At 39.6% G+C, this 142,916-nt stretch overlaps 8 protein-coding genes and 1 non-coding gene across 14 annotated transcripts; 4 read left to right on the top strand and 5 right to left on the bottom strand.

The window, feature by feature from the left end:
* The first annotated feature begins 1,079 nt into the window (after nt 1-1,079).
* marchf9 (membrane-associated ring finger (C3HC4) 9) lies at nt 1,080-18,227 on the top strand. Its single transcript, XM_067593277.1, has 4 exons — nt 1,080-3,323; nt 12,805-12,960; nt 15,954-16,146; nt 16,820-18,227. Exons 1-4 carry the CDS (start codon nt 2,991-2,993, stop codon nt 17,149-17,151), a joined length of 1,014 nt encoding a protein of 337 aa, XP_067449378.1. The 5' UTR covers nt 1,080-2,990; the 3' UTR covers nt 17,152-18,227.
* A 4,275-nt stretch (nt 18,228-22,502) lies between these two features.
* LOC137185054 (natural resistance-associated macrophage protein 2-like) lies at nt 22,503-45,503 on the top strand. Of its 3 annotated transcripts, none has more exons than XM_067593275.1 (16): nt 22,507-24,098; nt 27,228-27,317; nt 27,921-28,057; nt 28,175-28,297; nt 31,137-31,256; nt 33,380-33,486; nt 33,587-33,657; nt 33,746-33,813; nt 36,821-36,976; nt 37,993-38,151; nt 38,283-38,369; nt 39,454-39,573; nt 39,874-40,023; nt 41,213-41,286; nt 41,380-41,533; nt 43,039-45,503. In XM_067593275.1, the coding sequence occupies exons 1-16, from the start codon at nt 24,077-24,079 to the stop codon at nt 43,144-43,146; spliced, it is 1,746 nt and encodes a 581-aa protein (XP_067449376.1). In that variant the 5' UTR covers nt 22,507-24,076; the 3' UTR covers nt 43,147-45,503. The 3 variants fall into 3 exon arrangements, with proteins under 3 accessions (XP_067449377.1, XP_067449376.1, XP_067449375.1); XM_067593274.1 differs by having other exon boundaries at nt 27,918-28,057; XM_067593276.1 differs by lacking the exons at nt 41,380-41,533; nt 43,039-45,503 and having other exon boundaries at nt 22,503-24,098; nt 27,918-28,057; nt 41,213-41,290.
* Nucleotides 45,504-48,650: 3,147 nt separating this feature from the next.
* Nucleotides 48,651-58,848, top strand: ctdsp2 (CTD (carboxy-terminal domain, RNA polymerase II, polypeptide A) small phosphatase 2). The gene is made up of 7 exons (XM_067593270.1): nt 48,651-49,345; nt 52,100-52,263; nt 53,822-53,923; nt 54,447-54,503; nt 55,823-55,915; nt 56,193-56,378; nt 56,956-58,848. The coding sequence occupies exons 1-7, from the start codon at nt 49,285-49,287 to the stop codon at nt 57,079-57,081; spliced, it is 789 nt and encodes a 262-aa protein (XP_067449371.1). The 5' UTR covers nt 48,651-49,284; the 3' UTR covers nt 57,082-58,848.
* Nucleotides 58,849-60,192: 1,344 nt separating this feature from the next.
* On the top strand, nt 60,193-68,809 carry tegt (testis enhanced gene transcript (BAX inhibitor 1)). 2 transcript variants are annotated; one of them, XM_067593273.1, is made up of 10 exons: nt 60,193-60,387; nt 62,348-62,459; nt 62,583-62,691; nt 64,517-64,637; nt 64,753-64,801; nt 65,285-65,382; nt 65,473-65,552; nt 65,657-65,757; nt 65,973-66,048; nt 68,435-68,809. In XM_067593273.1, the coding sequence occupies exons 2-10, from the start codon at nt 62,404-62,406 to the stop codon at nt 68,456-68,458; spliced, it is 714 nt and encodes a 237-aa protein (XP_067449374.1). In that variant the 5' UTR covers nt 60,193-60,387; nt 62,348-62,403; the 3' UTR covers nt 68,459-68,809. The 2 variants fall into 2 exon arrangements, with proteins under 2 accessions (XP_067449374.1, XP_067449373.1); XM_067593272.1 differs by having other exon boundaries at nt 60,194-60,394.
* Nucleotides 68,810-71,073: 2,264 nt separating this feature from the next.
* On the bottom strand, nt 71,074-110,544 carry nckap5l (NCK-associated protein 5-like). 2 transcript variants are annotated; one of them, XM_067593268.1, is made up of 13 exons: nt 110,309-110,544; nt 92,154-92,239; nt 85,254-85,398; nt 84,380-84,444; nt 84,230-84,268; nt 84,014-84,133; nt 82,877-82,969; nt 79,684-82,589; nt 78,705-78,834; nt 78,366-78,438; nt 75,561-75,842; nt 73,894-74,045; nt 71,074-72,509 (listed from the first exon to the last, which is right to left on the bottom strand). In XM_067593268.1, exons 3-13 carry the CDS (start codon nt 85,396-85,398, stop codon nt 72,249-72,251), a joined length of 4,266 nt encoding a protein of 1,421 aa, XP_067449369.1. In that variant the 5' UTR covers nt 92,154-92,239; nt 110,309-110,544; the 3' UTR covers nt 71,074-72,248. The 2 variants fall into 2 exon arrangements, with proteins under 2 accessions (XP_067449369.1, XP_067449370.1); XM_067593269.1 differs by lacking the exon at nt 110,309-110,544 and adding an exon at nt 94,668-94,986.
* A 759-nt stretch (nt 110,545-111,303) lies between these two features.
* Nucleotides 111,304-121,391, bottom strand: kansl2 (KAT8 regulatory NSL complex subunit 2). The gene is made up of 10 exons (XM_067593267.1): nt 121,276-121,391; nt 118,552-118,809; nt 118,222-118,394; nt 117,957-118,071; nt 117,213-117,376; nt 116,922-117,085; nt 114,977-115,073; nt 113,912-114,165; nt 113,587-113,793; nt 111,304-112,004 (listed from the first exon to the last, which is right to left on the bottom strand). The coding sequence occupies exons 2-10, from the start codon at nt 118,800-118,802 to the stop codon at nt 111,915-111,917; spliced, it is 1,515 nt and encodes a 504-aa protein (XP_067449368.1). The 5' UTR covers nt 118,803-118,809; nt 121,276-121,391; the 3' UTR covers nt 111,304-111,914.
* LOC137185425 (small nucleolar RNA SNORA2/SNORA34 family) lies at nt 114,656-114,789 on the bottom strand. Its single transcript, XR_010928872.1, has one exon. It is a non-coding gene; the product is annotated as a small nucleolar RNA SNORA2/SNORA34 family (small nucleolar RNA).
* Nucleotides 121,392-121,544: 153 nt separating the features above from the next.
* On the bottom strand, nt 121,545-129,573 carry ccnt1 (cyclin T1). 2 transcript variants are annotated; one of them, XM_067593265.1, is made up of 9 exons: nt 129,367-129,573; nt 128,202-128,283; nt 127,965-128,093; nt 127,164-127,224; nt 126,372-126,433; nt 126,196-126,251; nt 125,853-126,016; nt 125,604-125,674; nt 121,545-125,389 (listed from the first exon to the last, which is right to left on the bottom strand). In XM_067593265.1, the coding sequence occupies exons 1-9, from the start codon at nt 129,537-129,539 to the stop codon at nt 124,061-124,063; spliced, it is 2,127 nt and encodes a 708-aa protein (XP_067449366.1). In that variant the 5' UTR covers nt 129,540-129,573; the 3' UTR covers nt 121,545-124,060. The 2 variants fall into 2 exon arrangements, with proteins under 2 accessions (XP_067449366.1, XP_067449367.1); XM_067593266.1 differs by having other exon boundaries at nt 126,196-126,241; nt 126,371-126,433; nt 129,367-129,572.
* A 3,498-nt stretch (nt 129,574-133,071) lies between these two features.
* On the bottom strand, nt 133,072-138,384 carry sarnp (SAP domain containing ribonucleoprotein). Its single transcript, XM_067593264.1, has 11 exons — nt 138,252-138,384; nt 136,813-136,912; nt 136,475-136,518; nt 136,271-136,341; nt 135,764-135,815; nt 135,548-135,621; nt 134,934-134,971; nt 134,713-134,738; nt 134,561-134,629; nt 134,381-134,467; nt 133,072-134,267 (listed from the first exon to the last, which is right to left on the bottom strand). The coding sequence occupies exons 1-11, from the start codon at nt 138,282-138,284 to the stop codon at nt 134,226-134,228; spliced, it is 636 nt and encodes a 211-aa protein (XP_067449365.1). The 5' UTR covers nt 138,285-138,384; the 3' UTR covers nt 133,072-134,225.
* Between the last annotated feature and the right edge of the window lie 4,532 nt (nt 138,385-142,916).

Here is a 142,916-nt window from a genome sequence, read left to right as displayed (position 1 = left end):
CTCTACTTTAACGGACAAATCACTTTACAGTTTTTGCCTCTCATTCAGCCGTTCACACACACAACTTCAACTTAACCTGAAAATAAGCAGAGAAATGTTGTTTCATGGAGTCCAGAATTCATATCTGCTCTCACCGTGGCCGGACTAAACTCCTATAGGGCCTCAGGGTGAAGTTTGTTTTTGGGGCCCCTATTGACCCCCATTATATACTCTAGACATGAGATGATTAGTCGATCAATTCATTGATAGAAAATAAATCGGCAACAATTTTGATAACTGATTAATTTTTTAAGCAAAAGTGCATGAAACTCACTGGTAGCAGCTTCTCAGAGGTGAGTATTTGCTGGTTTTCCCAGTTTTCCATTATAGTAAACGCAACATCTTTGTGTTTTTGACAGAAAGACAAAACAAACCATCTGAATATGTTAACTTAGGCTTCAGGGAATAGTGATCAACATTTTTTACTGTTTTCTAACGTATTAAACACTGACCAATCAACTGATAATTAAAGAAGACAATTGTCAGATCTATTGATAATGAGATAGATGGTTAGTTCCAACCTTATAGTACTCTTAGGTTTGCACTAGGTTGTCCTGGGTTTTCTGCTATTTAAAGGATATGGCTGATATATTTTTCTTATTGTCAACAAATCTCACGTGCAGAGCCAAACCAACAATGAACTGATCTACTCACAAGTATTGTGTGTGTATCCTCCATTGACCTCCATTCTTGCCCAGAAACTATTAAAAACATGTCAATGAGCCACATGGATTATAGTCACTGTAGTTTGTTTAGAAACAGCTCCAAAGACTTATAACAGCAATCACGTTTTCAGTCTCCAGAGAGTAGTTCTGTTTATGACAGACACCATAGCACATGCCCAGGATCGCTAGCTTGTTGTGCTACATACACAACGTCTTGACTTTGTACTGTATTGTTATTTAGTCAAAGAATTTCAGAACAAAGTCAAGAGGTTGTGATTTGGTGCACAACAAGCTTCCAATTTACAATACAATACTAGGATCGATTCATTGTGGGTTTGGCTCTGCATGAGATTTGTTGACAAATATAAAATATCCTTTAATTAAACACAACTTTACAACAAATGAGCTCAACATAAACTAAAAGAAAACATGTGTCTTAAAAGTAGATTTTAACACAGAGTCCCTCTTCAAGATCAGGATCATAAGGTGGGAGATGGAGAACCTGTCACAGCTGTGATTGATCGATTGGGGTTTCCGTATTTGCAGCGCTTTTCTGTATTTGGTTGTGTTTTCTGAATTTGTTTGTGTTTCCTGTACTTGTGATACTTTTCTGTAATTGGTTGTGTTCTCTGCATTTTCAGAGCTTTTCTGATTGCTGTACATGTGTTGTCAAACTGGTGAAGATGTTTCCTTCACTGCTTGTATTTTCTCTATTTTCATGTCTTTTCTGAAGTTGCAGTTCAGAGGAAACAAAAGCAGAACCCGGGTCAGAGGGTACAAAGTTCAGTCAGAGTATAGGAGAGTTCCTGTAGTGGAAAAGGTCTTTTAGAGAGAGAGGCTCAGGTCCGGTTCGTACTTCGCGGGCACCCAGTGCATGTGGCCGCAGCGCACACGTCAGCAGATGGAGATCAGCACCCTGGACAGCGGCGCCTGGTCAATAATAAAGCAGCCGGAGCTCCTTTCCTGCCCAGCTGCTGGGAGTACTGGGAGAGGGTGCTTCACCCATCGGAGACGGATGGATGACTAAAGAAAAATAGCGACTTGTTTACAGGATGACAGTCCGGGTTTTTTTTTTCTCCCCATTCCGGAAGTAGCTGCTGGTTCAATCTCCAAGCCGACCATTTCGAGGAGGAAAATCAGCGCCAGCAGTATCATCACCACCATCTATCTGATCCAATAATCAATGCCATTACTGCTGTGTAATTGCTCTCGGATGCGAAGACATCTTCATGCGTCTTCCCCATCTTTCTCTCCAATTAGAAAAAATCGCAGGGTGCCTTTATTATTCTGCCTCTCTCTTTCTTTCTACCGTATTTTGGCTCGCGATGAAATGCTGATGGACATCGACGCGAGGATGGGAAACATGGGGCTTTCGGGTGTTTTTGTGTTGCCATATTTCCAGCTAGGCTACTGAAGGAAGAAGAAAAAATGCAAATGACACGGATTGTGTTTTTGATCTCGACGTGGATTGTCGGGGTGAATGGCACGGATTCTTCGCGGATCAACCAGAGGCTTTACAAAAAGGAGATGAAATAGGAAGAGAGGGAGAGAGAGAGAGAGAGAGAGAGAGAGAAAATGGACCATGATCTGACGCTTGGGATGCTACATTGAGAGGGACAATAAAAAAAACAGATATATTATTATAATAACGTCAAAATCAACTTCCATTTCATCTTCCGCACCCTTTCCCTTCCTTTTGTTTTTGGATTATGATTCTTGACAAGAGTCCCAGATGTGACTGTATGGATGGCATGTCGTTGTATTTTACATCCCATCTTCTGTTTCCTGGCTCTGTGTTGCTCTCTCTTCCACTCGTCCACTCTCTCGCAGTCTTCTGCTTTGGGTAGCAAAACATGTAGGCTATTTTTTGCTGCAAGCCCAGTGTGCGTCTGAAAAAAAAGGGTGTCTTTTAGAGCAGCCTCGAGGAAAAATGGACCGTGGAAATCAAGAAACTGTCCAAGTTGTAATGTTTTCTAAGGGTGCGGTGGAAGATGTATCTATAGACAGCATTTGCTGAGTTGTTTGAGTAATGAATATTGAAAGAGTGTGTCGGCCAGCTGAAGGGGAAAATCTTTCATCCGCATTGGCTTAGACACACATGCCATCAGTGGGGCGAGAGCCTTTATTTCTCTGGATTTCCAATTAATAGTTGTGGTATTACAGAAAAAAATACAATAAAAATGAACATATCTGGTGTATGAATTATAATAATTATAATAGAGGGAGAGAGGAAAAGACAAAAACACTTTTACACATTTATTCATTTCAGTCTTTATGTAGCCAAACATGTTCAAGTATCGGATCCGCATGTTTTTTAATGAACTGAAAGTCCTGGTGTTTATGCGATCCGATTCGAGACAGTCCGGCTCAGACACAGATAGACGGTCCACCACCATGCGAGGTCTGGGGATGGGCGGCTGCGGTTGGCCGCCTTTCGTCGACTGCCATTCCCGGGATGACGAGGAGGAGTACTACGGCAGCGACCCGCGGCCCCGGAGCTTGGCGTTTGAGGACAAGGAACCAAAGCTGCAAGTGGGCCTGGACGCCGTTTCTCTGGCCAGCACCGCCAGCAGCCTGCGGACCCCCCAGTGCCGGATCTGTTTCCAAGGCCCCGAGCAGGTATAGACATGCAGCAGAGAGAGAGAGAGAGAGAGAGAGAGAGAGAGAGAGAGAGAGAGAGAGAGAGAATGGCTCCTTAATGCTGATGCCACGTCCTGTGGACGCAGACAGTGTTTGTGCTGATAGAAATGGTGCTGCACGGAGCCTTTGTGGTTGCTGTGGAGAACCATTTCACATCAGCAGGGTTTGAGGAAGTTTTTTTATTTTATTTTTTTTTTTTAACAATCACACTTGGTTCTTTCATCTAAATCTGCCATTTTGATTTTTTTGTTATACAGCAAATCACAAAGGGTCTCTGATTCAGAGGAGCTACTACAACCATCCTGTCCTACATCTCCTTCCCTCTCTCTCTCTCTCCCTCTCTCTCTCTCTCTCTCTCTCTCTCTCTCCCACCCACCTTCCCCTCACCTACCTCCTTTGAAAAGAAAAAACACAATCTAGGTTGAGGCCTAGGATTCCAACAATCATGTAGAGGTATTGTCTTTTATTCTGAAAAGATGGTTTATTGGTGATCTGGTTATCTGAATAACACAGTTTTCATATCTAAGCTTATGAGTTGTTGGGAGGCAGCAGTTCCCAAACATCTGGTATCCGGACCAGCATAGCAACAAAGAAAGTTAGCCAATTAGGTCTGCTGAATGACAAATAGAGTAACCCCCCACCCCCACCCCCACCTCCACCCCCTAAATTTTCCACATGTGTCACAGAACAGGATGATCAACTATTGATCGTGTGATGATCACTGTTCCCGGCCAGAAAAATGGTGTTAGCTATGATGATACGTGACAAGTTAAATGAATTTGTCATCCTTTCGCCTTTCTATTTTCTGCTCCTTTTTCCCTTTGCGGTGCTCTTTTTTTTTTTTTTCTTCCGAGAGCCCAAACAAAAACAATAAGTAGTGCATCTCTTTGGTCTGTGGCCAAATGCCGGTCTCACCAGATGTGCTGAAACCTGCGCCGCCTGGCTCAGCAGGTAGACCTGAAGCCTGAGATAATTAGAAACACTGTAAATCCTGTAGGAGCACAGATGGATATTACCATTTAGTCACTTCCCTAAGATAGGCGTATAGTGTTATTACAGCCCATGTGCTAATTTATGACATCTGCCTTAGAGTTTCTATTGTAAGAGATAGTAAACTGAGAGAGCCACAGGACCGAGTAAAGATTAGTTCAAGCTTGTTTTGGATACAAGGCGTATGATGTTACAGACAGGGATCAAACCCAGGTTGCCCACTCAAACATCTTCCTTTAATAAAAGGTTTTGGGCTTTGGGCTCTCCGGCAAGGTGACTCATCGTGCAACATGGCTCTGAGCTGCCTCTTTTAGTCACAGACAAAGAGAAAGCAAACAAAGCGTGGAGGGAAAACCCGAAGACTACGCTACTACATCAGCTTCTCGCTCTTATTGTTTGTTTTTCTTATTGTGCAAGGTGAAAGTGTCTTATACCTCCTCCGGTGCAGGGTTGGGAGGGGAGCTCACGTTTGCCATTTTATTGTTATTTCATTATTCAAGCAGGTCACAACAGGGGTAAGGATCATGTCGCTGTCAGCGGGCCAATTACCTACAGATATAATCACCTCGCTCTGTGGGCCGCACCGAGTATGAATCCTTATTAGCTGTCTGTCAAAGGTGTCGGTGTGTGGCGTGATGGTACAGTAGCTGATTCTACATAAATGGATTCACAGAAGCGGTGCCAGAGCCTGCCGGAGGGGAAGGGACGTGTTAACTTTTAGAGTACATACACGAAAACATGCTGGGGTGCGGAGAGGTGGTGGTGAGGTTGATCACCCCTGCCTGCCCTTTTCGCATGTAGTGCCCAACAGCGTGTTTCCACAGGGACACACAGTCTGCTCAGCTCAGGGGGAACTTCCACGCCAAAAACTGTTTGTCTAAAGGTTACAGTTGAGAAGGAAGACCTCTTTTTTTTTTACTTTAGTCATACTAGTGACACACCAAATTAACACCTTCATGTGCTGTGAAGTGGCCTTAAGGGACAAACTCATGCCAGTTCATTCAAGCAGGGAAGTGTGTGTTTTTGTGTGTGTGTAAAGAGTAGGACAGCTTTTATGTTTGTTAGTCTTTAAAGGATGATCCTGGTGATTTTCAAACCCATGAAAAGACCAACACAAATGACTCTTCTGACTAGCAAGTGTCGTCTCTGTATCAAAAACCTGATATATCTTGGAAAATGTCCACACTAAGCCGGCCAAGTTCACAAATGCATCTTTTTCTCTCTGTTTCGGCCCTCCGTCCAGACTAAAACAGTGTTTTTCTCTCCCAAAAACGCAGCTTTTCCAAAATAGCCTCCACAGCGTGTGAATCCGAAAATGCCGGCTTGGCGTTTTAGTGTGTACGGGGAAAACAGAGCTTTGTAGAAATGTTGTAATATCGGTGACAAATCAGATAACAGTAGCGCAGCATTTCATTGGAAGAGGAGGAAGAAGAAAGAGGAACTTTTATAGCCTGTTTGCAGTTAATCGTAGCTCTCTGCCACCTTTCTCTCGCTAAAACTGTTGTAAAAATGTCAGGAAGGCACAGCAGAAACGGTAACAGTATACTGTTTCTTCTTCGCTGGTTCTCTGTTGCTGACTTGCTCATCTCTCCTCCGTTCATGCCCAGTAGGAGGAGAAATTACCTGTTTTGGTGTTTTAATGTGGACAGCATATTTTCAGAAGTGCTGAAACACCTGGTGTGGACGCTTGTCGTTTTTGCACGAAAACAGCGTTTTTAGAATTTAGCCGGCTTAATGTAGACGTTGTGTCATTCCTCTTTGCCAGAAACTGTTAAAACACATCAATGAGTCACTGTTGCACTGTGTGATGTGTTCCTTCATTATGATGAACATGGACATTGTATTTACTTTGACTCAGTCCCACATTGCTGCCAGAAATACTCACTAGAACCAAATGTGTATTCATCCGCAGCTGAAAATAGTCCCTAACAAATGCACTATCTCCTCCTGTTTGATTAATATCCACTAAAAACCACAGTGCCCAGCTGCTTGAAGAAGTTATTCAGCATTTTCTAAAACTGAAACGATATATTTGTGAGCTGTTTGTTAAAGATTTAGTAGGAAGCAGTGGGATTGGGGTAGAGAAGTCAGAAAGTGTTGAGAGATGATCTAACACATTGTTAGTTTTGGTCTTTTCATGGGATTTACTGACAATAGGAAAAACCTCAAATCTGGAAGTAGGTTAAATTTACAGTTCACTTCATTGTTTGTTCAAACACAGTTTGTCAATTCATTTTCTAGTTTTATCTGAGCATGAGGACATCCTGCTCGTCCAGATGTGACCTTTTATATCTCAGCCTGTTACTCTCAAATGAGAGAATGTGCAAATGGAAAAAGAAGCATTTCGCCAAAAACATGTTTTACTTCCATTTTCATTTAGTTAAATGCAATTGAGTTTGATAAATTTGAATTTGATCGAGGATTTCATGTCTTCTTATTTGCCCTGCAGGGTTATCACATCTCCGCTATAAAAGCATTATTAACTTTAGCTTATTAAAAACCCTTAGCAGCTCATCTTTAATATTGTTATCTGTGTCATATCAGTGTCGTGTGATAACCTCGTACATCTGATTCTTATTCATTTAAATGCTTTGAATTGTACCTGGTTTGTAGAGCATCTTCAACAGACTGCATGAAGCTGAACAACAAGGCTGATTTTTCAGAGGTTTTTCTGTTTTGGAGATACACAGTTTTCACCCAAAAGCAATCGTATTTTTTTTTGTCATTATTCAACTTCCGTACATCAAAAGCATCTTTCACACCTTCACTTTGGTTTCCCAAAACTAAATTCACTCATGTCAGTCCTGTGATCTTGAGCAGGATGATTGATACTCGAGAACATCAAACGACGCTCCTGCAGAGTTTGAATCTTGAACTTTTGGATGAACTCAGGAGATACTTTGAAGAATTGCTCTGTTGGCATTTAATTCATGAATGCAAAAAGCACAAGTTTTTACATATTAATACATTTTATTTCACAGCTATATTCAGAGAAAGTCCCTGCTCGTTGGGTGTCTAAAATATGGTCTCCTTTTATCATCTAAGGAGCAGCTCCAGAAAAGGCTCCTCTTCATTCTAGCTGTGGATGAGAGAGATTATCTAAATCAGTGGTTACCAAACTTATTTTCGAACCTTCTTCATTTAAATGTCAGGAAATATTGTTTGTCCATGAATTTCAGCAGGACAACATCATTTGCCTTTGCTTTCCAAAACTGTTCAAATCACATTTGAAAAATAAACATGTTTTATGATATGACAACGCTGTGGTTAAAGTTGAGGTTAAGTTTTTACTAGGTTTAGATCATAGTTTGGGTTAAAATACATATTTTGTTAAAGTGGATGTAATGTTCTTATGATTTTATGTTATTTTTATACTGTTCTGATGTCAGATGTCTGTGTTAAACATGGTCAAAGCTCCAAAACTTGAAGTTAACTTATGTGAAATTGCCCCCTGAAAGTAAAAAAGTCGTTTGAAGTGTTACCTCTACTTCCTCCTCGTGATGACATCGTATTGTTTGGGCGTGCTCACAAACGGCCGTCTGTTAAGGTTGTTCACGTTGTCCACTTGAACATGTACGAATATATTTGAGAAGTTTCCATTTCGAGTAAAAGACAAGAGAAAGAAGAGTTTGTTTTGCCTCCCGAGTCGCCAAGAGGCAGCTTCTGGGGGTTAACCAATCAGAACAGAGCGGGCACATCGGGAGGGGGGCCTTAAAGAGACAGGGGCTAAAACGGCCTGTTTCAGACAGAAGCTGAACTGAGGGGCTGCATAAAGGGCCAGTACAAGATAAATAAGGAGTTTTATTGAATTGTAAATCAAATCTATATGTTCATCACCACAAGCAAGGCATCTGATATCACACAGTGTCATTTCATACATTGTTATAATAAAAAATATTAATATATGCGCTTTAAGATTAAGGAAACATTGTGGTTTGGGTTTAAAATTAGGCCACTACTTCCATAAGGTCAGGAGACCCTCATCGTCACGGTTACAATAACAACCAACTGGACTTCTCTACTCATTTACTAACCAGTTTTCACAGCCTGAATCTTTGGTGTAAGTGGAGCATGTGGTGTTCAGGTCTGTTGTAGCTTGTAGTTTATTGATTATTGTGACAAAAAAATGTACTAAAGTTCAGCCTCACACCAATCTGTAATCATATATGTGTGTTTATTTTCCTCCCTAAACACAAATATTTAGGCAAGTTAATTTGTGTAGCACATTTACATAATGCAAAAGAACAATAGAGCTTTAAGATGTAATTAAAAGTCACAGCAAACAGATGCGTGTTTAATTTAGATTTAAAGGTATTCAGCGTCGTCTCTAGTCTGAGATCTTCAGGTAGTTTGTTCCAGATGTGAGCAGAATAGAAGTTAAAAGCAGCTTCATTTACATCTAAATTTGATCTATTTCACTGGTCTGAATTGTCGGTCGTCACACGTTTTGCGTTTCCTGTTGGTTGTTTTAAAATCATATCCAGAGATTTTAAAGCTCTCTGTTTTTATTTTGTTTTAGTTGTTTGTGACATTAACATTCTCATCCCAGTCTGAATATGTTTCCTCGTTATACACACAGACACTTCAACGACAGCTTGACATTTTAGAAATGTTTGCTTTCATATTGTTTTTATTTAGTTCCTCATATACTTCTGACCTTCTCCGTCTTATCTTTATAATGTCAGCAGGCAACTTGTTTTAAAGTTTATGAGTGGCATGTGGCTCATCCTCCGAACCGCATCTTTTATGCGGTGGGGACACTTGAAGTATTTTATTATAAGAGGGAAGGTCAAACGAGCCAGATGGGGGGAAAGACAGAGTGCGGACGGACAGAAAAAATATGAAGCATATTTGTGTCGGCGAAGTAGTTCTCTGGTGCATAAACCCCGTGTTGATTAAACAGGTAAATCTCTGGCAGGTGAAACATATTCTGAAGCATTTTATGAGTCACCATTTGTAAACTGATGATTTAGCTCAGCGCTGATGTCAGTTAGTTTGGAAATCTGCACACAAAACAGAGCAAACACATATCAGCTGATTTTAATCTGCTGTTTTTATTACTGTGAAGGTGATTTCCACCATATTTTTAGTCACTACAAAGTAAAAAAGTACTTAAAGGAATAGTTTTGGTTTAGTTTTAGACATTTTATGCTTATTCGCTTTCTTGCTGAGAGTCAGACAAGAAGATTGATAAACACTTAAGCGTTGAAACAATGAGGCAATTAGTCAACCAACAGAAACTTATTTTAGTCAGGTTTTAGTCATTTTTCAACCAAAAATGGCAAAAATGTAATGAATTTGCTGCTTTTCTTGTTATATATGACAGGAAACTGCATATCTTTGGGTTTTGGACTCTTGGTTGAACAAAACAAGACGTTTGAATTCATCTACTTGAACTTATAACTGGCATTTTTCAATATTTACTGATAATTCATAGACTGTATTGATTACTTCTTGATTAAATGACAGTTGTACATCTTTAGTAGTAGGTTCTTTAGAAGTAAAATCTTCTCAATCTTCTTCACTGATTAATTAGTCCGATTAAAAGTCCACTAACACTCAATAGACAGAATGTTAATCGCCAATTATTTTGATAATGGATTAAATGTTTTGAGTCATTTTTTTGAGTCAGTCTTTATGCTACACTAACCATCTCCTTCTCTAGTGTCATATTTAAATACAAAATGTCAAAATATTCTTTTAATTTGACTTTTACAAACAGTTTATGCTTTTCAAAGTCACATCCTTTGAATTCAAAGGATAAAGCTGACGGCTTCCATGTTTTTCTTATTGTCAACAAATCTCATCTGCAGAGCCAAACCAACAATGAACTGATATATTTTGTGCTACATTGTATAATAGAGGTTGTGATATGCAACACAACAAGCTAGCAAAGCTCTGTAAATGGAGCTGTGATCCCGCACATGCTCAGTGTCGCCCGTCTTACACAGAACTACTCTCCAGAGACTGAAAATGTGATTTGTTTATTTCTTCGGAGCCATTTCCAAACAAACTAACGTCATCGTAATCTTCATAATGAAGGAATACGTCACCCGGTGCAGCGGTGTGACTCACTGATGTGTTTTTAATCGTTTTTTGGACAACAACAACAGAGGTCTACAGCACAGAGGAATAAGATATATTGGCTTTGGATACACACACACAATACTTGTAAGTAGGATGAATTCATTGTTTGTTTGGCTCTGCACATGAGATTCGATGCCAATAAGAAAATATAGAAACTTGCCAGGCTGATCCTTAACAGCTCTGAAGTGAACTCTACCACCTAAACGCAGTCAATATGTATCTTTGATGTCTCTGAGATGTGTTTATGTTAGCTGAGAGTTGTAGTTTGTTTGAGAGGTTGGCTGAGTTCACTCAGGCTTCAGCAGCAGCAGCAGCTCTTCTCTCCTTCACCTGGCTGCCCTTGAAGCCGCCTCGCTCCCCCGCTGGTGTTGCAGAGTGCTAACATGCCCCTTCGCCAACTGGGCCCCGCGTCAAGCTGTGACCATTCATTGATCTACTAATGATTCATACTGATTTTTTTTTTTTACCCCCGACACTGTTATTTTAAAAGCGTTTCATTCATTTTCGATGCACAGGTTTGACACTGCAGAGGGTTTTTTTTTTTTTTGCTTTTCATTCAGTGAAATGAGGCCCTGATGCAAAATGTGCCGTCAAATTTTAAGCCTTCTGACAAAATGGATGTTTGACTTTGATTGATGGTGACAGCCTGAATGTGGCGAACGAGCCAGCAGGCTTCAGGTGCTGACGTGGAGCTGAAGAGACAGAGTCCAAAAGCCACATTAGCTTGTCTCTTAGGGACTGGATGAGAATTATTAAGGCAGGCGAGGGTATTTTGATGTTGATTTTTTCTCCTCATTCTTACCCTTGTGAGCTCTGAACAGATCGAAATAGTTACAATACATCACAGAGATGTGTTTCATGTGTGCGCGGGTCATAGAGATGCATTTCCTTTATGCAGAAGACGACATTCATATTTCTGTAATAGTTTCCCATGAGAGACATTTTTGAGAAACACAATTTATGTGGATCGTATAGTTAATGCATAACATGTAGTTTCACAACTCATATATTAATGTTCACACTAGTTACTGCTTTTTCTTCTATGATTATGATCAAACCGTCCCCCTATCAGTAACTCTATCTCTCCTCCTATCTAGAATTATAATTAAATGACACTTTATTAACAGTATATTGCATTTAGCAGCAATATTTGACAAGAAAATGTTAGAGGAAAGGCTTTAAACTCATTTAGCTGGTTAGCTCACAGCACTGTTGATTATTTAAGCTCACAAACATGAAGTTTTACTGGCAATATTTAATAAATCTCATTATGTCCATCCCCTGTTGTATAGGAAGTGTTTCAGTGCTGCTTGTTTGTTCGGACAAAAATAATACTTTAGCTTCTAATAATAGCAAAGGACAACAAGCTAATATGTTAATTAGTTGTGGGTTAAAGTTACTTTAGATTCTGAAGCTCTAAGTAGTTTTACAAATGCACGTCCTGTTTAACAAATGTCCTGCATGTTTTAGATGTTTCCTTTGATTCAAATGAACGGCTCGTTATCAGGCTTCTGCAGAGTTTGATGATCATTTGAATCAGGTGCGTTGGAGGAGGGAAACATCTCAAACATGCAGGGCAGAGGTGCTCCTGGATCAGGATTGAAAACCACTGGGTGATTCATACCTCACGCTGCGGTTAACGCAAAACCTCAATTTGCACGACGCCTCTGTGTAGATCTTATTAGTGATTGATTATTTATCTCTCACAAAGATCACACTCACTCCTTTATTCCACATAATAACGAGAGTGAAAATGAAATGTGTCATATAGAGTCAGATCTCAATGTGATGCAAGCTCAGTATCACACGTTGCCACTTGTTGCACTAATTAGTGTAATGAGAAGAAACATGTTTCCTGTTTACGGTTTGCAATGTTACTAATATGATCAGTTCTGCTCACACTTCATTGTTGGTTCCTCCACAATTAACTGAGCTGTAACAATTAAAGACACTTAAAGCTCACTTTTAATGTGCGTTTTGGTGGCGCACATTGTGAAAAATAATGATTTGTTGAGATATTAAATGTTTAAATCTGCTCACTTCATCTCATGTTCCTGATGCTTTGCCTCTTTTAGTTATTAATATATTAAAGGAACAGTTCAACATTTTGCAAAATATGCCCATTCCCCTTCTGGCAAAGAGTGAGGTGAGAAAATCAATACCGCTTTCCAATAGGAGGGTTGTATCAATCTTCTCATCTAATTCTTCGCCAGAAAGCCAATCAGCCTGTTTCCCAAAATGTTTCTATTCTTTAAGTGGAGTTGTCCCAGTTTAATACCCTTCGGGGAGGGGTGTTTTATTTCCCTAGTAGAGATCAGGCCAGATGCATAAATATAAATACGTTTTAATTAATGTTGCTGTGTTTCCTTGTCTTGTCCTGCAGGGGGAGCTGTTGAGCCCCTGCCGCTGTGACGGCTCCGTGCGCTGCACCCATCAGCCCTGCCTCATCCGCTGGATCAGCGAGAGGGGCTCCTGGAGCTGTGAGCTCTGCTACTTCAAGTACCAGGTCCTGGCCATCAGCACCAAAAACCCTCTGCAGGTAACATCACACACACACACACACACACACACACACACACACCGACACACACACATTCGTGTTTCCGTCTCTTCAGAGGACATTACATTGACCTACATGATTTTCCTGGAGACTCATCCTAACCGTTACTCTAACCCTTCACCTTAATCCAAGTCTTCATCCTAAAATTTACTGATTTACGTCATGGGGGACGTTTATGTTATTTTTTGTCCCCAAAAGTGAGACGAGTCGCCACAATGTGACAATGTGAATAAACAGATTTATGTCCCCTAAACATGAGTAATACCTGCTACACACACTTACATGTTTGTACTTCTATACTTGTGAGGAGGTTTATTGACATAATGCATTCATTCATGCATTTATTCATCCATAATGAAACTAGTCGTTAGTTGCAACCCTAAGGGAATGGGCTGCAACTATCAGTTATTTTCATCATCAGTGAATCTGTTGATTATTTTCTCGGTTAATTTGGGCTTTACAGTATCAGAAAATGGTAGCAAACTGCAAGATGACATCCTAAAATGTTTCTTTTGTCCAGACCAACAGTCCAAAACTCAAAGCTAGTTAGTTAGTTAGTTAGTTAGTTGGTTTATTATCATAGAGGACTAAATAAACTAGAAAGTATTCATATATGAGTAGATTGAATGAGAAAATAGAAAAATAAAATGATTAATCTATTATCAAAATAGTTCTGTTGACCAGCTAATTGATTAATGAACTAATCATTGCAGCTCGACATGCCCTTTACACTAACTTTGACCGTCACAGCTGAATGCTTGAGCCCAACACCTTCTCTAAACTGAACCTAAACCTTATTCTAACCTTAAAACCAAGTCTTAATCCTCAAACAGTCATTTTAATGTGTGTCCCAAAGTGAGGACTGACCGTAATGTCCTCACTGTCCAAAAAATGTCCTCACTCCTAAGGTCTAAAACTCAAATTTGTCCTCATAAAAAAACACACACATACATAAACACCCTCTAGTCTGTGGGGTTGCAGATTTTAGCAAAAAAAAAAAAAAAAAGAGAAACTCTTTTGGAAAACAAGGCTCCACACTCCCCTCTTGGATCATCACTCTTGCAGAATTTGAACTAAAAAGCTGCAGCACTGATACTGTGCCCATCCAGATGAATCTGACTCACAGCGCACATGGGATTCAACTCACAAACAAGGCCAGCAGAGCACAGCATGGCTCAGCTCAGCTCAACTCAGCTCGGTTTTGGCTCAGCGGTGTGCAGAAGTCTCCTCATCGATCGCTTTTTTACAAAACATGCTCTCTGATAAACAATCGAGTCAACAAGATGGCGATAGAGTGTGAATATGTAAACTTCTCAACATGCAGGGGCGCTGTCACGCTCTGATGGGGGGTCACTCTTTAAAATTCATGAGCGATTCAAGCAGGGAGATCTTATCACATGGAGGGGGGGGGGGGGAGACATTTCATAACATATACAACATGGAAAAACGCTGCCGCAGTCTGCGCTCAGGCAGCAGACCTGGCGCTCTTTGCTAGAACAAATCTCGGGCCGTCGCTGTGGTGTGAAGACTGTTTGCCATATTGTGCTGACACATTTTCCCTCTGCGTCACCGTCCTTCTGCCCTCCTTCTCAGAGGCGGCCAATAGATCTAAAACCTATTGAGAGGAGGCTGTCTGTGTGTTGTGTTTGACATTTGTTAGGGTCTGTGTATCAGTGTTGTTGATGTGTTGATAGATTTGTCTCGTATATGGGATATTGTATTGTTATTTAATGTAATTCTACTCATATATGTGGATTTGTTAGTTATAATGTAGACCAGCGGTGGAAAGTAACTGTACTTAAGTACAATTTTGAGATATTTGCACATTTCAGACAGAAATAATGCACTTTTTACTCTGCTACAGTCACTATACTTCTCATCTTAAGATTTTCCATTTAAAAAATCATCATGATAAGCTTTTAAAATATATTATCAAAGATTAAACATGTGGTACCCTCATGATCCTGGACGACAAAAGCGGTGTTTTGGGGCGTTTCAGGTGTTCTCACATGGTTTCATTTAAATAACTGTTTGAGGCCTAAAGAGGTAAAATTATCCAATACTTTACAAAAAAAGGAAAAGATTAGAGAAAAGTCCAAAACATTTGTACACATTTGTGAAGCAGAGCTTTGTTTTTTCTTCTTTTATCTCCCATTAAGTCAATTCATTTTTTTATTTATATGCCAAATATCACAAACCACAAATTTGCCTCAAGGGGGCTTTACAATCTGTACAACATACCACATCCTCTGCTCTTAGACCCTCGATTCAGATAAAGAAAACCTCTCTAAAAAAAACACCTTTAACAGAGAAAAAATGTAAGAAACCTCAGAAGAGCAACAGAGGAAGGAATAGAACAAGACAGCAAAGTTACAGTCTGGAAAAACAGGACGACAAAATGATAAAACCCATTAATCATCTCACGTCCCTTCAGATTTCTCTTGTGACGCTTAAGTTGAGAACCGCTGGATTAAAATACCAAAACTGACTTTAAAGTAGTTCAAACTAGCTCCACCTCGACCAGCTATAACAGTAACATGCTGTTTACACACTGCTGCATCTGTGTTAACGATCTAATGTTAAAAAAATCTCATTTATACTCATATATCAGTCACACAGGATCAAATATCTTCAGAACAAGTACTTTTACTTCAGTACTTTGAGCACATTTTACTGATAATACTTTTGTTTATCATTATGAATGCTGAACTTTTACTTGTTTTATTTATTTATTTGTTTATTTATAGAGAAAACACACATTAATTAACAATAATTAATCATCTGCAGCCCCTCGGCAGGTTAAAAGAACAAACACAGCATCAAAGTACATGTAAGAGGATACAGCATAACCGATAAAAACACATTAAACAGAATAACACTCCATTTATACCATTTATACTCATACTTGTACTTAAATTAAGTATTTGAGTTCTTCTTCCACCCCTGATGTAGATGTTTTCTCTCCTCTCCAGTGGCAGGCCATCTCTCTGACGGTGATAGAGAAGGTGCAGATAGCGGCCATTATTCTGGGTTCCCTGTTCCTCATCGCCAGCATCTCCTGGCTCATCTGGTCCTCCCTCAGCCCGTCGGCCAAGTGGCAACGTCAGGACCTGCTCTTCCAAATCTGCTACGGCATGTACGGCTTCATGGATATCGTCTGCATAGGTAAAAGACAGAGCGGACGAAGACAGCGAAACAAACGCTGAAATGTGCAAAGATAATATGTTTACGAGCAGCGGTAATAGATGAACTGTGAAGGAGTAGCGCATGAAAATATAAAGTTAGAAGACTTAGGTGACAGAGCACAGACGGATGCATTATGCAACAACAGGGACAGCAAAGAAAAACAGGATGTACTCTGCAACAACAAAAAAATATTAATAGGCTGCATTATGCATGACAAACTAATATTCAGCTCACATTCTGTTGATGGTTAAGGTCATGCAAAATTACACAGAAAAGCAAACTAAATAGGCAGATGGTGCATAGGTAGGAGATGACAACTAAACTAAAAGCCAAGCAAATTCTGATGATGTCGCAGAGTACAAGAGACTGTTTTTCTAGGAGCAACCTGGTCGACTGTTCTTGTGTGATATTGAGTTGCCTGTGTAAGACAACACTGAGAACAGATGGCATCAGATATCTGCACTGTGATTATTGCCAACTGTCTATTCTCATCCACAGGCGAGATGGAAAGTTCCTACCTACGATGCAGATTGCAGCTCGCAGGCCCCCCTCTTTTTTTTTTTTTAGCGTAATATTTGATGTAAAGCAGTGGGAATTCATTGGATTTCATGCACTGCCCTTCACCCTGCTTCTTCTTCTTCTTTCCGCCCAGGCCTCATCATCCACGAGGGATCATCGGTGTATCGAATCTTCAAACGATGGCAGGCTGTCAATCAGCAGTGGAAAGTACTGAACTACGAGAAATCAAAGGACTTGGGCGACCCGGTGAGTTCGAGCAGCAAGGCGGGAGCTCGTGGCTCTCGCGGGAACCCCCACGGCCTAGCCAGCAGCAGCGCCGGGCGACAGAGCAGGAGGCTAAGAACTATTCTGAACCACCACTGTGGATACACCATCTTGCACATCCTGAGTCAACTGCGGCCCAACGACCCGCGGATCAGCGCCGCCGCCAACCGGGAGGTGGTGATGAGGGTCACCACTGTATGAGTCGGGGAGTCGGTGTGCGCGATGGGAGGAAAAAACCTTTTTTTTTTGTCCAGATGTAAATGAGTGGAGGGACTTAACGGACCTGAAATTAAAAAAAAAACTAAAGACTCATGTTGGCAACAAGAGCCCTGCGAGGAGCTGAGTGATGCCCGGAGCATCAACAGACAGCACACACACTAGAGGATTTTTCCTCTTGTTTCGTACAACAAAAGGAAGCCAGATGCTCCTTTTCAATAATTAAAGAACTGATGAAAATAAGGACGAAAAAGCATTAAAAGACATCAAACATGAATTGTGAGGGGGAGAAGGGGGGAGGTTGGGGTTGGAGGGGAGGGGAGGGGGTGTAAACAGGCTTTATAACCTAAACCAAGACGATGAGACGTTTTTTCCAGTTCAATATCAGGATGCACAGAGACATTTCTCTTTGATTTGATCCTCTCGGTTTGATTTGTATCTCTTTCTTTTTTTTTTTTTTGGTTCTGTTTTTTACTCACTTTGATTTTTTGTACGGATGTATGATTTTAGAGGAAATCATGTAACTCCATACATGCCAAGCATTTCCAAGACAAACTATGTATAATGATCTTTAAAAAAAAAATTTCTACAAGCTAACCAATGCTGGGAAATAGACCGAAAACTGAAACAAACAAACATGAGAGAAACACAGAGGTGACAACAACAGAACAATAAGTTAAAATAAAAGAGAAAAAAAAAGGAAAAAAAAAAAAAGAAAAAAGAAATCAACAAGATTTCAGTGACACTTAACCTTTCTGCAATAAAGATACGTATGTACATTTCACAGGGAATTTTGCATGGGTATATAATTTTATTCTTCATCACATAAACATAAGCACATGACAAATTTGCTCTATTTCGAATGGTGCTTGCCAAAAATAAACACTTTAGAAACATCTGATTTCATTGCACCAACTTTTTGTCAACGTGACAAATGGCAGTGTGTTACAGCTATTTCAGCTAAAATACAGATTGTTGCTGATGTGTGCTGATTCAGATTTGATAATAAGTAAAACTATTGGATTAAAAATGGGGATCAAATGATCTCTGACTACTCAGTCTCACTCGGTCTCTTCTTTAAACCCCGTTTGTTGATCGAAGCGTGCACGGTGTGGTCGGGTGTGTGTCGTTTGTTTTCTGGTGTGAAAAATGTCGTGAGGTAACTTTTCTTTAGGGAAATAAAATGGGACGTTCATTATTTTCAATAGTTTTTTTTTCTTTCATTTATTAACCTGTTCAATCTGTCTGAAATGCATCTTGATCCAAGTGGCTGCAAAGACAATTCCTGCTTTTTTTTTGTTTTATATCATTTTTATCTGAATATGTTTGAGTTCAGGACTGTTAATTGGATGAAAACAAGACATTTGAAGACTGTGATGGGCATTTTTCACAATTTTCTGACATTTTATAGCCTCACCAGTTAACAGAGTAATCGAGACAGTAATCTGCAGATTAATAGGTAATGGAAATAATTGTTAATTGTAGGCATAAATCAGTTTTTACAGTTTTTATAGTTCTGACTGTCGTTTTTAGATTCCTTTGCACAACAGAACTGTTCACATTCCTGCAATAACTTATAAAAGTAAGTATGTCACAAAAGATGAAGTTAAAAAAAATATAAATCCACTATATACACTATAATTTCAAACCCTGAAAGTAAGGGACAGTACAAAGATTAGAAGGGTGAAGAGGGAGGCTGAAGCTTATATTTTAATTTTATGGAAAAGCAAGAATATCATCAGGGTTATGAATACTTTCCTTGGACCTTCTCCTTGACTTAGAAGTTTAGTACTGCATCTCTCTTTTCACAGAATAGTTTAACTTTCTAATGAGAGAATTATGGCTTGAAAAGTTACATATCTGACTTAAATTTTGTGCTACAATAGTACATTTTATAATGGTTGGTATCATGGTTAGCCCTGACTTATGTTGATGCCCAGGGTGAGATTTTAGATTGAAGCCCCAAAAGATTTAGATCGGAGCCCCCAAAAAAGTTCAACCTCCAGTCAAAGAACTTCAGATATGAAGAGGAAGTCCTCCCAGTCCTCCAGACAAGAAGGCAAAGTGGGGGTCAGGACACCGTATAATGGCGTTTGGTGGCTTGAGGTAGCACATGAGGTTTGGTGGCTGTCGTGTGAAAACTGACTGAACAGTAAGGCTTTTGGAAAATCAAACCACCATCAAAGCACACCTGTTGGTAAGAAAAAAACACAGCACCCCCTCCCTCGTTTGGTGCTATAGGCGACCACCTATGTGGCCACGAATGAATCCAGCAGCTGATTTATGTGTTGTGTTCTCAGTCGCCGCCGCTGCCGTTACAGCAGTGTGAGACAGACAGACGAGGATACAGTGACAGTGAAAGCAGAGGTGTTTGGGTTCATCACAGTTGACAGATGAATGCAGACTGTGTGAATGTGGAAGTTATTCAGTCTTAAAGGATTTGGCTGGCCTTTTGTTATGTTTTTCTGACTGTCAACAAATCTTGTGCAGAACCAAACCAACAATGAACTGATCCTACTTACAAGTATTGTGTCTGTATCCAAATCCGTCAATGAGCCACAACGCTGCACTAGGTGACTTGTTTCTTCACCAAGAAGATTACAGTCACAGTAGTTTGTTTGAAAAGGCTCCAAAGACTAATAACAAAAAATCACGTTTTCAGTCTCCGGAGAGTAGTTCTTTGTAAAGCAGACGCCATCGCATGCATCGCTAGCTTGTTGTGCTACATGTCACAACCTCTTGACTTTGTACTGACGTTCTGTCTGCCTGAACTCACATATTAAACTGAAGGCTTTTAAAAGGCTAGACTACCAACTCCAGACCTCCAGGGGCCCCAAAAGTTTACTCAAGTTTACTCCATATCATCTGGATCAACTGACCGTGGCAGAAAGTAAGTAAGTACATTTACTCAAGTGCTGTACTTAAGTAAAATATTACGGTACTTGTACTTTACTTGAGTATATCCAGTTTATGCTACTTTATACTTTTACTCTACTACATTTCAGAGGGAAATATTGTTCTTTTTACTCAAAATATACTAAATATATGATCAACTTATTAAATATAATGTATTATTATAGATGACTTATCCATATAGGTGTTTGTCAGTTTTGTGTCTGATTAGACCTGCTAAGGTCTGAGTTGTGCAAAGCTTTGCTGGGATTTACATGAAGTCATCATGGACAAATAAGAACAACAAAGGTAGAAATTGTTCCACAACAAAACACACAGGAGCAGCCTCTGAAGACCTGAAAAATGTATTTTCTATCTCGCTGCTCTTGATTAGAGCTGCAGTGATAAACCAGTTAAATCCATTAGTCAAAAAATACTCTGTAACTATTTTGTTAATTTAATAAATGTCATTTTTAGGCATTCATTTCATATGGAGAAGGATGTAGAATGAAAGAAAATATAAATCCAGGAGGAGAAAAATGTAAAAGGCCCTCCCCTGCTCTCCCCGAAATATCACACCACCAGTACAAAAGCTCCTCCTGGATATAAACCAGTCAGCATTTGTCTCCACCCAGTGGCTGCTCCTGCTCTGGTTTACCATTTTCCTTGTATTGGACCATTTTATTTCTTTGTGGGACAAAAAAACATCCTCCTCTCAGCTGCTAGAGGGCGTACAGACACCTGCAGCAGGAGGTGGTTGGACATTTTCAAGGCAGCAAAAAACCACAAGATGTTTGAGAAGTTTTGAGATTGAGGCCTTATTTTTGTGTTTCTCCTTTCTGCTGGAGGGAAACTACAGATAATGTTGGTGACATTTTACCAAGTCAGTTCCTAGTTTTTGCATTAGAGCAGTGCTATTGTATCTTGTAATGGCTGTACAGTGGCTGCTGTATAGTGGATTGTTTTTCCTCTGAGAAGTTGGGGGTTTTAAGGGGAATTACGGACTACAATTTAAAAAATGAACCAATGATGAGTTTCTTATAGGCTGATTCTTGTATTTTTAGGCTAAATATCTTTAATTGTAACTACTTTCTGGCCAAAAAATGAATAATTAGAAACTACAAGATTTGTTTTCTGGCAGCGTGGAGAAAGTTTTAGGCTCTAAATTCAACAGAAAATATAATTAAGTCAGAGTTATAAATATGTATAAATAAAATATGCTGAATCAAATAATTAGAACATTTAAATTAAGCCACAACTAATTTATTTATAACTTATTTTTATCATCAATTAATCTACCAATTGTTGTGTCGATTAATCAATTAGTCAATGAGATGTCATTAAATAGTGAAAATTGTCCATTTCAGTCTTCAAATGTCTTGTTTTGTTAATCCAACAGTCCAAAACACAAAGATATTTTAATCTTTTCATTTACTTTATCTTCTGTCGTACATAACAAAGAAAAACAAAAAAACAATTCAAACAAACAAACAAAAAACTTAAAGCGATTTGGAGCAAATAAATCTCTCTCATGTTGAGAAGTTACAACCAGCAAATATATTTTTTAAATTTCTTGACAATGACTGAAATTATAATTTTCTCTCAATACATTTATTGACTAATCATCTAAATCCTGGCTACAGATTCCCACTTAAGAATCTAGCAGAACGGACTTGTCAGAAATGGAATATAATACTCATAAGTATGTTTTAATCAATATATAATCACCTGTAAATAAGAATCATTGTGTTGTCTTTACCTTAGAATGAGTTCTTTATATCTGCATAGGAGGCGGGTCCTCTTCCACGGAGGCCGCCATGTTGCACCACCATGTTTCTACAGTAGCCCAGAATGGACAAACCAAACACTGGCTCTAGAGAGTGCTTATCGTGTTTTTCACAAGTTTCATGGCCAACGTAGGTTCTTCTACATGCTTGGAAGGGGAGCGGTATTCAATTGTTTGCAATCTGCAACCTCACCACTAGATGCCACTAAATTCTACACACTGGTCCTTTAAACAGCTACATTGTTTGATTTAATTTAGAGAAAATCCTGAGATTAATCTAAGTGGTTGCCTGATGATTATAGGTGAAAATAATTTTTAAAAAAAAATCATTCTGCACAAATTTTTTGTTTGTTTGTTTGTTTGTTTATTTACTTTTTCTTTTGTGAAACAAAACAGAACAACAACAAAAGTATTAAAACTGGGAAAGAAAAAGAAGGTTGAGAAACAATGCAGGGGTTTATTTTGAAACTTGAAGCCGGAAACAAACCCTGTTCTTTGATAAGACTATTATTTTGAAAGGTAAAAACAAACGGAAACGTAAAATTTAAGCAGAGCGTGTAACTTTACACTGGTGGACATTAAATATTATAATTTACTTCTTTCTGAGTCAACAATGTGTTTTTAACTAAACTAACTAGTTTCCTTAAACAACATCCTGTTATGTTTAATTTTCATAATCTGTCACTTCCTGGTCCGGGATCAACTCAGACTGGTACTCGGTATATAAACCGGGTCACGTGGTAGAAACAGGCGAGTCAACAGGTTCACTTGTGTTTCGTCCCCAGGCAGTTTCGTCCTTCTCCCTCACCTGTCAGGTGAGTCAACACCGCCACGCCGAGGGACGACGTCCAACCTGCAGGTGTTACACACAGTTTAGCGTGCACCTCGCGGGAGCGCGGACAGTTTGAGGGGAAAACTAGCAGACATTGTAATGATTTTTAAGGCAAAGTACTGTTTAAGAACTATATAATCTTCTCTGTCAGGTTCATCAGTGACGATAAATGTTCTAAATCTATAGTTTAGAGTCGTTAATGTTTTATTTCTTTGATACAACTGGTCTGACATTGTTTCCTGGATTAATCTGTCAATATTTCTTAGGGCGATGTGTCTTTAGGATTTCATATAGTTACTAAAATTAGGTTTTAAATGCAGAAAATTGAATGTGGGGTGTCAGATTCACTCTTTTAAAGTCAATCAAATAAAGTATGTGCTGCTAAAGCTATTTTTATTCCTATCAAACGTTGATTTAAAGTGTCATGTTAATGCAGTAGTTCTCAAAGTGGGGTTCGAGGACCCCCAGGTGTCCTTGAGGGGGTTTCACTATAATTCCATCCATAAGTAACACAATGACAGAATGTGTCCCTGTTTGGGTTTCATACACTTTCTGTAATTGAACATCTAAAAGCAAAAATCTTTAAAATGGGAGGTTTCATTTGTGTCAGTTTAGGGGTCCTTGACGTGAGAGCCACTGGTTTAGGGGTGCATGCATTAATGCATCCCCTATTATTTCACCTTATGTCATTATTAAATGTGTGAAATTCACACCGTCGAGCCAAAACGGCCCCAAATAACAGCTGGTGAAACCGTTTGATTCATAGATCTGTAGAGACAAAGTTGGATGCAGTATTCATGTGATTCTTAATGACAGAAACAACAGGAGGATGCAGTTCTCGTTAGGTATTACGATACACCTCTGCCGAATAATGCATCCACTTTTCAGACACTTCCGGATCAAACGCTGTTACCAGCTCATGTTTTGGGCCGTTTTGGCTCGACAGTGTGAATTTCAACACTCACCTGGTCTGAGAAAGGAGGTCAGGTAATCAGATACACCTCTGCCCAGTAATGCATCCACACTGTAACTTTATTTATGGAGATCTATGAATCAAATGGTCGCATTTATGATTCTAAACATTCAAAAACTATAGATTCAGATCATCATTGATGAACCTGAAAAAGAAGATTATATCGGTTTTTAAACATTACTTTGCCTTAAAAAAAATCATTACGTCTGTTAGTGTTTCCTTTAGCTGTGCGCGCTCCCGCGAAGTGCACGCAGTTCTCGGCGGGCTGGCAGAAATCAGCATAACACCTGCCATTCCTCCTTTACATAAACAGGGAAGCGAAGTAGAGGGAAAAGTAAATCATTTTACCGGAATGTTGCAAACACAAACGTGCTGCTCGTTTCGTCTGTAACTTGAAGAGTTTGAAGAGACGCTTCCTGCTACAAAGATGTTCTCCTTTCTGCGCTCAGGTAAGTTTTCTGACAGTTTGAATGAATGTTTCACGCTCGGTTGCACTAAAAGTATCTGTATTTATATTTTTATCACCAAATCTTACCTGAAATGTGACTGTATGTGCCTTTTTCTTCATATAACTGATATTTTAGAACATTTAAACACGTATTTATAGTGTGACAAAGTTCGTATATTCTCCTTATCATGCTCAATGGCATTTATCATTTCCTGTGGTACAATTATCCCCATAAACTGCTCACAGGAACTTACTTTTTTGCTGTGATATGGGTTTTTTTTTTCCAAAGGTGGAAGAAGTACTCAGATCCAGAAGTACTAATACAGCAATGTAGAAATACTCCATTACAAGTAAAAGTCCTGCATGAAAAATCCTACTAAAGTAAAAGTACATAAATATTAAGAAATAATAAAGAAAGTACAATATTTCCCTCTGAAATGTAGTGGAGTGGAAGTATAAAGTAACATAACATGTAAATGCTCAAGTAAAGTACTTAAAATTGTACATAAGTGTAGAACTTGAGTAAATGTACTCAGTACCACACACACTGGATTACGAACAGACCCAGATTCATTCAATATCAGCTGGTTGCAGGTTGATTTATTTCCATTTTACTTTAAGTCTTCTGGTTTAGCATTTATAAGCATTATATAAACACTTAATAAATACTTTATATTGTAGTTAGCAGATATGACGGCATTTTAAAATGTTTATTAATGTACAATATTTGTCAACAACTATAACTTCTCCAAGGAAGACATATTCTATATTAATACAACTATGTGTTATTATGTTGTAGAGTCCCAAAGATTTGTCGATTAATTGATTAGTCAATCAACACAAAATTAATCAGCATCTTTTTTGATAATCAAATAATCGTTTAGTCATTTTTTAAGTGAAAATGCCAAAAAGTTGCTGGTTGCAGCGTCTCAAATATGAGCTTTTTTGTGTCAAACTTGATAGTAAACAGAAACTCTTGATGATCAGACAAAACATGACATATGAAGACGTCACCTCGGGCTCTGAGAAATTTTATTTCTCACCATTTTCTGACATTTTATTGACAAAACGATAAATTGAGAAAAAACAGCCCTGCTATAGTACCGTTCATTATCAGTTTATACACCAGCCTCCACAGAAGGAGTTACAGCTGTCAAGAAAATACATCAATAAACACTTTTATTTGCTATCAACTACATTATAGTCTGTTATAAACCATTTATTAGCCATTTATTAGCTGTTTATTATTAATTTGCACAACTGAAGTATAATATAGCTCAGATAGTATGTAGGTATTTATTTTATTTATCATGTCATGCACATACAAGTGCCGAGCCCACATAATAAAAAATATTGATCACTGTTTTCTAAACTTTAAGATGCAACCTTAAATGTCTTGTTTTGTCCTGAACAACAGTCCACAACCCAAAAATATTCAGTTTACTATCATAGAAGACTAAAGAAACCAGAAACATTCACATTTAAGTGGCTGAAACAAGAGAATTTGGGCTTTTTTTCTAAAAAAAACAAAACAAAAAACAAACTCAAAACAATTAATTGATTATCACATTAGTTGGTGATTAATTTTCCTTTCAATCAACTAATTGTTGCAGCTCTAGTTGCAGTGGTGAAACATTTGTCAAACAAGAACATAACTTCTTATATAGTATAACTTTACTTTGCAACCTAGAGCTGCAACTAACAATTGTTTTCTTTATCAATTAATCTACTGACTATATTCTCAATAAATCAATTATTAGTTTGGTCTCTGAAATGTCAGCAAAGAATCTCCGTTGTGAGTCCTTCAAATGTCCAAACCCCGATATTCAGTTTACTCTCATAGAAGATCAAGAAAATCTGAAAACAGCCATAAGTGAGAAAGTGAAATCAGCGATTTTTGCTTGAAAATTACTTAAATGATTAATAATTAAAATAGTTCAATACATTTTCCATTAATTGACAAACTGATTAATCGATTAATCATCTCAGCTCTATTAGAAACGAAGCACTTTTTGTCTCCTCTCTCAAAAAGTTTCTTTATAATCATGCGACCAGAAGAAGAAACGACATTTCACTGTATTTTACTATATAATTTATTTCACTGTAGAGTTTTTTACTACAAACAAACTCATCCAGGTGAAAATTTAAATCACCTGACGTTAGTTAAGTTTCTCTCGAGGTTACAGACACTAACGATGCTGCTTCAGGACTAATTGTTTTATATGTATATTCCTAAATAAAGTTGTGTTTTATCAAATTGTTTTGAAGTAACTGACATATATAGAAAACCTGCCTCAGGTTGTCGTGAGGCAGGTATCTGTGTGTTTGGTATCTGTGAAAATAACGAAGGAGGGTTGAATCGACGGCAGCTGGTCTTGGACGTCCAAAAGGCTTCTTCAGTTCTAACTGACTGGTGGGGAGTCCCAGGTATTTAACCTCTGGGGGGTCATTATCAAGATCATTGCTCCCACTTGGTTCGTTAGTGCTCCTGGCTGTTGTTACAACATTACATAACTGTTCAGAGCCGTTGGAGTCATCTGAAGCCAAGTGTAAACGACAGTTGTTGGAGTTGTCACATGAGGCCAAATGTGGTCCTGGGAAGAGATGAAAGGACAACATTGGTGGTTTAAAACCATCTCTCAACAGGGGAGGAGGTCTACGACACCACTTATTGTAGGTGGGTGATAAGTGGTGTCGTAGACCTCCTCCCCTGTTGAGAGATGACGACTTATTGCCCACCAATCAAACCATTCTACGACACTCATGTGACAAGTCCAACGACTCTTAACAACAGCCAAGAGTGCTAACGAACCAACTGGTATCAATGACCTTGATATTGACCCCACAGAGGGGACTCACCACCAGTCAGTCAGAGCTGAAGAAGCCCCTCGGATGAGAGGCGAACCTTATAAACCCTCCTTGGATATCCGTGACCTGGATGACCGAGAATCTTAACAGACTCCAGCAGGGTTTATTTGACTGTGTCTTTAAGCTGAAATAACATCTAACCTGATGATTATCTGTGCATCTTTTTCTCATGGTTCTCTCTGTGTGTGAAGGATTTTGTTTTGTGTGCACTGTGATCATGTAAGCGACTGTAATCCCGATATAATTATCTGTTTGCCTCCAGCCAGAGAGCCCCCTCCTGAGAACATCCACATCTCCTCTCTGCCTCCCAGTATTCCCACAGATCAGGAGTCAGAACAAACTGGAGGACAAGGTAAGAGTAGACAGTAAGAGAAAGTTTTATAAAGTGTCATGAAGCCCTTCAGCATCAGACTCATCCGCCATCGTTCTGTAAAACAAGTTTCCTCTGTGTCTCTGAGCTCCTCTGACGGTGAAGAATCAGGCTTTTCTTTTTCCCTTAAACTAAGATGAACTGTTTGGATGTCAAGATGGCACCACATAGATCCAGACTGAGATATCTCAACAACCGTTGGATCGATTGAAATTAAATTTTATCCAGACATTCATGGTCCCCAGAGGATCAATCCTATGGATTTTTATGATTCCCTGACTTTTCCTCTGGCGCCACCAGCAGGTCAAATATTTCACCTATTCAATGAAATACGTAGCTTGACAAGGGTTTGTACAGACATTCATGGTTCTCTGATAACTTGACAACTTTTGGATGGATTGAAATCAAATTTTGTGCAGACGTTTACAGACCCCAGAGGATGAGGAACTGTTTGCCTCACAGACACATTTACTTCGGAGTTGTGTGTTTTAACCACATCGTAGGATTTGCGTAGGTGAGGTAGACGCTCGTGATGTTCAGTTTTTGTAGTTTTTTAATGATGGTCACCATGTTTTTGTTCAGCAGGTGACGTGGCAGGAGAGAAAGCTGTGATAGAGACCACGCACTCACACACAGGGGTCTTCCTCCAGAAACAAGATAATGATCCTGTTTCTAGTACTTACTTTGAGCAGAGGGTCCCTGTTCCCGAGGAGGATGGTCAGGTAATCCACAAATCCAAGAGAAGTGATGCTGATTTGTTGTTTTTTTCAGTATGTAGCACATTATATGAAGTTTGATGTTATTGTTAGTGTCACAGCTTGTGATCCTCTCTCCTCCAGTGTGGGATTAGTTTCCGTAAGCTGTGGGCCTTCACTGGGCCGGGGTTCCTGATGAGCATAGCCTACTTGGACCCAGGTAACATCGAGTCGGACCTGCAGTCTGGCGCTAAAGCTGGCTTCAAGGTAGGGCTGCATGTAACAATTATTTTCTTGTTTAATTGATTATTTGAGCTACAACATGTCAGGAATGAGTGAAACATTTCTTAGAGGCCAAGGTGATGTCGTCAGATTTTGGACCAACCCAAAAATATTTAGTTTTCAATTAAAGGACCAGTGTGTAAGATTACGTGGCATCTAGTGGTGAGGTTGCCTGTTGAGGTCCCCTACCAAGGGTGTAGGAGAACCTATAGTAGCCGTGAAAAATGCAAAAGGCCCTCTCTAGAGCCAGTGTTTGGTTTGTCCGTTCTGGGCTACTGTAGAAACATGGCGGTTCTAAGGTAAAGACAACACAATGATTCTTATTTTCTTATTATACACTAATTAAAACATACTTATGAATATTATATTAAATTTCTGCCAAGTCCGTTCTGCTAGATGCAACTAAATCTTACACACTGGTCCTTAAAGACAAAAAATGTCAGTTGTCTAAAGAGTTACTTTAATGATTAATTGACTATCAAAATAGTTGTAAAATTATACTCCTTTTTAGCAAACATCCCTCATACAGTAATCTGCTACTTTCATTCTTCATCATGCGGTCATATAAACAACACCGGCAATAATATTTCCTGAAGGACGGATCGATTCCACTGTCTCTCAAACTGTCCAAACACTGGAGAGTTTCACTATACCGCACGTCAAAGTTTAACAAATGTGCTATTTGCCTGAATAAACAGGAAACACATTCTTCATTCATTCTTCTCAATCGCTTAAGCACATATTCTCAGACACTGTCGCAATTCTCAAAACATTAAGAGCAATTTCCACATCATTTTATACCGAGTGGCGAAACACTTTTGTCACATTTGACCTGCAGAAGGTGGTCATTCATTGAAAATATTTAACTCACGAGTCACTGTTTAAACCGAGACAGTCAAAGGATGAAGGAACTGTGTCAGTGTGACAGAAGACACTAAAATGACGTTTCATGTTATTTCTCATTAAATATCGTAACCCAATAATAAAATCAAACATCCTCTAGAGCTAACTGAACAAAGTCATGTCATAAAAACACCAGTTTCAACAGTTTATTCACAAGTTTTTCATTGTTAATGTTCCTCTTTTGGGTGAGTCTTCTGTTCACAGTACCTCCCTTATATGTAACAGTTCTGGAAACATGACGGTACAGTAAACACTGATCACATCAGATCACTGAAATGTATGAAACATTTCTGTTTTAAAAGTTCTGACAGCTGGCTCAAACATTGTGAGGATTTACACAATGAGCGTGTTGATGAGTCCAAATCATTGCAAGAGTGGTGTAATCCATTATTGCATCATTTAAAAATATTTGTACTCATGTATTTCACTTCTGTATGAAAGAAACAAGAAATGTGAAAATGAATCATAGGTTTGATAATTTCACATTGTGCTCTGAGAAACATTCTCATTTTCATTCAAAAACTTCTCCGAAGCAACCGAGAAAAACTGTAAAATGAACGAGAGGTGGAGTGAATTTTCAGACCGACCGAGCAGCTTTAAATGTGACTGTTCATCCGCTTTATCTTATCTATTCTTTAAACTTTTATTTATTTATTTGCACGGTAAAACAAAGCAGCAGAAACACAACAACAAAAGGGAAGAAGCAAAATGTGCAGGTGAGATTTAGAAACCCCCCCCCCCAGAGGCTTATAGAAAGAATCTCACCTCAATATGCATCATAAACAAACACAGCCACAAAAATAAACAAACAAGCAGCCATCAGATCAAAAAGCAAACATATAACAGGTAGCATAAATCAAGTGACGACATAAAATAATGTAACGAGGGTGTGTGTGTGTTTTGATAGAGAGAGAAAAAGGCCAATTATAGTCAGATATGATCAATTGTTCACTGTTCTATAGCTACCTAATGGAGAATTAACAGAGCCCAGTACAGAGCACTGGGAGGTGAAACCAGTCAGCAGGTCCCATATTAAAGTTGTGTACATCACTGTCAGGCTGGAAAAATGCTTTACAAGGGAAGAGACGCAGGCTGATGCAAAAATTTGAAAATAAAAACACAAGCTCTTTAGCTGATTCCCCTGACAGCCCGTCTACTGCGGTTGTATCGAAATGTGTTCACATTTTTGAGGTTTCGATCCGCCATTCAGACAAATACTGTAAACACAATGACACGTCACAATATTGTTGGCCAAGTATTTTTACACTGATAATGTCCCAGTAGTGTTGAGGTGAATATTTGGTACATTCATAACATACTGTATTTACTAACAAGAAAAGTTCTGAGAAATGATTATTATTAGTGATGTAGATGATCGATCAGACGTATTCATGGTTGATTTCATTTTGCTAAAACTGACAAATACATCTTTAAAAAAGACAACAAAAGAACAGCAGCAGGACATAAAATAACATTAATATTATCTAGTATTATATGAAGTTGAATTGGAGAAGGAGGTTGCGCTTCAATAAAGGGATTCTCAGTAGAGAGCTAAACCCAAAATCCAGTAGGCATGTTCCAAAAACATAAAAAAAGGTAGCACAGCTCAAATTTCTAGTCAAGGAGGACAAAATACTAACATTTCACTTCTTTATTCGGCTCACATCACTAGAAATTTGATATGTGCTACCTTTTTTATATTTTTATTGTATCAAGGTGTCAGTATCTGATATATCAGACAGAGTCACAGACTAACATAAGTGAAAGTAAAGCCTCGGTAAGAGCGTGATGCAAGAATAAAACTAAACTTCCTTTATCATTTTTAGATTCTCCATAAATAACTATGAAGTCTGTTTCAAAAAGGGGAAGTGGATGCAGATGGATGATTAACGGATGATTCGTTTTGTTCTCGTCCTGTCAGCTCCTGTGGGTGCTGCTGGTAGCCACCATCATCGGCCTGCTGCTGCAGAGGCTGGCGGCCCGGCTCGGCGTGGTCACCGGGCTGCACCTGGCCGAAGTCTGCAACCGCCAGTACCACACTGTGAGCCTACCTACCTGTCATATCAGTAATCTCAAGCTGCTGCCGTTCCTGTACAATACTGTTATGGCTTCAAAAATGCAACAATGGAGAAATTGAGAGGCTGTAAGCAGAAGTAGTCCTGGTTTACTGTAACTGCCTGATTGCATAACCAGCGTTCAGCACTGTTGTTACAGCCTCTGTAATCCTCGGATTGTATAATCAAAAAAAATGAAATAAATCAAAGCCAAATGATAGCCTGCAATAGTTATCAAAACACTGAGGAAAATGTGGAATCTGTTAAATCCATACTTCATGAATCATTAATGAGGATATATTTCTAAATCCAGCTTGTATAAAAAGCTTGTTTGCTTCTCTTAATACCTGATGATGAAAAGCAACTGGTAACCACATGGCTAAACATCATGTGACCAACCCCTCTTTTGTTCTCTTTGTTTTCCACCACAAAATGCTTTTTTTTTTTGCACTTCTGCTGGACACAGAAGCAGCTCCAAACAGATTTGAAGGGCAGAAAAAAATAAAGATGTAAAGAGTTTCAGTATGTGAAACAATTATTTTTTTTAGAGACTGTCGCCATTTCTTGTGTGTGACGGTTTAAGAAGTCAAATATTTGTATTTGGGCCTGTTCAGCGCAGCGAGTATTTATGTACACAGACTGTTTCTGTTTCGAAGCCAAGGGTCGAGTTTTTTATTGGTTACAATTATGTAAAGGTAGAAAGGTATGTCTTACAGTGCATTATGTGTTGTAAATACCTCTAGAACATCTTTAGATACAGTAAAAAACACATATACAGCACATATAACAACAAGAACAATATACATATACATACAACATTCATTACACACATACAAATCTGGAAGCAACTCACTGAAAACTGAATATGAAACTGATTTCATGGACTTGTGTGAATATATGAACGAACTATTATCTAAATGAGCTTTATTTTATTGCAGTACTGATAGTTCAGACCTAGAACGGGGCTGTAAATACGTTCAAACAGACGTCATGGCTAAACTTAACTTCTCAGCATCTTTAACAGCTGTGAATGTTCATAAAATACAGATCATTTAGAAGCGCAGATATGTTAAAGTTATGTACTATATAGAAGCAAAGACAGGCCATAATAATTAGAATTCTATAATCAATTAATCACAGACTTTTGTGATTATTTGCTTTCTTCTAAATGCGTCTCGTTCAAAAATAACACAGAATTTATTGCATTGAAATATTTTGTTTAAAAAAAAACATCTGTGTGAATTCATGTGGTTTAAATTCCCATAATTGGAATTCCCAGAAAGTAATTTTTAAACTTTTGTTTCTGTCCAGTTCAATAATTAAAGCGTGTGAGGTTTCCAGTCACTCATTTGAATTTTTCCTTCTTAGATCATCTGACTGACAACAAAAACAAAAAACATTTTAGACTTTATTGTGGATTCTTTGGAGCTTCAAAGTTTGAATATTTCATCTTGAATTTTGTTTTTTAACCAGTCTAATTAGAACAACTTGGTTTTTGTTTGTTTGTTTTTTTTTAACTTGACTACAATTTTTAGATCTGAACATTAACCAATTGAATCTGAGCAATTTGACAACAGTTTTTAGACATTTGACACTTAAATTATAAAGTATATCTGAATTTGTGAACCCAAAAAAACAACTTAAAATCAGTTTTTTTTTTAGATTGCACCACTTTAAATTACCTTCTAGACACAAACTCAAGAAGAAATATTCAAACCACATAACTTCAGGTAGATAAATGAAAATGTTTCAATGCTTTAAATCTCAGTAATGTCATAAATTCATCAGTATGTGTTTGAATCGATTGAATCAAATCTAGTTTAACTTTATTATCCAAAAGAGGAAATTCATTTGAACCGTGAACATTGATATTAAATAATCATTTTCATTTGATTCTGAGATTCCTTTCTTTATTTCTATATTTCATATTTTCATTTCCATCTAAGTGAAGCAGTCGTCTGCACTAAATAGATGATTATTTGAATTGATTTGAAACATAATCAGAACTTTTCTAACTCAGGACTAACCCGTCGTCAACGTGGTTTGTGTTTTCTATGTAATAAAGCTGAATATAACATCATATGATACTAACTTGTTCTCTTCTGTCCAGGTGCCTCGTATCATCCTGTGGTTGATGGTGGAGGTGGCGATCATCTGCTCAGACATGCAGGAGGTCATCGGCTGCGCCATCGCGTTCAGCCTCCTCTCCTCTGGCAGGTGGCGTGAACAGACACGACATCAGTTTAACGGCCGCTGGGATGAAGTGCTTTAAAACGGCTTCATTACTTCTCTTAATTGTGTGTGTTTTCACTGACAGGATACCCTTGTGGGGCGGCGTCCTCATCACCATCATCGACACATTCGTCTTCCTCTTCTTGGATAAATACGGTAGGTCGTGGTCGGATTCTGTTGGGAATCATTTTCAAATGATGGGGAACCGTAAGAACAATAAATAAAAACATTTCCTTCTCTGCAGGCCTGAGGAAGCTGGAGGCCTTTTTTGGTTTGCTCATCACTGTCATGGCCATAACCTTTGGATATGAGGTACAAACATGCATCATTCTATCAAAGACATTTTTACTGAGCATTTTGGTTCATATACAGATGGACAGTGAGTCAGTTATTGCTTATAGATTTATAGATATAGATAATAAAGGGCTGCAAAGTTCTATCAAAGTGAAAGTTTGTGTTTTAAAGCAAATCTTTTCTTAATGTAAGCTGGTAATTAAGTCATCCAGCTGCATCTTAACGGTTTTATTCCACTGTGTTAGGATGAGTTTTTAGCTGTAATGAGGATATAAGAAAGAAAAAAGTTTAAATATCCGCATAGATAATTAAACACAGTGTCGTTTCTGTTTTACCTACTTGTGTCTGCGTGTTACTAAAATATCTAATTTAACAGTTCTCAGCTGGTCGCCTCCAGTGTTGAATAAATCAATGACTGGAATACAGATTCACAGGTGCAAATATTCATCACAGTAACAACAACACAATATGACAGACCACCCACAATGTGGCTCATTATATCCTCCACTAAACATCTAAATCTGACTGAGAAAATTATAACCGCAGGTGATAAATTGTTGGCCACTACACGCTCAAAGTGTCACTCTCAGGATTGAAAAGCACCAGCACTTAAATTTTCACACATAAATACAACCAGCAAACACATTTGATCTCATTTCCACCCGGGGTTTTGGCTGTGGATTGGTCTTAGCGGGCGACAAACAATAAAAAACAATAATTTTATAAAAGTATTTAGTCACAAGATGTCATCCCAGCTGTTTTCATCTGCAGGCCATGTAAGGCCGAGCAGACAAACTAAACAACAAGACTAAGGAAGCCAGTCTGCTCCAACTGAACTGCTTGTTAGATGGTTGAACAGCGTCTGAAACGCCCTCCTCCCCCAACATTTTTCTGTTGTTGCACTTTGGAAAACTGCCTGCGAACAATTCCTGTAAATTTCCGAAACCAACAATGTGACCTTCACGCCCACCTCACGCAGGGATTGACCAGGTGTTTGAGCTCTCTTTTTTTATTCTTTACACAACTATTTCTGTCACTTTGCATGTGAACGAACAAGTGCAACACTATAAATGTTACATATTTAAACGATTGCAGGGTTTTCACCTCACCTTCATGATATATTATGATAAATTTTACAGACACAAAACCAAAATCCAAGGGAAAACATGTTAAAGTTAAAACAACAATGGTCCCTAGATGTTAAAAGACAAAGAAACATGAAGAAGCACAAGACATTTAACACTTTACACTTTTAACAACAGTTTAAATAAAAAATAATAAGGCCTACATCAAAATACAAGGATCTTTAAGTTTGGCTTTTTGGAAAACAGCTATAAACACTTTTGCTTTCCAGCCGTATCAGACAGCACATTGTATGAAGTAGTTCTTTTTGAGAATTACAACCATGCTAGCAGCTAAATGCTAACACCAGCATGCTAACACGATGAGTTGTTTTATTTCTTACGTTGATCTGATGATGAGGCTAGATGGAAAGTGAAGGTATCACCAGAGTTATTACAATGCATCCGAAGGGGAAAATGAATGTCTGCAACATATTTAATGGTAATCCAACTAATAGCTGTTGAGATATTTTACTAAAAAACTAAAATAAACTTCATGATGGTGCAAGACAAAACATTTCAGAGTCATGACGATGCATAAATAAGGATTGTAAGCAAACTATGAATCCATCCAATAGTTGTTGATATTTTATATAATGTGTTCTGTGTGTTTTTTGCTTTGTACTGTTTGTTATTGTGCTGTTATATGTTTTAATTTTAAGGGACTGCAGCTGAATTAGTTTAAGCTAACTCTGGTGCAGGATATCTGATGTTAACATTTATGTTTAAAACTGCACATTGTCCCAATAAATACAATACAATATGTAGTCTGGACCAAAGTGGTGGACTGGCCAACATTACCATAGCTGTAGATTAATATACAACTCCAAAGACCTCAAACATTAAAGGATAGCTTCACAATTATTCAGGCCTGTCTTAAAACAACAGTAGGTGCCCAAATGAATATTGAAATAGTTTTCTCTCATTGTAATCATTCCTCCTGTTCAGACTAAAGATCAAACTAGAAGATTGCTCACAATGTAAGTGACGGAGGACAAAATCCAGACTTTGTTTTGTACAAAAAAATGTATTTAAAAGTTTATAAGCCTGTGTTTTAAATACATTTTTGCACAGAAGGAGGACTGTAGATTTTGCCCCCCATCACTTACATTGAAAGTTCATTATGAAAGGATCTTCTAATGGCCAGTATGATGATTATAATGAGAAAAACATGTGTTAATGTCCAGTGTTCATTTGGGCACCTGACTGTTGTTTTAGGACGGACGGGGGGTACTTCTGCTGTTGCCAGGGGATACGTGGGGAGACTGTAGAGTAGCTCAACTAAATTGGAAAATTTTGAATTAATGATTTGATTAAAAAAATAAATCCACATATTGAGTCAGCTATAACAATTAGTTGAAGTGTTATTGCATTTAAGAGTGCATGAAAACGAGTTAGCAGGCGAGCAGAGGAGATGAAATAACTAAAACTAACAGATAAATGGTTGGTACGTCCAGCTTTTGCTTCTCCATGTGGTTGTAGTTCGAATGCAAACTCGACCAAACCAAACTAAACACTGACAGTTCAGTTATATGAAAGTACTGTAGCATCCACTATTATATCCACTTTTATATGATTAATAATGAAATAACATCCAGTTTGAACACATTTGGAGCATAAATGGTGGTGTTGATGAAGGGGTACTTGAGTTCATCGGACTGGGTTGTGGGGCTACTACGTCTTACAAAAAAGGTTGTGAACCAAATGTCTGACCACACATCAAACTCCCGCTCACTCAGCGTCAATCATTGAGCAGGTGGTGTAAAATCTTCAGGTGCTACTGGTTACACATTGTGTATCTAGACTCGTCCTCAGTTATATTTTAAAATATGTCTCCACATGCTTTTAAAGTTGTATATATATATATATATATGTTCAGTTATCCTCTGCTCCCTCTCTGCCAGTATGTGACGGTGGGACCAGACCAAGGCCAGCTGCTGATGGGGATGTTCGTGCCGTACTGCGAGGGCTGCGGGCCGGTCCAGCTGGGCCAGGCGGTGGGCATCGTGGGAGCCGTCATCATGCCCCACAACATTTACCTCCACTCTGCTCTCGTCAAGGTGCGATCGGCTGCTGGATAGACATGACACATGGATAGACACCTTTCACAGACACCGGTCACAAAGTGCTTCACAGGCACACATGCTACCTAAATGCCTGCCTGAATAGATGAGTCCACAGAGTTCAGAGACTTTTAGGGAGATTATTCCAAAGCTTAGCTTCAGCTGACTGGAAAGCATGATCTCCCCGAGTCTTAAAACGTGTCCGAGGGACATTTAGAAGACCCTGGTTAGAGGACCTAAGAGCTCGGCTCGTGGTGTGGGGGTGCAGAAGGTCCATGATGAACCTGGCCATGTAGGGCTCTATGAGTAAGGCCCAAGAATGATGAATGAATTCTAAAATGAACAGAAAGTCAGTGCAGTGATGTTAAAATAGGTGTAACGTGTGACCATCTATTGGATCACGTCAAAAGCCAAGCTGCAGCATTTTGGATGGTCTGTAATCGGTCCAAAGAAGATTCATTAAGTCAAGTAAAAAGAGAATTACAGCAGTCTAGACATGATGAGATTGGCTATGTCTACTGTGACTTCTGTAACTCCCTCTACACCTGCCTCAATCAGTCTTACATACACACACATTACCCCCGTTCTTGCGTCCCTCCATTGGCTTCCGGTAAAATTCAGAATAAACTACAAGATCCTGCTGATTACATATAAAGCGCTCCATGACCTCGCCCCCCTAGCTACATTTCTGAGCTCCTTGTTCCCTGTTTCACTTCACAACCTCTTTGATCCTCAATTCCTGGCCTTCTATCATCTATCCCCCGCACAAATCAAAAGGTGACCGTTAGCGAATCATCTTCCACAATCTGTAAGATCTGCCGAATCCTTGGACTGTTTTAAATGACACCTCAAAACCCGTTTATATCGGCGAGCCTTTCTATAGACCTCCCTTCTTGTTCCCATGTCCTGTTTTATTTCATATTGGTTGATTTCTCTCTTAAATTAAACTAAATTATTTCATCCTTCACGTATGTATGAATGAACTAATCAGTTTGTCCGAATGTCCTTTTCAGTCTCGAGAAGTGGATCGAACGAACAAGAAAGAAATAAAAGAGGCCAACAAATATTTCTTCATTGAGTCGACCGTCGCGCTCTTCGTCTCTTTCCTCATCAACGTGTTTGTTGTGGCTGTTTTTGCGGAGGGTTTCTATGGACGCACAAACGCAGAAGTGGTGAGTATTTCAGCTCTCGTGATCTGAGAAAAAGGGACATTTCAAGCCGTCTTTTGGAATTTCATGAATGTGTGTTTTTTTTTTCTTTGGCTGCTGTGCTTCAGGTGTATTTTGTATTTTTTTGATTGCAGCATAAAGTCTGCACTGATGCAGGAAGTCCTCATTCACATATGTTCCCTATGGATAATAAAACTCTGGAGGTGGACATCTACAGAGGGGTGAGTTTTAAACTGTTACTATGACACTATTGTATCACATGTGTACACAATTTATAAAGTCAACTTGTGGTTACAGTGACAGCAAAAAGTGATATTCAGCAAGGTGAAATGTATACTGAATATAATCCAATTGAATAAGAAGCTGCAGAAACACTAGAAATAATTTTCAAATATTAAAATGAAAGCTAAGGCTATAAATAAGTGTGAGAATTATTATATATGTCTTCAGTAAAGACTGTTTTTTCAATTTTTCTAAAGAGATAACAAACAGTGATGCAGTTTTTATTTGCTTTTATCATCATCTTATGTTATTCTGAGCCGCGGTGATGCAACAGGAGTGTAAAAGCATCTACGCTATCAGGAATCCCTTCGAGAAGGAAAAGAACTTGCAGCTATAATCGTCATTCATTATATATTTAGTGTCATAAACTATCTCTCCGTTTGTTAGAAGCTCTGTTTTAAAACCACAATGGGAATTAAAAGCATGGGACAATGAAATTATTCTACTGAGCGATAAAAACATCTATTGCTCTTTATTACATTTTATTGTATATTACAGTAGATCTACTAAATCTGCCTATTTACATCTATTTTATCCACCTGAGTCCAATATTCACTCTCTTTTTGCTCTGTTTTTAGTCTCCACCATCTCCTGAGGGAAATATCTGACTCTTTAGCTGCTAAATGCTCCACTGTGTTCACCAGCTAGTCTACAGCTAACTGTGTCTGTTTGCTGTTTGCTAGGTAGTGTACAGTGGGGTTTTCAGAGCTTTTCCTCTGGAAACAGCTGTCCAGTGTGTCTGGAAACGAAATTGACAGCGATGAAAGCGGCGAGAGTGAATCAGAGCAGTAAAGTTTGGGGCGATAAAACCAGAACAATGAGCTGAAGGACAGTAAAATGCTTCATAGAGCCGAGGGGAGCTGCAGAGTTGAGTGATGATTCTCTGTAGCCGCTTAAAATTTCTCTCGTTTCTATGGAAGCGCTGTGGGACTGTAATTGTTTTCTGGTGAACGCAACGCCGCTGGATCTGTTTTCTCGACTTGGTTTTGTTGACTGTCCTCCCTGTTTGCGTGTCTGTCGCAGGGAGTGGTGCTGGGCTGTTTCTTTGGCCCGGCGGCGCTCTACATCTGGGCCGTGGGGATCCTTGCAGCTGGACAGAGCTCCACCATGACTGGAACGTACTCTGGCCAGTTTGTTATGGAGGTCAGTAGAGGAGGGAGCAATAAGCCGTGTGCACAAATACTGACACAAACACACACATAGCATCGAGTAGAAATGTTAGCTCTGTCTTTTAGCGTCATGACAAATATTTTATCCCATATCAGTCAATCATCTTACTGAATTTTAGACTGAATCTTTGATTTATTGTGGCCTTTTGGTAGGTTTACATCAAAAACTCTTGTGTTATTCGTCTTTATTTGTTTCCTTTGCTGAAACAGTAGTAAACAAGTGCAGCTTTCTTGTAAATGTCACATCCTGATGATGTGTTTTTCCTGCCCTCAGGGTTTCTTGAACCTGCGCTGGTCGCGTTTCGCTCGGGTGTTGCTGACCCGCTCCCTCGCCATCACTCCCACCCTGCTGGTCGCCGTTTTCAAGGACGTGCAGCACCTGACAGGCATGAACGACTTCCTCAACGTGCTGCAGAGCATGCAGGTCAGACTGCGGTTAAAAAACTGTTCACTTGCAGCTTCATCTAAGCTTTCACCACCATTTCTTCTATCTTTGTCTGTTTTATCTTTCTCGTATATATCACCTTTTAAATCACTTTTATCTCACAGTTCTTTATCTTCAAAGTGTTTTTCAATTTATTCTTAAAGTCTCAAATACAAGAAAGAAGACCTTTTATCTCATCTGTGATGTCTGAACTGATTAAGAATCTAAAACAAGTCAAGTTGCTCTTGACTCAGTGCTTCTGGATTTATTTTAAACATAAATAACAGACAGAAAAAAGGAAAAAATGAATGAAATACAATAAAAAACAAAAAAACATATTACATTTCCTCAGCCAACCCTCACTACTGTTGTCTCCAAAAACAATTAAAAGCACTGGTAATAAGTAGTGAGAGTCAGTAATAATAATTACTGATAATAGTAATGAAACATATTTATTCTCAAACCAGTACATTGTAAACACAAATAAAAGGACTCGCACCAAGACAGAAAAAGCTACAATAATAATTTAAAAAAAGCTAAATAAAAATACAATTATTAAAGGGAAAAGTTGAAAATAAAATAAAACTAAATTAAGGAATAAAATAGCTAAATAAAGAAGAAAAATACATAGATAAAAAATAAAATAAAATAAAATAGCTAAATAAAGAAGAAAAATACATAGATAAAAAATAAAATAAAATAAAATAGCTAAATAAAGAAGAAAAATACATAGATAAAAAATAAAATAAAATAGCTAAATAAAGAAGAACAAATTAAAATAAAAAAACAAAAAAATAAAATCAAAACAAAACAAAACACATGAATAAAATTGAAATAAAAAGGGGAAATTAAATAAAAATAAAACAAAATACAGGATTAAAATACAAATCTAAAAATGAGAATAAAATAATAGGATATAATTCAAACTTAATTATAAATAAAAAAGGTGTAAAATCCTCATTGTGGCCAGTATATACTGACATGTAGCTAACGTTTACCTTTTTAATGATCTTTTCAACCTTTCACCACCTCTAACAGGGTTTAGACTGACAATCAGTTTACAGTCAGTACAGACTTTTTTTCAATCAGGTAACTACAATAATAAAGCTTTTTTATGATTTTTGTGTACAGTAAAAAAATTGCTTCTTTTGATATTTGTGATGCGACTTTCCTTTTCCTTCTCCCACAGTTACCATTTGCCCTCATCCCCGTCCTAACTTTCACCAGTTTGCCATCTCTCATGAACGAGTTTGCCAACGGATTGTAAGTTTATCTTGATCATAAGACACAAAGTGATAAATGATATCGCTCTGATTTTATTGTTTCTCCTTTTAAACATGTTTGTTCTTCCTGTAGGGTGTTTAAGATCGGAGGAGGGGTGGTGATCCTGATCGTCTGCGCCATCAACATGTACTTTGTCGTGATTTACGTGATTACGTTCAACAGTGTTTGGCTGTATGTGCTGGCAGCGTTCTTCTCCCTGGCGTACCTGACGTTTGTGGGATATCTGGTAGGTAACAGAGCAGATTGCACTGTGTCTGACCTTTTGATCCACTGTAAACATAAACCCTGTCCAGCCAGACCTTCCAGTGACGTCGTCCTCAACTACTCAGGCAGTTAAAACTCTGCAGTGATTTTGTATGAAAAGCACGAGTCAGTCATCTCAGGTTTGCCTTCTAAAGCATCGTTACACAGTATAGTCACGTCACTTTATGATGCATCTTAAATTAAATATGTGATCTTCATCTAATAGAGAAATTAAGAGAATTTGTTTGTGTTTTATTGGTGCAAAACAACAGAACAAGACTTCACAAATGTGACAAAAAAGATGATACAACAAAGGACAGGGATGACTCTTAAAACATACTATATACTCTTGCGTAATAGCAAAAACAGACTAGTAATTGTATGTGCTATAATAACAATAATAATGATAATAATAAAATTGCTTTATAAGTCACACATGTATACATATATTATGTTATGTGGCCACAACAAAAGGGAGTCACACTATGTCAAAGTTTCAACAAAAGATATGTTTATTTAACTAATTAACCAAATGAAAGACAAATTAAAAGGTAACTTAAGTAATTAAAGTGTGGATTGTGGATGTCAGCAAAGTCAGTAGTGCTGTGCATGAGTGGAAGATCTGTGTGTTTGTGTGGGTGTTGTAAGGTGCATAAAAGCAAAGTAAATAACTAAAGTAATGTGACCAAACCAGCAGGAGAAATGCAAAGTTGCAACAACTGCAGCAGCTGCTCTGCTGCCAGACTTAAATAAGCTGAGAACACACCTTCAGGTGTTCTGTGTTATACTAACAATCCACCTGCAGGATGAACAGAGACAGGTGAACCACACAGCAACACCAGATGACTCAGCAGAGATCATCACAGTGTATCAGTGTATGTGTATTAAAGGGAGGAAGAGAAGTAAATATAAAACAAAGAAGAAATTATAATTAAAGGGCGGATTCACAGTTTTTCAGGGCCATCTTAAAACAACAGTTAGGTGCTCAAAAGAACATTGAAACCTGTTTTTCTTGCTGTCATCATTCCTCCTGTTCATACTGAGCATAAGAAGATCACTTCATAATGCACTTACAATGTAAGTGATGGGGGACAAAATCCACAGTCCTTCTGTGCAAAAACATATTTAAAAGTTTATCTGAAGTTAATATGAAGCTTCAGCGTCCAAATGAGTCAAATCTAGTAGATATCTGTCAACATTACAGTGTTTTTAGTGCCAAAGTTCCTCTTTTTGTTACTATACTTCCACCGCAGCTCAACAGGGAAACACAAAGAGGGAATTTGATGCTAAAAAGACTGTAAATGTGTCAGATATCCACTTGATGCGACTAACTCAGACTGCCGAAGCCTCATATAAGCTTCAGATAAACTCTTTTAAGACAGACTTGAAAAACTGTGAACCTATCCATTAAAACAAAATAAGAAAAAGGAGCAAAGATAAAAAAAATTAATTACATTTCTAATCTCTCTGTTTGTGTCTGTGCTGCAGTCGTGGTTATGTCTGATAGCTCTGGGAGTGTCCTGCCTGGATCCGACCACCAGGAGAGGAAACGACACGACCATCCTGATCGAGCGGCAGCCGGAGTTTGACTCCTGAAATCAAAAGTGTGTTCCAGCGGACGTTCGTCTCGAAGGTGCCGCTGTGTGCAACCTAACTGACCTTTTACTGTTTTGTTCCAGCACATTCAGACATCTTAAGCACGAATTTATTTATACAAGAAGTTCATAAACTTCTAGATGATGTTATGATATAGTATGTATATGTTTTTGTTTAGTAATCAAGAAACTGTAGTTGCCAATATGTGTGTTATTATCTGTACATGTAGTCACGTCCTAATTAATGATTGTACAAAACAATCATGGTGAGTTTTGCCAAATTTAAAGGTTTACAGACGGGGTATCTGAAGGTCTGAAATGTCTCAAAGAGCAAAAAAAAGGCCTTAGAAGGTATCAAAAGTCTTAAATTTCATGTATAAAATTGATATTATTTTGTCTTACCTGACGTAGACTATAAAATGTTTTTGTTTTTGTTTCGTTATACATTGTGGAGTTTCAGTCGGCACCATCAGACCTGCAGCAAACACTGTCACTACTGCAGCTACGACTCAAAGTGTCAGTTTTAGCAAAACCATAAATGAATTATTTTTAATTGGTGAATCCGTTTATCCATTTTGTGCTGCTTATCAAGCTCCAAGTCGCATTGATTTAATTAAATATATCATTAGGAATCACTGTTATATACTGCAAGGAAGCAGTAACGTTGATTATAATTCTAGGCCATATCGTCCCTGCTGGTTTTCAATCATACTTTCCTACTTTGGACGGCAGAATCCTAAAACAGGTGTTAAATTGTTTTCAATCTGGTATTAAAAATGTCTTTAAAAGTCTTAAATTTAACTCAAAGAATCCTGCAGAAACCCTGACAGATGTGAATGAAGTTTTGGTACCACTTTACCCCTTATAAATCATTAATTAATGGTTTAATAAGTAATTTACAGATGCTTTATAAATCATTTATAAGCCATTAATAAGACCTTTTAGGTTGCCAGGTTGTGGAAAATCCTCCTCCAGCATCAACTTTTCTTTGCCTTTTTAGCTCTTTAGTTCAACGAGACATCTAATGTCATTAATAAACGATCATGTTTCTCACTTTTTAAGACAGTGATAAATGTAAAAGTAAGTTGTTAATAATGTTTCTCGATTACTGAAAAGCCATCAGCAAAAGTTTGTCAGTCACCTGCTATTATAAATGTTAATAAATCATTAATAAAGGGTTCTTATATCTATATTTTTATTGATTTTTGCTGTAAACAAACACAAACAATCTCTTTATTAAGAGAATTGTACAAAATAACCGTAAAACGTATAGAAATGGGAAAAAAAACCCAACAAATAATATTAAGTAGCTTCAGAGTTTAGATACATTTTTGCACAAAAGGAGGACTGTGGATCTTCTAATGGTCAGTATGAACAGGAGGAATGATTACAGCTAAAAAAAAAAAACATGTGTCAATGTTCATTTGGGCGCCTGACTATTGTTTTAGGAGAGACTTGAAAAAGACTTGTGAAACTATCCTTTAATAAGCTGTTTATAAACGGGTCCAGATGTCCTTTTACCAGAATGATCAATCAGTCCATTGGAGGGATTTTCCTGCTGATGAAATAAAGAGCTAAAAAGACAAAGAGAGTTAAATGCTGGAGGAGGATTTTCCACAATGAATAAAGCCATTAATTGAAGCTTATAAATCCCCTATGAAGTGTGGCTTACCAGAAAGTGGTACCAACATTTTTTACTTCGGTTAATTTCAAAGCATCACATACACTACCTCCATGCGGCTCCTCTTGCGGCCACAGGGAGGCGCTGCAGGCTGCGAGAGGAGGCCGCTCAGCTACAGTAGATGTCTCACCACAAGAGCTGCTCAAACACAGTCAACACAACACAGACTGAGAGTGACATGGTGTGTTACATCATGTTTTACGTGTTGTCACAGTTTGCACAGACAGAAACGGCGTTATTAGTTAGTGGACAGATACCAAAGGAAAGCTTCATGTTTGACTGTAACGCTCTCTTAAATTTCAGTGTGTACGTGTGGATGTTTGTCATGCCTGTGGCGGTGGTGTGTCTAAAGAGTTGCAACTATTGTGTAACTGCAAGCAAGCACTGCTGGTTTCAGTCTTGCTCGAATTCCAGTCCTGAAGTGTTTGAGCGTTCGCGAGCCGAAGGAGGAGAGGCGGACGGACAGGTTTTTCTTTGCATTGTGGTGGGGAACTTTTTTTTTTTCCCTGTCATGGAGGCAGAGTTATGTAAGAGGGGAGAGTCTTCCCACCGCCCCTCTCTGTTTTTGTTTTTCTCAATGAGCCAATGTCTCCCTGCCTAGGCCTCACAGCCTGTCCAGTAGGCCCCTTTCCTGGAAACATAGCCTAGCAGAGGCCACTCAGGGGCATGCCTGCGAGGTGGGAGGGGAGGGAGGGAAAGGGGAGGACGGGAGGGGTGTGGGTGGGTGGGTGAGTGTGGTGGGGGGGGGTGGGGGTTGCTCTTCCAGCAAATCACATGATTGTAGACCCTACAGTCCCAACCCTACATGAGGCTCAGATGCTGCAAGCAAATTTCAACAGCTAGTTTGTCATCAAACATGATTGGATGTAGCTAATGCATGGCAGAGTGCATGAGGCTGTAAGTAGACGCTGTGGATTCCCAGGTGTGAAATTTGGAAATAGAACCACAAAGGCCTGATGGATGGATGTGTGTATCTGTGTGTGCGTGTGTGTGTGTGTGTAAGAGAGTGATATGTTTTTTTTTGCCATTTACGTCAACATCAGTACAAGTTGATGAACCGTTTGTTTGTGTAGAATTTGAGATCTTTTGGAAGTTAATTCACTGTAATTAACTCTCTAAATCTTGGGTACGATCATAGTTGTCAGTGAATTTAACAGTTGATTTATGATAATATGATTGTGTTTGAACAAACAAGTCATGTATCTGTACGTGTAACAGATGAACAGACAGTAGTTGGCTTATTTTTTCTAAGAAGATGTCCTTGAAACATCAGCAATAGCAGAATGCTGTTTTTATTACTGTGGCTTACCAAGAACTGACTGTTTTAATGAGCGGCAACTATAAAAATCATTAAATGTGTTATTGAACTGTAAACAAACAACTCCTCTGCACAAACACAATAAACCACGGACATGGTATTACGAGCTCTGTATGTCAGGATTATTTAAGAATAATCTGATTATGTCTTGTTTTCATTCTTTCACTTTCTGTCAACGATTCAACGGCGATGAATTTCGCGTCTCAGGTTTGAGATGTGCAACACTTGTGATTTATTTCCTCTTTCACCACGTGTTGTTTTTACGTGCTAGTGCATTAGTTCTGTTGATTGATGAAAGATGTAGTTTTTTTTTTCTTACTAGTATGTTTGAAGTCACGTGTTTTTTTTCTAGGACAGATTTTTCCAGGGGTACAACTGGGGGCCTCAACACCAGTTGACCCCTTTTGCTCTCTTTCTATCTGTCGGTCTGTCTGTCCTCTCAGAGGAATGCAACTTTACTAGAAGAAGAAGAAGAAGAAGTAGAAGAAGAAGAAGAAGAAGAAGGCGAGACGCACAAGAAAGCAGGCAAAGATAATGAATTTCAAGTTGATTTAGTAAACAGTGGCATCAACTTTAAACCACATGACATTTTCCAGCTGTGCGGTCCATACTTTTTGTATATATTTTTACACAGATCTGTCAGTGCTGCCTTAAAATGTCAGACACCAGGAATGCAAACAGCGGGGCCATTCTTGTTTATGTCTTGCATTGTGGCCACTGTGGGCACTGGCTGAGCTCGTGGTGTAATGGGCCCACATGTGTTTGGAAAGGGGTAGACAGATCTCAAATGTGTAGTTATTTCTTGTGTTTGGAATGGGTAGACACATCTAAAATGAGTAGTTATTCCTTTATTAACAGGTTTTTTTTTACTGTTTCTTTCTTGTTTTCTTCAGCTACGAAGTCTTGTGTATGTATGAGGCTCACTGTATCTTTCATACGTGTGTTTTATGTGCTAAAAAAGACAGGTAATATCTTCTGTCACTTAATTTCACATCACAGTTGCTGCAGGGAGAGGATCACTGTGATTTACTGAGAGGATTTTTTTTAACTTCTAGGGGATAAGGAGGCACTGCAGAACCTCCATGCTTTAAATATCTGGGGACCACGTTGCCTAACATGATGTCAGACCCACTTCTGTTTATTTGCACAAGGTATAACAAATGTGTTGTAGCTGCAGCTGCTGTGTGAAAAAATGATTATAAAATGCTCCTGTCTGCAGCTGAGAGCGACTTATTTTAATTAAAAACAAGAGTAGCAGCAACTTTTTTGCGCAGCTTTTTCAAATTAATCACTGGATTTAGACCTGAGTAACACTACTTGTAGTCTAAACAGAGCTGATTTAATATTGTGATTGTATTTTTACATGATGCAACCACTCCCAGCAACCAGTCTTATGTTAATGTAACTGCATTAAAGGCTGCGTGTGTTGTTTCACAAATGCTAGGTGATTGCCATAACATAAGTGGTTTCCCAAAGCAAAATCCCCCAACAGTTTTTCGGGGCAAAACAGTTTCTGGTGTTTTTTTTTTTTTTTTTTTTTTACAATTATGTCACTTAGGGGAAGCAAAAGTGAGAGAGAGAGGGGGAGAGAGAGAGAAAGTGAAAGGAGCCTGGGTCACTGGTTTCACTCTGTCCTCTGTTACCTCTACACATAAAGTACTGATGGACCAAGTGTTTCTTCCAACCAAACCCTTGTGATGTGGACGTGTTCAGTGAAGGCTGTGTGAGTCTTTCAGACGAAGGAAAACTGGAGAACATGCAGTAACATGTAGGTATAGCTTGACTATAATTTCAACTGTAGTATTTAAATTGCTATTATCTACAAGACAGAAGTGATACCTCGTCAGTAATGCACTGTAGACATGCTTTATGTTTAATGTTCGTGACTGGATATATAGGCTATTTTTCAATATTAGCCTACTGAACGGATGTCATACATGTCAACAGTTTCTTTTTGGCTTTCTTAATCAGAGGGTACTATATCGCGATTTTTACACATAAGAACCGCGAATTTTAGGGTTATTGTAAAATAAAATGTGCGAGTAAGGTAAAAATGGCGACTTCTGGATAATAGTCCATCACCAGGTACTGATAATGCACCTATTTTGGGGTAATTAATTACATAATTAAGGCTAATAGTTAATTGTTTATTCAAATTGAGTATCAGTAAAATAAAAAAATAATTAAAAAAGATAAATAAATGCAGATTACAAACAGTATCTGCAGATAATAAATTATAACAAAAAAACAAACGTGTTCAATGATAGCCTCGCGTACAATTTAAGATAAAAAAATATAAAAATACACTCTTTGTGTTTATTTATATGTTAATTCGTCCTCCGTGGCTAACATTTGTTTATTTGTTTTGTAAATAATTTACAAACAACGTGATGTCGTTTGTAAAAAAGCAGCGCTGGAATGTGTTCGGAGCGGCGCGTGCGGGACGGGGAGGAATGCCTTGGCCACGCCCCCCTCTCCCGCGCGACCAATCCGCGCGCGGCGACCGTTTCAAGGCACCCGCGGAGTCCCAACCGTAGAAAAACAAAGCCTCGGATAACAACTAAACTAACGTTTTACACCAAACTTCGCACGGGAATCCGTTTTTTTGTATCGAAACCGACTCTAGCGATCGATTCTCGGCGTTTTTCGTCGCTCTTTGAGGCCTTTCGGGCGATGTTGTTTATCTGTAGTAAGGGGCGGCTTGAAACCGCCCTCCCTTGCCCCATTTCCTCGGTTGTTTTCCTTCTCTCGCCTGGATTCTCCATGTTGTTGGTGCAAAAGTGAGGACTTCGCAGCGACGGGTGAGGGGGGCTGCTCGGCGATATTACCAGTAACTGCTAATCGTAGCGGTAAACCAGAGACGACGGAGCTCAACGGGTCTCGAATAGCCTCCAAAAAAACATCCAAGTGCCTTGCCCCCTCCCCAGGCGGACCTCGGAGAGAAGAACAAGAAAGCGGCGGGGAATAAAGAAACCCAGGAACAAGATAAACCCCACTCTCACCGAGGACTGGTTTACTGAGGCGGATGACAAGTTAGCTCGGTGAATAATTGAGTCGACTTGTCCATAAAACCCAATGAGGGATGCCCATCAGTGCTCGGGGACAGGATTTGAGGATTTTGAGGGCTCCGTGATTGTCAGATGGAAAGTTCTGTTATCACCCAAGTGCAGAAAGAAGACGTTCAAGTGTCACCGAAAACAGGTGAGGCGGGCCTGTGTGTTGTGTATGTTACGGGGATGTGACTAACATCTGCCTGGAGGGGATCCGTATTAATTGATTATTTATTTAATTTTTTTTTTGAATAATGATCAGAAAGCCTGTAGTGCGCCCATTTGACAGTTGAGCGCTGCGGACGCTGGTTGAGCGCGGTCTGAGGCGCATTGCCCCCCCCCTTCTCCTCCTCCTCCTCCCCACCCCCTCCTTTTTTTTTTTTTTTTTTTTTTTTTTTTTTTACATTTACCAAACAGATCTGCAATATTAATCTGTAATCACTATATAATACAAATCAATACAGTCTGAAAACAAAATCATAATATGCGCTCTTTAGTTAAAGCTATTTTGCGCAGAAGCTGTAACATGAGTTGTTTTTCTTCACTGATCACCTGCAGATCAAACATAAAGAGCACTGTTGAGGATAAAAATATATGATTTAATAACATCTAGCACGTATTTTAATATCATTTCGTGGCCTACCCTGCTTTAAGTTATTCTTATGGTGTTGAATAAGAGCTCAAGTTTAAGTTCACAGTCTCCATTACGCACTGGGTTTGCCATCCAGGGCTTAGCTATTGTTGATCCTGTTTTTGTCTCTTTTTTTTTTTTTTTTTTTTTTTTTTTTTTTTTTTTTGCAGTGTGGCTGCTTTACTGTGCAAATCTCTGCCGCTTCTCAACATGTGGTGTTATGATTATCACTACCTCAGTGGTGTGTGTGTGTGTGTGTGTGTGTGTGTAGCTGGTGATCATGGCCAGCTTTTCCCAAAACCAAGCTGCCGTGTATTTATGTCTATCAGGTTCCAGCTTGTTTGGCACCATCCCATATCCCACTACTACCAGGTAACAGCGTGAGGAGCTCCTGTCACCGCAGGCAGCACTGTAGTACAATGTAAACCACGCTGTTTTGTTCATTTATAAACTATGGTTTGGTGTTTTGTTCACATTTTGGAAAGGGGGGGGGGGGTGGTGATGGTAGTGGTGGTGGTCACAGATCAGTGCGCCTCAGTAGCATTAAAGGACTGCACTGTTTCCACGTTTATTTATGTTAAATAGTGAGCAAACAAACAACAGGGTCCGCATGAAAATCATGACACATATTATAGGCTGCTAGGTGTAAAGAGGAGTAGAGTGGCTGTGGATTATCAGAGGTGAAGGGGGTGGGAGGGAGGGAGGGAGGGGAGGAGGGGGGGGGGCTGTATAGAAATACCAGGTGCCGCGGTATTGACAGCGGAATGCACAAACACACCCCTCTGCACACGCCCATTGTAGCGCTGTTTCAAAGATTTCGTTGTTTGAACGCTTTCCTTGAGCTTAGAAGAGGCTTTGCCCATTGATTCTTGCTCACCTCTTGGTTATTAATGTCGTGCATGTTGCATTATTGCAGGTTTAAGTCACATATGGCATCCTAGATTTCTCATTCTGTCACTTATAACCTCCCCCCCTCACCCTGTAGCATTAATCTGCTGTTATCTTTCTACCCTTTTCACATGCAGGGGGAGATATAATGTATGTGTTATGTCATACATTGCCCAATACTGTCTTCCTTCCTGTGGGAAATCAATAGGCTGAATAGCAATCAGGATCCACATCCATGGGTTACAAATCATGTGGATTGTATTGAAAGGCTGTTTTAATATCCTGAGAAATGGCACTGGACTAATGAAAGGCTTCTGTTTGCTTTAAGGATCATTTGATCCTTTAGAGACAAAGGATCAAATGAAGATCCTTTGTCTCTTAAACATGGAGTTGTGTAACACTGGTGTGTCTGCATTATGTCTTCATAGCCTTGAGGGTCAGCGTGGACAGTGTAGTTTAACAGGAGCAAAACGTGTAAATGTGCAAGCTTACAGTTAGCTAGCACACTTCTGACCTGTTTATCAACAGTTCCTCTTTCTAGTAAGAAACTCAGTGTGTTTTGCGATCCACCGTGACTCTGTATCGGTGGGTATAAATTCTGCATCTGTTTGCAAGTCCTCACACGAAACACACTAGAGAGGACTTGCATAGCTAAGCTGAGGCCCATCAAGAATGTTTTTTCTCCCTTTTCTTCCCACAACGGCACAAGTCTTGTATGGGGCCGGGACACTCTTTGGTTACAGTGGCTGATCAAAGACCTGCACTGAGCACTGAGGTGTGACTGCGTGTCCGGCTCACTGACTGACTGCGCTGACTGTCAGGCTCCTTCTGGCCAGCGTCAAGGCTGCCAGGCAGCCCTGAAAGGTCTCGGGAGTGTAAAATGGTTGGAATGTTTTCTGTCTGTGTTTTCTGTTGAAGGTACTGCTGAAAAGTGTGGGTTTTCCCGCCCTCTGTGATTATATAACATGTACCAGCCATTTCCAGCAGCAGCAACAGCAACAGCAGCAGCAGCAGCAGCGGCGGCGGCAGAGGCAGGCGCATTAAAAACAGATTTCATGTGCAGGCTGTGTCATCCCTGTAGACAGATGGATGGTGCCTTTAGGATAGGGGAAGCTCCTTTTTATATGTTACAAGCAACTCACACCTAATTATGTGGAATTTCCTTTACAGATTAATTGATTTTTTTTAATATTCCTCTTATTTTTTCTTCTCTGTTTATATCAAGATTTGTTTTGTGGGTGTGTAACAAGAAAGATTAAAATTAGGTGGAGCTGACATGGGTTGTGGTGTGAAAGTCAAGGCCCCACTTAGCGTTTTCCATGTCGAACACATGCAGTTTCTACTTGGTTTTTCTCATGAAAGTCTCTCTTTCTCTGCGCTGAACAGGCCAGGTGTGCCGGTCTGCCCTGAAACAGCCTCGGAGTTGTAACATCTTCAAAGCACTCTTCTGTTGCCTCCAAGCTCAGGATGGCCCCAAACCACCTCCACCACTACCACCGACTTCCCAGCAGGCCTTGCTGGAGTCACAGGAAAATGGGGCGGTTGTCAAGGTAACTCTATTCTTATTCCAGCAATATTTCACACACCAGCAAAAACAATTTGAGTTCAAATCCTGCCTTTTTATTTAAGATTTCACTTCCTCGTCGCACCTACGCACACCACACTGCCATAAAAGAGGCGGTGTTTGAATAGTTAGGCCATCTGCAGGAATAAACTGAACATACAGTCGTAAAAAAAGTGCTTATTATTGTCTGCGAGCGTTAATTTTTTTCTAAACTTTTACAACTGCGCACTAAAACCACTACTTCACCTGCTCTGAACATCTTGAAAGCTAACTGCAACTGTCTGCGGATACGGAATGGCTTTGATGTTCGCACTTGATCCTGCAAGGAAGATAAGAACGACAGAGCGACTATCAATCCTTTAAGCAGACAGAGAAGCGCGGGGCAGAGAATGGTGTATTGTGTGCCTCGTAATTGCTGAGGTGGAGAAAAAAAATAAAGCCTCGAGCGCCCGCTGCACACGGCTGGCCACGCCGGTGAACGCTGTCAGCCTGATTAGAGCTTCACTACTATGGAAGGGGGCATTTTAATGAGATGCCATGTTTGCTCACATTGAGGTGTGTCCTCCAGCATCAGGAGCAAACAGGAAGCAGCATCTGTAGGGCCTGGTTATTGTCTGGCAGGCTCCCACTGAAATGAAAGCGAATTAAACATCGGCGCCGATGGGGTTATGTTGCATCATTCTCATTGTTTAGTTGGTGGAAGAAGATTGTTGTTGCTCATGGATTGTATTTTTCTCACTCTTAATTTGCCTTTCTTAATAGATAACCTACTTTTTTTTTTTTTTAAGAATGTTTTTAAATTATTCTTTAATCTTAAATAGACGGGACAAAGAAAAAAGGGAATTATAAAAGTAAAATGAATAGAATAGAGCCCGAACCATATCATATTATCCCCTTAACCCCACCCACATCAGCCCTCCTGTCAGACTCCTCCAGACAAAACAATACAAACTATAATAAATTCTTCACACATTAACAATTAATACTGAGAATTCATAGCAGAAAGTCATCAACAAACACAGAAATACAAGAGAAGAAAGACAAAAGACAAGAAGACAAAAAAACAAAACAGCATGGTGGATAACAGATAACCTACTTATGTTATGTAATACATTAATAATTCATTTCACTTTGCTCATAATGAGCCTAAAATGAAACAAAATCAATAAAGGGGAATCTGAAACTTAAGATTATATCACGGTAACATGTTCTCCCCCGCAGCCTACGGAGTTTAACAAGCTGCTTTTGGGGGGAGTAAAAATGAAAGACATAAATATGCTAATTCTAAAGATACGCAACATAGAAGCTGTTACAGGAAATAATTAAGTTCCACACATACGAACCTCTCTAAAAACTCAGTCTTATCTAATTTCCCAGAGGTACAATCAAGTGGCCGAGCTTTGATTTTCATATGAATAACTGTACTTTTGGGACTAATCATGAGCTTTAGACAAAATGAGCACAGACTAGATAAATGGTATAGGTGTGTATGTATGTGTGTGTGTGTGTATGACAATACCATTAAGAGTGTGTGTTCTCCTCAGGCGTCTGAACCCACCCTCCTCCCTGAGGTGAACGCCCAGGACCAGGGGAAGATATGCGTGGTCATAGACCTGGATGAGACCCTGGTGCACAGCTCATTCAAGGTATTAAAAAACAAAACAAGCTCATCTTTTCTTTATTTCAAGCATTTTTTTTCTAATTTTGTTGTGTTTAGCATTATAGTTTGACCAGGCAACATAGTTATACTGATGTTATTCCAGTGAGAGTGAGCGCTTCTTCCAAATTACTAGAATAAAGAACATCTTTGAGTAACATGAGGTAAACTACTGTTTATCCAGGTTATATATATATATATAAATACATACTGGCAGCCTGTAGAAGTGCTGCATTGGTCAGATTCTGCTCTGATTGTTTATTAATCAGTTTCTTTACAAAAACCATCACGTGTGTGCAGAACATCAAGTGAATTATATTCTGTTTGTGTAGGCTTATGCACTGTTATTTATGGCAGCGATGTGGAGTCTGGTTCTAAGTTGTTATGTAATGCCATGTGAATGTACACACACACACACACACACACACAGAGCGCGGCGGCTCATGTGAACGAGCAATGCCAACCATCTCCCTCTCTCTCTCTCTCTTTCTCTCTCTCTCTTCTCCCTCCAGCCTATTAGTAATGCAGACTTCATCGTGCCTGTGGAGATAGAGGGGACCACACACCAGGTAAACTACTGTGTGAGTGTGTTTGCTGTGGAAGGGAGGAGGAGGAGGAGGAGGAGAAGGAGGAGGAGGAGGGGTGGTGGTGGTGGTGTTTGTGTATGTACTATGTTGATGTGTTTGCAGCGGTTGCTGAGCTGAAAAGGGATGGGTCTTGTAACTGATCAGCCAGGTTTTTTTTTTTTTGCTGTGACGGGTGCACGGAGCCCTCTACTGGCCAGATGTTGAACAAGGACTCACAAGTGGAAGCGGATGCATCAGCAAGAAAGATTTTTTTATAAATAAGTGATGTGCCGTTCGTATTAATGCCTCTGTAAAAGAAGATGTCGGAAGAAAGGCTCGACTAGCATCGTACACTGGACCTTTTGTTCAACTTGGGGCGTAGAGCTACTCAACTATTCAACATGTGGAAATGTGCTTAACTCAGAAACGTGATTCCTGGGGACCCCCCGTGTGCTGGTAAGGAATCTTCTGTGGGCCTCTGCCTGGTTCAAGTAATCCAGGATAGGCTGGTTAACACTGGCACGGCCTATTCTTGATTACTTGTTTCAGGAACGGGCCATGAGCAGCTAAACGGATGGAAAGAAGAAGTTGGTGGTACACGTTTAAAGAGATTTAAATATTCCTGTAACTGTTTACTATAATTTTTTTATTTAACCTTTATGTAACCAGGAAGTCTCTTGAGATACATTATACATACATTATTATTACATTCATCATGAAACTTATTTATTGTGATGCTTGAATGTTTCCAGATGAAGCCTAGTGTGCATAATAAAAAGATGTAGTTTTGTCAAGTTCAGAGCAGACTCTACTGATACTGAAAATTATCTATTTAGGTGATTTGTACTGATAGCTGTCAGAAACAGGAAGTTTAGTCTTTCTTCATATTTTTAGTGAGTCGCATCCGGTTAAGATGAAGTGAAGAGTTCTTGCTCTAGTGTTAAGTATAAAACACAGAGATGAACGATAGATTGTGTCTAACCTACAGAGTAATGAGTCTGTTATGTACATTTGAAGACTTTAATCTAAAACAGTTAGAAATGTGGACTGAACAAGATTTTTTTTCTTTCAGCAAAAGGAAAGTCATGAAAAGTTGAAAAATAACGAAAAGGCAACCTTCAAACTGCTTTTTTTTTTGTCCGACCAACAGTCCAGCACCTAAACATATTCAGTTGATTGTTATACATGATTAAAAAACAGCAAATCTTCACATTTGAGAAGCTGGAACCACATAATGTTTGGCCTTTGTTTTTAAAATATGACTGAAACAGTTAATCAATTATCAATTGTTGCTCTTTCCTGATGGTCTGTTTGTTTTACAGGTGTATGTGCTGAAGAGGCCGTACGTGGATGAGTTCCTGCAGAGAATGGGAGAACTGTTTGAATGTGTGCTGTTTACAGCCAGTCTCGCAAAGGTATTGAAACAGATCCTGAAATAGATCTTCATATTTTATTCAGCACTAAATATCTTTTTTTTTTTTTTTGATATGCGATGTAACGTTTGATCTATCAGATGTTGCTCCTCTGTTTTCTCTTTTATAGACGACCTCTTCCCTTCTAATTAAAGCCTCGTAGTTTGTTTCTTTTGGATGTTTTGATGTGCAGTTTCTTAGCTGTTTGCAGTTTGAGTAGCGTTCACATCCCTCCTTGTCCCTCACCTGCTCCCCTACCTGTCGTCTGACCCTCCCTCAGTATGCAGACCCGGTGACAGACCTGCTGGATCAGTGTGGTGTATTCCGGACTCGGTTATTCCGGGAATCTTGCGTATTCCACCAGGGCTGCTATGTTAAAGATTTGAGTCGTCTGGGCAGAGATCTCCACAAAACCCTCATCCTGGATAATTCTCCTGCCTCCTACATCTTTCACCCTAATAATGCTGTGAGTTTTCATCCGCTTCCCTCAGCCTTCATGTTCCTCCTTGTGTCCAAAACAGCTTTGACGATGGTGACAAAACCTGCTCCTAGACCTCCGTTCAGGGACAAGAGTTGGTTTAAAAAAATGGTGGCGACATTGTGAACTAACAGAACTACTCGATTGATTGATTGATGAACAAATTTGTTTTGACTTTGAAGATTTTCCAGCAGCAGCAGTCTGACAGTCTGAGATCAGCTCTTAATAGATTAATAGATCACAAAAAATGTAAACAAAAGACATATTTTCATAGAGTTTAAGTAGCTGCCAGGCAAGAGTTTTGAGAGATATTCAATCACAGTAAATGTTTTTGTGTATTCCTATCTCCTCCTGATTTGTTGGAATGTGAACTGGACACGTACGACACGTACAAGACAGATTCAGGACTGATTAAAATAGTACATCTCTATATTTCTATAAATATACAGCATGCACCTCTTTTGTTCAGAACAACTGCCCGGTGCTGTTTATATGTGTGAATTATTTTTAAATCTGCGGTGCATTATAATCAGCAGTTTTGTAAGTGACTGTTTGTTTTCCTCAGGTTCCTGTGCTGTCATGGTTTGACGACGTAGATGACGCTGAGCTGCTCAACCTTCTGCCTGTGTTTGAAGAACTCAGTCAAGCTGACGACGTTTACACCCGGCTGGACGAGCTTCGCGGACATTAAGCTCTCAAGGGATCCGCTCAGCTCCTTTTTTTTCCCCCAGAGTTCCTCTTCAACTACAATAGAACCGTATATATATTGAGAATAGAGTTTTCGGATGTTCTCCTCGCCTTTGCACAAAATCATCTGTTTAGAAAATTGCATTAGCGTGGGGTTAAGGAAATTCCAAGCCTGGAAAAAACACACAATGGCCCAGCTGAAACTATATAGATCGCTATTTGAGGCCTTTCCTCTGAACCTCAGTGCTGATAATATTGACAACCACTATTTGAAGGCACTAAGAGAAAGAGTGGGGAAACAACAACCAAAGCAGTCACACATCACAATCACTCCAGTTAGTCTGAATATTAAAGTGGTTCTTTTGCCAAAGCAGAAGCCTGCCTGCCCTGACTTGACTTTTGGACGTTGTTTTTATTATTGTGCCTTTTATGGAACAACAACAACAACAAAAAAAAATAACATCAGCTCTTTTTTTAAAAAATTTCCACCAGATTTTATACATTTATTGATTTCTTTTTATAGGTTGTTTTATAAGGAAATCTATTTTATAAATGGTGAACATGGTTCTTCTATGCAACCCAGTTCTGTAATAACATGGACAGTACCTCTCAAGTAGCAAGTCAATAATTGCATTCAGCAAATGTAAACATTAGCCTTATTTTACCTGTAAATGAGCAGCAAAACAAAACTGTATTTTACTTATTTGTATTGTATAAACATAATTTCTACAAAACATGCAGATATACATCATTAGTAATCAGATTGATATTTGATATATTGGTTTTAAGTTAAGTAAACAGGGCGAAGTCTTTACTTTGATGGTCCGTTGAAAGCAGACACACTGGAATATGTTGGCACATAGGATGACCATAAAAGCCACAGTTTTCAGTCTAGGTTTAATAATAGCTTGTTTGTTACTATGTTTTTTTCTTTTATTACTATATGACAAACAACTTGCACTTGTTTTATATTGACAGTGCTGAAAGTAAAAAAACAAAAAAACAACAAAAAAAAACAAAAACTGTGCCTTTTTGAAATTTCGGACAGAGAATGGTGTTCTGCCTGAACAGAGATTTGTAGGCCTACACACTCTGAGTGTCATGCTGGGCGTGAGAAAACACTGTCAAGAGCAAGTGTAATGCCATGTGGCTGTGGTACTTGCAGTGCAACACTTGAAAATATCAGATCTGATTTTTTTAACAATGTGTGCGTGTTTTTTCTATATTTATTGGCCAAAACCTGTATTGTCCAGTACTTTCGTAATATGCTTCACATTTTTTGTATTGTAATCCATTTGCCTACTTTGAGGCTGGCCTTGTGTTTTAACTGTTTTATCTGTGCCTACATAACATAACACGTTTTGCTGTCAAAGTTCATGGATAATTCAGAAACTTAGCAGTTCAATCAAATCAACAACTACATGTAAATCTAAGATTCAGTCATGCAAGAAAAGTTTTCTTCTTTTTTTTTCATTTTAAATTCATTACAACAAATATTTTGTTGTTTTGGGGTATGTTTCCTGGGTGATATGGTTTTTTTTCTTATGATGTTTAATGTCTGATGCAATTATTGCCTGCATGTTAACAAGTAAAATATGACAATGAAAATGTACCAGTTGTGATGACCAAAAGTATTTGTTTAGACAGTCACAATTTGTCTTTGTGTATCAGAATAAATCAAAAGCTCATTTTGTCTACCTGATCTGACCAAAACTCTAAAAGACAATGTGCTACCGATTTTTATTTTAAAATAAAAATTGGTTATATTTTACTTCTCTTTGTGTGTTTTTCTCCTCTGTGACACAAACATCCTGCATCATTAGTCTTAAAGCACAAAGCTGAGTCTGTTGTATGTTCATGTCCTTTTATACATCACTTTAAACCTTATTTAAAATCATTAAATCTTTTTGTTTTCAAGACATAACAGTCAAGTCCTGATACATTTTATCACTAATACTTTTAACAACTTTAATCTGAGATTTATCTAAGTACAATGTAGTATTGTTACTTACAAAGAAACATCTGAATACCTCTTCCACCAGTGATAGTATATTAACAGGTACTAATTTATTAGATCCATATTTATTTCCATAAACAACACTAAGTCTAAATATTAAGTTAAGTTTATATAAAATATACATTGAGCTGTTACGTACTCTTTCATAACTTCTTGCATGCACTATGCCTCATTAGTGACTGACTTAGTTTACACTCCTACACACTAATTTGCATCAGCCCTGAATTTATTCCAGTATTATCAGAAACATATGATCAGAATCCGTTAATTAGCCAAGTATGCAGCATATAAAGAAGGTTTCTTTGCATTTGCTCCCACAAACACAACATAGAAGAATAAAAATATAAAAAATGAAATGAACAAAGTAGTAGTAAAATTAAATGTAGTTTTGAAATGGGATATAAAACTTGAAATGAACTATTGACTGTACAAAAGAAATATGGACAAAGAAATGAAATGTATGAAGGTGACAAGTGCAAACATTAAATGTGACGTGTGCAATAAATAAATGATGTAACATTGGAGGTTGAATGCAATGTACAAGTCCAGTGTGATGAAATACATGAAAGCGACAAATGCAGGGATTAAAAGAGGGTTGTGAAATGTAAAATCCAGTTTGATAACAGCACGGTTCAGCTATTTAGTGAAGCAACAGCTTCCGGAAAGATCTGCTCTTGAAACGTGAGGCCTTAGCCAAAAATCGGTAAACTTTTAGGCGACATAATAATTAGAAAATCGCTGCTTTGTTTGTTGACGACTATAATGGTTCGGCTGAAATTCACGGGTCGGCCATTTTAGATGTACCGAGGGCGTTATTTTTTCCCTTACCCGCATTCTGCAAGGACCCGCCCCTATTCTGCCTCTGATTGGCTCTGACCTTGATATTATCCTAACTCTAACCAATCTAATTATCGAAGGCAACGAGGACTAGCCAATCAGAGGTAGAGTAGGGCGGTTCTTCGCAGAATGCGGGTGGAAAAAATATAAAGCGCGAGGTGACATACCAGGAAGTGTTTTTTTAATATAAATGTTTCATGTCACTTGCGTTCTGTGAAGAGTTAAAAAAACAAAATTGCTGTAATATACAATGATTATAAAATAAAATACTTCTTAATTGCATTTTTCGATTTTAACCGTTGGGACTCGGGGCTTTTTCTTCTGGGCGTTTCCATGGTGACATCACTAGGCCGCTGTAGGAGCTAACTGACACGTAATATTTATCTCTCTCAAAATACATAACAGAAGAGCAGCAGGAGGAAAGAGACCCAACCGATAGCTTTGAGTTCACAGGAAGTGAGAAGTAGGTATATTATTTCATATTAGCATGTTGTGATAATGTCCTCGGTGCGTCGTATTTTCTGAACAGACGATTGAACGAGACGTGGCCCGTGTTTAACGCTTTCTGGCTAACGTTAGCAACGCTAGCTATTAATAATATGATAGTATCATGCTGGCCGACACTGTTTTTCCGTCTGTCTGACTGTTGCTCGACTTTTCCTTTCTATTCCTCACAATATATTTATATTACTTAAACAGATTGGGTCAGGTAACAGTTAACAACGTCAACGGTAATTGCTAGTATGTTCAGGAAGCATGATTGTGCGCTAGTTTTGTCAACGCTTGACATTTTAGCCTGTTGTGTAATGCTGCAAACCCTCATCTAGCGTTGGCTTTACTACGCACTTCTGTCCCCATAAGGTCCGATCTGTGACCTGCTGCCTGTGTATCATTAACACTGGTGGAAGAGTTACTGGATAACATACTTGGTTAAGTAAAAGTAGCAGTAACCTGATGCATGAATACTCAAGTGCAAGCGAAAGTATCCAAAATGAAAGTACGCATTAGGTAGACTGGCCCCTGTCAATGTTACGGGGTAGGTTCATAATTTTTCAATTTTATCTTAAAACAAAACAACTGTCAATTGCCCAAATAAACACTGAAACACTGGTTTTCCTCGCTGTAATCATTCCTCCTGTTCATACTGGCTGTTAAAAAATCCCCTTCAAATGTGCTTTCAATGTAAGTGATGGAGGCCAAAATTCACAGTGTTTCCACACAGTCATTTATTGCAAAAATGCATTTAAAAGTTGATGTGAAGCTTATATGAGGCTTCAGCAGTCTGAGTTAGTCACATTAAGTGGATATCTGCCACATTTACAATCTTTTTAGCATCAAATTCCCTATTTGTGTTTTCTTGGACAGTGTTTCCCTGTTGAGCTGTGGTTGAAGTATAATAAAAAAGAGGGACTTTGGCACTAAAAAGACTGTAACATTGAAAGATATCTATTTGATTTGACTCATTTGGACGGTTGAAGCTTCATACTAGTTGAGTTGGTCAAATTAAGTGGATATCTTCCACAGTTTCAGTCTTTTTAGTTAAAAAAAATCCCTCTTTATGTCTTGATGGATAGTGTAAAATCTTAAAAAGAGGGAATTTGGCACTAAAAAGAGAGTAAGTTTGGAAAATGTTGAATTTATTTGAGTATTTTGGACGACTAAAGCTTCATATTATCTCCAAGTAAACTTGTAAATACATTATTGCACAGAAGGAGGCTTGTGGAATTTGTCCCCCATCACTTACATTATAAGTGCATTATGAAAGGATCTTGTAATGGCCAGTATGAACAGGAGGAATGATTACAGCAAGAAAAACCTGTTTCAGTGTTCCTCTGGGCACCTGACTGTTGTTCCAAGACAGACTTGAAAAACTGTGAACCTGTTTTTAACAGCAATGGAAGAAGTACTTTATTTAGGAAAATAAAAGTAGCAATAACCTGATGTAAAATACTCCCAGTACAGAATAAAAGTAGTAGCAACAAAATAAAGTATCAAAATAAAAGCAGAATGACTTGTGTCAAGGTTTTATTGTTGTATTAATGGATCAGTGTTATTGATGCTATATTATCGGGTAGTTTAATCTATAACAATGTATCATATTTTATAAACTGATCATGTGTTTTATATGTAAAATCCTAATCTAAAAAGTACAATAGTTCCCTCTTAAATGTAGTGGAGTAGAAATGTAAAGTAGCATAAAATGAAAATACTGAAGTAAAGAACAAGTTCCTCAAAGTTGCATTTCGATACAGCACTTGGTTAAATATATGTAGTTGTTAGTTGCTTTCCGCTACTGATGATTAACAAGTGGTTGCACCTGTGCTGCTCTCTGTGAACGCTGCAGGCTCACAGCTACGGTCGGTGAATAGTTGAAATTCTTGCCTTTGACTCTAATCATGTGGTTTTTCTTTTTCAGAGGAGACACTGTCTGATCAAAAAAATCCCTTCAGATCTCAAACCCCCGCTTCCATCATGAACGTGTTCGACCGCAACATCAACTTCGACGCTCTCCTCAAGTTCTCCCAAATGTACGTAAGCACGCGGTCGAACAATGTGTGATGTTAGTCGTATTGAACTTTATCTACTTTACCTCAGGTTTCTATCGCCCAGCCCTGTTCACCCTTATCTTTTTCTTTTTTTTTTTCTTGCAGATCTCATTCCACCCAGGTGCACTTGAAGAATGTGTACTCAAGCCTGGCAGTTTGTATGTTTGTGGCTGCAGCTGGCTCCTACGTCCATGTCGTCACACGCCTCTTTCAGGTAATAACTAACAACATACACCAGAGTCCAGGTTGATCCTTTACAGCGAGACAATGATGCCCTTTAGTAAACTACAGACATGAATACATTATCCTTCCTAATCTAACCTCATTTTAAAGTTTTAAATTCCCTTTGGGATTTAAAAAAAAAGTAAAGGGGAGGGGGAGGACGTTTCTCTGCTCTATGTTTAGGAGATTGTCACTATAATGAGAATAGCTGGTCCAACTTAAAGGTCAGTCCACTTTCAGTGAGCCTGGTCGGGTTAGGCTAACGGGGCTTTCACTTCTCCAGCAGTTGGGGAAACAACAGACAAGACTTTTCTTTGTCTTGTGAAGCTGCAGCATTTATTAACTGACACACTGCACTGTACTCTGTACTGTATATTTACTGCCAGACTGACAACTCAATTCTAAACTTTAACTCAGCTCTGCCCACATTCACGTCACTTTTCTGCCGCTTGCTCAACCACACACACACATTACACACTGCCCTGTTCCCGTTAGCAGCTACGCTACTCTTGTAACAGGGCCTAACCCTAACCCTAATCCTATGATCAGTCCACTTAAAGTAGATAATGTAGTTAACAATAACCAAACCAATTACATATATGATATTTACTGTGTTATATTGCGCCTCATCTTCCCTGCAGGTTAATGTTTTAGTTCATAAAAGTGTATTCATGTTGTTTTTTTACGATGTTAGTGGAAAGATGGAACGCTTCCGCTATAAAACACTGTGGAAAACCCTGAAGTCAGCAGCTGCATGTGAAATCACTCCCTCATTCACTCACCAGTATAACACACACTCATTCACTCACCAGTATAACACACCCTCATTCACTCACCAGTATAACACACCCTCATTCACTCACCAGTATAACACACACTCATTCACTCACCAGTATAACACACACTCATTCACTCACCAGTATAACACACACTCAAACAGTAAATTAGGATTTTTGGACACTAATTACAGTCAGATGTAGAGTCACACACAAGTCATTTTTGCATTTATGAAATGCGTTCGGGATCGTCATGGAGACTCCTCTTTTTGCTCCACAGTGGAGTTTTTTTTGAAGGTGATAATATAGTGATACGTTCACACTCAACATGAATGAAACGGTGAACACTAAATATAGTTCACTGTATAGTAAACAGGGAGTGATTTTCATTGTTGCCACTCAGGCGCTGAACACATCCTTTGTTTCCTGTTAACCTCAGTTCATGTTTCATGTGATAACAGTGACAGTTTATGCTGGTAGAAGACTGTGAAACACAGCGAAGAACACTAAGACTTCAATTAACCTTTCTACCAAAAATTGGATGCTTAAAGCCAAAAAGGATGATCATATTTTATCTGAAAAAATATAAAAACAGAAACAAACTAATGAGCAAAACAAAGCCTGCACATGTGAAATGACAAAAAGCAACATAAGAACGACTCTGATGTCATCTTGTACCTGCTACACCAGTTTCCATACTGGGAGCATTATAGTTGTTCTCCTGTTTATTAACACTGCAGGCACATGTAAGATATTACAGGTCAAACTACAGGTCTGTAGTTTTAATCAGGAACACAATAAGATGATGATGAGACAACTTTATTCATCCCAAAGGAAATATTCAGTCATATCTTCCTCCTGTTTCTTCTGTGATGTTCAGAAACAGTTTTACAAGATAACAACAATCTGAACATGGACATTAACCTTTTTTGAAAGAATGAAAAGATAATTGTGCCCATGATTGGGACGTTGCACTATTCAACACAGTAAATGAGCGTTTAGGGTCTCGGCATGCCTTGACCACCGTGTCCGTGTCGTCAGGGTGGCGTGCTGTCTGTGCTCGGCTCTCTGGGAATGATGTTCTGGCTCGCCATGACGCCACACAACTCCGAGACAGAGAAGAAGAGACTGGCTATCCTCGCGGGATTCGCCTTCCTCACAGGTAAACTGATGCAGCTGTGAGCTAACAGCAGATGAAAACAGTTATTTGACGTACGATCGGAGCGTTTTCTGCTAACTTACTGTCATGTAACAACAGTGTTTGTCTTCCTCTCCAGGCGTCGGCCTTGGCCCCACACTGGACTTTGTCATCGCTATCAATCCCAGGTATGTGAACAGTTACTCAATGTTCAACATCTGCATATGAGCCGCTGAACACCTGGCTGAATGAAAGATAAACATAGAAACCATGAAACATTAAACACCGGTTTGATGATAAGAGTATTTTGTGACGATTGGTGGTGGAGCTGCAGTGATTAGCAGATAAAATTATAAGTTTAAAGCTAAACTGGTAAACATTTGCTGCTTGCAGCTTGTCAGATGGGAGGACTTTTCTGTCTCATACATGATCATTTATTTGGATTTAAAACTGTTGATCGAACAAAACAAGACGTTTGAAGACGTCATTGTGAGCTCAAAGGAATTCTAACAACCGTTTCTCACATTTTTCTGACTTTTCACAGACAAATTGATTAATCAAGATTATGATTGGCAGATAAATCGATATATAAATCTGACTGTGGGTATTTACGCATCTTATGAAGTGTTTTAATTACTTAAAAAGTTTGTTCTGTGTTTTTTTCTCCGCAGCATCATCGTGACAGCCTTCATGGGAACCTCCGTGATTTTCATCTGCTTCACTCTCAGCGCTCTCTACGCCAAACGCAGGAGCTACCTGTTCCTGGGAGGTAACCACTCTTTATTCATTGAGATTTAATTTGTTCATAAGAGAAATAAGCAGTGACAAAGTTCTAACTACTTCTTCTTCTTCTTCTCAGGCACACTGATGTCCGGCCTCTCCCTCCTCTTCCTCATGTCTGTGATGAACATGTTCTTCGGATCTGTGATGCTGTTTAAGGTAGCCGAACCAACATGGCTCCGTTCCTCACTAAAAGTTTCAGCCGTGTTTCACGCCGTGTTGTGTAAATCATAATTTTTTGTGTGTTTTATCTCCTCTGACAGGCGCACATGTATCTCGGGCTGCTCATCATGTGCGGCTTCGTCCTGTTTGACACTCAGCTCATCATTGAGAAAGCAGAGAACGGAGACAAGGACTACGTCTGGTGAGGACTCGATCTGTCGGCTTTACATAACCAAACATCATGCAAATACATCCTGCAGTCAGCTGCACCGCATGGCTACAATGAAAGACTTGTTCATATGAGTGATACATACATGCTAAATGGGCTTCTGCAACCATGTGCTCTTTATTTTAGAGATATTGAATGATGTGTGTACAGAGTCTGAAACAAACTTTGTATGTGTTGTGTTTTTGAAGGCACTGCGTGGACTTGTTCCTCGACTTTATCACCATCTTCAGAAAACTGATGGTCATCCTCGCCATGAACGATAAGGTACAGAAGTTATTTCATAATCCTGATCTTTTAAAAGTGAAGTCCAGTATGTATTATGTATTTTTCTTCTTGTCAACAATTCATGAAAAGAGGAAGATCATCTATTAGAGGTGTAACGGTACGTGTGTTCACCCTAAACCGTGACATCACGGTTGAGTGGGTGCAGTCGTATGAAGCAGCTACTGTCAAAATAGTTTAATAATCCACTCGGTCCAACATGCAGAATAATAATTCTAGAGCGTGGAACGTTTTGCACCACTAGCATGCTCATGAATTTGTTAGCCGGCTTAACCAAGTTAGCCTGAGTCACTCTGCCGTCAGAATGACAAACAAGAGACTCAAAACACTGACCGAGTGCAACACTATTATTAAAATATGCTCCGTTATCTCTGTAGTGAAACGATACCGCGCCCCCCCCCCCCCCTCTCTGTGACGGTTGGCTTTGAGTGAAGTCGTTCAGAACAAAGATAAATAGATTTCTGACGTGTTCAGATGAAACGTTGTAAGAACCAGTTCTGAGAGAGAAAAGTGCAGTAAAAGTAGTGGTTTGGTCCCTCTGACTGATATATTATTATATATGACATCTTTAGATTATTAATAGTGAAGCATCAGTGTTAGAGCAGCATGTTACTGTTGTAGCTGCTGCAGGTGGAGCTAGTTTACACTACTTTATATACAGTTAGACCATAAATCAGCATAAAACAGCTGTCAGGTGTCTCGACTCCTCTGAAGAAACAGAAAGGTTGTTTTACTTTTTCCACTGCAGCAACGTAACTGTTTCAGTAATGAGTTTTGGCCAGTGAGCCATTTTTGGATGTTTACATTTTTCAAAATTAAAGACCAAAATGTTATTTTCTACCTTCCTTTTTTCCCTGCTGCACTGAACCATGACCTCAAAACTGTGGTTCATACCAAACTGTTACACCCCCGTCGTCTATGAGCTGATCCCACTAACAAGTCCTGATACATTTCGTTCCTCTGTGTTCCTTTTGATTATTGATGGATGACAAGTTCCTTCATTATGATGGACACAACATCTGTAGTTAATCTTGTTCTGTGGACCGTCCTGCTGCTGAAAACACTCACTAACCCACCAAATGTGTATAAATCCACAGCTGAAAATGGTCCATAACAAATCCAACACTAACTCCTGTTCAATCATTGTTTCCTAACAATGATCGACTGTTTTAGCAAATTATTTGGCCTTTTGTAAAAAGAAACGAGAAGTTTTTAAAGATTCACATCTTCGGTGGGAACAGACGAGCTTGTGGCTGAGAACCACAGACAGGCGGAGGAAGTAAAAGCAACCAGAGACAAACGAATTCATTGTTGGTCTCGGTCTTTTTGTGGGATTTCCAAAAACACGGTGGTGTTTTCTTCATCTGTAAACCTTGAGACACACTGAACAAACCACACTGTGTTTTAACCACATTTTTGATTAAATGCTGTTTTTCAAATATTGGATCACTCAAATCATAAAAAAACATGTTTTCTCATTTAGTTCTGGTGGAGTCGAGTGTCGCCTCGCAGATACTTTTGTTTCAGATATCTGAGATTTCTGCCACCAACCGATTCACTGAAAAGTCTTCCTCAAAAAAACAAAACAAAAAAACCCTTGAATATATGTTTCTCGCCTGCTGTAGACGTCACATCAGTTAAACGTCTTTATTTGTATGTCGTTGACCATCGGAGACGTTGTACATCTATAAAGCACCAGTGAGACGGTGACAGTTCATCCCTCATTTGTGGATTTTCAGTTCGCACTATTAGACTGGTACTACCGTCGTCATGGAAACTCATCGACTGATAACGGACACGTGTTAATTTTAGCAATTTTAGCGAGCCCCCCTGAGGCAAATTTGTGATAATTGAGTTATAAAAAGAAATAAATTAACTTAAATGAATTCATTATTTTGTAATCAGTCAGTCAAAAAGGCATCAACTTGCATTTTTAGAGGTTTTAAAAAGGTTGTAAAAAGTCTTAAATTTGGTCAAAAACTGCAGAAACCCTGAATTTAGTTTGTGGTTTACAAATGACAGAAAATTATGTTTGAATATCTGAGTGTCAACATGTGTTTTCAGAAACATTGTCTCTGTTTAATCCTCCAACCTCCCTGTTTTTTTTTTTTTTTAAACTGTTTACTGAGTTCAGCACAGAGTTCATTCACCTCGTCCGTATCGAGGCGATGACACAACTCTCTGATATCTCAAAATTAAACACATCCTCACGGCTCGATGCCACCAGATTGAAGAGAGTCTTTTTTTTTTTTTTTTTTTTTTCTTCATGATTTGGGTGAACTGCTCCTTTTTTTTTTAATTCTGTTTGGAGACCTGTTTGTTCGCTGCCCTGTGAAACTAATAATCCGTCTTTTTTTTTCTGTTTCAGGACAAGAAGAAAGAGAAGAAGTAGAGAAAGTTTGAGTAGCTGGAAAAAATAAAAAAAACAATCTGTCAGAGAAGGCACAATTTGCAACGCACTTGATACTCTTCACTTTGTCTTCATTTCTTGAATTAACTCCTATGTGGTCTTATATTACTGAACTTCCTTTGATTTTTTTTTTTTTTTTCTTTTCTGTTCAAACTTACAACAAAAGGGTTGAATGTAAGTTAAATTAATGCTTAGTCCCATTTTTGGCTGTGAATGGAGAGTAGACTAATGCTGCAGTGAACATGCTTGGCCTGTAGAGGGGAGCGTTGCGCTATGAAGACTCCCCCCACCCCCCCACCTTTAAAAAAAAAAAAAAAAAAAAAAAAAAAAGAAGCTGAGCAGCACTTCATGATTTTCATATTACTGTTATTTAGTGCCATAAATTAACTACATGATAGGCTCCTTTTTTTTTTTTTTTTTTAGCGAGTCACGTGAGCTTCTGATACTGATCGTTTTATTTGAAGTCATGTAATTACTCACATCCACTGATTTGCTTATTTATAGTTTTTCTTCCTCTTCTTTTAGTGCAGTGTCACAACAACATATGGGTGTCCCATGATTTTGACAACAGATTCCTCTTCTTCCTCCTCATCCTTCCTCCTCCTCCTCCTCTTCCTCCCTTTTAAAAGAAATTTCTCCCCCCCTACTGTAATCGTTTGTTCCCTTTTTTTGAAATATGTTGACCAAGATTTTTTGAGTAAGAATGGCGACGCCTGGTAAAGAGCTGACACACACACACACACTATGAACGCCTGTCAGACTGGAGATGATCCACGCTGACACTCAGACGGACTCACAGCCACTCGCTGGTTCAGGATTTTTTTTTTTTTTTTTTTTTTTGGACGTTGGCCCGGATGAGGAGGAAGAGTCGGTGCCATCTGTCCCCCTGTTTTCAACTCGGATAGCAAACACAGGCGAGCTATTCAGACCCCTCCCCTTGTAAATTTCTCTAAATATCTGTTGTCTAGAAATTAGTTTTGCCAAATGATGTGATGTTAAGGGTATGATTCTTTTTTTTTTTTTTTTTTTGAAAGTGTATACTGTGAAGAATTTATTTTATTGATGTAAAATTGAAACTAATAATTTGATACATTTGCTCAAATAAATGTGTTGAACGTACATCTTCACTCTCGCTGTGTATTTATGGTTCTTTAAAGGACGAGTTCAGTTTTTTATGTCTGCCTTAAAACAAACTAAACATTGACACGTTTTTCTAACTTATATTTTACTGTAATTGTTCCTCCCGTTTATACTGAACATTAGAAGATTAATTATTCAATATAAGCAACTTCTAACGTGTAAAAGTGTATTTAAAAGTGAAGCTTCAGTCGTCCAAATGAGTCAAAATGTGCCAAATTCCCTCTTTTGCATTGCAGCTGAACAGAAAAACACTGCTGAGACACAAAGAGGGAATTTTTTACTAAATAGACAAAACCAAATATATTCAAATAAACTTTTAAATACACTTTTGTGGACGAAGGACTGTGGATTTTGGCCTCCATCACTTCCATTGAAAGCACATTTGAAGGGGATCTTTTAATAGCCAGTATGAACAGGAGGAATGATTACAGTGAGGGAAAAACCTCTGTCTGTGTTCATATGGACACCAAATTACCATGTAAATGTAGTAATACCTATAAAAAAGTTAAAGGTACTTTTAGTGTATCATTAGCAAAATTATTTAAAGTCTCCCTCGACTCGTAAATGTGTTTTTCTTCTTGTTGCTTCATTTGGATGTTTGAGCTTCACGCTGCAGAGTTTGAACACTAAAAGGCTGTTTTCAAGTTAATCTGCAGAATAAGGAAAGTTTCTCTGTGCTCGCTTTAAATCTGAGTTTAAAACGTGAACCTACAAGCAGGATTTGTGATTTAACGACTAATTTGGAGCCAGTCCTGGTCCAGTATGCAACTTAAGTGTGATGTGTAAACTTGAAGCTTCCAGTAAAAATAGTTAAAACTTTATAAATCAGAAATATTCACATATTCAAAAATCCTGGATTTTTCAATGAGGAAGAAGGAGCTGATGTTTTAAGAATTTCTAACAAAGTAATTGTTTTTCCATTTTAAAAAGTTAAATGTAAAAACTACAAACTATTATTCAGAGTATTTTTATGTCTTTAAAACATGTCTGGAGAGGAACTTTAAGTAAATGCAGTAATACCTGTAAAAATACTCCATTACAAGTAAGAGTTCTGCATTTAAAATGTCAAGTAAAAGTATTTAAAGCATATTAAAAACAATTTAAAGTTCTCATACTGCAGAAAATGACCCCTATAAGTCATACTTACATATATATTGATTTATTATTGCTGATGTGTAAGCAGCACTTTATATGTAGTTTCTTGAGCTAATTTGAACTTTTATTGCAATGCAGAATATTTTATAAATTCATTATATATTTTGTATGTAAAATCTGAAACCAGTATAACTGTCAAATAAATGCAGAGGAGTAAAAAAGTACAATATTACCCTCTGAAATGTGGCGGAGTAGAAATATAAAGTTGCAGAAAATGGAAGCGAAGTACAAATGAATTTCCGTAAATGATGCCAACAGCCAAAAATAACGACTTTAAAAAAATTGCATCCAGACAAAAGGACTAAATCAAAAGATTTTAATTAGAAAGTTGAAAAACGGCAGTAGGTACATAGGACCTCTATCGGCTAGAGAACGAACAGCAACAGAGATGTTGAAATACAAGATATGAACATAATCTACTAAGCGAAGGAGACTGCAAATTTCACAGAAAGATTACAAAAAAAAAAAAAAAAAAAAAAAAAGATGGCTGCAAATGATGTACATTTAAAATAAATAAATAATAGAAATACATATTCATTGAATAGTGTAGCCATTTCTCTTATCTATGTTATTATTGCTGGTATATATTACCTTTAAATGTATTATGATTTAAAACAGACATATTCTGACAACCTTCCTCGGTCGCAAAACAATATCAACATGATCAATAAAATCGTTTTATACATTTAAAATCATGATGCATGGGGGAGTTTTTAGCAATTAAGAATCACAGACATGAACATTCATTTTTTTCTTTCTTTTTTTCTTGTTTTTTTTTTTTTTTTTTTTTTAAAAGGAGCTCCGTATTTTTTTTATCTGATACATTATGTGGTGAAATGACGTCGAGACCAGAATGACGATGTTTTGATACAGTACAGTACGTCGGCTGTTGAACTGTTTCACTGTTTCCTTGAACGACTGATGTCCGTTTACCGGGATGATGAGAAAAACAAAAGACAAAAGTTGCTGAACAACTACCAGGAAGTGACGATTTTTTTGTGCTAATCGTTAGCTCGGCCATGCGTTTTGTAGTCCTGTATACATGAAATCGATGAGCCCACAGTCGGTCTTGATTGTGATAAAAGTGAACAACCTATATATCATTCGAGTGGCTTTTGGCTTCATGTTTATTGGGAATCCTGAGGAGAAGTCTTTATATCCATCCTTCCAGTTGCAACAGAGACACAGATGATGAGACAACATCATCATCATCATCATCATCATCATCTAACCAGTCAGATCAGAGTTTTTCTCGCGGACATCAACGGGGCAGCGCAGTTTCTTTTCCTCAAAAAAAGGTGGCGGCGGGTCACAGCAGCAGCATCACAGTACAGCCAGCGAGCAGCAGGCGTGTTCAGGGTGCTGCTGGCTCTTATTGTCTTGTGGACTAGATGAGCATTTGCCTCTCTGGTCCTTTCTGTCCCCCCTCCCTCCCTCCCGCCCCCCCCCCTCCCCCACCTCCCGCTTCTTGGCTGGATCATCCTTGGCTGCCGCAGGATGACAGACTGTCGTACAGAGAATCGCTGAGCGACTCGGGGGTCTCCAGGACCTGAGGGCGGCTCGGGGAGAGCGCTTCCTCCGGTCGCTCCCTGAGCAGCTCCAGTCCGGCCTCGCGGCTCATCTCGGGGACGCTAGGGGTGCGGGTCTTCCCCCTGCGGCTCATCCCGGACTGGGCAGGGACGGGCAGGCTGCCTGGGTCCACCACCCGGCTGGAGGAGGGGCCCCCGGCCTTCATGCTCTGAGAGGAAGCAGAGGGGGGATATTTTAGGTCGTGACTTTCATCTTACGTAACGCCTTCAGGTGCAAAAAACCAGAAGTGGGTTACAGAAATCATCCAACTGTGAATCTTTAATATTCAGCTGATTAATAATTTCTAAAGGGAGAATGTGCTTCAGTGTTTTTACATTATGTAAGATGTGAGAGCAGATTTAAAAATGTATCTCCGCTTTACCGCCTTGCAAAGTATTTTCAGTGTATAAGTGACCCAGTTAATTCCCTTTTCTGCTAAGTTTGTGCATCAAGTCTTTCGTCATTTTCTCAGCTAGTTTCAAATCAGACTGCGCCATTAAAACTTAAACAGTAACTACACGCCCAGATTCTGCCGGACTGACCGCCGCTCAGCGATGCGGAGCTGCCGTCCGCCTCTGCGTGACTCTCCTGCAGAGCTTTGACCGTCACTAGAAGCTCATTCATTCAATCGCCCTTTGTTTAAAATGTCTGAGCTGAGTAAGCGGCTCTGCTCCTCCAGTGTGTCGGTGCGTAGCCGTTAGGGCGTTAACATCCTGTTTTTATATGAATTTCATGACGTAGATAAGTCATAAACGGTCCGCATCGGCCTTGCGAGGTTCAGAGCTGATTTAAAACAAAAGATGGTGCGTTGAGTCATTTTGAACCCGATGTCAATGTCAACATTAACACCAGCGTCGATGTGTTTCATCACAGTAGAGTCATAATTTAGTTTACAGATGAAAAAACATCTTTAAGTAAGCAGAAACTCTTATTACAGCAAGAAATTTTGGCTCCTGACTGTTGTTTTAAAACAGATTAGACTGCGAATAAACACTTTAGTAATGTGTGAATCATAAGTTGCTAGGAAACTGAATCTGTAGCGCTGACCAATCAGAGGCAATCAACTATGTAAACAGGAAGTAACTGTAGCATTACTGCCACATAACTAAAAATAACAGTTTTAGGGGCCAAAAGATAAAATAAACTTAACTGTCAATCCTTTTTCAATACAGATGTGACTTTGTTGATTTCTATCTGCATCTCTGGAGAAATATTTAGGATTAATGAGTATTAGTTTACAATAAGAGGGAAATATCTCATTATGCTAAGCTAAGACATTATTTGATCATTTACTCTAATTTTATTGGCGTAAAGGTTTATAATTTGGGGTTTGGTGTGTCTGGCAGAAGTAGGTGTTGGCTAATTATTTAGTAGCGACTAATCTGATGATCCTGGTTTTAATTAATGACGCTTAAATCTCCACTTCCGTTATAACGAGGATGAGATTGAATTTACCAACAGCTGGTGCAACTGGCTCCAGGAGTTACAGGCTCTTTTTGAAAACAGATTTAAGCTCGAATCTGACCGAAAGTCAACTGAACTCCCGTCCGTACCCCTCTGAATGGTGAGCCGAAGGATACCGCCTCCTCCTCTTCCTCCTCCACTGCCAGGTACACCTCTGCAGGTCCCGCCGGGGTCTTCAGGTTGGGGAAGGTCCAAGTCTTCGAGCGAGATGAGAACATGTTCGCTCCGTGGGCCTCTTTGTCTGTAGGTGGAGAGATTACGTACATGTACATGTTATCCAGAGCTGCAACAATCAGCTGATTGATTGATTAGTCGATCAACAGACAGTTAGCGGTGATTGGAAACTATTTGATAATGGAATAAGCTTTTTTTTCCAGCAAAAATGGCAAAAATGTTCTGGTTCCAACTTCTGAAATGTGAGTATTTGCTTGTTTTCTTTGACTTCTATTATAATAAAATGAGTCTCTTTGGTTTTTGAACTGTTTATCAGACAAAACAAGAAATATGAAGACGTCATCTGGAGCTGAGGGAACTTGTACATTTGTAATAAAATTATAGAGCAAATTATTGATCGAGAAAATAATCAGCAGATATTAAAATAATCTTTCTCCTCACATCACAGAGGATCATCTGGAGGTTTTTACTAAACAGAATCATCAGGAGAACAGATGGTTGTCTAAATCCTCATTTTAAAGTGATGAAGGTCGTTTAACTGTCAGTGTTTCAGACTTTAGGAACCTGAACGTCTCGTCACGCTTTTAAAACCATGGAGGCAGCTGATCGAGCTGAGTCAGTGTTTGTCTGTTTTATTTGGTTGAATTTTATTGGTTGAGATCGTCAGTTATCAGTTATTTGTTTTATGATTTTATTATCTATCTTATGTATTTATATTTAAGAATATGTATATCTGATTCTATATTTATTGACTGCTGTATCCTTCTGATCAAATCTGTTTACTTCTCTTCATGTTTGATGATGTTTTATTGGTTTTTTTTGGTAACCTTCATGTTTTATGTTCTTTGTGCTGCTTCTGATTCTTAATCTCAGTGACACATTTCTCCTGCTTAAATAAAGTTATATAAATAATAACATAAATTGAGCTGCAACTAACATTTATTTTCATTATTGATTAATCTGCCAAATATTTTTTCAACCAATCGATTAGTTGTTTGATCTATAAAATGTCAGAAAACAGCATTAAAATTCTTTAAATGTCTTGTTTTATTTGAACAACAGTTCACCATCACAGAAGACAACGAAAACCATAAAATCATCACGTTTTAGAGGCTGAAAATGACAAATATTTGTTTTTTTTCCTTAAAAAAATGACTTAAGATGATTATTTGATTATCAAAATAATTGGCATTTAATTTTCTGTTAATTGACTAATCAATTAATTGACCATCCTGCAGCTCTAAACCCTCTAAAAAGGCAAATAAATGTGTTTTACTTGGTCAGTGTATATTAATCTATCAGTATATGAGCTACAGTAAGTGTTTTCTTTTATCAAACGATACTAAATATCCACTGCAGATCTTTTATCTTTGTTCCTGCACTTCAAACAAAGATAACGTATAAGACGACCAACACTTCATCTTATAGAGAGTTTTTCTTTATAGTTGAGTGGAAACTACATCAAAGTACTAAAGTTCTCAGTTTGGAAGCTTAATATCACAGCACTGAGTGATCTCTGACGATGTTCTGAACCACCGGATCTCTTCGAGCTGTTATCGTGTGTTCGTGAGGCTGTTCGCACCTTCGCGGATGACGCCGGCGGAGCTTCGTCCCTCCAGCATGGAGCCGTACTGAATGGTGGGAATCAGCTGTTTGTGCGGCACGTAGCACTCCTCCTGCGACGTCAGCTCTCTGTCCAGGGTGCGAGCCCGTCGGCCGGCCCTCCCCGGGGAGCCGGAGGAGTGGTGCTCGGCCCCTCCGGCCCTCGCCTTGGACAGACCCCGTCCCGCTGCGCCGCTGCTGCAGTCGGGCAAAGGGAACGTACCGATACCGCTGTCCAGAGTGTAGGTGGACGCACCGGAACCTGCAGAGGAAAGGAGGAGAACGACTGTATCATGAGGAAATGCAGAAATAAATAAATGAAATGTTGAGGCAAAGAAGCAAACATGTAAATTAATGAATTCCCAGTATTTTTATCTTTTACTGAAGCCTCGATCGATTCTCCTCGGGGGCGTGGCCTACTTTATTTACCTTTGATATGCTAATAAAGGTGTGAGCTCATTTATTTCCCCTCAATATGCAAATGATACGTTTCAGTCAAACCCTTATGGATTATCACAGATGTGCAGAGTTGCATTCAATTAAAAAAAAGAGAAGGAATCATTTTATCTACAAAATTTACGTAAAGTATTAAAAGTACAAATTAAACAGAATGGAGAGAGTAATATAAACAGTGTTATATTAGTTTATATTATATAACTGGATTACTATATTTGATGTATTACATGAACTGCTTTATACACAGATTTAGTAGTTTTATCGGTAATAATGTAATAATGTATAATATTTTATAAATTGATTTTATGTTATTAAAATCATGTAAAATGTTATTCTGCAAAGTAACTAAAGCTGTAAAATGGAGTAAAAGTACAATATTTCCCACCAAATTGTAGCCACAAATCAAAACTATCTTAAAATTGTACTCTAGTGAATATATTTAGTTAAAGTAAAGTCACTTTACGTTTATGTTCATCAGAATTTCCCGTCACTCGGCCCCCGAAACAGGATGTGATGTCACGTTTCTGATGTAGGTGATAAATAAATAGTGATCAGAGTGATCAGTGAATGAGAGTGAAGCTGCAGTTTATAGTGAGATAATGTGACAAACAGTGAATTATAATTTCCATCTTATTATTGGAATATTAGCAGAATGTTGTTCAGTACGATGTTGAAGTTCGACTGTTATCACTTTTGTCCTTTTATAAAAAGCTTATTAAATGTATTCTATAGATTTATTTCTATGGAAACACACATTTGATGTTTTATTCATTTACTCATCTCACCTGATCCATCTGTGTATGTAACAGTCTTTCTGTTGCTAGTAGCAACCACTACTGACACAGATCTGCTCTACTTTGTGTCTGAAATCCTCAGAGACAACATTCAAGTTTATACATAATTACCGGGTTTACTTATGTGTAGTGTAGTGCTTAATAAACACACACACACACATAAATTAAAATGAAGTCTTCCTCTACTTCCTCTCTATTTAGCTGTTAATTTAGATAAAATTCCAAGTCTGCCTTGTTTACACTGTATATTTGCTCAGTGGAAAAATAAAATTAAATAGAATAAAGAAGGATAATAACAAGGAGGGTTCAATTAAGTCCAATTAAGGAATCAATCCACAGCTGACAGGGATGAAGCTAAATGATGATGATGATGATTAGTGAGCGTCTGATACCTCAATTTACTGCTCAGAGTGAACTATTAGTGCCTGTTACATAAGGAGGAGTGTTTGTAGTGTTTCCTTCTTTTATTGCAGCTGTTTTGTGATTAATTTTGTGTTAATTTGTAGTTTTTTCTATGATCAGCTTCCTGCTAATCAAGCTAGCAGCTCTGCTATATGTCTGCTGCTGTTTTTCTACTGTAACATTCTCATTAACAGCTGAATTACTGCTGTGAAAACTTCAATGTCTTTTACTCTTTTTACTTTTTTCTTCTGTACTCGACTTCCTCTGCGTCTTCCCTGCATGAAGAAAAAGTGTCACCAGTCTAAATGTGTAATTTGATACCAAGTCCAGACAATCTGAGAGGAAGTGAAAATATGGATATTTTTAGACGTAGACTAACAACCCGTTTATTTATGTAGTGTCTTATACTCTGATGGGTTTATTATTGTATAAATTTATTTATTTACTACTTAGTTTGTGTCGTGTTTCATAATTTTAATTTGACTTGTGTCTGTTATTGCTCGTATTTCCTTTCATTAACTCATCTGTTATTGTTGTCTTATTCAGTTATTTTAAAGTAGGTTTTCTTAAATACTTTTTCTTTATAATCTATTATTATGTATTTATTAATTTATTTTAATTTTGGCATTTTACTCGTATCTTGGTGTGCATGAGTCTCCATATTTACCATCCTGTGCGTTTGTTAATCACTTGTAAAGCACTTTGAATTGCAGTCGACTTGTTTGAAAGGTACGTTATCAATAAAGTTTGATTGATTCATTGAGTTTTGTGAATCCTGTTTTCATGTTTCAAATATATTGTTACAAAACCTTTCATATAACTGTTTTTTTTCAATCACCATCATTGAATTTGTTGTTTAATACTGTTTTCACAGTTGTTTCCAGTAAAAACTTTAAAAGGCGACCTGCTGTCTTCAACCTTTACTGGAAGTGTGTTTAACTCTCCGCACAGACGCACAGTGCAGGAACAAGACTGTGAATCTGGTCTTTATATTCAGCAATTTATTTCCAGACTAGTTCCACACACACACACACACGTCTGGTTTGATCTCGCTCAAGGTCGTACTGCTCATAAATCTTATAAAATGTGTGCTACTTCTGTCCTCTGACAAACTCCCGGCAGACTCGTCTTACCTGCGAAGTGCTGAGAGTGAACTGAATCTGCGAGGTTCTCATCCGACGTGATCTTTCCCATCCTGTCTGATCCCTGCGTGAAAAGAACAACAAGGTGGCAGATGGAGAAGTGAACGCCCGCTCTTCAAATCAGCATGCGGGGAACGAGTCTGACAAATTAGACGCCAGGTTTTAGGCTTGAAAGCTGATAAGATGTAGAACAAATTAAACTGAGGCGCTGCTAAAATCTGAGCTGCCTAAGTGAGTTTTACATGTTTTTCTTTAGCTTTTTATGTCTAAATCTCAGTATTTTTTTGTCTAACAACAGAGAAGTAAAGAGCTGTGTGACTGTGTAAGTACCTTCTCAATATCGTCACGACTGGTGGTGTGACTGATGATGTCGCCCTGCTGACTAAACACCGGCTTGGAGCTCTTACAGTCGAACGAGAGCCGGCGCTGCGGCACGCTGATCACGTCCTTCCCGTCCACTCTGCATTCATAAAACATAAAAACCATCAGTTAGAATCTCAAAGCTTTAACACCTACCACACTAAAGAGTTAGCGTTAGCATTAGAGCTGCAACAATTAGTCGACTAATCGGCAACTATTTTAGTCATTTTCACAAGTCACAAGCAAAAATGACAAACATTTACTTGTGGCAGCTTGTTAAATGTGAGGATGTGAAGCTTGTATGTGTCATATATGATAGTAGATACATGGATTTTAGATGGTTGATCAGACAAAACAAGACATTTGAAGATGTCACCATGTGCTCCAACAAATTATAACAGGCATTTTATAGACAAAATGATTAATAGATCATGGAAATAATCTTTAGTTGCAGCCCTAGTTATCATTGTTCTTCAACATCCATTATAAAGGAATATTTTGACGTTTTTGGGAAATACGCTGCGGCTTTATAGCTGAGAGTGAGATGAGGAGATTGATACCGCTCTCGTGTCTGTACGGTAAATGTGAAGCTGCAGCCGGGAGGAGATTAGCTTAGTTTAACATAAAGACAGGAAACAGGATGAAACAGCTGGCCTGGCTCTATCTAAAGGTGATAAATCTACCTAAAAGCAACTTAAAAGCTCAAAATGTACACGTTATATCTTGTAGGGATTAAACAGACAGAGCTAGCAGTGTCCCCCTGTTTCCAGTCTTTATGCTAAACTAAGATAACCGTCTCCTGCTGCAGCTTCGTATTTACTGTACAGATATGAGATCGCTATCTTCTCGTCTAACTCGCACCGAGAAAGCAAAACAAGCGTATTTCCCAAAATGTCAAACTATTCCTTTAAAGCTGCAGTTTGTCCGCTTGTCCTCGTTGAGTTCTCACCTGTTTAGCAGCTGTTGCATGAAGTTGTCTGAGCGCGCTCCTCTGTACATGACAGCCAGCTGTCCCTGAGCTTGGTCCATCACCACCTCGCAGGAGTGACCCCTGCCCGACCTCTCCACGTACGCCCTCTCCTCCTCCAGGGCCCTCCTCAGCCCCTCGGCCTTCTCCATCAGCGTCGAGATGTTCAGACCTTCCACGCCTTCTTTACACCTGGTGGCCATTTTCACAGAGTCTCTCCCCACCGAGGGGATGTTGATCTTCCACTCCTTCTTCTCGTCCTTCGCTTTGGTCGCGTCGGCCTTGCGGCTCAGCGCGGGCAGCTTGCTCTTCTTCAGGCCGAACCAGCTCGCGATGCCGTTGGAGGTTTTCTGCTTGACCTCGCTGCCCTGCCCTCCTCTGTCCTGCTCCTGAAGCTTCAGCACGTTCTCCTCGATGCCCTTCATCACCTTCTGCTCGATGGCGGATTGCGGGCTGGGGACTGGCTGCAGCGGTTTCTCCACCTCGGACGTTGGAGGTCTCGGAGGAGGAGGCGGGAGGCTGTCTCCGTACATCGGATTCTTTTTCCCTTTCCCGCTGATCTTGGTCCTCTCCTCGGATTTGGACGAGTAACGTGGGGCCTCTGTGGGCTTCCCCGCTCTGTGGACGGAGGGGCCCTGACAGGGTTTGGACGGCGACTTAGGGGGGATTTTATTGGGGCTGTTGCTACTGTGAGGCCCCACGCCGGATTTAACGTTATAAGCTAGATTCAAGGAGCCAGGACACTTAATATTGTTGCGTAGTACCTGCGGAGCATCTGCGTTGGGCGAAGGTAGACCTATTTTACTCTTGGAGGTTTCTGTCTTTGTTACACACAGTTCTTGTTTAACCAGGCCAGACGGCTGAGATTTGACCCCCTGTTCATACAGCGGAGTCGCCCCCTGATACTTCAAACCACCGCTGCTAACTTTAGGCTTTCCATCCAAAGAGTCTGTGTATTTTGAATGTCTCTGCTCCTCTTTATGGAGCTCGATGGGCCTCTCCGCTGTCTTACTCCTCTCTTCGCTGTAAGTGACGGCGCCTTCGTTCGTTGTGTCCACCGGTCTTACGCTGACTTGTAAATCCTCAGAGCTCCTCAGCTTGCCCAGCGCAGCCAGCCTGTCTTTGAAGGCGTGGTGACTGGAATCAGCCTGAGGTCTCGCTGGCCCGGTCACAGGCCTCTTGGGGATGGAAGAGGAGTCGTTTCTTCTGGCCGGAGGAGGAGGCGGCGCCTGGGCGACCCCGGAGCTCTGCGCCTGCGTGACCTCCCTTACGTCCGCCTCCTGCTTCTCTCTGGTTCGTGAGTAGTTGGGTCGGCTCTGAGCTTTGCTGAGTGCGGATGAGTTGGGCAGGCTGTGATGGTTGACCCACACCGGGCTGTCTGAATCCTCTTCGTCGTCCGACGTGGACTCTGATGTGGAGGACGACGACTGCTTTCGCTGAGGAGGGGGGTTGAGGACGCTTTCCGGTAACGATTTGACGAGTTTCCTCTCACCGCCGTTCGCCTTTGTTTGCGATGGAAAAGTGGTTCTTTTCTCGAGGCTCTGGCTCGGTTCTCCCTCTCTAGAGTTGGTCGACATGTCACAGACATTTTCATAATGAGGGACCCTCTGAGATATTTTGGGTGAGGAGGAAGCGCCCGCCTTTGAGCCGGCGCTGGCTTTCGGTGCAGAGAGGCTGCTGTAGCTTATATCCTTAGCGGGCGGGGAGCAGGGGTCTTCAGGCTGTGGAGGGGAGGTCGGTGCTGAGTGTGTGGCGGGGTAGGACTCTGATCTGGAGGGGGGTGGCGGGGGCTGCCTGCACCTCTCTGTGGTGGTGGCTCTGCGCGTGGGAACAGGAGAGTGGTAAACCTCGTAGTTGTTGGTGCGACAGGGGATCCTGGAGTTGCGGGTGAGTTGGGGGCTCAGACGGACAGCGGGGGTTGAAGTCTGAGACTTCTCCCCTATCGAGGGAATCTTCAAGAACTTGAGCAGTTTGGACGGGGAGTTGATGGCGGCGGCTTTGACATCGCTGAGACAGGAAGGGCTGGGACTGACGGAGGCGCCGGCTCTCACAGAGGAAGCCTCCAGATCTGTGCTGTCTTTCTCGGGGACGGCTGAGGGGTCGTCTGAGGAGGAGAGCGCCAAACCGTTGTGAACGCCATCGCTCGTTTCAGTGTCACAGAGGGAGATCTGTGCGCTCTCCATCACAGAACCGGGCAGGTGGGAAGTGGGACAGAAACCAGTGAGCTCTTCAGATGCAGTAGCGTTAAGACAACTCTCAGAGTTCTCCTGCTCCTGCTCCACTCCCATCACCTCCAGGCTCTGATCGGCCGTGTCTGTGAGTGATGAGTGGGTGGTGGCGCCTGCTGGTTGCTGGTGGGTGTCAGTCTTGGTACATTGTTTAGACGGGGGAACAGAATCCAGTGTTCTGCTCTTACTGTGACATTCGCTCATAGCAGCTGCGGGAGCTACATGGCTCTGGGTGGCAGAGTTGGCTTTTGAAGGACTACAGACGTGGTTGCATGGCTTCGGAGGACCGTCTGGGCTCCTCTTGCAGTGTAAACAGCAGGTGCTCCCTCCCTCACACTTCACCGCCCCGTCGCCGTTGACATGCTGGTGTGGGTCAGTGTCAGAGCAGGAGCAGTGGCAGTGTGTGTGGTGGGATTTGCACTGTAGTGGGAGTGGGTCCGCGGTAGCCAAAACAGCTTCTGTGGACATGAGCACCTGGCTGTAGTCGCAGAAAGACAAGCTCGCGGTGGACGGGTGGAACTTGAGAGGGTCCGTCTCCTCCATCTTGCGCAGGACCTCCAGGATGTGTGCTTTCTTCTTGAAGAAGGGAGACAGGGCCTCCATAGAGGCGGCGGGACCACGAGGGCCCGGGGAGGCGTGTTGTGTGCGGTAGCCATTTCCCTTCGGACAGAAAGAGATCTTTATCAGCATAAAATTCACTGCCGACACTTCAATGAAAGCCAAACAACTTAATTCACCGAGACCTTTGAGTGCATGCGTACAGGAAGTGAGTGTGAGGGAGATTAGCAGCGGACGTCTTTTTAAAGCACAATAGTGAAGCAAATGTCAGAGCGGTTATATCGTCACACACACATATATAGGTGGGGACTGTGCTCTCGTGATATAATCCATCTGTTTCACTCTTAATGTTTGCTGAGGCTTTGCTGTGTGAGCTTTGAAATAAACACCTTGGCTTGTGCTTCAGTCTGTGCAGGCTCCACCTGTTTGGCAGAGTCATTGTGCAGCTGTGCATTGTAGTCTGGGAGGGGTCCCGCCTGGACCTGTAACAGGAGATTCATGAGGCAATTATGATGACACTGTATACACTACGGGGTATTGTATACACAGACAACTAGGAGCTGCATTGTTCTGACATCTGTTAGAACAATATAGAGCAGAAGTGACAATACTGAGATCTATTACTGTTTGAAAGAATGAGGGTGAAAAAATAAATTAGCAGCTCCGACTGGTGTTGACAATCAGAGCTGTGCACTGATATTGAGACAGAGATGGGAAGTAACTCAGTACATTTACTCAAGTACTGTTTATAAGTACATTTTTTAAGTGACTGTACTTTACTGAAAAGAGTACTCCAAATATTTAGCACTGCACTCCTATAAATAAGACTTCAGTTTAAAAAAAGTATAAAAACAGCAGATTGTCAGCAGAGATTGTCTTTTTTTATTCCAGGCATTCTTCTTCTTGCCAAAACCTGGTGCCTACATTACCCACAATGCAACTCGACTGCTGACAGTTGGGTGGGAGATTTGGGTGTGTTATGCTAGTAGCAGCTAATGTAGCCTTGGGCTGCTAGCCTCAAGCAGAAATGAGCGTGCTCCAGAAGTCTGGTAACATCACTTTTTTCTAACTTCACACCCTAGGATATTTTTTCATTTTCAAACTTGTAGTCAACTAACGCTGACTCAGGTGACATCACTTGAGGCAGCGTATCAGCTCTGGAGCCACAAAAGGCTTGATACAACTTTTTCATATATGCAGTAATTACTGTAATTATGCAATTCAGTAATTATACAGTTCAATCAGTTGAGTTCCTCTTTACATATTTACATTTTATGCTACGTAATTTGGCTCCATGACATTTCTCTGTCAGCTCTACATACTGGTTACTGTGCAAATGAATCAAACATATATTCAATGTATAAAATATGATGAATTGTTATAAATTTAAATACCCAGTAATTAAAGTAGTTAAAATGAACACCTTCTCGAGCAGCTACAACATCACAATGCTGCTTACATATTAACGTACATGAAACACAATCATTTACGGATCGTTACAGGAGGAGGAAGACGAGTTCATTCACCTGGTAGTGAGCAGTGGGGTGATTGGGTAGTTTCTGCTGAAAAAGCTCACAAAGCGCTCGATTTTGTCTCTCCAGGTCGAACACCAACATCTTCAGTTTGATGCACTCCTCTCTCAGATCCTGTATCAGTAACACACAACAGTTAAGATAACGAATGAACGGACGTCACGCTGCGATGAATCCAAACACAGACGCAGAAACGAAGCCTCACGTTACCTTTTGATTTAACAGAGCTTGAACCACGTGGTTGGCCACCTGATAACAGAAGAGAATTTACATTTTTAACTTTATAGAGTGATTTATCAGAGCAGAATTGATCATTTTTAGTTTCTACATTAAATAACAACATATTGTTCGTCAACTCACCTCATCCAAGCATCTCTCGTAAGCTTCTCTCTGACTCTCATTCGCCAACATCAGGGCAGAATTCTCTGCCTGCGAGGGAAATAACAATAAAACATGTTGCTGAAAAATACTTATAATAGTTCCCAGCCCACATGGACTCACAAAAGGCAGCGAAAATAGAGCTGCAGTGCTGAAACAATTGTCTGACAAAAACTTAACTTCTTATAAATAACATTACATCGCAAACAAGGAACTTTGTCTCCGCTAACAGCTCTTCAAATAAAAATAAAAAAATCAGCCACAAAAAGATTTCCTAACAAACAACTGAAGTTTTTAACCAACAAACCAGAAGAATAAAATAAATTAGAACAAGTAGAGTCTTTAAACTGTTGTATAATTAACTCTAAAACATGAAACGGGATTTCATTTTCAACTCTTTTCTCTTCCAGGAGACAATTAAACCTGCTTGTTTCTAAATCTGATGTTTATCTGCTTGAATGTAACTTTGCACACAAAGATTTTTGACTTTTGGTTAAATTCTGCTTCACATAAAGTTCGACACTGTTGTTGTTTTTCCATCAGACAATATGTTTGTAATTTAGGGTTTTACCGAACATCAACAGACCAACTTTCCTTGTACAAATAGTACAATTTGCTCTGAGCATCATGGATATTACACTGGATCCTGTTTTTAAAAATAAAAAAGATTTTTCAATATATGGATTACAACTGTTCTTATGTTTACTGTAGTTCTTACTGAAGTGGAGGATGTGAGGGACAGTGACCTTCACGGCAGGATTACATGAGTCACACTCAATTAGCCGCTTTTTAATTTTTTAATTAACATTTTTAATTCATATTAATCTCGTGTTGCAGACTGCGTTTCCTCGTCTACTCGCCTCCAGCTCTCTCAGTCGGTCCATGAGCTCACTGCTGTTGTCCTCCAGGTAAGACTCCACGTCCGCCTCCTCGCCCTCCTCGTCCGAACCGAAGTCCTCGTCGCACATTCTCTGCTCTGTCTCGTCAGACATTGTTCTCATCTGCCAAACAGAAGGCGACACTGAAACCGTCACGATCTCTACAGCGAGTAATGCTCACTTCTGCAAACACGAGGCGAGACGTGTCAGCTATTCTAAGTCTAAGTCTCAGTACATGTTCTATCTTCTTGTAAAAGTTTGTATTTGTGCTGCACTATAGATATATATCATATACTGATATATACTGATTAGAGCTGCAACAATTAGTTGTTTAATCTATTATCCAATCGGAGGGAAAATTCATTGGCAGCTATTTTAAAGTCATTTTTCTAGCAAAAATACCATAAATTTGCTTCTAAAATGTGAATATTTGTTGCTTTTCTTTGTCATATTCGATAGTGAACTGAATATCTTTGGATTTTGGACTGTTGTTTGGACAAAACAAGACATTTTAATACTTCTCTATGAGCTGTGGGGCATTTTCACCATTTTCTGACAACTCATAAACTAAACAATTAATCAGCTAATCAAGAATATAATCTGCAGGTGAATAAATATTGATAATAATTATTAGCTGCAGCCCTGAGACAACTGATCTTTTCAATTAAAAATCTGATGTGTATATATAAATATAAACATCAGAGTTTCTGACCTCACTGTCGAACAAACAAGACAGCTGCTCAACATATATCTACCATTATATCATCTATAAATTAACTATAGCTTATAAATAAATGACTTATGAAACTATGAATTAACAATAAAAGTTAACCCACAACATACGGTGGAGATGGGTTTTTTTTTTTTTTTTTTAGCCCTGAGTAGAGCCAAAACCTCTCTCACGCTTCACCGGGTTCAACAACCTCCCGCAATCAGGTCGGGTGGCCTGTGTGTCGCCTGAGAGGCGTGACGGAGGGTAAAAGACGTCCGCCGAGCTTTTCCTGTAGCTGTCAGCACACGCCACGCAGTAATAACTGAAGAAGACTCAACGTTTTTTATCGACTTGTCTGGATTTTGGCAGCTGGACAGTCAGATGACAACATCGAGGGTGAAACAGGGGGAACAAAAACAGGATTTTTGAGAAGTTAAGATGTTCCCACAATCCCCCTGTGGATATTACACTCTTTGTTCCTCCTGCCACTCACAGAAGGATTTAATAAAGTGCCATGACATTGAGACACTGGCTGAAAGAAAGCATTCACGAATCAATTTGTGTCTAAGGTATAGTAGCTGACTGTATCTGTATCTGTCCCTGCTGCAGTAAACCCCACCCGTCTGGTTCTCAAAGCAAACCAAAACAAACACCGGGGATACCAGTTCACTGAGGTCTGCTTCACATCAGACTCTGTTCTCATCTCCAAGAGTGACGTTAACGTTATTACCACCATTACACCCTGTTTATACTCTGTTTATCTGACAGCCACAACATTTCGTTTCAACACTACTTCAGAGTTTAGTCCTCTGCACGCAGCAACTAAAAACAGACAGCAGCCTGTCCGCGTCTACGCAGTGAAGACATCTAACGCTGCAGAGCTCCTTGCTGAATCTACATCGCTGTACCTTCTATATACTGAGGATTACAGGGCAAACACATTAATCCGTCCATCCTGCATTGTTTGAGATACTCGGCCTGTGTAGGAAGATAAGCTTTTGTTTTCCATATTCCTCTGCAGCTTCAATAAATCCACAGATCGAGCCGCAGCACCACGCTGAGTGCACAGGCTGCCTGAGTCAGTGAGCATGATACACTGCAGGGCATATGGCTGAGCACCAGTCTAGTAGGCATGGCTCCAGGTGTGTGTGTGTGTGTGTGTGTGTGTGTGTGTGTGTGTGTGTGTGTAGGGATGTGAGGGGAAGTAGGTAAGTCCACGTGGACCCAGATCCAACTGTCACATCTTAAGGAGTCATTAGAGCGGATGAGACGAGCCTGATTCTGTGGCTGCAGGCCAATCAGGAAATGGCACAGTTACATGTATGTGTCAGACCGGACTTGGACAGGTGACACACACACACACACACACACACACACACACACACACACACACACACACACACACACACACACACACACACACACACACACAAACACACACACAAACAAACAAACCGCCGTTTACACATAAAAACATGCAGAAACATTCAAATATTTACAGGGCTTGGTTTCAAACTTGAAATGTGCCTTAGCTCTCCAGGAATGTATCTCAAGTGCTCGATCAGATTATTACAAAAATAATAATAATCTCATTCTTTGATTAGATATTTCCTGATTTAAATAATTATAATTCTTGTACAGCTGCTTCATGTTGAAGAGGACATAAGCTGCACATTTCCAGGTCTATATTTATATTTTGGGGCTCTACTGAAATATCTTTGCATTATTTACAGTTAAGTAAATCTCCTTATTTATCTTATTCTGGCTCTTTATGCAGCCCTTCAGTTCAGCCTCTGTCTGAAACAGGACGTTTTAGCTCCTGTCTCTTTAAAGACCCCCTTCCCAATGATCCCAGTCTGTTCTGATTGGTTTCTGGTTTCTGACCCCCGCTGACTTCCGCCAGCTCCGGATGTTACGTAAACAAACAGTCGTAGTAGAGTTTCACTTGTTTTTCTAGTTCTTTACTCAAAATGGGAACTTCTCAAATACATCCGTACATGTTCAGACCTGAATCTGATCTGAAATATGCGAGTGAACAACGCAAACAACGCATTTAACAACCTTAGCAACAGAGACTACAGATCGGACGGCTGTTTGGAGGCATGCGAGAACAATCTGACGTCATCACAAGGAGAAAGTAGAGGAAGCATATACACACATACGTTCACCTCAAGTTTTATAACAGTATAAAAATAACATGCATTTGAGATGTTTGGCATATTTTGTTAAAGGGTAAGGCTGGTGTTATTCTAGTTTTTGTTATTGTCTACAAATACAATGACTAAAACCAGAAATTAGTTCATCTGTGTAGCCAAAGCCTGACATACAGTAGCTTATTCCTCTACTTCACACACCTGCTTTATTGACCAAAACTATTAAGAAGACTACGAGTCTACAGTTATGACAGCAGTTTGGTGCTAGTATGACTTTGTGAGTCTATAGCTTAGTTTAAGTATGTCAGCATGCTAACATTTGCTAATTAGCCTTTAACACAAAGCAGAGCTGAGGCTGATGGGAACGTCATGGATGTGTGGACAAAGTTTCATGGCAATCTAATATTTCTCAAGACTCTTAATAACTCATAATAAATGTGAACCTCATGGTGGTGCTGGAGGAAATATCAGAGAATCGTCAAAGTCATTAAGATTCATATTAAAAAAGTATAAAATTTCACAGCGATCCATCCAGAAGTTGTCGAGATGTTTGTAAGAACTGATGTGCTTGAGGCTGACAGACAGACAGCAGTATTTTATTTAACTTTAATCTAACAGTAGTTCATTTAGTAGTTTACAGTAGTTTAGAGGAGATTTCAAAATATAGAGATACATATTATGTATCATGATACAGCCTAAAAATATTGCAATATTATTTTATTTATAGGCCATATCACCAGACTCTACATTCAATCAGTTAGAAAAGTTTGGTTCAACTCATTAGACTTGTAGTTTTAATATTTATTGATTCATCTCTTTAGTTAATGTTTAGTTTTGTCTCTTCTGTCTTCTTGTTTTACTCATCATTTTATTTTTATTTATATTTATGTTGCTGTTGGTCTTATTGTTTGGCTCATGTGTTCTTGTTCTTGTGAGGGAAAGGGGAATAAAAAAAGGGAGAAATATTTGCTGTATATGTCATCGTATACACCAGCTTTGTCCTTTTAATTGAATAAAAGCATTTTGTAATAAAACATTTTAATAGTCCTCAGCGTTTGGTGTCAAAGATATATCGTTTTGGTTATCATATTGGCATCAGTATAGAAAAAACTCCACAACCGAGCCCTGAATATCTATATAACACACACACAAAGTATAAAACACTGCTGGGAAAAAGCTTCAAACAGTTTCATAAGTAATCAGTAAAGACCTGCCAGGCTTTGTGTAACGAGAGCTGTCTGCAAAGCGTTTACAGGAAGATTATTGAACATCGGCGGCCTGCGGATCGCAAACACTCGACTGACAAATCTGAGCAGCACCGTCCAAAAGTATAGGGCGCTTATTGAGCCGCGATTGACTGAGCGCAGCCGGATCCACGCGTATAATGGAGGTCTGATCAATGCGGCCCATCTAAGAACGGAAGCAGATATTAGCCATCCGTTTGACCTTGGATCCAGGAACGTTACTGAGTGGTTATAAATACCAGCTTTTTTTTTTTCTCTCTTCGCTAATGCACATTAAAGCTCCGGGCAGCAGGGCCAAGAAACATGCACCCATCTCTCTCTCTCTCTCTGTCGCTGTGTGTGTTTTTTGCGAACATTCACATGTAAATTACAGCGTGGAGCAAAAAGACAACAAAAGTGATGCTAAATATAACATGAAACTGTGGTGCTGCCGCCACCGCCGCTGCCGCCGCTACTGCTGCTGCTGCTGTGGTTTCCTTTGATGTGCAGAGTTAACGTCACAAGCTTCGTTGAAAAAAAAAAAAAAAAAAACGCCGCTAGAAAGAAGAGCATCTCTTAAAACGAGTCGCGTCCAACAGGCCTTCACATCTAAAAAAAATGACTCCTGACGTCCGATCAAAAGGGCCGATCGACTGATGAAGGGTTCGGTTGTTATTAATGTCTGAATTAACATCCTCCGGAGAGCAAAAGAAACAGCGAGGGGAGTCCGGGCCAGCAGTATTGTCACGGTGGTGCTTTAGGAGACTGTGACTGGCCTGAAACTGAAAGCACACAGAGGCTCATTGACAGGGCGAAAGGAGAGGCTCAGTGTGTCCCAGCGGGGCAGCAGTGCCAGGGAGCTCCTTCCACTGAGCTCTGCTGGCAGACTTACAGCCGCTGGTGCTGTCAGGAGCCCAACACACAGAGGGAGAGAGGGAGAGAGAGAGAGAAAGCCACAAGGGGAATGCAAAGAGAGTTAATGTTGTTGCTCTGCTGAGTGCGCTGCTGAGTGGCCTCGCCGCCTGGCAGATTGTGCTTTTTTATCCTCCTCCTATGGAACGACGGGGAGGACATCTGTATTCATTACAGAGAGGAAAACACCATAAAAAAAAACACACACAAACGTCTTTATATCCTATTTCAGTCTGCGTGCTGTGATAGGACCGGAGACTGTGATGTGAATGAATCTCACTCTCGCGTCCACTGGAGCGAGATAAGGACGACGTCGGCTTGTGCGTTTATTTACATCTTAGCGGTCTGATTGCTGGAGCCGTTCTCAGACACACAATTTAGTTATTTTAGGACGTTCGATGGAATGCGGCGATAAGGAAAAGGAGAAACATGTTTAAAAGGAGCGAAGAGCAAAACAAATTTTATAGATAAGCGGACAAACAAATGATTTGGATGAGAAAAATAGAGTAAATTAACTTAGCGGCGAATAAAACGGCCTCATAAGATAACCATCAGTGGAAACACAAGTGTAATATTTGCCCTCAAACTTTATGCACGCCAGCTAACAACAACAATGTGGTTCCTTCTGCAGAACATTCGCAATTATCAGGTCATTTAAAGAGTTTTTGTTTTGTTTCTATGACGATGAAAAGGAAGAGATGTACCAGAAAGAGCGAGGATGCTGTAATTGATAATAAAAATGGGAGAAAAAAGGGCAAAACAGATAAGAATGGAGGTCAAAGTCAGCACTGAGCTTTGTTTTGTTTTTGAAAATCAAGCCTTCTCACAACACAGACATGAAATCATGGCTTTGGCCGAATGTAAACAAAGTGCAGCGAAGCGCAGCTTAAAGATCCAATTGCTCAACAAAACATGCGGGATCATGTGTTGGCCTCTGAGCCGGCTGAGCATGTGGTGCTTTTGTACACCCTGAAATGACTCAAAGGGATACCTGTTCATAGAAAAAACGTGAGCTGTGAGGACACTTCATCAGAAAACAAAGTGCAACTTGACACCAGAGGAAAACTATTGTGTCATGTTCTGTAAATAAATAGCTTCAGTGTCCTTTAAACAAATCACCCAGCGGCGGTGGCGGCAGCTGCTGCAAAGGTTGGTTCAACTTTTCACGGGTGTACGGCGCTGACACTTTTTCATTTCCAGTCGAGCAAGTATCAACCGATCAGCCTGATAACGAACTAGCAGAGTCACACGGGAGAGGCTGCGACGGAGTCACAAGCAAATCAATCGATTCATCTTCACCTCGCTCTGATCAGCTGATTGTCACTACAAACTGTCACATCCTCTGCTGATAACTAACAGCAGACACTATTAGACAATTAATCAATCAGTGGATCATCAGAAAATTAATCATCGTTTCATTTTTCAGTTAAAAATGCCAAACAGTCTCTAGTTCCAGCTTCTCAGATGAGAAGATTTGCTGCTTTTCTCTGTTTTATATGATTGTAAAATAAATATCTTCAGATGTTCAGACAAAACAAGCAACTTGAAGATGTCCCCTTGGACTTTTTTAACTACTGTCTGATGTTTTCTAGACTAAACAAGTAATCGATTAATTGAGAAAACAACAACAACAACACTAAGAATGAAAAAATCAGCCCTAAAGCAAACTGGTATCATCACTGTTGGACTCTGGGAACTTGTAATGGACATTTTTTTTACTATTCTGACGTTTTACAGACAAAATAACTCAATTTACAGATTACTGGATGATGAAGATAATCGTTAGTAGCATCCCTATAGAAGTGACACACTGAGAAATTTCCCCATTTTGAATCTTGCACTGTGTTTTTGTTCAAATTCACATGCAAACACGCTCACCTGTGGTTTCAGCTCTCGTTATGATCCTTGAAGAGGAGTCAGTCTCCTGTCAGGCACCACTGTCTCCCAACAACACAACCGAGGAGCTGAAGGAGAAAACAAAAAGAAACACATTTCAGTAAACTCTCTTCTTCTTCCTCCACCAAGGTTTTTTTGGCGAGAGCAACCTCCTGACATTACTGCCAATCCTATTTGTGTCTCGCTGTGAATCATAAGACAGAAACCACAAGATTTGGCCGCGTGTGAGGTAGATCTTGAAAAGTTGGACGGCAGGAGTTTTGAGAGCCGGTGGCGTCAGGTGGTTTCGAGACCAATGTCACCTCTGTGCTGTCGGCCGTGGCAGGCGAAAGGCTGCGGCTTTTTTCCTCCGCTCTGCCAGTGAGTGAACAGGAAACCGGGAGGAGAGGAAGACGCTCCATTGCCCTCGGGAGATACCAGCGCTCGGCAGACGCCAGTGATGCCGCGACCGCAAGCCCCCGCTCTCTTCTAACTCGCTCTCTTCCTCGATCTCCCCCCCCCACCTCCCCCCTCTCTCGTCTTTCCTTTCATCTCTGAGTCATTGTAAAGTGTAATGAAAGAAAGATGGATGAATAATTCAGCAGACACAGCGTTTAAGAACTCCCCCTTTTAATGTCTTTCTGATAACACAGGACATGCGTTGAGTGCCACACCATGATTTTTTTTTTTTAAGTCTAATGTGGGATTCCCCATTAACAGAGTTCCCTCTTAATTATGTTCAATTTCTCATTTAAAACATTTAAACAGCATGTCACGTCTGCTGCAGCCGGCGTTTAGTCTCATCACCTCCCTGATATGTGTAGACAGCGAGCTACAGCATTAACTCTTCATTTCCAAAAGGAGTCTATAGGGTAACAAGGGCCTGATCCGTTTAGATCTTGTCAAATTGAAATGGGATTAGAGGTGTTGAGCATCTGCCCTCTCAATCTGGGTTTTAATAGAGCAAAGGCAGATCATCTGGTCTGGCCCGTGTCCTCCTCGGTACACCTGGCCCTGGGAAAAAACAACAACCGTGATCTCTGATCCGTGTCATGAAGCGAGATCACAAAAGGCAGCAGATCACACACACACACACAGAAAAAAAAAAGCAAACAAGACCTTGACGGCCGCGCGTCACCAGCGTTTACTCAGCGACGACGGACGGATGGATGCTGAGAAAATGATGAAATATTGAGTCAAATGCAGGTTTTCAAAGGAGGTTTGGTGAGATGCTGCTGTTGGAGGATGAGTCCATGAGATTCATGGAATGAGGGCAAGTCTGGGAGAAAAAAAAAAAAAAAATTTCAAAGGCGACTCAGCCGAAGCAGAGAGAAGAAATGCACAAAAGCTTCTTAAATCATGTCAGTCGCACTCTTGGGGATTTGGAATCGGCAAGGCCGTCTCAGGATATGTCAAACACCACCCTTTCCATCTGCCAATCTGGAAAGGCCCAGATTGAAGTTCTTGCTGTGTAGGCAAAGTGTGTAGGCGGGAGATGTAAACAATGTGACAAAAACCTAAATCCTCAGATGGAGGAATTAAACAAGACGGGGGGAAAGACTGAATCTTTCACCCCCTCCGAAAATAAATGTGGGCCAAAGTCAATTTTTCTTTTTTTTCTTTTTTTTTTTTAACCAGACACACTATTACGACGCCATTGTCTGCATCTTTAACGCAGTTTGTGATAAATATCAAAGACGTGGGTGAGACGGAATCGGGCTGGCGGGGGTCCCCCCTCTGTGCCGTTTCCTGTCTGATGTTTGGCTATATGAACCGAGACGAATCATACACAAGCAATATTTGGGATGAGGAGCGGAGGCGGGGGGAGAGAGGAGTTTGGGGGGAGGGGGCTGGAGGATGGGAGCTCCCTTTCCCAAAAGGCCTGAAAGGTTGGATGTGCGCCATGTATGTCTGAGAGCGATCGAACAGAACGCAGGGATCCTTAAATCTCTGCCAGGCAAACCTCCACACCCAGAGAGGAAACGCATCACGGACCCCGCATCTCTGATATAACAGTGTTTTATCACACGTTCAACTACAAACAGGCTGTCCTGTCCTCCTGACACCAACCTACCCTACCGCTTGGCAGATTTATGACACTTTGTTAGCCGCAACCAAAACAATCCTACATGAGCCGGTGTTGGTTCAGCTAAAATAAAAAAAAACCCACACCGTGTGCTAACAGAGCAGTTTGCTGTTGTCCTGAAATGTAAGCTAGCCCACGAATACAACTGCTAACATAAACACACACAGCAAATCAGAGTCATCTCCTGTCCATTCATGTCAAGTCAACACCGTAAAACCAAACAAAACACATGTCCCGGCACTGTCACATCACTTCATTCTCACACAAGTAAAAATCTGCTTCTTTGAGACACAGAAACACCCTCACAACACGCAGAAAGAGGAGGCCAAAGGAAACACCATGTCAGCTGTAAAACTGCACCAGTATTTACAGATTTACACATTCCCCCCACCCCCCTCCTACCTCACAAACAAATTTTTGGGTCAGCTCACCTTGCTCCTTTTCTGTCATCCAGTCATCTGAGATCTCCTCAAAGCAGCATGAAATGTAAAGGCACCAGAAGAAGAAGAAGAAGAAGGAGAAGAAGAAGAAGAAGGAAAAAAAAAGAGCGACACAGAGGCCACAACCTCACATTTCTGTTTTCCGGCTGCGGAGGAGATTATTTTCCTCCCTGTTGAAAGTGCCGTCACCCTCTGAGTGTGGCGAGGAAGCCGGTTTCCTCTACGCTACGGCTAGAAAAGGCCTGTCCTTGGGTATGTGCATTGTGTGTGTGTGCCTGTGCTGTCTGCAGAGGCTGCCATGTCTCCCATTGTTCCAGGGCGAGTGAGGCAGGCTTCCTACCCCAATAGACCCTGCCTACTACAACAGCTGTGGACCAGCCCCCACCTCCTCTCTGCCTCTCCTTCTCCCTCTCCCCTCCTCCTCCTCCTCCTCCTCCTACAACTCCTGCCTCTCTGCTTGTGCTGCTGCTGCTGCTGCCGCTGCTGCTGCTAACCATTAACCCTGCAGCTGCCGGGCTCGGGCCGTAAAGAGGAGGCGAGAGAGAGAGGGGGGTTGTGTTTCAAAAAGAGACCCTAGCATGTAGCGGACAAAGGAACGTTAACAGAGAGAGGATATCCGACAGGCGGGCTGGACTGACAGGAGTTCTACACAGAGCCGTTCAGTGCCCTAGAAAGAAAGCAGGCTCTGTGTTAAGAGGATTGTCTTTCTCAATCACATTGGTAATAAGTGTTGGACTGAGTCCTGTGTGACTGCGCTGAGGAATAGGAAAGGGGGGGGGGGAAAAGTCACAGGATATCTGAATGAATTCAGAGCTGGAGGGGAGGTTTAAGGCGCCAACTAATGTTTATTTTTATTATCAATTAATCTGTTGATTGTTTTCTCGATTCATCGATACTTTGGTCCAATAAATGCAAAAGAAAATAAAGAAAAAAATGGCCACAAATAGTTACAAGAGCCTCAGGTGACGTCTACAAATTGTTTGTTTTGTCCGACCAACAGTTAAAAACCACATTATGTAAAAAATGCCATAAATTTGAAAAACTGATTAATTGTTTGGTCAATAAAATGTCAGAAAATAAAGAAAAAAGCGATTTCCTAAAGATAACATCTCTACATCACAGCTGCAACAATCAGTCAACTATTTGGATTAGTTGAGCCACAGAATATTTATCTGCAACTTTTTTTCGGTTTAGTCATTTTCTGTGAAAAAATGCGAAACATGTCCTGGTTTAACCTTCTCGAATTTGAGGATGTGATGCATATATGACACATATGTTTCATTAATGCGTCATGAACTGAATATCTTTGGGTTTTGGACAGTTGATCAGGCATTTGAAGACAATGAGCTCTAAAAAAGTATAACAGGCATTTTTCACTATACTAGACAAAGTGTGAAAATAATCCACAGATTAATTGATAATGACAATAATCATTATATGTCACTCTACTTTAAACTGTCTCCAAAACCCAAAGATATTAAATTTACTATCACATAAAAAAAAAAAAATCAAATCCTCACAGTTGAGATACTGGAACTGCGCTTGGTGTTTTTTGCTTGAAAAATTATTTAAACGATTAGTTGATGATCAAAATAGTTGCCAATTTATTGATCAATTCATCAACTAATCATTTCAGCTTTAGAAAATAAATATAATTATAATTTCCCAGAGCCAACAGCTGTTTTAATATCATATATGACAAAGAAAAGCATCAGATCTTCACTTTTGAGAAGCTGGAACCAGAGAATATTTGGCATTTTTACTCAAAAAATGAAACAATTAATCAATAGTTAAGATTAATCTTGTCAATCAATGAATCAACCTCTTCCACATGAATGAGTGTTTCAGCAGCAGCCTGCATTAGGAGAGAATCGTCTGAACTGGTCAGCAGCTTGAAGGTTTTCTAAACATTTATAGTGTTTCCAGATTTTCATGGCCAACGACGGCGTCACTGTACTTATTGGTCACATGACAACTGAAGGAACTTGAACCTGAACTTGAACACAGCATCTCGGTGTGGTCGTCTCTCCAGAGCTGCTTTCACACACATGCGCTGCAACACTGAAGTTATCTGGACGTTACCCAGAGGAGATGTATGTGAGGACAAAAATGTCTGAATCAGTTGGACCGGACATTAAACGGACTTGACTCTGCCGGCTCTTCAGTACAAAGTCTGTGTAAAGTCTGATTGAGCCCACATGTGAAAACAGCAGGTCATTGTCCGGAGAACTCACAGCGATTGAGTGGGCATGTTGATGATGTTTCTACCATGTGACTGGCACAAAACCGGAAGAAAGGTCATTTATATATTAACTAATTATGTATATTGCTTTCCACTCTTTCATTGATACATGGAGTATTGATATCAATGCAAAAACAGTCATCATTATGAGCTGGCAGCCTCGTCCGCCATCTTTGATATGCTGTAAACAAAACACTACTTTTTGCATCATGTCCTGCCTCCTGCGCGCTCTACCCAGGCGCCGCCCCTCACCTAAACCAAACAGAGTATTTCCAGCAGGTGAGAACACGTCGGACATGGACAATCTCCTGTTTTGTACTACATGTGTGAAACCGCCACTCCAGACAATGCTGGGACCTGATTGTCCGGACATTGTCCGGAGTTCATGGGAACAGCTCAGGGTTTCACCCTGTGTGACTCATCTGCTCTCCCTGTTAATAAAACCACATCATCCTCATACTCCCAGACATACCAGACACACTAAACCAAGTCTGATGACAAAATGACTGGGCGCCAAGGCAACAACAACAGGAGGAAGAAAACACGGGTTTCATGACCAGAATGTGGGAGGATAATACAATAAAGTAGATATGCAAGGGAAAACATCCTCGCCTCTGCAAACAACTCTTGTAAATTGTAACCAACAGATCTATATGTACTCATTTTAAAGTTGAGTGATTCCTTTTTTAATTTGACCCTAATTGAGTAGACGAGACCTGACCTGAATCGACTTTACCCCGCACCAGACTTCCTATAGTCAAAATCAAGTGCCCCCAGGGGGCTCACATGAATGTCAGTTGTTTCAAGCTATTGTCATTCAGATTTGACCAAAACAGTCGAGCCAGTTTGGCGAGTATAGAATTGCCCCAGATTCACAGAATTTCAATTTCTATGTCTGAGATGAGCAAAAGCCAAGCTTTGTTTTCAGGATAATGTCGACACTGATAAATCCACTATGGGAAATCAGGGGAAAACCCAAAGACAAAATACTTTACATCAACTCAAATGAGCCCCAGACTGCCCCAGGAAAACTGCACAGGTCATCAGAAAACACAGCCCAGACGCTGAGCTACACATCAAAAATCACCCAGATCAAAAGAGCTCGTGTTCAGACAGGACTTATCCTCTTATTACTAACACATATGGCGGTCCTGCCCAGTCTGTCCTCATCAGCAGGCCTCTAATGTGTGTCCACCTAGTGGATGAAAGAGAGAACCAGCGTATGACTGTCACAGCTTCAACTAAAACTCTCTTTAATCACCAAATCCTGACTGATTATAGGGTTGTATTTGCAATTTTAAGGGGTTTGGAGATAGTTTTCACATCCTAGATAACAAAACATGACATGCAGCAAAGTTCTCCATTATTCATCAAAATAACTGGATCCTTAAAGGAACTCTGAATATATAATATCTAAATCCTATCACATTCTTCAACAGTGTTTTCTACAACAGGTGAATTGCAGATATGACTTTCTAATACTCAGAATTTCTTTTTGGTTTTAAGGTGTGACAGAAAGTTAAAAAAAAAAGCAGAGAGTTCAGTGTTAATTTGTTTCAATATACAAAATAATTGTATTACTTACTGAAAGAAGTATGATAAAAAAGACATTTGTGCACAGAAGCAACATCTTTTTAGTCTAGACACTAAAAAAAACTAGTCAAATTTTCAAAAAATCCCCGACTGATTTGACCTGACTACACAATTCATAAAAATGTATGAATTTATTCAATACAATGCTGAATGCTTTGTTTCTACTTCCTTGTTTTACTTATTTTTTCCCCCTTTGCTATCATCTCTCCATCTGCTGTTCCTCTTTTCAGTGTTTTTTGTCTTTTCTGCAACCAAATTAGCATCTATGCTGCTACGGATGACCGTGTCCGTTGGTCAGTCCACCACTTTGATTCAGACTGAAATATCTCAACAACGATTGGATAAATTGTCATGAAATTTGGTGAAGACATTAATGTTTCCCACAGAATGAACTTTAATAACTTTGGTGACCCCCCCTGACTTTTCATCCAGCGCCATGTCAAAATTTCAATTGTCCAATATTTTGGTTTATAGCTACAAAACTAATGACATTCCCATCAGCCTCAGCTGTAATTTGTGTTTATAATCAGCCATTGTTTGCATGCTAACAGGCTGAACTAATATGGTTCACATGGAGAACATTATACATGCTAACCATCATGTTAGCATTAATGTCAATTAGCAAATGTTAGCATGTTAACAAGCTAAACTCAAATGGTAATTAACATTAGCTGCCAAACTTCAACGTGTTAGTATCGTCGTTGTTAGCATGTTAGCATGCTGATGTTAGCATTTAGCTCAAAGTGCTGCTGTGTCATAGTCGTGTGTGTTGTTATTTTCAACATTTTTTTGATCTAATAAGGTATATGAATATACAAAAAGTGACTACAAATCTGCTGCAACTTTTCTTAGAGCACCTGGAGCAAAATATAGTCTCAGTTTAACACCAAAAAGCTCTATTTTTTTAATTAATTAATTATTAATTATGCATTGGTGGATGCTGGTTTGTTTTATGATTAGCAGATGTATATTTTGGACCACAATCATGATAAACTAACTGGAGAAAATTCTGAGAAAATTTCTGATAGATCTTATAATTAAAGTCAGAAATTAGTGGGAGTGAGTTAACGACTCACATCACTTGAAAAGAAACTGAATGAAGGCTTGTCAGGGGATTGTCATACCTCTGCTGTGTCAGACATTAACGCTCATAGACATCTGTATGGGATGAATGGGACATTGAGGGGACTCGCTTCCCTTCTAAGAGGGTCAAAGGCTGAACAGGCCGACATGACCTGAATGAGAGCCGGTCACATGGTCCCCTGGAGCTAACACAACGGAATGAGGATAACTCAACATAAAAGGCCTATTGTCACCCCCCCACTCCGCCAACCACTTTCCCCCCCAAGTGAGGATTCTTCACTAACTGCTCGAAAAACTCAATGGTAATGTGGACATAAATGAGAGCTGGACACAAGAATGTCAAGGAGGTGATAAAACGTGTGTCTTAATGGAAGAAAACTCGCCTGGAAATTTCCTCTCCTACGGGCAACACTGGAGGCGACATGTGACTGACCTGAAATTCAATGCAAACGACATGTAAAGCAGGACGTTGCCACACTGTCATCACACTCACACCTTCTCTTCAAAGCAGCATTTACACACACATGCAACTCCTGATAAGATAAGACGACACAGGGAATCTTCCTACCGCTAAGAACAAACAATAATATCAACACTTAACCCTGCAAAAACATACTTCAGTTTGAAAAGGTCAACAATGTTGATGACTGACTGATAAATAGCTGGTTCTAGCTTCTAAAATGTGAGGATCTGCATCTTTTCTTTGTCTTCTATAGAGCTGCAATGAGTCGATTAGTTACCAACTATTAAATTAAGTCATTTTTTAAGAACAAAATGTGAATATTTCTGGTTTCTTTAGTCTTCTCTGACAGTAAATTGAACATTTTTAGGTTATGGACTGTTGGTCGGGACAAAACAAGACATTTGAGGACGTCACCTTGGGCTCTGGGAAGCAGTGATCAACATTTTATTGACATTTTATGAACCAAACAACTAATCGATTAATTGAGAAAATAACTGACAGATTCATTCATAATGAAAATAATCCTTAGTTGCTACCCGTATAATTTTTCTAAGCAAAAATGCCAGAAATGAGCTTGTTCCAGCTTCTAAAATTTAAGGATTTTCTGCTTTTCTTTGTCTTATATGATTGTAAAATAAACATATCAGTGTTTGGGATTGTTGGTTAGACTGAACATGCAATTTGATAATGATGACTTGACATTTTTCACCATTTTCTTACATTTTTTTGGGCTAAAAATTCATCAAGAAAATATCTGGCAGGTTTATCGATAACGTCAATAATTGTTAGCTGCAGCCCTAGTAAAGATATAGAAAGCGACGATCCGTTAGCAGATGGTCCATCTTAACTGTTTCTGGTCAGAAGGCGGCTAAAGCGAGAGGGGGAACTGTCAGGGAAATTCTGAATTAAGAGCCGTAAATCAGACTCATGGGGAACAAACCCCCATTGAGGGGGCAGACAGTTTAATGGGCAGTAATGTGCACAGCTCCATGTGAGGACGGAGAGCTAATCCACCTACAAGAAATGTGACACTCGGGCCTCGGAGAGGAGATGTGCAGGGGTCTACAGCTGGAGCTATGAAAGCCCCCAGTGGGGTCGGTGGAGGCCTCTTGTGTTAATTTGCATGAAGCCTCGGCTTAGTCGGACCTCATTAGGAAGTCAGGAGTTGTAGCCGGTGAGCCATCATTAGTGGCCCGGCTCTAGTCTGGCTTAGCTATTTGTGTGATACATGCAAGGCCAACAGAAATCCCCTTCACATGTACAACTTTAGAGGTATTTTTTTTTTTTTTATCACAATGTCATTCCAGAGCAGCGGTGACCTTAATAAATGGCTCACATGTGAAAGGATTCAGAGTCTGCTCTTCAGTTCATTTCTGCATTCATAAAAAAAGCCCGGTAATGAAAACCATTTGTCGTGGCCCCTATAAAGGCAGGTTTCATACCACTGTAAATACTCCAGAGAGGAGGTGGTGTCCCCTGCCAACCAGACTACGAGCCGTGTAACCAGACTGCCTGCCAGAGGAACAACTGCGTTTAGTCCAGCTCCTCACTGGATTTCCATGTGTGTCAGCAAACGTCTTTACTACCTGATCCCTCGGTGAGTCATATTCGCAACCAAATGACTGAACTCTGACATGCCTGGAAAAAATGTGGAGGCTGAACAAGACAAGCTGCTGAGGCCAGACAAGTGAATCCAGGTCATGAGCGGCCTTCATGTCCGGTCTTTAGAGCCGAGTAGTATGAACAAACCGTGTCACGGAAGGTGAGAGTGGGACTCTGTATTACAAAGCCATATCAGCAGATTAGTCAGTTATCTTTGGGCTTAACCCGGGTTTTCTGACGCACTTTTAGAAACGGGGAAGATCACCATGGTAACAAAATGTGTCATCGGCCCCGACTACTGCCAAGAGCTAAACCAAGAAATCTGCCAATATTAGCTTGTTGCACATAATTTAGAGCAAATTTCAACCATATTTCCTGAAAATATGCAAAATCATCCAACTGCAGTTGTAAATATTAGAGGTTTGGTCATTGAGCTGGTGGAGCAGCTGTTAAACCTTTGCAGAAGAAGAGCGTTCGTAGGAGATGATGTAATTAACAGGGCGGCAATCAAACCTCAAGTGGTGAAAAAACAATGTAAAAACATGATGGAAATATGACGTGTTTGTTTCATGTGTAATCTGAGGAGTGTTAGTCACAACCGAGTTGATGTTTTCATCCGCTGCTTCAGTGGATGTTAAGTCATGATTTATTTATTATGACTCTGTTTCCGCTGCACTTTGTTGCATTTTGCTTTTATCGATACATCAACTTTTCCACCTCAGCCGAGCATAAAAACTTCTTAGCAAAATCTTTTTTAAATTTTCTGCATTTCCACTTGTGTGCAGCGTATAAGTAACATGAAATTGTAGCACAGAAATGCCAAACTAGATTTGAGGTCATTTAGAAACCATGTCACTGTGAAACGTCTCTGACTGACTGAGTGAGTGATAAAGTTACACCATTGGTCGGCCGGCCAAGTGTTGGAGCTTCCCCATTGGCCGTTTCCTATCCCGTCCTCAGGGGAGCGTTTACAGCGGTTCCACTGAGTGCAGCTCATTCCCAAATTTATTGCACTTTCGAGCGCCCTGCAGACGCCCCAACCTCGATCTGCACCCGGATTCACACGCCATGACTGCACGACTGCACGAGCATGTGGAGGCGTTGTTGCGGCCTCGGTGGCGGCGCTGAGCATCACATCGCTCCTTGAGATGATGTCGGCAGCTCATGCGGAGGTGCGCCCGGGGCTGCCGCGCGTGAGAGACCTCCGACGTCGGTTTGCGCGGCTTCAGCTGCATCCGGACCGTGACGACCAGCACGAGCTCGCGGAGTAGGAGAGAAAACAGCTCTCTATGCGCCAGAGGCATGGAGGTAGAGCGCGCAGTTAAAACACTCCAAATAACAATCACTGCATTTATAACATCTTTTTTTAACTCAAACATAGCTTAACCACGTCATGTGATATGCTACTTCAGTGCACTTTAACAAATACTACTGGGACCACTACAGATGAACATTTAATATGCAGGAATTCACATTATAGACTCTACCATTGACTATCCCTGTAACAAATTGGCCCCAATTTCACACATTGACCATACACGGTCCAGCCATATACTATGTTTTGACCGAGTTTTGTTCAACTGTAAAAAATAAGATAAATGGAAATAAAAAGTATATCCACTGTCACCTCTTATGGTAAATTAAAAACGCTTCTCAATATTCAGATTCATCAATGTTAGAGAGAAACGAGCTCTGTGATAGAAGCTCCAGACATCTGGAGAGCAATGACACCAGACTGGACAAAGCAGAGGAGGTGCATGAGTGGTTTGATGATGGACAATTTCTCTACATCTGGCCACATCTGGCCGCCAGGCACAGCGGCTCAAACTCCTGGAGACCTGGAGCTCGTAGTGCTATCTCAGCAGAGCCAGGCGTGCTCATCATCACCCACATCCTCTTCCCAAGGTCCGTCCAAGAGGAAGGACCTATTTATGGTACAGAATAAAGATTATATGGAGGGGGTTATATATGGAGATCCTCCTTTTAAAAGGCTGCTCTCCATCTCAGCGACACACACACACACACAACATCTCCACGGGGAAGAACGCTGATGTTTTTAAAAGGCGTATAGATCCGATGCTGGTGGGACACGTTTGGAAACAGGAAGCTCCTGAGAATTTCAAAACACTGAAGCACCAGTAGTTCACTAAGCACCTTGTGGGAGAGGGTTTAGGGATTGAAGGGGTTGGGGGTGGGGGAGGGAAGGGTGCATAAAGCTCCTCAATAACAACTTATTTTAAGACAAATGAAAATAAACTGCGAGGGTGCACAAAGGAACAGTGTTCATTCGATGCAGAGGATAGGAGACAAAACCTCCCGCTGTAGCTGTTATTCTTTATCTACACAGTCTTAATCCAAGTTATCATGGGTCATAACTCAAAATCATAAATCCAAGTGTAGATTCTTAGATTCTGTCGGTGTAAAACTGAACAAAATTACGACAATTTAATCCTTTTTTTTTGGCCAAACAGGACGTGGTGGGGACCTGGTTTGCTTGAATTGATTAAAGCTACATTCCAAGCCATATTTTCTCTGGACGGACTGATGAATTGAATGTTTGTTACAGCTGCAGCAGCTAAAAGCAGTGTTTTGCCAACTTCAATGTTTTTTATGACCACAGATTCCTCTGTAGGGTGGATTTTGACCGACTCCGCTGCATTTAGTGGGAGCTCTCTCTCGCATACTATTAGGATTCCTCAAGCGCATTCGATCATGCATATTTCAGAGGCCATACTTGACACAGCAGGCTCTAATGCAGTTTATGTAGAAATGAAGGCTCTAAGTTGCTCTTTGTGACTTCTTGGGCTAATATTCTAGCTGACGTGTGTACAAATAATCACAACAAGCCTTGAGCTGAGGTGAAAAATGCAGAAAACAAAAAAAAAAAAAAGGGGGAGTTGTGGGGAAACAATGCAGGCAGAGATAATCCCTTTCATCTAAATATCTGCATTGTGGGCGTGTAAACAGTCGTGGTGAAGATGATGATGATGAAGTCTTGCAGAGCTCTCAGTCAGCCTTCCCTCCTGCTGTGAGCTCAGTCGTACCGCGCCGACTCCGCGGGGGTAATTGATGAATATTTTGCGATGCTAATGCAGACACCAGAAGTGCCTTTGGTGTATAACCATGGTAACTACAGCACCTGCATGCATCAGACGGCGGGGCGGTAAAGGGCTGAACTGATAGCTGATAAGGAGAGGTCCCAGCCCCGGCGTAGCATATCTTCAAAGCATGGGCGTTTATGCAGAAGGGGAGGGCCGACGCCGGAGAGATAGGCCGACCGCAGGAGGCTCTGACCTGTCTGCGCACCCCTACTAGACTTCAAACTGACTAAATTATTGTCCTGTTGCTCTTTCCTCCCTGTAAAAACGGTAAACTGCGACCTAATAAAGTGATATTTCACAGAAGGACTGACCTTGTAGTGTCTTTAAGGTCGTTTGCTCTGTAAAAACAGCATTGTAGACAGCGATGTAGAGCTGGAACAAGTAGCCGATTAATCGATTAGTTGATCAACAGAGAAATAATAGGCAACTGTTTTGATATTGGATTCATTGTTTTAGTCATATTTCAAGCAAAAATAGTGAAAAAAACCAAAACACGCTCTGATTCCAGCTTCTCCAATGAGAGTTTTTGCTGCTTTTCTGTGTGAATTGAATATTTTTGGGTTTGAGGTTGTTAGTCAGACAAAACAAGACAGATTACTCAATAATTTCACCTTTCCGTCCCTCATCAGAGTTTGAAGCAGAGGTCTTTATTTCAGCTTTTAGCTTCTTACTGCTCCTGCACGAGTGTTTTAAATTCTTCTTATTCTTAAAATTCATGTATAGCTGAGTATATGTGAACATGTCTTTATGTACATATAAAATCGTTAAATCTTCTATTAAAATTTGTGTTTTTTCAATGCACAAACAAATAAATGAATAGATAATTAAATTATTCATTAGTTGCAGCCCTACTGCAATGTGCTGCTGTATTTTAGGGCTACAACTAATGATTTTTTTCATTATCTGTTAATCTACTGACCTTTCTCTTTTAAATTAATCAATTCATAACAGAGAAAATCATCAAATCTGCACATTTGAGATGCAGGATCAAGAGAATATTTTGCATTTTTGCTTAATAAACGACTTAATCGATTATCAAAATAGATTGCGATAGGCTTTCTGTCAATAATTGTTCCAGCACTACTATATTAGTGGTGCAACGTGATGCCTAATAAACACTTTAATAAGCAAAACAGGTTAACAGAACCAACAGCCAAATTAAACACTTACTCCATGCCACGTTTCCCCCCGCTATAATAAAGTCTGAACACCGTATGTGGCGTCTGTGTGAGCCGGCTGCAACAAGATGTGGGACACAAAGGCGTGCAGAACATCTGTGAACAATTAGAGGCGAACAGAGCGAGCCAGCACTTATACTGCCCATTACACTTGAATAAGTCACTGGCTCAGCTTTTCATGATGTAATGCGGCACAGCTTGGATATGCAATCTCAAAAGTTGCACTGGGACACGGGCTCTCACAAAACTTCAATCGGAGCTCAAACACGGGCACACAGACCATAAATGTAATCTAGCGAGCGGAGAGTGGAACCACATTTATCCGCAGAGCCCTCGGCGGCTCTGAGGTCATTCCTCAGGATGAGATGTTCAAAGCGGCCGGTGGGTCCTTATGTTCTTGACCGAGTGTTGTTCCGAATGTCGCACGTTCATGTGCGTTCATTCTGAAACCCCAGCTCGTGTTTAAATTCTTTCACTTGCATGCATCAGCTAAAAAATGTCAATAATTCCACCCAATCAGCAAAGTAGAATATATGTTTACACTGCTGCGTTTTGTCCATTTGGTGGACTTTAAGTTTAGAGGTTAAAAGGTTTATCTGCAGTGGGGGAAGAGTAACAAAGTAGATTTACTTAAGTACAATTTTGAGGTACTTGTACTTGAGTGTGTCCTTTTTATGCTACTTTATACTTCCACTCCACTACGTTTATTTAACAGCTTTAGTTACTTTTCAGATGAAGATTTGACACAATGGATAATATAACAAGCTTTTAAAATACAACACATTGTTAAAGATGAAAGCAGTGTGTAGTCGGGGTCACATTTCAGATGTCTATGAGTTGTTAACAGCTCCACCAAATCGTGATTTTTTCCTCTAAACTTCTCACATGGTTTCATTTCAATAAATGTTCAAATGATCCAATATTTCAGCAAAAATCAAAGATCAGAGAAAAAGTCCAAAAACTGAAAACAGATTTGTGTATCAGAACTTTTGTTTCTTCTTCTTTCCTCTCCCATGAATCATCTCACGACCCCTCAGATTTATCTGCTGACCCTTTGGAGGGGTCCAACCCCTTGGTTGGGAACCACTGGACTAGGAACCAAACCACTACTTTTACTTTAATTCTTTAACTACATTTTGCTGCTGATACTTATGTACTTTTACTTAAGTAGGCTTTTTCGTGAAGGACTTTTACTTGTAATGGCGTATTTTTATATTGCTGTATTGGTACTTTTATTTCTTCCACCACTGAGGATTTGAACGACTTCTCGACTTTTAGGAACTAGTCTCCATCTTTTCGCTCCACTCTTGAGCTCTCACAGTTTCGATGGCTCTTTGTGTCATGTAGTCTATGAGGTCTTTCTCACATGATACACAGCATTTGTCCGCAATTGCCAACAACAACAAACAGCAACATTACATCAACAGACAATTTGGAGAAGGCATGAGGGATACGTCATCTGTTTTCAAAGCAAAATAAGAAAAAAAAAACCCAAAAACGCAGCCTGCAAACATTAAAAGATTCATCGAGCGTTTCACAGGAGATCTTCAGTGAAACTTAAAATATTTTACAGCCTGAATTCTGGCCATCTCTGTAAGTCCGTAATTCAAAAAGGGTTGAAACTATTCCTCCATCCTTACTTCTTCTGACCTCAAACTTGGTCTTTGTTCAGAAAAACGATGAGACAATGAAAACAGCATGAGCGTATATCTGGCCTTAAACCAACAGGCACAGATCATTAAGTATGGATGTTTTTCTCCGCTACGAGAGGACTCTAAAACGCTGCACGCCAATAGATGTTTGAAATCTCGTTTAATCTCCGAGCAGACCTACAACTTATCAAGATTACTGGCACATGTTCTATTGCCAATAAAAAAATCCTTCACGATGTGAAAACAAACAAGAAACAATCCACTCCTCATGACTAGAGTGCCATTCAGAAAATGTGGAAGGTATCACATTTACTGAAAAGCAGCATTGTTAAAACGGTGATCCAATAACACGTATTCACTGCCAGTACGGCTCCCAATAAGTTTTTATACTGGCGAATATGGGCGCCGATCCAACTGGTTACCTTCATGGAAAAGTACCATTTGGAGTAACTGTATTAGAGCTCCAAAAATTCCAAATATTCCCTGAATCCAGCTTCTCCAATGTGTCTTTTAAGATATTAAACTGAATATCTTTAAGTTTGGGAGATTTGAAGACGTCGGCTTGGACCAAAATAAACTGTGAGAGACGTTTTATAGTCAAAAGGTAAAACGACTAATCAACACTGAAAAATATTCAGGAATAACAGTTCTAAACCCTGCATTAGTTTGGTGCGACGCCAATGAAAATCAGCCCCTTAACATGAATTTTTCCATGTTCCATTTGCAGATTTCTACCCTCAAAACTGCAGCAGGATTGTATTCTTGCTGGTACATAATCCAGTTAAACAAAAACATATCTTGACATTTAGGAACTGGGCTTAGAAAAAATATCCAAACCAAAACCCTAAACTGAAAACTACACTAAAAAAACTGGAGTCAACTTCCAATATGCGTGAACATAATTCACCCCCGACACGGGACAATTCTGGTCATTAAATCACACCATAAACTGTGTGCTGCCACTAAATTTAATGAGTGTTTTCACTTCCTGTTCCTCTCACTTTGTGCTGTTTATGTCGTTTTCCGATACTATTTAAACTAAAGGCATCAGATTGTGCACTAAAAGAATATTTTGCACCATCAGAAACACTTAAAGACATCTTCCACACATGTAAAATACTGTTCTTTGAATAAGAGTTTGTGTCTGACATGGTTTTTTTCCACAAAAAAGTTAAATTACATAATTACAGCTGCAATGATTAATCAATTAATCGATTAGTCGTTGGAAAGAAAAATGATCGGCAACAGTTTTGATAATTGATTCATGGTTTCAGTTATTTTTCAAGCAAATATTTTTTGGTTCAAGCTTCTCAAATGAGACAATTTGCTGTTTTTCTTTGTTAAATATCTTTTAGATATAGATTTTGGATTGTTAGCTGCACAAAACAAGCTAACTGAAAACATCTGAAACATTTCACCGAGTAAATGATTGATCAATTAAATGAGAAAATAACCTTCAGATGAATCAATAATGACAGTAATCATTAGTCACAGCCCTAACCTACTCCTTAGAGAAACTATTCATTCTGAAAGTTTAACTGCTTCACACAAGAGAGAGTTCAACCTTCCACATCACACTTGTGCCATCTGCACACTGCATCACCATTGGCTCACACTAGTTGTGATGTCACAAATCTTGCTGGTTAGTACACGCCTTAAAAAAAAAAGCTGAGATTTATGGTGAGCACACAGAAACTTTTTTTTCCTCCTTCAGCAGATGATGAAGAAAACAGCTTCCTAGAGTCAAACTCTGCATCCTCCTGCACGATGAAGCTCAAACATCCAACTCAAGTTTTTGAGTGGAGGGGAGGAGGAGGAGGAGGGGAGGGATGGGGGGCTTTAAATCAGCTGATAAAAACATAAACTCAAGGAAACAAATGCAGTGCCAAGTTAACGTATGGTTATGTTGTTAAATCCTCCTTAAAAATGACTCTATGTTAACATTTCCAGGGTGGTGTTTCCTCTTCATGCATCCCTGCTGCAGACATGTTAATTCATTCACTAGCATTATTATTATTATTATTATCATCATTATTACAGTGATGCTGGTTTGTTTTAATGTAAGCCAGGCTGCTTTTGAAGTGTCACTGTGTCCAGTCACAACCGGGATTTGACAGAAAACAGCAGTTTATTCCCATCATAAGCTTTCAGTCTCTCATTTGGATGAAAAATGAACCGTTAGTGCCCTCAACGCACTTACAGCTGACAGCTCCTTTTCCATGTCCCCCTTTTTCACAGATTTTTAACCCTCGAAACTGCGACACAGCTGCAATTTTTTTTTAGCCACCGTGTAAAGCAGCTAAACATAAAGGTGTTTCAACCTAGAAAAATGTCATTTTTCTTTCCATGGAGACAGCCCCCACCTCCTCCTCCTCCTCCTCCAAACCCGAAAATCCTGCACCGACACGGGTCCCCTCCGACACACGGGCAACGCTGTTACCGCCCTTGCGTCTCCCAACACCGGGAAACACACAAGGAGGAGGAGGAGGGGAGGTGGGGGGGTCGTTTAACGGTTAAAAACACACCAAAAAACCTCTTGTATTTAAAGCTTTCTATCAGCACAGACGTTTACTTTACTTCCCAGGTGATGTTAAAACAATGAAAAAAAGCCAGCAAAGGATGAGTGTCGGTATTCCGATTTTAAGCTAACGTTACAGCGCATGAAACGGCATTTTAACGGCTGTTTTTTTTCTCTCTCGCTCTCGTCTTTAAACTCACCTCATTTGGTCGGAAACCGCCGGAGTCGACGCTGTCGTGCCATCTTTAATAAACATATATAAACAGGCTAGTGTCTTTTAAATGTTTGGTTAAAACCTTGTGCTCATTTCCTAGCCTCCTCCTCCTGCTGCTGCCGTTGCTGCTGCCGCTGCTGCTGCTCCTCCTCCTCCTCCTGCTCCTCTCTGTGCTGCAGCCGCTTTCTTTCTCCGCTCGGCGTTTAGTGTTTGGGTTGAGGAGGAAAAGTGATGTCATTGCATGAAATTGCATTACCCGCCCCAAATTTTTTTTCTCTCCTCCTCCTCCTCCTCCTCCTCCTCCTTCTCTCCTCTTCTTCAGAGAAGTTGTCCCCATGCTGCCAAACATAACTTCACCATATACTTATATAAATATAAAGCTGCCTGTATGTGTGGTTTTTCTGTGCTCTAAATATGCTCTGCACACTTTAAAAAAAAAAAAACACCACTGCTAGGATCGTAAATCTGTCCAGATTAGGATATCATTAAAGGACAGGTTCACAATTTTTTCCCAAATAAGTCTTAAAACAACAGTCAGGTGCCCAAATGAACTCTGAAACTATGTTTTTCTTGCTGTAATCATTCCCTTCACAATGCATTTACAGTGTAAGTAATGGGGGGACAAAAATCCACAGTTCTGTGCAAAAAATGTATTTAAAAGTTTATCTGAAGCTTCAAACATAGTAGATATCTTTCAATGTTAAGTCTTTTTTTAGTGCCAAAGTTCCTCTTTTTGTTACTATACTGAATTTGATGCTAAAAAGACTGTAAATGTGGCAGATATCCAATTGGTTAAGCATCAAATCAACTTTTTAAATGGATTTTGAATGGATCACTTACATTGAAAGCATTGAAGCAGATCTTTTAATAGCCAGTATGAACAGGAGGAACGATAACATCAACATTCATTCAAGCAACTGTTGTTTTTAAAGACACACTTTAAAAATTGTGAACTCGTCCTTTAAGAAGCGTTCAACAAAATGTATCAGAAAATAGTTTTATTTGTGGATGAGAGATGAGTGCACTTTAAGTTTTAGTTACACAGACAAAATGATGCAAAACTGAGAAAAAACATTGACCGACTAAACTGGGTGCAATTTTAAGGCAATTTAACCCAGACTAAACATGAAAACCAAATAAATACACCCACATGACAAACAGAAGTACAATCAATGACGTAAAGTCTAATAGTCTACTGGAAATGGTTCACCGTAGATCGAAGAGCTGCAACGATTAGTTGATTAATCGCCGACTATTTTAATAACCGATTAATCGTTTTAAGTCATTTTTTTTTTTACAGAGAAAAAAAAAGTCCAAATTCTGTGATTCCAGCTTCTTAAATGTGAATATTTTCTGGTTTCTTTAGTATTTTATGACAGTTAAGTGAAGATCTTTGGGTTGTTGACTGTTCTCAGGACAAAACAAGACATTTGAGGACGTCACCTTTGGGCTTCGGGAAACAGTGATTGATGTTTTTTTTACCCACTATTTTCTGATGTTTTATAGAACAAACAACTAATCGATTAATCAGGAAAAATAATCGTCAGTCGCAGCCCCCGGATCAAGCATCAGTCTTTGAGTTCAAGATTTGTTCATCTGGGAGCGTCAACAGTAGCAGCGTCGACGTCTTGGAGCGAACCGTCTGTGGCGTCCCCTTCACCTCCGACAACCTCCGACACCACCTAGGAGGAAGAACAGGAAGTGAGCTGACAGGAGTAAAGTTACCTGCTGGTTAAAAAAAAGATCTGCTGCTTTGTTTAAAGGCTGTAATTTTCAACTGAAGACCATTTTTTCTGTTTCGTCCTGGCTGAAATTCCTTCCATGTTTGTCAGAGTCTGACACGTCACCCGACATACAGTCCGCAGCACAGTGCAAGAATGTGGAAACACAACAAAAATAATTGCTTCCTTTATTGACTTGTTTTTGCAAGCACACTGTACATGTTTCTTCAAAAGCCATGTTTACATAATGTGATTACGGGCTGAAACAAAGTTGACAGTCATGAGAAGAAAAAAAAAAAAGTGATGAAATCTTTTATTGTTAATTAAAAAAACCGAGGTTGAGTTCACTGTTTGATGACTCGGAGCTTCATCAGGATCTCACAATGTGACTGCTGCTACGACTAATGTCTACAAACCAACCCAGAGCACAGTGGACTCTTTATAACAGCTGCAATAATCAGTTGATTTTGGACGGTTGGGGGGGACAAAACAAGATGTTTGATGACGTCAATTTTAGAGCTGCTCCTTAAAAAGTCCCTCAGCTGAATCACTACCTTTTTTTTTTCTTTTTTTAAAGCTGCGTCATTACACACACAGTAACGCAGGGTGACAGCATGACAGGCTGTAAACCTCTACAGATTAAGAACTGTGATAGAAACAGAGGGTAAACAGAAGACAGCGCGATACTCAGAGAAGAGCGAATGTTTCCCGCTTCAAGCTCTCAGCTCCGGGGTTAAACGTAGCAAAGTCGGTTAAATTACCGCTGAAACAGACGCGGTTCATGACTGAAGGACGTATGGAAAATGTGACTATAAAATTACTTATGAAGCTCCGTTTTGTTTTTATGTTGTTTGGATGGTTCTTTAACAGTTTTATTATGGAATATAGTTTTATGTTGTTTTTATATTTTATGAGTATATCCTATGTTTTGGCAATCAGCGTCGGTTGATTAGGAAAGGAAGAACTGCAATTTCCATGTTCTTATGGATGAAAAAGCTGAACGTTGACATACACATGTGAGCATAATGCTAAACACATTTTTTTTTAAAGTATATTTATTAGGCATTTTATGTCTTTATTATTGGTTGACAGTAGAAAGATGGTGAACGACGTCAGCTGGACTCAGACCAGGACACCCCGCTGAAAAACATTTTTCCACAAACTCACTTTGCAGAATTGGCATCCAGACCTGCACTCTCCTCCGCTTCAGACACTTTTCAATGCATAAAAAAGTGGCACCTTTATGTGCAAGAGCTTGTTCGTTATTCTGCTACATTCTCATAACACAAGCAGTGCAGATAGATGATGATTTAAAGTCTCTGCTTGCAGGTTTTTTTAACCCTATTTTCATCATAACTCTACAATTCACCAGTCTTTTATTGCTCAATCACTCCTTAAATATCGATATTATTCAGTTTGACAGATTGCAACTGGCACAATAAACGTGTATGATTGTTGATTTCACAGAGCGTATGGGGCACCATCAGTCAACAGAAAGAATTCAAGACACTCAGAATGACAAAGCGCCTAACTAGAAGTTAACCTGGTCATCCATGATGGCGTCCACGTCCCTTTCAGAAAGCTCCTGTCCTGAGGCGTCCAGGTCCACCGGGTCTGGGTCTTCTCCAGTCAGGATGTCCATCGGGGCCTCGGCGATGGCTCTAATGGTCTGGTCCTCCAGAGCCAAGGCCGTGTCAAACTGCAGGGGGGACGGAGGACCCTGCATACCGTCTCCTTCCACATCCAGGTCCTGCATAACATCAGATGAATACTTGTAACGGAGTATCTGACAGTGAGTGTGGAACATGACGTGAAGTGAGATAAGAAAAGGTAACATCATCATCATCATCATCATCATCTGTACGTACATCGCTGAACTCTAGAGGAAGGCTCTCTGTGGGCTGAAGCTCTGCGGCACTCAGGTACATGTCTTTGCTGGCGGGGGTGAACTGCTCCTGCGGTGGAGCTTCTTGCTCTGGCTGGTACATGGGGGGAGGCAGGGTGAGGTGAAGCGGGCAGCGAGGATCCTCAGACTGACCCATGTGCACGGTGCGGTCGCACGGGACGTCTTTCAAGCCGGGACACATTTTGAAAAGCACCTGATTGCTGTCTTGGAAGATGTCTGAGCGTCTGGTCATCAAGGACAACGACATGTTGTACCCAAACAGGAAAACTGATACCAGAGGGTCAAACAGATAAAACAGAACTGCTCCCATTTTCAAAAAGTAATTAGTAAAACTGTGTTGTATCTCATGGGAAACTTTATCCTCACTAGCTGCCAAATTGTAATTATTGCAAGCACTAAATTCATTTCTACAAATAATCTTCCTGTAGTCAATTCTCAACATAAAGCTTCTTATTGTGATGTTGCGAAAGGCTCGAGTGCTTCATGCCTGAGTGGTTGTGTACAGTGTGTTAGTGATTTCTGTCTGAGCATAAATACTTTGCAGGGTTTGTTCACAATGAAATACTGGTGACAAACTAAACTGGCGATTAGAGGAACACAAAATTCAGTACTTGCAATAAAACTGCCAGAGAGAAAACTACAATGTAAACACATTAATCCTGTTGAATGAAAATAATACAGAAAATGAAGACAGGTTGGGAAGGGGTTTTGTTCCTTCCAACTGAACTGATTAACCCCTGTGTCACTCTGGGAAAAATCAACAGACCACAGGAAGGAGTTTATGTAGGCTCCCTTTGAAACCAGCAGCTACTGCAAGCTGCTGGTCTTGATCGGGGCCGCAGCGGATCGAACGAGAGGTGAAGGCGTTTCGATGAGAAGAGAGAACGTCAGCGTGTCAACAAAAGAAATGTTAATAAATTCTTTCATTCAATTCGTGAAAACCCATCTGAGGTTTCTTTTATGGAAACATTCTGAACTATTATGGTTTCATTCAGTCAAACCAATATGAAAACACCATTGAGGATACGTGAGACACAGTGCCGGGTCATGGGCAGGCAGGGATTGGTACACCGGGTTCCTTCCACAAAGGAGATGCATTTCTCGTACACCGTTCTTGTGTGCGGCTGCAGAGGAGAGAGAAGTGTTAGATAAGATCGTAACACTAAACCGAGAGGAAAAACATCAACATAACAGCATAACAGCATTTCCTTTATAACTATAATCATCTTTAAGACCATTATCATTCCTGGAAGCCACAAAATTGTCAAGAGGAAAAGGCGTATGAAAATAAAGTGAAACTCTTCTGGTTTCTTTTCAGTGTCTGACTGATCAAATCTCAATTGCATTCTGCTGCACTCAAAAATGTTGAGCATAATCTAAAAACCAAAAGTATGCAGTTTCCCCTCAGTCACTGTAGTTTTGGACAACGTGACAAACACATTTGAAGGCACTACCGCTGTAATACATCTGATGTAGAAGAGCCTGCATGTGTGTGATGATGCATCATATGTATTTTACCACCACGTTTCTGTAGAGCTTAGTGAGTTATTCTCTTTTTTAAAATCAAAGAAAAGGTCATGTTTATTTCAACAAAACCCTTGGCGTTTTAACTCTGTTGAATTATCAAACTAAACTGACTGAGGTTGGAGCGCTGCCTTTCATTTTAAGGGTCACAAACGGCCTCACTTACCCCTCGTGGTATCTAGCCACGCAAATAGTTTGTGTGTTTTTTTGCCCAGATTTTGATTTATCAGACTCAGAAATTTCTGCCTCCACCCAAATACAACAAAAAAGGTGAATGGAATTTAGTCTGAACTGCTCACAGACATGAAAAAAAATACATTAAATAATGTATTCAACAGTAACATCTCTTTCCAGAGAGAGAGAGTCACGTCAATATGGTTAATGCATAAAGTGCAGATAAACAGTAGGGACTGTTTCTTCAGTAGTGATATATGGCTCGAAGAAAAACTGTTGACAGCAATAACTGTAGATCATCCAGTGTAGACATTTGACCTCAAGCAAGAACATTTTTGTATTGTTCTCCTAAACCTCTGACTTTTCCGTTAGAGATTTGCGAGCGTTCATGATATGATCATTAGCGTAGTCGATACTCCTAAAATTGCTGTGTAAGATGACCTGATACACTAAGTTTGTGGGCAAGATTCGTTACCAAAGACAAAAAAAAAAAAAAAGAGCTTAAAGTCCTGTTTTGTCATCAGACAAAAAATATATTTAAACAATGTCAGCAGTAGGGGATCTGAAATAATTAGAAAATCTTCATAGTACAGCTGCGTGTCATCAGAGCAGAACTGTAACGTGACAGAAATTAAGAGGAAACAGTCTGACATGAGATTAGATGCTAAAAAAAAAAAAAAACAGTAGTGCTGAACTCTGCTGCTTTAGAAAGATAAGAGGTGGACGGAGGATGTGACAGTCATGGAGATATTAGATGAGAGAAGATAATAATCTACAGTAGGTGATGTTAACGCTGTCAGATGATGCTGGACAGAGATGTGCAGAGAGACACTGAGGCAGCTGGCGGAGTGAGAAGTTTCTTAGCAACTACTTTAAGTTGTTGTGCTGAAATATGCCAATAAAACACTTCTGTCTGTCGATGACTTGTACAACAGGTCTGTCCCACTCATAAATTTTGTTTATATTTATGAGAAAAGTGGTAAATATCATAAATTCTTTAAATTGCTTGTACGTGCCGTTTAAGAACAAATCTGCTCGTATGAGTAGTTCTTGCATGAGGTCCATTGTTTCTGCTCTTGTGGTTTCAAATATATTTCTCCAAAGCATTGAGCATCACAAACTAAAACTGCCACATGTACACATATGGATATCCTGAAACCTGGGCAGCTAGACTTGAAACCATCTGCGAGGCTAGATACTGCCAGGAAAATGGGAAAGTTTTGTGTTTTTGCTCACTAGTTTTACTACTTTCTACTCTTTTAACTGCGTCCCACCTGAGGAGCTCCTTCTGTCACAGCCTGCCTCCTCTCTCTCAGCTGCCGATGCAGCAGGGCTTCCACGCCGTACCGACGACGGTATCGACGCAGAGCTTTGAGCTTCTTCAGGTTCTCTCTCTCCTTCATGGACAGTCCTTCAGGCCCCGTCAGCAGACTGCTGCCTGTCATCAACATAAACAAACACAGTTATCATTGAGGCCTGCGATGTCTTGTGGAGGGTCTGGACTGTTGAAGGCAAGTAAACAAGTAAAACATGTTTAGTTAGTAAACAATCTGTCGTGTGTTAACCTAGAGTTTCGTGCTCCACTTTGCGGTTGTGCAGGTATCGGCGCTTTTTCTCCTTGAGCAGGTGCTGCAGGCGTTTGAACTGATCGATGTAGAGAGACTGGAGCCTGATGAGTTTCTCTCGAGTGATGAGCGCCACCTCTTCTGCTGTGTACACTCCTGCATGTCTGCCACGACACAGAAGAAATACATTCATCATAAGATCTACTAGTAAAAAGGGCCACATAACATTACTACACTCAACAATATGCAGTATGTGCTTTTTGTCATAGCATATTGTTTTTGCAGCAAGTATGAAATAAATCAAACATACTTTGCAGATTTTAATAACAGGAAATGAGGCAGTATGTGTGCCTTTGGACATCAATCACAGTAAGATTTTAATAAGTCACAGATGATTAAACATCGAAGAGAAAGCAAATGTTGTCCTGAGGATTTCACTTATTTTGTTGTCAAAAGCTCTTTCTGCAGCGGGTTTCACCATCCCCGTAATTTATTTTAATTCGTTGCAGTTGTGAGTAGCTCCTTAACGTTTCTTTGTGCACTGCGGGATAATATTACATCAACAGCACACTCTAGAATGACTTGTTTTTGTAGTTTGCATAATGACTTTATTTCACTGTCACTTTTTGAAATGAAGGTCTGCAATATGAATCCAATAAAATGACTTTATTGGGCTTTAAATTGTCTCAAACTGTTCATTCTCTAAAATAAAACAATGAAACAGTCAAAAATAATTGAGCTTACTTCAGAGGATCCTCGTGATCACTGTCAACGCTGTCGGCCTCGCTGTCAGGGTCTCCTCTCCATGTCTGATCTAACACCAAGGGTCCCTGCTCTTCCTCACTCAGACTGTCCTCATCTGCCCCGAGAAGCAGAGTTAAACATTATGATGATGGATACACATGTTCAAAGAAACACGTTGATTTAACCATACCACAATACAGAAGAAAAGCTAATGCACACATGATTAACTTCACTGGAGATGTGTACAGTTGACAAGACCATTTACCTAGAATACGACTTGCTTCGGAGCGGCCTCCTTCGATGCTGTGCGTCTCTCCACGGTTGTATCCGCTAAGCTGAGACAACAGGGACTCCGGGGTTGGACCAGAAGATGCTTTTCTCATCTGAGCGCGGAGAGCCATGGCGTTCCTGCGAGCATGCTCTGCACAGAACGTCACTCTAAAGAAGAGAAGGGATGTAGGATAGATGCAAGTCAGAGATCTGTTTGGATTTGTTATTAGATGTCTGGTGTTCAAGTCTCTGTATGCAAGTTCAATCCCTGGAGGACAGGAGACACAGAGTAAACAAAAGTCTAGACTTTCTGTTTCCAACTCACCCATCTTTCCTCTCCACCTTTGGTGCGGCGTTGGGGCAGCGTTTGCCGTTCTTGGAGGAGACGTAGCTGCACTGCTTGTACGGGGCGTTCTTGTCCTCCAGAATGTGTTTGATGCAGAACTCCAGGCCGTCCAGGCGGGGCTGAGAGCATGGTCGCTGGGTGAAGGAGCAGGCCTGAGGCTCCTGAGGACGGGGAGTCTGGGTCACCCGGTTCCGACTTGACGGCAAAACGTGGATGCGTATCCTGTTCATTGCAAATCTGCAAAATAATTCAGAGTTGAAACAATTAGTCCATTAATTGGTTTGTCGACTGACAGAAAGATAATCGAATATCAAAAAAAACTTCTGGCCACTTTTCTCTGTCTTTGACGACAGTAACAAACATCTTTGGATTTTATATTGTTGGTCAGTAGGGGTGTAACAATACGTGTACTTGTCCCGAACCATCACGGTACAGACGTTACAGTTTGGTGCATATAGTCATATAAAGAATACGCTCCGTGACCCAAACAATTACTGTCAAAATAGTTTAATAATCCACTAAGTCCGACGTGCAGAACAGTAATTCTAGAGTTTTTCCACCTGGAACGTTCTGGCAGTGCACCACTTTAGCTGTAGTGTGCTCATGAGTGTAGGCTACCCGGCGACCTTGTAGTGTCGCTGCCGTCAGAATAACAAACGAGAGACCTTTTACACTGACCGAGTGCAACCTTTTATTAAAATACGCTTCTTTATCTCCGTAGACAACACCATGTCTCCCCGTCCCCCCTCCCCTCTATGTGACGGTCGCCTTTGAGTGAAGTTGTTCAGAACAACGATAAAAACATTTGATTTCTGATGTGGTCAGACAGCAGGTTGTAAGAACCAGTTCTGAGAGAGAAAAGTGTAGTTAAAAAGTATGAAAGTAGAGGTAGCGGTTTGGTCCCTCTGACTAATATACATTTTTTTTTATTAATCTATTATTTAACAACGAAGTCCCTTTTGACATTGAAATCTCTTTTCCGAGGGAGACCTGACCAAGACAGCACACCAGTTACAGATTAAGTAGAAATAAAACACAACAGATAAGGAATACAAACATCAAACACACAAGGCTGAATCCAGCTCAAATAAGGCAGTTGTAATTCTCAGTTACATGGACTTTTGACATGGCTTTAACTGTTTCCATATATAATACATGATATCATTAGATTATTAATAGTGAAGCATCAGTGTTAGAGCAGCATGTTACTGTTGTAGCTGCTGCAGGTGGAGCTAATTTCAACTACTTTATATACAGTTAGAGCATAAATCAGCTGTCAGGTGACCTGACTCCCTGCAAGAAATAGAAAGGTTGATTTCCTTTTCCACTGCAGCACAACTTAACTGTGACAGTAATGTTTACATTTTTCAAAATTTAAGACCAAAATGTTATTTTCTACCTTTCTTTTTTTCTGCTGTACTGAAATCATACCAAACGAGCAATGATCTGAAATCCAAAGATATTTAGTTTACAATCATGTATGACACACAAAAGCTTAAAATTGTCACGTTTGAGAAGCTGCAACCAGCGAATTGTTGGCATTTTTCCTTTAAACTAATCATTTCAGACATTGTTTAAACAAAAATGCCAAATATTATCTAGTTCCAGCTTTAAATTGTAAGGCCTTGTGGTCTTATCTTAATCATACATGGCACTAAACTAAATATCCTTGTGCTGTTGGTGGGATTAAACAAGACATTTAAAAAGGCATCACCTTGTGCTGAGAAAATACAATGGACATTGTGTTTTATAATTGAGACAGTTATACTAATAACGTATTACATATAAAACATGGGCACAAGTCTGTGTAGACCACAAAGAAATGTCATTGCAGGTGATGCATTAAGATGAGGAATCTGACAAAAAATATCCGTTCATATTTTAGAGATCCACGTGGTTTATTTAGCCACAAAGTTTAGACACGGTTAAAATTTAGCCACAGTTTGAAACAAACTTAACTTCCAGATAACACTATTCTTCTTCCTTGCATCCTCAAAGACATGCATATATGCAAAATACATCAATAAGAATAATATTTGTATTATATACCTATTGTTTCTTAATATTTTTTGTTATATCTACATTATTTTATGACATATGTATACATGTACAACATTTTGAGTGCTGCCGAGAAACGTCTCTAATACTCTGTGAACATTTTACAATTAATTTAGTTCAGTTAAATTAATAAACACCGTACTGATGCGATATGGACGAAAGGAAATGTTGATAATCATTGAAACTAACGCCTAAACAGGCGGTGGCAGGTCAGGTGGCTTGTCAGAATCGGGTCTTATCAACTTTTTTCATATTTTAATGCGCATTGTATGTATAGACAACGGCCACAAATATACATATACATAACCAGCGAACGCCTTTATAACATATATAAGAAATTGTGTTATATCAGCCGTTATAACTGCAGCAAAAGTACATTTCTACGCCCCGGACAACTCTAACCAGGCGCCACACCGAGCTTTAGCCCGCCTCTCTTTACTGCGTCACTCTTTTTCGGTTGTGCAGTCGCCATCTTTGTTCGGCAGTTGCTAATAGTAGCTAACGGCTAATTTTCATAATTTTTGCGGCTGGGGAGCGCGATTTAGTGACCGATTACAACAAGCAGTCGTCTTTGTCGATATCGTCGAAATGCCTCGATGTCAGAAGACGAACAAATACCTTAATTTTCCGTTAATGACGGCTTACCTTCCGCACGGCTGCCTCACTTAACGTAGCTCCCGAAGCACACTGCGTCGGTTTGCCTGCATTCCCTGATAACTGCCACGGCCACCGCAGGAACAACCAGAGCCCGCCCACTCAGAGCTCTGATTGGCAAAAACGCCAGAGTTCAAAGCGCGCCATTGGCTCATTTAGATGCCAATCAAAGGGGAACCAAACTTGCAAGTGTATTTTACACCCACAATATTGCAGCAGTAAAGAAAGTTTATGGAAACATTAATGGTGCAATGAGAAGGTTTTCTTAAAATATTTATTGACTTTAATTGGGAATAAAGCAACCACATTATATCAAAAAGAACAGTGTTCACATATAACCTTTAAACCAAAAAAACAAAGAAATCCCAAAACGTTTTATTTCCAGACCTGAGTGTCACTAAAAACACCAAGACATGAAAAAACATGAAACTTATTGTAGCTATGTGATTTTTGCATTGTTAGGTTGCATGAGTGTCTTCCATTTTTCTCACATATGGGTTTTATTTTTGAAATGTGTCCTTTTGTATGACTTTCTCACAGCATAAAGTTAATACTTAAAATTGGAAGATTTGTCCAGATCAAATAAAACATTTTTTTTTTAAAAATGGCAATGATATATATTGAAATCTATTCTAATAGTCTCACCATTATACATGTAACACTTTGTCACTTGCATTGTAGGCAAACCTACCGAGATAAATATTCAGTGCATTTACTTTTTCCCTGTTACAACCAAGAGTTGAATAACTAATGACTTTAAAACCTCTGCTGCCTGAGCAAAGAGCTGCACTCTTTTCCGTGTGTCTTCCATATATCAAAGGAACAAAAACATTTTACAGTTGTATGGCTGATTTGTTGTACTGCATTACTGTGAACTGCCTAAAACAAATTTTTGATAACAAGTTCAAAAAAAAAGAAAGAAAAAAAAGCAGGTTAAGAGCAGTAATACTATACAATCAAAACCATATAAAGCTTAATATGAATCAAATGTACAGATGATACCCGATTCTCTTCCTAACATATAGCAGTCTTCCATTATTTTTGCTCAAACACAAATTTAAACATTAATTCAGATTAATTAAACAGTATTATACTTCATGCTCATGACCCTGTAGTGGAGGTATAACCTGCTGCTTGTCGTGTTATGATTTACACAACTGAAGAAACACATGCAAACGTTTTTTTGTTGTTTTCTTTTTTTTTGATTAAATCATGGCTTGTGGATGGATTATATAAACAATCTGAAGCTGAACAACCATCAAGTCAGTTTTGAAGGTTCAATGCATATGGAGTAACAAGACAACTTCAACATGATTAAATCAGATCAGCATGAAAACACAGGTATACACTGGGATTTTACACTTTTTTTTTTTTTAAAACATCCCCAAAAGGGAAGATCTATAAATGAAAGACAACCATAAAGACATACAGATGACCTACGATTCGTCTTTGATAATGTGTATTGTGAATACTTTGTTGTATACTGAACTCAATATGGTCACCACAAAGTTAGCACCGGCAGATAAACTTTATTTTTCTGGCATAGTTTCAGGGTTAAAGTGGGTGCTGCTGATGAACACCCCGGTAAATTATGTGTATCTGTGTAGGCAGCCTATTTCTATCTACTTCTATCTTTGCACGTAGCTGTGATCAGATCCTGAGGAAACTGATGGACAAGTGACAGTTACATGACAGGAAAAAAACTCACATTTATTTCTAGAGGGATTTTTTTTTTTTGTTGGCAATTCCTTCACTGTGACCATACTGGGTAGATATGTTTGAATTATTTGAACCTCATGACCCATAGATGTACAGTATAAACCTTTGTATGAACTGTGTCCATTAGTGTAATTGTTAAGAGAACTGACATAATATTTTACAACCATTTAAAACAATGACTGCAACACTTAAAAATCAAAACCAAAAAAAAAAAAAAGTACAAGCTCCGTTAATTTACATCTTTTTTGCAATTTTTCATAACAAAATGTAAAAAATATTTCATGTTTGTTTTAAACATTTTACAATCTTTGTACAAGTTTACTAAATAATGCAAGATAACACCAGGGGTGGGGCAATCACCTAATTTTTTGAGGTTATGGGTGTTTTTTTTTTGTTTGTTTTTTTAAAAAAGACAAAAATATTGAAAAGATGGCTTTGGAGACATGCACACTCAAATTCGCCTGTACAGTCTTGATGAAGAAATATCCCTCTGCCCAAAAAGAACATGGGAGGGGAGGGGGGGACCTTAACAAGGTAAAAAAAAAAAAAAAGGGAGGGGGGGATTATGTTTGTTTGTTTTTTTTTTAAAAGCATTCAATTAATAAATAACATACTATAAAAAACATTATAAAAAAGACAATCGGTAAGAAGACCTGACAGGTACGTGATGGAAATCTTTTCCTCATGATTTCAAGACAATGACTTCCTCCAAAACTGTGATGGTAAAAAAAACTACCAGGTCCCATCATCACATTTCATTTGAGTAAAGCAGAAAAGCAAAAAAATAGTATCTACACTTTCCTGTAAATATTTTTCTCACATTTTTGTAAGCTTTTCAAGCCTCTCATTATTGCCCCACAAGTGAACCGTAAAAATAAAGAAAAAAAAAAGAAAAACTCATCTCACTGGTACATTTCTCTGCTGTCACTCTGAAGCCTATAAAAATGTTTAGTGAGTTTAAAAAAAAAAAAAAAATCATTTTACAATACTTTAAGTAACATGATGGATGTTTGTGACGTCAAGTACAATGTACATAATACATCTCCTGACCAGGAACTCATTTGGGTAGTGGCGGCAGTGGGGGAGGCGGGTCTGAAGGCAGGGGCGGGGGCCTGGAGTTGCTCCCTCTGGAGCCGCCGCTGTACCGGTAGTCCCCGTATTGGGATCTGTAGTCAAACATGGACGGCTGGGACGGCTGCACCCCCTGCGCGCTCAGAAGCGAGTTTAGCATTTCAAAAGTGTCCTGGTACTCGTTCGACTGGGCTCCGCCTGTCGCGCTGTGTCCGTTAGTGTCTGTCTTGTCACTTTTGGAGTGCGAAAAGCTCCCTTGGTGGTGGGGAAGGCCCAGGGCGGGGAGGATGTCGGGACCGTGCGTCCCCAGTGTTTGCCCGGAGGAGGAAGACAGGGACGGTAGCTGGTAGGGATTCCTAGAGGACTTGCTGACTTTAGAGGCTTGGTGAGATCCTGCTGAGGGATCTTGGGAGTGTGTCCTCTTGCGTGAGGCGGAAGAGGATGAAGAGCTCGTTCTAGAGGAGTCACTGGGGACTTTTTTGCTGCTTCCTAACGCCCCGCTGGAACTAGATGAGTGTTTATGTGAAGAAGACATTGAGGTGCCGCTAGAGGATGAATGGTGGTGGTGGTGATGATGGTGATGGTGGTGGTTAGACCGTTCCCTGTGCTTGTCCCTGCTCTTGCCCTCCTCTCCTGAGCTCCCTCTTTGCTTCTCAGGCACTCGTATTCTGACTTTGATATCCTGGTCCTGACCTCGGGCGCTGCCGCTGTGCCCGCTGCTTCCTCCTCCTCCTCCGCCGGCTAGGGGGAAACGCATTTTCAAAGAGCTCCTGTCATGCCTCTCCTTCTCCAGAGGGATTTTCAGAATAATGGGTGACGGGTTGGACATGTCAGAGGAGGAGGAGCTGGACTGCTGGTGATGATGCTGCTGCTGCTTCTCCTTCCTCTGCTGCTGACCGATGAGAGCCTGGGCGGCGTTGGCGTAGTCCCTCTTCACGCTGGCTTCCATGTTCTCCAGCTTCCGCTTCTGGGCGGCCAAGACGTCTGCGTTCTTGGCACGATACTCACTCAGTGACACCTTAGCCGGGGCGTGGACCTCATGATTGGTCTGCTGCTGCTGCTGCTGCGGTTGTTGCTGCTGCTGTTGCTCAGCTCCACCCTGACTTTTACCACTCCAAGTCGCAGCACTGCCAGGCGTACTTCTGTCCTTGTCGCCCACAGATGAGGAAGAAGAGGCGGAAGGTGGAGCTGAGAGGCTCATCAGGCCTGCCACAGTGCTCTCCGATGAGGCCATGGAGATCATGCTCATCATGGTGTCCCTCTGGTCGCCCTCCTCCTGGACCTTTGGCTTGACTTTTGGTGTCTGACCTCCAGCCTAGAGGCCAAGAAAACAGACAATTCCTGTTGTATATCTGAATATATGAAAGTGTGTTTCTATAATATGTGAATGTATGTGTATACATCTTTTTAATAAAAATGTATACATTAGGTAAACAACAAATTCCTGTTAGGTAATTCAACAAAAACAATGGAGAATGACTTGGCTGAGCTCTGTCACAAAAGAGCAACAGAAAAAAAAGAAGTTGTACCTTCCAGTTGCGAATCCGTTTCAACCGACTGGGTGTTTTCTCCAGAATCTGCAGGAACTCATGTGTGAGCTCTGAATGAATTTATGAAACAGTGAAGACAGGAGAAAGTTAAAAAAAAAAAAAACTCTTGAATCCTCAACATTTATCAGATTAATCTGTAACTGATATACGACTTCTTGGCCCTTCTCAAACGCTTTTCCTACTCGCGTGTGGAATGGACTGAGCTACAAGGTCATTCAGAGCACATACCGTCCAGCAGCTCAAGGGTAACCGTGGGATCAACATATTCCCACCAGTGTTTGCCATCTGTAGACACGGGGATCTCCCAGTTGGACCACTTGCAGGCGAGGTGGATGCACACACAGGCCACGACGGGAGGACTGTACTGCAGGCAGAACGTGGTCAGGTGCAGACTATGTGGCAGCATACGTCCCAGATGACCACAAAAACAGGAAACAGGAAGAGAGGGAGAGAGAGAACAGACAGACATTCAGTATATTGAGTTTTTGAGGATTACACGCAAAGATACATAAACACGTTGCATCGTTTAAAAACATAAAAGTCTGTGTTTTATTGTGAACTGTGAATATACCTGTTGGTTGCCATGAAGTATGATGTCTGAGCCAGATCCTTACTCGCTGGAACAACAATAGAACAGAAAAACATACTTAAAATCTGCAACGTTTTTATGTGCAAACTTATAATAATACCAAAATATCCTCACAAAATTTTACAAGCGAAACTCAAAGCTGTCTTTTGATGCTCACCTCTGACAAGCTGAGTGCACTTGACGACATGAGTGTGTGGATGGTCGATGGTGATTTCAAAAGCTGTAATAAAAAGGGGACAAAAAAAGAATAAATTAAACGCACATGTCAAAAATAACTAGACAGATTTCTTTAAATCCAATTTCCATGTCAAAGATTATTTTCCATTCAGCAGTAAACATTAAGAAAAGTCCCTGAAAACCAGAAAAACAAACGCAGTGTTAAACCAAACGTTGCAGAGTTAGATTAGATGTCACTTTGCATGAGGTCTTCCGATAACATCCGAGACGATGCAAAAACATCAACAGTTTAAAAATTAATGGCATGCAAGCTAAATTTTTCCACTTGTGTTGGCAGTCAATCTCGTGTACAGGTGACAACACAAATGGGTTGTTTTCAATTTAAGTTATTTTCTTCTGCTGCCTTCTTCCAAGCTTGGAAACATGGAGACAAGATTTTGCACGTTGTAGCAGACATACTAAAAACCATTGTTCATGATAACGCAGGGATTCATCTCGTTGTCCTCAAACAGATGGCTTCAAAATATGAAGACAAAAAAAAGAGGGAAAAGTTAAGGACATGACATAAAACAAAAGTGTGGGAATAGTAATGTAACAGTGGGTAGATGTTGCCAAGTATGAAGCATGTGTGTCACTTTGCAGTGCTGCTAACTGCATGTGGGGTTTCTGTAGGACAAAAGTAAAACAGGTTAGCACTATTTTTTTTTTTTTATTATCACATGTGTTTCAGGGGCAAAAAAATCAAGGGACCCAGTTCTTCCTTCCCAACTTACCCAAGGTCTGGAGTATTATGCTCTCAAGAATGACCAGGTCTTGGGCTTGTTGCAGGTAAGCCTGAGGTTGAGAGGACAGGCACGTTACTCACTTGGAGGCCTCTATCCGTTGTCGAACAAGAGCAACTGAACGAAAATTCTTTGATCGTTTATCTGAAAGGCTTTCTGGGGTTGAACTGAAAGGTCGGGTTACAGTTTGCGGTAGAGTTGCACATGTTAAAAATCGACCTTTCACGCAGCACTGACGAAGCCTCGCAGATAAGTACAGATGCTCTTGTTTTACAACCACTAGACATCATATTACCCGGACGACCAAAAAAAATCCTACACAGACACTGTGATGCACTTCCTCTTTTGCTCTCGCCCTGAGCATCGAGCAGCCTCCACGTATGAGGTAGCAAGAGCTCAAAATAAAACACCTCATCAAATAATTGTCCCCAGTTCAAATAGCTGTTAAATTTATACCAAGATAAAAATGCAGTTAAAAGCATCAACATTGAAGCTGTTATTAGAAAATGACCCATTGTAGGAGAAGAAAACTGATGGAAAGTCACAAATTGGAACAATATAAATGTCAGAAGCTTAAAAGGTGGCCCGCTCATTATCTAATGTCAAAGTGCTGCTACAAAGGAATGTTCACTTCTAAACTGTTGCTTATGAATAAGCAATAACTCACCTAATCAAGCAATACATTCCCATTAGGTCATATTATTGTACAGATGAAATCACTACCCTATTAGGTAAACATATGAGCAGAAGGAGAATAAAAGCGACTGATTTTCACAACAGCCCAGGACTTACATCACTGCGTACATCTGGTGAAGGCTCCTGAGGATTGAGGCAAGCATGAGCCACCTTGATAACATGTTCCAGCTTTCGGGGTTGCTCCTCAACCTTCGCAGCGAGGAAGAGAGCGGCAGGAGAAATGACCTGGTGAGGGTAAAAGAAAACAAATTCACAAACAGTTTAGATTTAAAACCTGACAGTTCTATCTGGGACTTTGTTGAAAACGATCAGGTACGTAAAAAAAAAACTTACATTTCTGTGAAATCTGGTGAATGACTGGACCATGTAGAATCGATGCATGTAGACAATGGCTGTGTTTATTGTGAGCTGGGACCTGATACGTGGTAGTTAAGGAAAACATTGCAAACAAGAGTACTTACAGATCAAAACATCTACACTGGTTGCATATAATTAATATGACTGGGGTCACTGGTATACATGTGAAATATACAAAACCCTTTTGTTAGTTTATGTATTTATGTTTGGTTTTTTTTCTTCAAATGTCTCTTTGGTGGACCTGCAAACAACTCATATACATCTGAAACATAACAAAGAGACACACATACACACTGCAGTTTTGTGAAGGGCCCACATCCCAAAATGTTTGTGAATCACTGGTTTACTCTTTAACAATGCAGTATAATTTATAATTATTATATTTAATGTATCAATTCAATCTGAAACGCAACTAAAGCGGTCAAACCTAACCTTACGAATATATATAAAGTAACGTATCACTTGTTTACCTATACAATATTTGCACCAGCACTCCATTCAACATTTATCTCAGCGCTCCTTGCACACCTTATCAGTATTTGTATCCTGTTTACGGCTCACAAAAAACGGTTTCACCTGTAGTCCTTCCTGGTGTATATTCCTCAAGATGTTTGTTGTTGTTATTTTATTTAAGTACATTTAGAGCCAACAAACCAGAGTCAAATCTCTTCTATGCGTAAACATACTTAGCTAATAAATACGATTCTGACTCAGAACAACAAACAGTTTGAAGGAAGCATTTATCTTTTAAAAAACACACAAAAGAGCTGATGACCGAAAGGATAAAGCAAACAAAACACGGTGTTTTTTGTAAGTTAGCAGGCTGTTCTACACGTTTCCTTCTCTGCGGTAGCATCACACTAAGAGCCAAAGCTAATGCTAACGTCCTGAAGGCCCGCCGACCACACAGGCCTTCACGGCTCCGGCTCAGCCAACTACGCCGCTCTCAGATAGCGTTAGCCGGCTATCGTAAACACAGTAAAAAACCACAAACCACCGGGCGAAAAAGACTCGAAACATAAAAACCAACGAACCCCCCGCGAAGGAGACACAATAACCCGACCCGGCTTCGCTGAAGCTAAACTTCGCTGGCTAACATGCTAACGTCGGCTAGCTGAAGACGACCCTCGACAAAAGATACACGTTGAGTCGTTGTCCCATGTCCTGGAGCAGGTTGGCCGCCTGTTGCCTGTAGGACAGTTCCTTGTCGGGATCAAGTCCAGCTCGCCGAGATGGGCTGTTGTCGATCTGTTGCCGGGTGTAGTACCATTTGTTATTACAGCTTGCAGGGAGAGAACGAAACGAAGCCGCCATCACTGAGAAGGAGGATAGTTTAAAATTTCTGCGCGTCACAGGAACATACGTCACACCGGGGGTGCTACGTCAGCGCGTCTTCCCGTCGCTGACCGGCAGATGTCAGAAAAAATCCTTATTAAAGACCCTCTTCAGACATGATTTAAAGGACCAGTGTGTAGGATTTAAAGGGGATCAATTGGCAGAAATGGCATATAATAGTCATTTTTTAATTAGTGCATAATCACCTGAAAATAAGAATAATTTTGTCTTGTGTTTTGTGAAACCAGCACTTCATGTTTTTCTCCATTTTTTTATTGCATTTGTATTGTATTTATTTATCAGGACAGTGTACAGTTTTTAACATAAATGATGCACTGCACCAGATTTAGCTTCAAGCTGATTTTCATCTGCAGTCCCTTACAATTAAAACATATAACAGCACAACAACATATAGCACATAGCACAAAAAAACACACAGGGGACATTAAACAAAATATAAAATACAAAGCTACACACAACAGCACATCACATACACCCACAATGTCAACTAGAAATCAACAATGCAAGCATGTCAAACCAAAAGCAAGATTATCTGAGAGGACCATGAGATCAAATCAAGATACAGCTGAGCATAAAAACATCACTTACAACATGTGACATTAAGACAAACATATAAAACATTAAGGCATCATAATGAAGTAAGGATAAATGATGAAATTGTTTTCTTTTCTGCTCAATTACTAGTGGATTTAGCACTATAGTGGCCTACATGAAACACATCAGCAATTTACAGCAATATCCCAGTGCTTCAGTGTCGCATCCCTGGATGAATGCGACACTGAAGAATGGATGTGCTATATAAAATAATAATAATAATAATAATTTAGTAAATAAAACATGATTTTACACCCTCTTTGAACACACAGGAATAAACTCTGAGAGAGGCACCCTGGCAGGACGGGACAAAGTCTGGTCACTGAAGAAAAATACAGAAAAAGACGACATCAGTCAGCCTCTGTGTGTTAAGTCTATTAAAGAAACTAATGGACTTTTGAGTGGGACTTAAGTAAGTCAGTGAACCCTCTCACCCACCCACACAATCAGTCTCTCAGCCAAAGTCTTTAATTAGGCACATTTTATTGAGTTGTTGGGGTGTAATAATATCTATGAAGTATTAAGTATTGAATAAATTTGCCTCTCTGATATATTTCCCATTGTTGGACAGAATCCCATTAGAGGAGCATGTTGATATTTTTTGTTTTATGTCTTTATTTGTGTGCAAAGTTCAGACAGACTGCACTACTTGTATAAGTATTTACTTTTTAAATGACTTTTGAATGTTTAATTACCTGAATGAGCTTTATGCTTTGTTTTTTCTATTACTTTGTTATTGTGTGCAAATGTTCAGCATCATTCATTTAAAATGTTAATAAAGTGAGACGTGGTTTGAAAGAAACACCTTGAAGTTGTATAATTAGTCTCAACATTTTAAGTCACAATTCAAATGAGTGTTTATTCACTGCTGTAAACACTGTCAAAGAGTAATTATCTCAAGTAACAAGGTTTGTGGAATAAAATATTTAAAATTTAAACTCACTGTTGTCTTCACTGTTAGCAATCTGTTACACAATAGTGTGTCGGGTAGTGTGTCGTTCATTTTGCAGTTTACAGTAAAAATCTGTAAGTATGCCACTTGTGAAAAGTGCAAATTAACAGTAATAAACAATGCAATCCCTTTTTGGCAGTATTTTGCTGTAAAAGTGGAGAATAACATGCTGTATTTATAAAAGCAGCAAGTAGTACTTGGGGGGTCCTGGAAGGCAGCACTTCACTGCAGCTGGTCCCGGTTTTCTTATGGGGAAGTATGGGAATGGTGGCCAGGGCGCTGGGAAGGCAGCAGCTAGCTGCGGCTGGTCCCAGGTGCCTGATGGATACTCCCAATTCTATGCATGGGTGCTTGGGTGGGATCTGGGAGGCAGCAAGTTACTGCGGCTGGTCTGGGTTCATAACAACCATACTGGTGCTGGTCGGATACTACTGCAGCAACAGCAGCAGCAGCAAGAACAACAAGAACAAGAACAACAACAACAACAACAACAACAACAACAACAACAACAACAACAACAACAGGTCTTGGCATGCCCTGAGACCTGTTGAGTAAAAACTGATTTATTCAGTCCAATGTATCAAAAAATGAAATGAATACAAGCAAATCAAATTTAACTGTCTTAACTCAGAATAAAGCAAACTAAGGCCCACATTTATTGCAGAGGCGTCCTTCACTTTATACCAGCTGCCAAATAACAATGCTACTTGTATCAGTCAACATTGTTTAAACAGAACACACCCACGTCATAAACCTCAACACGAGCCAAAACAAGTACAGATCATATTGGTCTAACCCAGTGACATCACCGATGATGTCACCAAGTGCATAAATACAGGAAGCGGTCGGGTGATGTTGAGGTGATGAGACGATCAGATGATTGGTTTATCATTTTAATGAACAGAATTGTAAGGATCATTGCTCCTTTGCTTTGTTTCAAATAATCTTGCTTTTAATTTGACAAGCTTACATTATTGATTTCTGATTGATTTCTAGTTGTGGGTGTAGAAGAAGAAGAAGAAAAAATAGTTATAAGCTAACTCTGGTGCAGCACATTAAATGGTAACATTTATGTTTAACACTGTACATGGTCCCAATAAATAAATAAGACATAAAAAAGGTCCACTCCGTTCCTCTCATCCTGGTTTGGGCCTAAATAAAGTCACATTCTGGGTCTTGGTGTACACAGAACATGTTAAGGGGTCAAAGCCCATATATGGCCTGGTGCTCTTGGTTTCCTGAGTCTTGGGGATATATGACTCTTATATAACATACATGTGCATGTAAATGTATATCTTGTGGCTATAATCATATAAGCTGATACATTGACCAATCACAGATCATTTCTCTGTTCCTTCAGAAACTATAGAAGATTAGGTTTGCTCTTTGTTTAGTGAGACAAAGCTCTGTGTGTTCTGTCTCCTTATTGTACAATAATATTTTTTAATCTTCAACCCAGCAGTGTTTTGTGTATCACTTCATGTGTGTTTAGCTTTTTCAGACAATTTCCATGACAGTGCCTCCTCCTTTTGTCTCACGGTGGATAACAAAGAAAATGATAAACTTAGGAAAGGTCTGTCTGTGTTTTACTTTAACCAAACATGTTGCTGGTATGTAAACTTTAACCAAATATAATGCAAATCACAAACAAACCTGTGATAGTATGTATCTGCAAGTTACAGATTAATGATGGAACTATGGCTAAAACAATTAACAGGCATGGTTATATTAGTCAACAATATGACAATAATGGTGAAAATGGGGACAAATGGCATCTTCTCACCCACTTTGTTACAAGCGTCCACACGCATTTTCTGCAGGAAATGCATTTGCAGTTATATATGACATCTTTAGATTATTAAAAACTCCATGTAACAAACCCCAAGTCAGAACAATAAAAGACATAAAAGAGACAAAAACAAGAATCAAACAACAAAGCAGATATCAAAAAATTGAAAACAATTTATTTTAAATCACAAAATGTTATAAAATGGACAGATAACTGAAGCAGTGTACCAATGGAGTCCCAGAAAGAAAACAAGAACAGGCCGACTGATTAATCAAAGGTACATTTGAATACACACAGTCAATACAGATATGTGAGTTAAATCATTTCAATTGAAAATATGTTTTCATTACTTCCAATAAGCTTATAAAACACAATTTCTTTCACTCTTTTCATTTATCATAAACTAAACTTTATTGTTCAATTTCACTTTTTCGATTTATTCGGGCCTCGCACGAATGTATTACACATTTTCTATCTCCCCGGCCAAAATGTACCATCTTCCTTGTTGCGTGTATGATAATGACGAGAACATCTGTAGATGCTGCATAACGTTCAGTTTTGTTTCTTTTCTAAACCTCGTCCGACACATAAGAGCCTCGCTGGTTTCTGATTCTTTACTGTGCTTCGTCAGAGCTGCAAGAGTCTGTTCAAAGACCCGAAAAAAGCACCAAAATGTCACCTTTAGTCATGCACCTGGTCGGCTCGTCGGCTGATGTAAAAGTTTCCTTGCAGCTAAAAACAATCATTTTTACCCTGTGCCAACATATTCTGTTTGATTTGTTAGATTCTGGGCGGTTTTATTGTAATTAAACACCAAAAACAGGGAAAACTAATTATACTTCCTGAACGCTGGAGAAATGAACTTTATCAGAAACCGTTGAGGATCCTGTTTGTTAGATGAACGATGAGAGAAACAAGCTTCTATGTTATACAGGAGCTAATGCTGCCCATGCATTTTAATAGACAACGGACTACTTCCTGTGTAAAAAGTGAAGGCAATGAAAATTTTTGTGTGAGGAAAATTGAAAATAATTGCTTGAAGGCATCTCAGGAATGAGGAAAAAAAGGCAATCCAGTAAATAACAGACAGGATAATATGTGAGTTTCAAATTGACATCAATATAATTACAAGCTTTTTTCTAATTGTTTCCCAAAAATGATCTAACTCACCCATTTATTGTTGTATTTAAGTATACGTTCGATTGACAGGAATCCTATCAGTGACATTTGTGATCTTCGGGAATCTCTGGTGTACAAGTCATGAAAATGCTTTACAAAAAAAAACAAAAAACAGGCTCTAAAACATTATTTACACTTTTCCAAATCTTTCAGCGCGCTTCATTTTCTTTGCCTGTAAAAAAAAAAAAAAAGAAAGAAAACATCAATATGGTCAACAGCATTGTGATAAAATGTATGACTACAAATTGTCAACCAAGTCAAACAATAATAAAAAAATAAAGCTACCTCGACATCAGCTGCAGCAGCTGGTCCTGCGCTTGTTAAGATCCCGAACCTCTCCTTCCTTTTTTTCAGCTTTTCATCCTCTTCGATCTGAAAAACATCGTTAGCGTCACTTTAATGACAAATAAAAGGGCAGAAAAGGTAATAATAATAATGCTGCTGCAGTTACGCCGTTTTTGTTACCTTTTGTGAAATGGATGAAACGTTCATGCCAAATCTTTCTGCTCTCTTCTTCAGCTGATCGGTAGACACCTTTATGAGACACAGAACGTTCTTATAAAAACCATCTCGTTAAAGTAAATGAAGGAATAAAGAAATGTGTCGGCTTCACTTACAGGAGCTTTACTGTTTGCAACGAGACCTGTACAGGGGAGAGAAGAAAATAACTGTGAGATGAGACACAGCGAGAGACTTTTAATTAAACATTAAGGAAAAACATGTTAAATTGTGGATGTCGCATCAAAGCATGTGACACGTTATATTCTAGCTTATATATATATATGCTCCGATCAGAACACAATAATCAGTTTATTAAAAGCAGAGAGTGACTACAGACCTGGAGAGGGACTTGAAGCATCGTTGGGTAAACCGAACCTGAAGAAAACGAGCAGAATTGTTTCAATGTGGCTTTGAGTGTTGACATTTATTTAAAGATCTCCTCCAGTTTTAAGATAAAGAATTACTCTGCTTTCAGTAATAACTTGTGTCTAACATGGTTTTTCCACAAAAAGACCCCTCAATTTCTATGTTAAAGTCCTTAAACATGTCGTCCTTTTGGATTTTTTAGTCTGATCTTCGTTGACTATACAACACAACACAGAGTGGAGCCCTTTAGATCTGGGAATGTGGCAACATTTCTACATCAAAGTCTGAGGTAGAAAAGATACGACCATGTTCAGATGATCAGATCAGATTATCCAAAACACTCGCGGGTAAAAACAAAAAAAAAAGCCAACAAATTTGGCCAAGCTGGGTCTTTCCTTCCAAATCTGTCTGATCATCTGATTTCTTGTGACTTCTTTATAGCAGTTATGCAGCGCTCCCAGATGTCAATACACTCTTATTATCAAGACAACAGATGGGCAAAACTATGAAAATAACATCCAAAATTGTAACAAACTGGAATTATCCTTTAAGAGACACTCGGATAAGGATCCTGTGAAGTCTTACCTCGCTGCACGTATGGCCTTCTTGCTTTCGGCGGATGCGGGCAGGCTGAAACGTTCAGCCCTCTTCTGTAGTCTCTGCTCGACAGAAGACAACATTTAAAACTTGGTAACAGAAACTGAACATGCAGACGTATCGGTTCTGCTACTGAATATTTGTAGGTAGGTGTAGATGTATAATATCTATATTAAAATCTTTTTTTTTTGATGTCATACATACTTCAGTGGCAGTTGTTGGAGGACTTATTTTCACCACCTTCTTTTCAGCATTTCTGAAAGAAAAACATGTGAAGAAAAAGAATGATCGAAGACTGATAACGCTTTAGAGATGAAAAACAAGTACTTGTGTTAAAGCAGCCTTTTTGTCACTCGAGCAGAGGTGTCTTTTATGTAAATGTTCCTGAGAATTTATTCAGACGTGACAGGACATTTACAGAAAAGAGACACATGCTTGTGTGATATTTGGCACAGAGAGCATCACTAATGGATTTTGCTTTTGAAGCCTTAATGGCCATCGTGAGCATGAGGGACGCTGACCTCCACATCAACTGCATCATTTTTTTTTTTTTAAATTGCTGCCTACTTTCTAAATTCTGACAATGCAGAAGGAGAGAATGACAGGATGTTGAGGGAAATTTGTATGGATGCAGTTTGTATTTCTTGGCTGTAATCAGACAGCCAAGAAATACAAAAGAAATACAAAGTAAAACAACGGATGTTAACTTACAGCTCGCTCTCAGTAGATTCAGAATTCTTGTCTTCCTTTTCATTTTCGGCACTCTCGACTTTAGCGTAGTCCTAAAATGAAAACGGAAACATTAATCACACGAATAGTCTAACGGAGTCTGAGAGGAGACACATATAGTGAAAATGCATGTTATAATTTCCCAGAGTCCAAGATTAACATTAATCTAACAGACAATCACATTACCTCTGTATCCTCTCCGAGCACGTCATCTACGTCCACATCTTCCTCTGTTGTTTGGATCATGTGATGAAGATCCCGTCACCAGAGAGAAAGAGGCCAGATGGAGAAATTAGTCATTTTATCACAGTAAGGGATGCATAAAAAATACATCAGCATCTCATATTTGGATTGTATGTAGAAACAATTCATCTTGACCTGATCAAGTCCATGTTTGATCACCTCTAGAGATTTTTTTTTTTTCCAAAGTCATGAGAACAGTTACAAAAGGAATATTTTCATTTGTGATTACATTTCACCCACCTTCATGTTTATAACTTGTAAAAAAGATTATTTATTCTCACCGTGCTCGTCCAGATAGGCTTGCAGCCGGGCGATGAGCTCCCCTTTGTTTCCCTTGGTGTCCAGACCTCGAGCCTCACACTCCTGCCTCAGCTCAGCGAGCTGAAAGAGCAAAAATAAACAAACACTTTTATATTTACAGCCTCAAACTTTATCAGTTAGGACAGTTTATGGATCCTTCTTAAGTAAAAGAACATAAGCATTGGCAGAAAAATGTAGTTAAAGTAATGCGGTAAAAGTAGTGGTTTGGTCCCTCTGACTGATATATTATGACATCATTAGATTATTAATAGTGAAGCATCAGTGTTAGAGCAGCATGTTACTGTTGTAGCTGCTGGAGATGGAGCTAGTTTCAACTACTTTATATACAGTTAGTTAGTTTAGTCCAGTGGTTCCCAACCTAGGGGTCGAGGCCCCTTCAAAGGGTCACCAGATAAATCTGAGGGGTCGTGAGATGATTAATGGGAGAGGAAAGAAGAAAAAACAAAGTTCTGATACACAAATCTGTTTTCAGTTTTTGGACTTTTTCTCTGATCTTCGATTTTTGGTGAAATATTGGATCATTTGAACATTTATTGAAATGCAACCATGTGAGAAGTTTAGAGGGAAAAATCACTGTTAACAACTTATAGACATCTGAAATGTGACCCCGACTACACACTGCTTTTTGTAAGACGTCAAACGCCAAAAAGGTTGGAAACTACTGGTTTCATCTTTAACAATGTGTTGTATTTTAGAAGCTTGTTATATTATCCAATGTGTCAAATCTTCATCTGAAAAGTAACTAAAGCTGTTAATTAAATGTAGTGGAGAAGAAAGTACAATATTTCCCTCTGAAATATAGTGGAGTGGAAGTATGAGGTGGCATAAAATGGAAATACTCAAGTAAAGTACCTCAAAATCGTACTTAAATACAGTACTTGAGTAAATGTACTTAGTTACTTTCCACTACTGCTTACAGTAGTATATTTTAGTAGTAGAGAATGTTCAGTTTTCCAGACAGAAAGCTGTGTAGCAACCAAATAGTGACAGAAACGGTGTCTTTTGGTTTCACAGGTGTTATAACAACCGACACATTTATTTACCGATGTCGTAAATTTACGAGACGAGGACAAAGATGGCGGAATAGTTTGTATCTAACCACATGCACCACCTTCACAGATATCATTTAATATGCTCTTCATTAGCTCTTAATTGTAATCCCTCCTCAGCTCTCTGTTGGTTTAATGTGAGCTTTTTAACTGATCTCAGTTAGCGCGGTTAGCTAAATGAACACGCCGGTTAGCCTTCACACCCGGCGGACACATTTCACTCATCAAACCGTTGAGCTCATCGTCACCCAGCTGTCTGATATTACAACTAACCACGACTACAACACATTCCTCACTAATAAATCCAGCTAATGCAGGTAATAAAATATATATTTTATGACACTACCAACCTTCAGCTTCTGTAGCTCTATGACTTCAGCCATCTTTCTTTGTTGATGTATAACTTCCTCCAATCACACAGGAGCTGCTCTACTTCTGGACGCTTCGCTGTAAACTCTGTTTCTCACAGCGCCGCCTGCAGGACAGACGGACGAACTGCAGCCGTGCGTCTTTTAAACCAGCGGCGCTCAAACTTTTTGATCTGTGACCCCCTTAAAATAAAGCAAAGTCTACTGCGTCACATGTTGCATTTACTGATTATTGTCTTTGATTAATCAGATATTTTTTTTGTCCTTAAAATGTCAGGAAATAGTGAAAATTTTCATTAAAGTTCCCCACAGTCCAAAGTTACATCTTCTACTTACTAACAGTCCAAAAAACCCTGAAGATATTCAGTTTATCATCATGTTCGACAAAGAAAAGCAACAAATCATCACATCTGAGAAGGTGGAATCAGCTTATTTTTTCATTTCTGCTTATAAAATGACTAAAACGATTATTTAATTATCAAAATAGTTGCTAATTAATCTTCTGTCCACTAATCAACCTTGCATCTCTAGAAAGAAGACTTATTATGTTTTACTTGAATAACTTTTAGAGGCTCGAGGAGCTAAAATATAAAAATCCACAAGAAATAAAGCAAAAATTAGAGGAAAGCTTGGAAAAAAAATCACAATTTTGATCCAAAATGTGTTTTTTTTTCTGTATCCTATCCTGCCCTGTCATCACACAACCCCTTTGATTAACCCAGCAACCCCTTATGGGTGTCCCAACCCCCAGGTTGGGAACCACTGTTTTAAACCATTTGGTAGACATTAGTGGAAAGTAACTAAGTACATTTACTGAAGTGCTTTACTTAAGTACACTTTTAAGGTACTTGTACTTTACTTTATGTCCATTTTAAGTTACTTTATACTTCCACTCCACTACATACTGATACATATTGAGCCTTTTATTTAAGTAAAAGTATCACTACCACACACGGTTTCACATTCTCATATGTTTTTAAAATGAAAAAACAAAACAGACTGAAAATAACATCAGGGTATATTATATATCAAGGTATGAGTGGATTAATAATATAATATTATTGAGTTAAAAAATACTTTCCATTGATGTGTGTGATGATGACAGCTAATGTTACATTATTAATGCTCATTATTTGTGGGGACATATTGTATCCGACATGTATATTTATGTTTATATTACCTTGTTTTGTTTCTCTGGTTTGTGTCTCTTCAGAGGACAAAGGATGAAGGCAGCAAGATGGTCCACGTTCTTGTTGCTAGGCAACAAGGTGCTAAACATAGATCATTGGGCATCATGCTGCAATAATGTGTAATAGATGAGGGCTTACCTAGAAATTAAAAAATATATGCATGTGCAAAATGTGGAGCTGCAACGATTAGTCGATTAATTGATGAGTTGATTAGTCAATCGACATAAAATTAATTTATCAACTATTTTGATAAATGATATATCATTTTGAGTCATTTTTTAAAGAAAATATGCAAAAATGATCTGGTTTCAGCTTCTTAAACATAAATATTTTCTAATTTCTTTAGTCTTCTATGACGGCAAACTGAATATCTTTGGCTTGTGGACTGTTGGTCGGGACAAAACAAGATATTTTAGGTTGCATCTTGGACATTTTTCACCATTTTCTGACATCTGATTGATTAATCAAGACAATAACAGACAGATTAATCAATAATGAAAATGAATCCTTTCTGTTTCAGTATGTTCTTCACTAATGTCGTTTTTTCCACTCTCTGTCCTCAGAAAATGAAGAACGACAAGATGATTGATGAATTCAAAGCTTGATTAGTGTTTCCATCAATTCTCTGACATAAAAACCCTTCACCTCCAGGTACCAAACCTTTCAGGTCAGGTGTCGGTCAAAACGTGACACAACTGTGACCCTTGCAGATCTCATTACAACAACACCAACAAAAGAATTATAATAGACTTAATTAGAGCTGCAACAATTAGTTGATTAATTGATTAGTTGCCAACTATTACATTAATTACAACTATTTTGATAATTGGTTAACCGTTTTGAGTGATTTTTTAGGAAATAAATGTCCAAATTCTTTAATTCTAGCTTCTTAAATCTTGAATATTTTCTGGTTTCTTTAGTCTTCTATGGCAGTAAACTGAATATCCGAGTTGTGGACTGTTAGTTGGGATAAAATAAAACATTTGAGCATGTCACCCAATTTTCTGAAATTTTATAGATCAAACAACTAATCAATTAATCAAGAAAATAATAGACAGATTCAGCGATAATGAAAATAACCTCTAGTTGCAGCCCTAGACTGAATTATACTATAATTTATTTTCTTCAGCAAGCAAATAATTGTGGACCCAGAGGTGTTGCTTCTTTTAATGCCTGTTTAACTTCTTAAATTCATGACGGAATTGGCAAAAAATATAAATATAAGCTTAAAAACTGACCCTAAAGTTGAATCAACACCTCTGAAAACCTCAACAAAATCACAAATGATGATTAACCTTTGCTGAAAGCATTAAGAGGAGCTATTCTGTGATGTTTTCAGGTGTTTCTTTTGTTTTAGTATAAACTCTGTATAACAGGAGCTCCTGGTTTAACTTTTTATCTCTTCGTCTGATGCAGAGCAGTCAACAGTCTTTTTTTTAACTATGTTGTTTTAGAGTTTGCTCGAATTTCTACGTTTGACACATTTTGGGGCTGCACATGTCAGAGATGAGGCGTGAGGGGAGTTACAGGGTTCACAGTTGATATAATGACAGATGAATAGGATTTGCTGTGAATGCTGACATTGTTTTAAAAGAGGTTTAAACAGTGTCACAGTTTGGCATATGATATGGAGACAAAAAATCTTTCAACAAAGTCACTTTATAGTTCTCGGGGGGTTGGGAGGACAAAGCCGGATGAATTTAGGGAGTCACAAGTGCTTCAATAATCCTCATTAACATTGCATTCCTCTACTTCAGCGGCATGTGTGACCTATTGTTGGGTGACACAGAAACGAACAGAGCTCAACTCCACACATTGTTATTTCAGACATTAAACAAATATTTAAATATGACACATTTTCAGTTAATAAAACTAATACAAATATACTTTTTAACATTTTCCATGATGTTGTTTTGATGGCTGATAATCAGCAGCAGCAACTTGAACTTCTGTGTAAATCTGCACCTAATTAGGAATAATTAGAGGGGCAGCCAAATGGGTCAGGTGGTGGTAGCAGAGATTTAGGTGAGCGTTCATATTGTATTTGAGAGCACATGCTTTGTTGAACTGGCAGCCACGCAAGACCCAGAATTCAAGATACTGTAACCCTCACGATCCAGATATGATTACTGAGCTTCTAAAAGTCTGATAAATTACTTATTTTCCCCAAATTTATGCATTTTTATTGGTTTTTGTTATACTGACAGAGGCTTTGTGATATGGCCAAACCAGCACGAGAGCAGAGTAACTACACAAGGTTGGTATTAATGTAAAAAAATCACTCTATTGCAGATAAAACCACTTATGAGCTTAATTGATCCCTTAATCTAAACTTAAGTTTCACAGCAGCAAAAAGTACAAGAACAGATGCATAAGTAATGTTTAAAAAACTATTATATACATAATGAGCATGAAAAAACTAAATTAAAATATACTAAATGCTATTGCTTTATGTAAAAAAAAAAAGTAAATTTGTTTTTGTTTTTTATTTAAATCACACTAACTGGACAAAGGTCAAGGATCACAACAATTGCAAACAAAAGGAAAAAATCCACGTCATTCTGAGTCTGCAGTGTAATAAAAAGCCTTTAATATTACACAGCTGACACCAACGTGTTTCGGCTGAAAGCCCTCATCTGGCTATTGAATTAAAATACAAAAACAAATGAGGCATGATACAAATGAGTTGGAGGTCTGTGGATTAAAGGAAGTTTACAGCCTACATATTAACCCCTTAACATCCACCCTTTTTATAGAATTTTCGCCTATTTGGCATACCCAAATGGAAAAGCTTATAACAGAAGAACTGTAAGGCCATGATGCAGGTATTAGGCTTCATTTGACAAGTGACATCCTCTAGTTTCTGGAAATGTGTTTGTTTAGCATGTGGCTAAAACACAAACAAAACTACATCAGTTCAAATAAGGCTCAAAAAAGTGTTTTTGGTCCTCGTCTATAATGAGTCATATTTGAATAACAACAATTACAATAATTAAAAACAATAATTAGGACATGCTTTATGCCAGAACTACGCAGAACACCTTATACCTTCTACATCTTGTCAACCTGTATAATATTCCAGACCTCTAGGCCGAACCTTATGGGAGCACTGGTGTCCCTGAACCTCTCCAATTATCTCCAATTGGCCAAATTGTGCCAATTGCTTTGACTCATTACTATGTAATGCTACAGCTTACAACTGGCTTAAGCAGGTCGCCGGTGACCCGGTGGATGTTAAAGGTTTAAACTATATTTACCATAAATTGTAACTATTAACTTTCAGCATTTATGCTAAGCTATTCAATCTTCTCATCTTTCTCTGCAAGAAAGAAAATGAATTATTTCTTTATAATGGGTGTTGAAGGACAACGATAACAAAGGCTGCAACTAATAATCATTTTCATTATCAATTAATCTGCCCATTATTTTCTTGATTAATTGTTTGGTCTGTAAAATG

This window comes from Thunnus thynnus, chromosome 6, assembly GCF_963924715.1.
Source record: "Thunnus thynnus chromosome 6, fThuThy2.1, whole genome shotgun sequence".
NCBI lineage: Eukaryota > Metazoa > Chordata > Actinopteri > Scombriformes > Scombridae > Thunnus > Thunnus thynnus.
Note: the sequence above shows the minus strand (reverse complement) of the source record. Positions and strands in the feature narration are given on the sequence as shown.

Bases quoted from the DNA above. Each gene is read 5' to 3' on its own strand.
- nckap5l (XM_067593268.1), bottom strand. From the start codon at position 85,398: ATGAGAACAATGTCTGACGAGACAGAGCAGAGAATGTGCGACGAGGAC. The intron at 78,439-78,704 runs GTACTTACACAG...CTTTTCACGCAG, and splicing joins GTCGTGACGATATTGAGAAG to GGATCAGACAGGATGGGAAA. The intron at 74,046-75,560 runs GTGCGAACAGCC...CTCCACCTACAG, and splicing joins CGCCGGCGTCATCCGCGAAG to ACAAAGAGGCCCACGGAGCG.
- kansl2 (XM_067593267.1), bottom strand. From the start codon at position 118,802: ATGAACAGGATACGCATCCACGTTTTGCCGTCAAGTCGGAACCGGGTG. The intron at 115,074-116,921 runs GTGGGACGCAGT...TCTCCTCTGCAG, and splicing joins TGACAGAAGGAGCTCCTCAG to CCGCACACAAGAACGGTGTA. The intron at 112,005-113,586 runs GTTAACTTCTAG...TCTTCCTCCTAG, and splicing joins ACGCCATCATGGATGACCAG to GTGGTGTCGGAGGTTGTCGG.
- ctdsp2 (XM_067593270.1), top strand. From the start codon at position 49,285: ATGGAAAGTTCTGTTATCACCCAAGTGCAGAAAGAAGACGTTCAAGTG. The intron at 54,504-55,822 runs GTAAACTACTGT...TTTGTTTTACAG, and splicing joins TAGAGGGGACCACACACCAG to GTGTATGTGCTGAAGAGGCC. The intron at 56,379-56,955 runs GTGAGTTTTCAT...TGTTTTCCTCAG, and splicing joins TCTTTCACCCTAATAATGCT to GTTCCTGTGCTGTCATGGTT.
- sarnp (XM_067593264.1), bottom strand. From the start codon at position 138,284: ATGGCTGAAGTCATAGAGCTACAGAAGCTGAAG. The intron at 136,342-136,474 runs GTAATGTGATTG...TTTTCATTTTAG, and splicing joins TGCTCGGAGAGGATACAGAG to GACTACGCTAAAGTCGAGAG. The intron at 134,268-134,380 runs GTAGCTTTATTT...TTTTTTTTACAG, and splicing joins CTGCTGCAGCTGATGTCGAG to GCAAAGAAAATGAAGCGCGC.
- marchf9 (XM_067593277.1), top strand. From the start codon at position 2,991: ATGTTCAAGTATCGGATCCGCATGTTTTTTAATGAACTGAAAGTCCTG. The intron at 12,961-15,953 runs GTAACATCACAC...TCTCCTCTCCAG, and splicing joins GCACCAAAAACCCTCTGCAG to TGGCAGGCCATCTCTCTGAC. The intron at 16,147-16,819 runs GTAAAAGACAGA...CTTTCCGCCCAG, and splicing joins CATGGATATCGTCTGCATAG to GCCTCATCATCCACGAGGGA.
- LOC137185054 (XM_067593274.1), top strand. From the start codon at position 24,077: ATGTTCTCCTTTCTGCGCTCAG. The intron at 24,099-27,227 runs GTAAGTTTTCTG...GTTTGCCTCCAG, and splicing joins GTTCTCCTTTCTGCGCTCAG to CCAGAGAGCCCCCTCCTGAG. The intron at 36,977-37,992 runs GTGCGATCGGCT...TGTCCTTTTCAG, and splicing joins TCCACTCTGCTCTCGTCAAG to TCTCGAGAAGTGGATCGAAC.
- tegt (XM_067593273.1), top strand. From the start codon at position 62,404: ATGAACGTGTTCGACCGCAACATCAACTTCGACGCTCTCCTCAAGTTC. The intron at 62,692-64,516 runs GTAATAACTAAC...CCGTGTCGTCAG, and splicing joins TCGTCACACGCCTCTTTCAG to GGTGGCGTGCTGTCTGTGCT. The intron at 64,638-64,752 runs GTAAACTGATGC...CTTCCTCTCCAG, and splicing joins GGGATTCGCCTTCCTCACAG to GCGTCGGCCTTGGCCCCACA.
- ccnt1 (XM_067593265.1), bottom strand. From the start codon at position 129,539: ATGGCGGCTTCGTTTCGTTCTCTCCCTGCAAGCTGTAATAACAAATGG. The intron at 127,225-127,964 runs GTAAGTCCTGGG...TCTCAACCTCAG, and splicing joins CACCAGATGTACGCAGTGAT to GCTTACCTGCAACAAGCCCA. The intron at 126,252-126,371 runs GGTGAGCATCAA...TTCTGTTCTATT, and splicing joins AGTGCACTCAGCTTGTCAGA to GTTGTTCCAGCGAGTAAGGA.